The 144,179-nt window shown below is 42.1% G+C and overlaps 2 long non-coding RNA genes across 2 annotated transcripts; one reads left to right on the top strand and one right to left on the bottom strand.

The window, feature by feature from the left end:
* Positions 1–35,393: 35,393 nt before the first annotated feature.
* On the bottom strand, positions 35,394–131,818 carry LOC109551039 (uncharacterized). Its single transcript, XR_012327303.1, has 14 exons — positions 131,461–131,818; positions 119,092–119,157; positions 111,458–111,507; positions 110,674–111,032; positions 109,412–109,487; positions 106,708–106,866; positions 104,979–105,074; positions 83,112–104,154; positions 82,012–82,232; positions 79,532–79,636; positions 74,252–74,950; positions 60,990–61,092; positions 46,899–52,928; positions 35,394–46,797 (listed from the first exon to the last, which is right to left on the bottom strand). It is a non-coding gene; the product is annotated as an uncharacterized lncRNA (long non-coding RNA).
* LOC141276924 (uncharacterized) lies at positions 80,153–110,917 on the top strand. The gene is made up of 3 exons (XR_012327304.1): positions 80,153–80,767; positions 94,146–94,238; positions 110,790–110,917. It is a non-coding gene; the product is annotated as an uncharacterized lncRNA (long non-coding RNA).
* Positions 131,819–144,179: the final 12,361 nt, after the last annotated feature.

Below are 144,179 nucleotides of genomic sequence, written 5' to 3'. Positions count from 1 at the left end.
TTATGAAATGAGTATTGGGAGTAAAGAAACAAAACAATCTTTCGCATGAGACAATCTTATCTAAAATATCACACATCTAAATTTAACCTTAAAACAACCTTGTAAGGTACCTACTTTTTATATGTTCTTTATAGAGATGAGGAAACCAAAGCAGAGAGGGGTTAATTAATTTGGCCAGGATGACACAGGTAGTAAGTGTTGGGGCCAGGAAAAGAATCATGCTACTCTCTTTCACATTAAATTTAATTAACGCTTAATTTCAATGGGCTTTGATATATATAATCTAATTTTTCCTAACATCAGCCTTGTGAGGTTAGGCAAGTAGGTATTATTATCCCCACTTTAAAGAGGAAGAATTTAAGGGTGCCTCCAAGCCACGATCACACAGCTAATAGTGAGAAGAACCAGAGCAGACTCAAGTCTCCAGACTCTTAGCTCATTGCTTTTTCTACTTCCCATTCTTATTCCCACAGAACAGACTCTTATGACTGAGGCCACACACACTGTCCCAAGTCTCTCTACACAGGGCAAGAGTCAGCCGAACCTCACTGGGTGACCTTGGAAACATTACTCAGTGAGCTAGCACAATCTCCCCTCTTCTCCTGCCCCAAAAGGCAATCCCTTTGGGGGAAATCTGTCAAGTACGGTGTTGAGAAAGCAAGGAAACCCAGCATGTGGGGAAGGAGTGTGTGGTCAGCTACATCAATTGCTGTTAAGAAATCAGTAGACAAATTTTGAAAAATGTTCATATCAACATATAATGAACACCTACCAATCTTGTTCACTCCACCCCCCTGCCACCCATGTATGCTGCAAAAGCAAGTATCTGGCACTGTTTTCCAGAATCCTTGGCAAGAGCCTTAGAAAAGAGGAAAAATATTCACAACCACTGTCTGACAACCCTGAGCTCCTAATCTTTTTTTGTACGCGGGCCTTTCACTGCCGTGGCCTTTCCCGTCGCGGAGCACAGGCCCCTGACGCGCAGGCTCAGCGGCCATGGCCCATGGGCCCAGCCGCTCCGCGGCATGCGGGACCCTTCCGGACCAGGGCACGAACCCGCGTCCCCTGCATCGGCAGGCGGACTCCCAACCACTGCGCCACCAGGAAAGCCCGAGCTCCTAATCTTGTTCCTTCCTTTTGGAGCTAGCCTCACTGCTAGAAATGTCTTCCTAATAAAATCAGCACATATCTTTTCTTCTTTCATAGAAGACTAAGATTGCCCACCAATTTGGATCTAAATCCTGGAGCGTTTCATGCTGATCACGTGAGATACCATGGGTGAAATCATGAAACATGGTGCCCAGCATACAGCAAATGCTTAATAAATATCAGCTGAATAAGAGTCTTTTAACAGTTTGGATAGCCAAGAGTCTAACTTTTTCTTGTGTCAAAATATTTTTGTGTGTCCAGAAAAGGTTACGAATAACTTCAAGAGCCGTGTGTGTGAGCACGCGCGGGACACATTTGTACCATTTATGACAATCGGCAACGCGGAACGGTTACTGACTTGGAGGATTGAGTTATGAATGACACAGCACAGAGGAAACGTGAAAGAACACAGTTTTCAATGCAAGGTCTGAGTGCTGATTGACATACTTTGTACGATAGTAAAATCTGGCAGGTGCATTAACTTGCATTCCTCTGATCTGTACACATCCACACTTGTCTTCTTAGGGTACTTGGTAATAAGCTTCTTTAAAGATCCCTGAGTAAGCACTGAAGATACTATCTAGAGTATGTAGCGCTCAGTCTTTTTAGAATGGCTTTTTCCTGCTCCTTTCGTTTTCTTAAGAAAATGTCAGTTTAATCATTTCCTAACGCTTTGATAATGTGTTTCTCTTACATAGCTGTAGAACGCTCACTTCACTGTTTTAAAAGCATAAATGTAGCGGTAAAAGTGCCAGGTAAATGAGATTACTTTTTCCTAATGAAATAACCAAAGAGGAGTTTAAAGTTTGCTAAACTTACATGGTATTTTCAGAGCAAATAATAAAGTCCTAGCCCTCCAGTGTGTCTCTAATTTGATAGATTAACATTTCAATATCATGCCTTACTGGAACATAATCAATTATTGGAAAATAGGGAATTCATTTATCTGAGGTGATCTGTCATCTATTAGATGGGTCTGCCTCCAGCTGAGTGGGGACTTCAGCAACATGGGACACTAGAAGGAGGACATGGGACCAGATACCAGATAGGATGGGAGGATATCGGGTTAGCCAAAAGTTTCATTCATTTTTTTTTCAGTAAGATGGCTCTAGTAGCACTTAGCTGTCTTTAACATCATTCAAAACAATTTTATTAGATTGTATGTGACAGCTGTCATATCAGCATGCATTTAAAAAAAGACATCAGGGCTTCCCTGGTGGCGCAGTGGTTGAGAGTCCGCCTGCCAATGCAGGGGGCATGGGTTCACGCCCCGGTCCGGGAAGATCCCACATGCCGCGGAGTGGCTAGGCCCGTAAGCCATGGCTGCTGAGCCTGTGCGTCCGGAGCCTGTGCTCTGCAATGGGAGAGGCCACAACAGTGAGAGGCCTGCGTACCGCAAAAAAAAAAAGACATCAAAATTGGTGAATTTTTGTGAAGCCATTTTAATAATGAAGATGGAAGGGAAAAAAAAGCCACATTTTTGGCCTATTGTGCTTTACTATATCAAGAAAGGTAAAAATGCAACTGAAACGCAAAAAAAGGTTTGTGCAGTGTATGGAGAAAGTGCTGTGACTGATTGAACATGTCAAAAGTGGTTTGCGAAGTTTCGTGCTGGAGATTTCTTGCTGGACGATGCTCCACGGTCGGGTAGACTAGTTGAAGTTGATAATGATCATATTGAGACATTAATTGAGAACAATCAACTTTATACCATGTGGAAGATAGCCGACATACTCAAAATATCCAAATGTAGCGTTGAAAATCATTTGCACCAGCTTGGCTATGTTCATCACTTTGATGTTTGGGTTCCATCTAAGTTAAGCGAAAAAAACCTTCTTGACCGTATTTCCACATGCGATCCTCCACTTAAAAGTAATGAAAATGTTCGGTTTTTAAAACAAATTGTGACAGGTGGTGAAAAGTGGACATTGTACAATAATGTGGAATGGAAGAAATCATGGGGCAAGTGAAATGAACCACCACCAACCACACCAAAGGCCGGTCTTCATCCAAAGAAGGTGATGTTGTATATATGGTGGGATTGGAAGGGAGTCCTCTCTTATGAGCTCCTTCTGGAAAACCAAATGATTAATTCCAACAAGTACTGCTCCCAATTAGACCAATGAAAGTGGCACTCGACAAAAATTGTCCAGAATTAGTCAACAGAAACACAAAATCTTCCATCAGGATAATGCAAGACCACATGTTTCTTTGATCACCAGGCAAAAACAGTTAAAGCTTGGCTGGGAAGTTCTGATTCATCCGCTGTATTCACCAGACATTACAAGTTCAGATTTCCATTTATTTTGTTCTTTACAAAATTCTCTTAAGGGAAAAAATGTCAATTCCCTGGAAGACTGTAAAAGGCACCTGGAACAGTTCTTTGCTCAAAAAAAGAAAAAGTTTTGGGAAGATGGAATTATGAAGTTGCGTGGAAAATGGCTGAAAGTAGTGGAACAAAAGAGTGAATATGCTGTTCAATAACATTCTTTGTGAAAATGAAAAATGTGTCTTTTATTTTTACTTAAAAACCAAAGGCACTTTTTGACCAACCCAATATCAACCCAGTATTATCCCAAAACTGATGTGGGACTGACCTCTGCAGGGGTAGCAGGACTTCAGCAAAGTCAGTTTGTGGAAGGGTGCCAGTGTAAAACATCTACCACTAAGTGATGAACAAATGTAAGAGGCCAGGTGGCAGAAAGCCTCACAGCCGAGAGGTGACCATGTCTCTGCTCAATCTGTCCATGAGCATCTACCCCAATGGGGACCCAAGTTCTCGCTTTGGAGACAGAAGCCCAGTCAGTCCCCTGCAGGCTAGAACAACGTGGCAGGATTGGGGGCAGGAGTAGAGAGGTAGAGAGAAAAGGGGAAGTTGCTTACGTAAAGCTCAGTATGGTGGGCAGAGCATGGCAGAAGAAGCCCAGAATTTCAGCATGAAAGATGATGGGGTCACGGTCCAGATCTTGTTCAAGAGAGAGAGAAGATCTGGCAAGGGTTAGGAAAAGTGACAATTTCTTGGTCAAGCAAATTGAAGTTCAGGGTAGGGCCACGAAAATTTACCAGTTCTAAACCTTACTTGTCACTTGTGTTGAAAGCCACTGCTGGGGTCAGGGGTAACTCAAAAGTCACCCCAACACTTTAGATTTAGAGACAGTGTCAGTGAAACTTATTCTAGCCTCCAACAAATACTGGGCCAGAATGTTCAAATGTTCCCAGTGCTGGTTGGATTAAGATTTGGAACGGGACAGAGGGCAAATCCTGCCATGGAAAGTGGACGGGAAGGGGGGAAGACAGGCACTCATGTTCTCCTATATTTTTATGTGAACCCCAGAAATCCCCTGGAAAAGCAGTCCCCAACTTTTTTGGCACCAAGGACCGGTTTCGTGGAAGACAATTTTTCCATGGGAGGGTGGGGTGTGTGGATGGTTCAGGTGGTAATGCGAGTGATGGGGAGCAATGGGGAGCGATGGGGAGGGATGAGGAGCAATGAGGGAGTGAGGGGGAGCGAGGGGGAGGGATGGGGAGGGATGGGGAGGGATGGGGAGCAGGGCGAGCGATGGGGAGCAGCAAATGAAACTTTGGTCGCTCGCTCACCGCTCACCTCTTGCTGTGCGGCCCGGTTCCTAACAGGCCACAGACTGGTACTGGTCCACGGCCTGGGGATTGGGAACCCCTGCCCTAGAAGAACATCTTTGCCACGAAGATAATAGTGAGATAGAGAAAGCTGAATTAACACAGGGTCTTTCATATTGTTGAATGCTTAACCATATTAAAATAGTTAAGCCATAATACTTTTGTAATACTTTGAGGTATTCAGTTTCTTGCCGTAACTGGATCTCCGAGGAAAGCTCATTTTAATATCTTTCTTGCAAGTAATGGTAACTAATGATACAGGTTAAACTGTCTCTCGTAGGAGTGTGGCCACTTATTCTGGGTCTGAATTTCAGAAAGCACATTGGAAACTTCTGCTCTTCAAATTGGCCTATGGAATGCTCATGCATCCAGATTTCATCAAGGAACCCCTCAGGACTCCCTATTGATAAAAGATACTATAATCACAACAAAGGTTTCCTACCCACCGCCAACCCCCAGATTTAAACAACCAATTAAATCTTAACTTTCAGGTAATTACCTCTCTCTCTATCAAGAGTGAAAGACTGGATACCCAATACTTACATGTCATGTAGATGGCCATCTCCTAGAGAATGTTGTTTTTTTTTACCTTCTGTCTTGATTGGTTTTCTAAAAGTATCTCTTCTGAAAGATGTGGTCTTGGAGCCCGAGCTGCTGCCGCTGCTGCCGCTCCCAGCATCCGGCCTGGGTGTGGGAGGCAGCGGGACGGAGGGGCGCACGGGAAGACGAGGGGCGCACGCTGCGATCAGCACCGGAGACCGGACGCTCGGCCGCGAGGATTCCTGAACTCTGCTCTGAAGGGCTGTTGAGAAGCCTGTGAATGCGGCACACTGTGAGAAAGGGAAGCTAGACTGCACACAAAGGAAAAACAAGTAGTCCACAGGAATAAAAGAGAACATGAAGACTTAGAAATCTCACCAGTTCTGAATAGTATTGGCCCTGGAGGTGGAGTAGACTACAGAAAACTCCAGTTTGGTTAAGGAATAAACCTCCGTGTGGCTGACAGGGTCTTGGTGCTCCGGTTGGGTGTCAGGCCTGTGCCTCTGAAGTGGGACAGCCGAGTTCAGGACACTGGTCCACCAGAGACCTCCCAGCTCCACAAAATATCAAACGGCAAAAGCTCTCCCAGAGATCTCCATCTCAACGCTAAGACCCAGCTCCACTCAATGACCAGCAAGCTACAGTGCTGGACACCCATTGCCAAACAACTAGCAAGACAGGAACACAACCCCACCCATTAGCAGAGAGGCTGCCTAAAATCATAATAAGGTCACAGACACTACAAAACACACCAATGGATGTGGTCCTGCCCACCAGAAAGACAAGATACAGCCTCATCCACCAGACCACAGGCACCAGTCTGCTCCACCAAGAAGCCCACACAACCCACTGAACCAACCTTACCCACTGAGAGCAGACACCAAAAACCTCAGGAACTATGAACCTGCAGCCTGCGAAAAGGAAACCCCAAACACAGTAAGTTAAGCAAAATGAGAAGACAGAGAAACACACAATAGATGAAGGAGCAAGGCAAAAGCCCACCAGACCAAACAAATGAGGAGGAAATAGGCAGTCTACCTGAAAGAGAATTCAGAGTAATGATAGTAAAGATGATCCAAAATCTTAGAAATAGAATAGACAAAATGCAAGAAACATTTAACAAGGACCTCAAAGAACTAAAGAGCAAACAAACAATGATGAAAATCACAATAAATGAAATTAAAAATTCTCTAGAAGGGATCAACAGCAGAATAACTCTTCCAAAATATAGCAGAGGGAGGAACACTCCCTAACTCATTCTATGAGGCCACCATCACCCTGATACCAAAACCAGACAAAGATGTCACAAAGAAAGGAAACTACAGGCCAATATCACTAATGAACATACATGCAAAAATCCTCAGCAAAATACTAGCAAACAGAATCCAACAGCACATTAAAAGGATCATACACCATGATCAAGTGGGGTTTATCCCAGGAATGCAAGTGTTTTCAGTATATGCAAATCAATCAGTGTGGTAAACCATATTAACAAATTGAAGGAGAAAAACCATATGATCATCTCAATAGATGCAGAGAAAGCTTTTGACAAAATTCAACACCCATTTATGATAAAAGCCCTCCAGAAAGTAGGCAAAGAGGGAACTTACTTCAACATAAAAAAGGCCATATATGGCAAACCCACAGCCAACATCGTTCTCAATGGTGAAAAACTGAAACCATTTCCTCTAAGATCAGAAACAAGGCAAGGTTGTCCAGTCTCACCACTATTATTCAACATAGTTTTGGAAGTTTTAGCCACAGCAATCAGAGAAGAAAAAGAAATAAAAGGAATCCAAATCAGAAAAGAAGAAGTAAAGCTGTCACTGTTTGCAGGTGACATGATATTATACATAGAGAATCCTAAAGATGCTATCAGAAAACTACTAGAGCTAATCAATGAATTTGGTAAAGTAGCAGGATGCAAAATTAATGCACAGAAATCTCTTGCATTCCTATACACTAATGATGAAAAATCTGAAAGAGAAGTTAAGGAAACACTCCTATTTACCACTGCAACAAAAAGAATAAAATACCTAGGAATAAACCTACCTAAGGAGACAAAAGACTTGTATGCAGAAAACTATAAGACTCTGATGAAAGAAATTAAAGATGATACAAACAGATGGAGAGATATACCATGTTCTTGGATTGGAAGAATCAACAATGCGAAAATGGCTATACTACCCAAAGCAATCTACAGTTTCAATGCAATCCTTATCAAACTACCAATGGCATTTTTCACAGAACTAGAACAAAAAATTTCACAATTTTTATGGAAACACAAAAGACCCCGAATAGCCAAAGCAAACTTGAGAAAGAAAAATGCAGCTGGAGGAATAGGCTCCTGGCCTTCAGACTATACTACAAAGCTACAGTAATCAAGAGAGTATGGTACTGGCACAAAAACAGAAATATAGATCAATGGAACAGGATAGAAAGCCCAGAGATAAACCCACACACATATGGTCACCTTATCTTTGATAAAGGAGGCAAGAATATACAGTGGAGAAAAGACAACCTCTTCAATAAGTGGTGCTGGACAGCTACATGAAAAAGAATGAAAAAGAATGAAATTAGAACACTCCCTAACACCATACAGAAAAATAAACTCAAAATGGATTAAAAACCTAAATGTAAGGCCAGACACTATCAAACTCTTAGAGGAAAACATAGGCAGAACACTCTATGACATAAATCACAGCAAGATCCTTTTTGACCCACCTCCTAGAGAAACGGTAATAAAAACAAAAATAAACAAATGAGACCTAATGAAACTTTAAAGCTTTAGAGCAAAGGAAAACATAAACAAGACAAAAAGAGAACCCTCATAATGGGAGAAAATATTTGCAAATGAAGCAACTGGCAAAGGATTAATCTCCAAAATTTACAAGCAGCTCATGCAGCTCAATATCAAAATATCAAACAACCCAATCCAAAAATAGGCAGAACACCTAAATAGACATTCTCCAAAGAAAATATACAGATTGCCAACAAACACATGAAAGAATGCTCAGCGTCACTAATCATTAGAGAAATGCAAAGCAAAACTACACTGAGGTATCACTTCACACCAGTCAGATTGGCCATCATCAAAAAATCTACAAACAATAAATGCTGGAGAGGGTGTGGAGAAAAGGGAATCCTCTTGCACGGCTGGTGGGACAGCAAATTGATACAGCCACTATGGAGAATAGTATGGAGGTTCCTTAAAAAACTAAAAATAGAACTACCATACGACTCAGCAATCCCACTACTGGGCATATACCCTGAGAGAACCATAGTTCAAAAAGAGTCATGTACCACAATGTTCATTGCAGCTCTACTTACAATAGCTAGGACATGGAAGCAACCTAAGTGTCCATCGACAGATGAATGGATAAAGAAGATGTGGCACATATATACAATGGAATACTACTCAGCCATAAAAAGAAACGAAATTGAGTTATTTGTAGTGAGGTGGATGGACCTAGAGTCCGTCATACAGAGTGAAGTCAGAAAGAGAAAAACAAATACTGTATGCTAATACATATATATGGAATGTAAAAAAAAAAAGGCTCTGAAGAACCTAGGGGCAAGACAGAAATAAAGATGCAGACATAGAGAATGGACTTGAGGACACAGGGAGGGGGAAGGGTAAGCTGGGATGAAGTGAGAGTGGCATGGACATATATACACTACCAAGGGTAAAACAGATAGCTAGTGGGAAGCAGCCGCATAGCACACGGAGATCAGCTCGGTGCTTTGTGACCACCTAGAGGGGTGGGATAGGGAGGGTGGGAGGGAGACGCAAGAGGGAGGAGATACGGGGATATGTGTATATATATATATCTGATTCACTTGATTATAAAGCAGAAACTAACACACAATTGTGAAGCAATTATACCCTAATAAAGATGTTTAAAAAAATAATAAATAAAATGCAAAAACCAAAACAAAACAAAAAAAGATGGGGTCTTGCATTCAAATACAGGGCCTGGTAACTATGACTAGTTGACCTACCCATGATCATTTTCCTCATCCCCTCTGGGCTAGATATTCTCTGTTTTCCCTCCAGATCCATACTTCACTCTTCTCCACCCTGCTCTGTGCCCCAGGACTCTGACATCTGTGGACCACATCAACGGCCTTACTTTCTTTCTGGCTTCCAGATGGGTTTGGCCACTGGGAAGCATTGGCAGGAGATGAGAGGGTGAGAGGAGAGGGACGTTTGGGGTTTACTGCCCTGGCTTCTGCAGTGTGGAGCTCTGGTTGCCAGTGGCTGCCTTCCTGCCGGGAAGACCACAGCTCCTGACAGGCAATTCTTCTATAGTCAGTTCTTCTTGGTTCTACTCACAGCTCTGGCCTGTTGCTCCTTCATCTCTAAGGGGTGGGAACACTCCTGGTCATTGCTAACCCCAGGGTGTTTCCTGTTTGGCTTCCCTTGACCTTGCCCACACCTTTGAAAATGGTCCCTTCGTTAGACTCTTGTTAATCACATTCTGAGCATACCATCTGTTTCCTGGCAGGCCCCTGAACGATACTGCCTCTTCTGTGTATTTATTTCATGGTTCCCCAACACAGGGAACACAGGACATGCTGAAGAATCAACATCACGAAAAGGAGATGCAACTCCTTCCTGGGTCTCCTCAAAGGCTTGCGAGGCAGTCAGTTACAATTGAGGGTTAAAGTGGAACCCATGGATTATCTGTGGGTTTCAATTATCCTTGTTACCCTCATTCTATCTTGCACAGAGAATTGGGAATTGGCTATGTCAAGACTAAGTTGACACACATCACAGAGGCTATACAGCAGTCTATCTGCTCATTAAGAGCTTTTCACTGAGTATGTCCCACTGATCTTCCACTTCTCGCAATGCTTTTGATGTGGGTTTAATTCTCAGTTCTGACAGAGAGAAAGAGTCTCACATCTGCAGTCCCCAATGTAATCTTCACACGACTGTCAAAAATGCAACTATTTGTCCCCAGGCTTAAAGTGACAGCTCTAAGAAAGGTCAAGAATTCTCCCTAGGAATATCTACAACATTCAAGCATATACAGTACTTAAGATCTTCATTTTATCTGGCGCATTCCTTCAATCTCATGTTCATTTGGATATCGTATTTCCATAGGCTCAACCTGGGCTGAGCATATTTTGAAAACACAGTTCTTATTTCCTTTCTAAAGCCACACGTCTACCTGCTGTGCTATGGAAACACTGATACGCCAGATTTAGGCCCAAGAAATGGATTTACCTTAATGAAAGGCACTTTTTTTCCAGTGATTTTCACATGTAACTCTTGGAATGATTTTTTATTTCCATCCTCGATAGTTTACGATTTGATGTAAAGAGCAAAATGAAGAAATAAAATCTTTTAACAAGCAATAAATTGCAAGTCTTTTCTCATTAATTACCAAGCAAAGAAAATGTTTCTCCATAAGCAGCATAGTTTTTTAAACTATTGGTCAACATATTATGTAAATAATGTCTTTCATGCTACATCTTATCAGTGATAATATTTCAATCTTCAGTTGCTTTAACTGGAGTCTCCTTGAAATTCAGAATCTCTCTAGAAATGACACTTGTAGATAGCATTACCATCACCAATTAATTTTCCCTAACACCACTTCCGTGAGATGAGTAACTACTTTTCCTGATTTAGGGAAGGTTGGTAACTTGGCCAAATTGTGTTTTGAGGTTTCACTAGAAGCTCTGTAATTATTATTGTTATTCTTATGTTCAATTCATAATTCATCCTCTCGTTCTCTTTTAAACTGCTAATTCTAAATTTGAGATTAAGGCAAATTGTGTCATTTGTTTGGCCTTAAAATGAGCTGGAATTTCATAGGACCAGCTTCTTCAAGTGTGAGCTTTTGGAGTTGCCAAACATGGCTCACTTCCTAGTTAGGCAGCTAATTATGCAACAAGTTGTACAACTAATGGTTTGTTGCTTTACAGTTACACACACACAAACACACACACACCACTGGGTACATATGACTCGTAGCACATTTAGATCTCCATAGTTTGTTGTCTTTGTGTAAAATATACTAACATGTACTAAAGAAATGTTGACAGCTATGACTGTTATTATCCTGACTCTTCCTTAGGAATTCTGTGCACAATTAATTAACTGCTTCCAAGCATGGTGATGCTGTTGAATTACACTGCCCGATGATAAGATTTTCACTCAAATATGTGGAAGGGAAAAGAGTCCCCACCATTTCTTCTTTCTATGAAAGATATACTACTTAAACATTTTGTGACAGAGGTTTGCAAAACACAAGTAGTTACAGCATCATGTAGGGCAGTGACCAAAGAATTGGCTTACAGCCTCAGCTTTGTCAATAAACAGCCTTTTAACCTTGAGCAAATCAATAAAATGTTTTGGAGCTTAGTTTCCTCCCCTGTTAAAAGAGGTTGGACTTAAATGGCTTCTGAGTTCACATTATGATTAATTAAATCTTATTATTATTTCAACATTATGATTCAGCTCTTGGTATCCACTGCATAGCAGTTAAACCCCAGGGCTTCAGGGTCTCTGCCAGAGGGTAAATTCTCACTCTGCCTCTTACTCTCTATGAACTTGGATGAGCTACTTACTTTCCAAGCCCTAAGTTCCCCATGAATAAGAGGGAGAGTCAGTGGCATGTTGGAGCTGGTACACACAGACTCGGGAGAGGATTACGCACAGCCCTTCACAACCTCATCTTCAGTGGCATCACCCTGGTGGCTGGAATCGGCCGTGATGGGAAAAGTAACATCTCCGAAAAGGCAGTCGGCAAGAGCCGCAGACAGAGGCTCCTGGTCTCCTGGAGGGCCAGCTCTTGGACATTTACCGGCATAGAGCTGGATATAATGAGTATTTATTCAATAATTTTTTTTTTAGTTTTATAGAAAGTAACCCATGCAAATAATAAATAAACATAACACCACTCTGCGTCCACATTAGGCTTTCCCTCAGTGTTTTTCTTATTTTACTATAGGCTATAGTCTACTTTTAAAGTTGTAGGAAAATGTGATACTATCCTCATACATCTTGCTGATCCTAGAAACAAGTCTAAGGTTCTACTAAAATTTACATGAGTCTACCTTTTGCTCAGTTACTGAGTTCCCAAACAAGAAAAGGAATTCCACATATAATCCTGTATTTACAGCTCCTCTGTTAAGCGCTATTCCCAGTAGACAGTTTTTTTCTCTGTACAATTTGAACAGGGATTTCTCCTCTTTGATTCTAGAATCTGCAGAAAACTGGTAGCAGCTCATTGATATGTTTTTTTCTAATATGAGAAAAAGTGACAATCATTTTACATTCAACCCCGGTCCTCCTCTAGGGCTCACTGTCTCCGTCCATCTTGTTCTAGCCGGAAACCTAGGAGACGCTTCGATTCCTCCTGCTTTCTCACCCTTCATCCCAATCAATTTCACCTCCAAAATATCTCTCCAGTCTGTTTGCCTCCCCGCTTCTTGCCGGAGTCATGGCGGCTGCTATGAGATCTACTGAAAATTCTCTTCACTGGTCTCCTCCTCTGCCCTCTGTGCTTCCAGAATGCCCATCTGCCCATGTCACTCTTCTGTGTGGAAACTGTCAGGGCCTTCCTGCTGCTTCTGGGATGAAAGTGTGACCTTCCTCTGGCCCACAGGCTCCCACTCAGGCAGAGCCCTGCCAACTCCTCAGCCTTCCACTGAGAGCTGTGCTCCTGCCACACTGGCCTTCTTTCTGTTCCTCGGATGGGCCAAGCTTCCTTTATCTGCAACACTCTTCTTTCCCAAACTGCCTGCCTTTTCACTTTATCCCTCAGACTTCACTCGAGGTCAGCATCATTTCATCAGGAAATCCCTTCTTGGTCTCCAAGGCTCCTTCCTTGCACATACCTATCAAAAGATGTCCCAGTCCTTCAGAGCACATATCTGCTTATAACTTTATATCCATTCCTCTTATTAGTTACTTAACATCTCTCTCTCCCCCACTAGACCATGAGTTCCACAGACTAAATTTATTTAGTTAATCACTATATCTTCAGCGGCAAACACGTCAGCTGCCACATATTCAGTTGAATGAAAAAACGAATTATCATAAACTATGGTACATCCAGACAGTGGAATATTCTTCAGCACTAAAAAGAAATGAGCTATATCAAGCCATGAAAAAACATGGAAGAAACTTAAATGCACATTACTAAGCATGAGAGGCTCATCTGAAAAGGTGACATACTGTATGATTCCAACTATATGACATTCTGGAAAACGCAAAACTATGGAGACAGTAACAAGATCAATGGGTTCCAGGGGAGGGAGGGATGAATAGGTTTAACACAGAGAATTTTCAGGCTGTGAAACTAGTTTGTATGATACTATAATGTTAGATATATGTCATTATACGTTTGTCAAAACCCATAGAATGTACAATGCAGTGTAAACTATGGGCTTTGGATGATAATGACGTGTCAGTGTAGGTGCATCAATTGTAATAAATGGACCACTCGGGGGCGGGGGTGGGCGGTGTTGACAATGGAGGAGGCTCTGTGTGTATATGGGGACGAGGGTATATGGGAAATCTGTACTTTCTACTCTATTTTGCTCCCAACCTAAATGGTTCTAAAAAATAAGTCTATTAAAAAGACAAATGAGTGCATGAATGGATGAATGAATGAATGAGTGAATGAATGAATATATCTGAGCCAGGTCTCTCATTGCAGTGTTCCCATGGCACTTAAGGTAAAATCCAAACTTTTCTTCACCATTAAGGGAGCCTCATGTGATCAGGCTCCTGCCAGCATTTTCTTCCTTCTCACTAAACTCCTGTGACCCTCACCTCATTTGTGGTTTTCAACACACCAATCCTGGCTTTACTTGCTCTAAGAAAAGTCTTCCTCTAGATGTCATATGGCTTCCTTCTTCCACCTTTCAGGTCATAAAATTAATTTGTAGATCCTGACCTACGAAATGGAGGCAGACCCTGTGGCCCAGCCCATATCGTAAATCTCAACCTAAGCCAGGCTGCAATTCTGGGAAATGCCTCATTGTCAAGGAGACTAAACATAGGTCACAATACTCCAAGTTAGCTTCAGCTGGCTTACCTCACCCTAGAAAACAGGACCCGCTCTACTTATAAAGAAATCCTCCACCTCTTACCCAGTCGTGCCCTGTTTCCACATTCTCCTAGAAACATTAACTCACTCAAATTGTACATACAGACTATTTCCAATTACACAGAAAACAGCAAAATGTGATTATTTGGAGTGATAATCTCTTGAGTGAGGACTGACAGGGGTCCCGGGTTTCCTGCGAGTTCTCCCAGCGTCGTTTACAATGTGTGAGACACCACATGACCCAAGTGCCGTGCAAGGAGATGCTCTAATAAATGGGGACTTTAAAACCGGAAAGGAAGTACAAGCACGGGTGAACAAAGCCCCCCAAACACACTATAACCACAGCATACAATGTTCTAGATTGACTACTCGTTTCCAGTTAGTTCTTTGCCGAAAGCCCTTGATTACTGCAATTTTCTACAGTGTTAGTGCCCCATTTAGCAGGTTCTCTTTAAAAATGTGTCAAGCTTTTGAACTCCCCATGTTAAACTGTATTTTCTTGTCTTCTGCCACCAACTATTCAATCAAACTTCTTTTGTGACGAGTGGGAGATAAATACCTGCACAGTCAGAAAACTATAGTGTCATGCCTGAGCTTGATCTTAGACTTTATGCTACAAATAAATTGGTATGTTCTTAAATAATTACCAGGCAGTTTGTCTACCACCTCTTCCCGACTGCTGAAATGCCTAACATTTTCTCTAGAGTGACAGCAGAGGCTCCTGGTCCCACCCCATGCCGGTTTGCTGTTTGCAGGACTTTTGTATCCTCAGCACAGAATGGTTAGAATTGAGCTGGGAGATAGGAATTCAAGCTCTAAACAATCCACTTAACTTCCTCGTTCTTTGTCCATAAAATCAGTGTCATCGTGTAGATTTACCTCACAGGGTTTCTAAGAGACTGTATTTATCAATGCTTGTTCATGCATGGGACATCCCAATTTGCATCATATATTAATTTCTTACCTGTTCTTTTGTTCCCCCCTCCATTTGAAGCCTGGGCTGTTTTGACTGTCCATGGCAGTCTTTTTTACAAATTATTTATCCTAGGATCGAAGGTTAATGGTATACTGCCTGGAATGCTTCAGGAGCTGCTACAATTTTAATCGATATTAAAAGTGAAGATTTCACAAAATAGAGGCAAACCAAAAAAAAAAAAAAAAAGGAATTAATAAACAAAGAGGCAAAGGGGAAAAATCTTTTCCTTCATTTCTAGTTAGAACTGCTATTTTTTACAGCTAACTGAAATATTGCAACATTTGAAAAACATCAAAATAGCTAGAATTCATAAGTCTGAGAAGGGAAAAGGAAAGCACCTTGCAAAAGTGAAGGAAATTCAGCATTTGCAATGTAATTCAAATTGTACTTGTAATTCAGGTCCTGGAATTAACCCACTCAACCAAAGCTTGAAAAGATTCAGATTTACTCAGACTAGCAACAATACAATACTCCCTCACAATCGCCCAACCACCCTGTCTTTTGGTGATACATCCAATACACTCTAAATTATAATTCTCGAACTCAGTTTGTTGTTAAAAAAATACATCTGTGCATCATATCAGAGTCTGTCTTGTTGCAATTTAAAGGACAGGGGGAGACTCACAACCCGTTTTAATCAGACTAGGATAACACCTGAGCCCTTTCTATAATCATGCTTTGAAAAATGACTTTTACCACAATTTTTAACGATAGAGAGGTGAATTTGGAATAGAATCCCTGTATTTTCAGCCAATTGACTACAATGAAAAGAGTAACTTTCAAGGCATTGTGGTGTTTGGGGTACGATTCGGACCGTCTGAGCTGCCATTTTACTTTTCCAAGGTTGATTCCACCATGGTTACATCTCCTCAGGGGTGCGAGGGTGACCATGTGGGTGAGATGGATTCATGGCACTGGGTGTTTAGACTGCTTGTCCATTAAAGTTATTTGAAGGTTTTTCATGCAAGCAATTTAGGAAAAGTCAGCCATTTTTACCTTTATCTAGTTTGGCAACAGTTCAAAGAACACAGGAAAAGTTTTTGTTTTTGTTTTTGTTTTGTGCGGTACGCGGGCCTCTCACTGTTGTGGCCTCTCCCGTTGCGGAGCACAGGCTCCGGACGCGCAGGCTCAGCGGCCATGGCTCACGGGCCCAGCCGCTCCGCGGCATGTGGGATCTTCCCGGACCGGGGCACGAACCCGTGACCCCTGCATCGGCAGGCGGACTCTCAACCACTGCGCCACCAGGGAAGCCCAGGAAAAGTTTTTTTTTAAAAAAAGGAAAAAAAATTGTCAAGGCTTTTCAAGGGCAGTTCTAATTTCCTCATTTTTTTATCATGGACATTTTCTGACAGCAATAAACAAAATTTAGGTGTATCTTATATGTTTTATAATGAAAAAAAACCTTCGTAAAATTTTAGAGCAAGGCTATGAGTGGAACTCATTTCTTTTAGCTCACTAGCACTCAAAAATAGAGAAAATGTTACAATAGTAGTGAAGACAGTCAGGCCGGTACTTCCGTACCAGGCCCACCAATCAAGTTAGAAATGCAGAGGCAATACTTTGAACTGCATGTTGCAGGGTTTTTTTGTTTGTTTGTTTTTGTTTTTTTAAAGAAGAACAGCAAAGCAGCATTTTCATGATATTCTAAAAGACATATTTGATAGTGTAAAATACCTTCACCTTATAAATCAGTTCTTTGGTAGAGAAAAAACCCTCTAATTTTACTTTTTTAATCCTATGCAAAGCAGCATAGTCTCATATTTATTTAGCTTGGTGCTTTCTTTCTATTTAAAACATTTATTAACCAGAGAGACCTCAGCGACATATAAATTTCATTTTCTTTGTCCTGTAGATTAAAATACATCTGTTTCAGCCATCATTCAGGAAAGAAATAATTGTAATAGTTCATTTTATTTAAAAAGATTTATGTCAGCATTCAGTTATGACAAGAGAAGGCAAGTGACTTGTACGTAATGCTAAGAGGCAGCTTTTTTCCCTCCAGAATTTTATCCAAATTGAACAGAACTATGTCCCTAAAATATATGAGGGGAGGAAATAACTTTGCTTCCTGCTATGTTGCTACTGATGGTGATTCTTCCCTACAACAGCAGGTAAAGTGTCTTTGTTAAGCTTTAATCTGTGACGTTCTGGTATTTGCATTATTCCATAATTAAAATAACACAACTCGTTCCAGTGGATTTCTCTCTTGTGTTAAGGAAAAATATTTAAGGATGTATCTTTGAGTCTGGCATTTAATGAAGTTTCTCTGCTTCTAATTATGTGCAGTATAGTTTAAAAGCAAACGATGTTTATGTAAAATACCCAGAATACGCAAATCTCTAGAGACAGACAGTAGATGAGTGGTTCCCTGGGGCTAACGTGGGAGGATTGAGGAATGAAAGAGGGTGGCTGCTAATGGGTAGAGGGTTTCTTCCTGGAGTGATGAAAACATTCTAAAATTGATCGTGGTGACGGTTGTACAACTCTATGAATATGCTCAAAACCATTGAATTAGACACACAAATGAATGAATCACTTGGTAAGAATTTATACCTCAGTAAAACTTTTATGTCACAAAAACAAGCAAACAAATGAAAAGGTGAGCCCAACTCTATGGCCTGATCCCTGAAAAAATTGTCTGCTGGGTGGGCAGGCAGATGTGTAAACACATAATAAAATGACAACGTCATGAAAAGGAATCCACAAAATACAAAACTCTTTTATTAAAGAGTTCTCTGTCTGAGAGTATCCCTTACAGGAGAGATACTGTTTGAACCAAATCTCGATATCAGGGATGACTAAGGAAGAGCTTTCCTTAATTAAGGAACAGTATATGAAAAGGCAGGAAGGCAAAGAGTCAGGAGAGAGCATCAGGTTTCACGCAAGATGTGAATATTTTAGCTCTAAAAGTCGAGGAGTCAGTAACTGGGAAGAGATAGGGAGTTTCAGGGAAGCTATGTGAAAAGGAATTGCCTGAATGTTTCCATCTTTGTTTAAAGTTATAAAGGGAAGCAAGGGAAAGAATTAACATCCATAACAGCTGAAGGTTAACAATAAAGGTATCAAATTGTAATTAGGTGTTTATTTTCTTTATTATCTTGTTCTAATTGCATATTCTATACAGGAAAATTAGTAGCCTTGGCCTAAGTTTATGCTTAGTTATTTTAATGAGGAATTCTATTTTTCTTCAAATGGCTTAGTAATAGTTAAGTAGGAAAAGCCGGTCAAATTTTTCTTTCTTTCTCTTGGGAGATTAACCATTCAACCACACCCATGATGAAGTCGGCCACTTGAACCACAAGATCACAAGTGAGATCTCACAGGCCTCTTCACAGCAGCGTATTTTCATAACATGGAAACGTAAACAGCCTACTAAGCATCACTCCAATAAAACCCAAGCCTGTTACATCGCGGCAAATGCTATCGGAGTTTTTAAAATCAACTTGAAAGGAGAAACACAGTCTGGGGAGAAATGTCTTCCACAGTAGCAAAGCTAAAATGACTACGATAATATTGAACAGAGCTCCCTGTGCTATGCAGTAGATCTTTGTTGGTTAACCATTTTAAATACAGCAGTGTGTACATGTCAATCCCAAACTCTCCAATATTATGTAACAACCTAAATGGGAAAAGAATTTGAGAAAGAATAGATACATGTATAGGTATAACTGAATCACTTTGCTGTACACCTGAAACTAACACAACGTTGTTAATCAACTCTACTCCAATATAAAACAAAAAGTTAAAAATAAATAAAATGACTATGATAATGTAACAAAAGGATTTTAATACTCAGATTGGAAAAGGTTTATTGCATGTAGATCACTTCAATGTTGGTAGTTACACCTGCCTGACTCACCTCAGTCTCTGGAGAATGAGGCCTAGATACAAGATACCCCTTACTTCAAATCCCTTGTTAGGGTCAGAGTCTTTCTACTTTTGGCCCCTACTTGTGTCCTGTTTCTCAACACTGGGATCAATGAAAAGACACACATGGAACTAGAAGCTCACGTGTTGTCAAAGTCTTCTCACCATCCAGGCCTATGCTGAATGCTTCCCATGCACATGCCCTCTATAGGAAGTTCCACTTCTTGAAAGCAATGAGCCATCCTCACAAGGTCTCGACCATTTGTTACTCATATCAGGCATCTTCTCCATTAATCTTTCAGAAACCCAACTAGGTAAGCAAAATTATTACCAGTCCGCGTACATAGGGGAGGAAAGGCGATGGAGCTCGCTCAGGATCGGATACATGGAGATGGATACATGGAGATGGCGGAATCTGGGCCAGTGCCCAGATGTGTCTGAAGCCCACGCCCGAATTCTCAACCATGTCACTGTTCTGCTCATTACCCAGAAAACCCAGGCTTCATGTCGACACAAGCAGAGGGCAACCGGGAGAGGAGGAAGCCCCCAGGGAACTGAGAAGCTAGGAAGAGCCAGACACTCCGAGCTGGGGTGACTTAAGAGGGAAACTAGACAACGAAATGACACTCCCTACTCGGCATCACTCACGCCCTCCTGCAAGGTTTCAGGGCTGGAAAAACTGGGACTTCCTTGCCTGCTGTGGTTGAAGATTCGCAGTACTTCTCCACTGCTGTACCTCCTAGCTCTCAGAACACATTCTTTCCCTTCTTTTACTTTTTTCACTTGATGTCATCATTCCACAAATATTTATTAGGACCCTATTTATTAAGACCCAAATTCTCTTCTAGGCACTAAGGATACAACAGTGAATAAAATAAACATTGACTTGCTGTCATACACCTTACATTGTCATGGCATTAGATCATACACAAACGAACAAAAAAATGTAGATCTCAATCTCTCATCTGCCCCTGGGTCACAAGACTCACTATCTAAAAATGTCATGAGGGAATTCCCTGGCAGTCCAGTGGTTAGGACTCAGTGCTTTCTCTGCCAGGGCCCGGGTTCAATCCCTGATCGGGGAACTAAGATCCTGCAGGCTGTGCAGTGCAGCCAAAAAAGAAAAAAAAAAAAAAAAAGTCATGAACTCTTGTAAGGTCAGATATCAAAAGGCTTGAGCTTTCATAAAGGACATACACTTCTTTATAATCAAATTATAAAATACATGCTCAGGAATCTTTCTTGACCATGCTATAGCAGAGCTGGGAGCCTAGAACTAACTTTAGCTACTACACGGATCTATTTGTTTTTAAAAGCCAACAGAAGAGCCACTTCTCATGAACTACTAAACCTGGCTATTCCCATTCATGCACACAGACTAATATAGTCACCATCTTTGAGAGAATCAAACAAATTATTAAGGCTTCATCTGTTTTTGATTTTTAAGTCAGTTACTGTATTGATCTCAAATGGAAGACAGTTGATCTACATTTCCCCCCATTATTAGAGCATTTAAATATACCAGTCTTCTAACAATTGAGAAACACTGAACAGACATAACTCAACTTCCAAAAAATTCACTTTTTAAAGTTAAGAGACAATCATCCCAAGCTTAAAACAGATGGTGTCAATATTGTGCTAAGTGATATGTGACCAACTGTGAGGATATTTTGATAAGTAAAGTGTAGACACAGAAAAAGTTTGTATAAACTGTTTTTCATACAAAATTGAGAAGTCTATTTATTACAGAACAGACATGATTTATATTCTTTCCTATGTAATAGTCATAAAAAGAACACTGTTTTTGAAATACATAGACAAAGGAATCTGATGATCTTCTATCCAATCGTATCTATTTTCAGGAAGGATTAAAGACAATTGGAATCCACTTACTTAAAAACCAGGTTTGCTAAAATTTGGAGTATGAGGTTCAGAAAATTTTCCGTGGTTACCCTCTCTTGCCCTCCCCCACCTCACTTTCACTTAAAGGTAAGTTTTAGTGGAAAACTGCAACAAGAAAAGATGCCACAAATTCATTTTTCTTACATAGCACGATTGATATTTCAAAAAATAAGAGCATATTTTTGAATGAACAGGGACTTACTCAAGGAGCCAGACTTAATATAATAAAAGAGCAAATCCAGTGAAATGAGGTTATTAACTTATTAACAGTTTAGTAAAAGATTAAAGAGTTGCTTTTGAAATTTTACAAATCAATTACTTCAGTTAAATTTTAAACCAGGTCTTATAGTCAAAATCAAAGATTTTTTTTTTAAAGGAGATCAAAATCCAACTGTTCATGTTTGGAACCAATTAAGTTCCATTTCGAAGGCACAAGAGATATTCTTGCTTTTTTTTTTCAAGGTGCTTCATTAAACGTTACGTTAGGCAGCTTTTCCTATTTTCAATGTTACATTTGCTAAAAGCCGTTATGAGAAGACATTTTGTGATAAGAAGACATATATCTCAATTGAAAGGTCATTTTATTGAACAGATCAGAGAAAAGACAAAACATCTAGACCACAGTTTTGTGCTTTTGTTTCTAAAAATGTTCATATTTCTGAACTAAATTCTTGGGGGATTTTAGTTAGATGATGACACAATTCTGACCAAATAGGCTGAAATATCCACAACTACCCTCACTCACAGACATTTTGTTTGGAAGCAAAATAAAGTGAAATCTTACTCCACTGAGCATTCCACTGCGGTTAGCCAGTATTTTTAACAATAGTTAACAATTTATTGAACTACTTTTCTATGTCAGGCACTGTGATACACACCTAGAATTTCCTCATTTAATCTCCCATTTTTATACTCATTTTTCAGGGGAAACACCCTCTGGGAGTTAGAGGATCACCCCAAGTTCACATCACCGGGACACGGCAGGGCCCAGATAAAAACCAAGTCCCTGATTCCAGGAGCTGCACTGTTAACCACTGACATGTGAGCCAATGAAAATCACTAATTGTCTTTATTATTGCCTCTTTGTTAAAATAGATCAAGTAGGAGCCATCTGTTTATCAAAAAAACTTACCACAGACATTCTTATAATTTAGGAAGGATAGTTAAAATTTATGACTGTTCCCACCAAAGCAATTGATGAAAGCCAAGGCTGAAATGCAGAATTTGCCTCTTAAAACATCATTTAAAAAAAAGATGAAAAAGAACAAAGGCTATTAATTTTTAAAGTGGGGGTAATTTTTAAACACCACAATGATAGCACTTAACTTCTCTTTTTCCTAGCTTTGGACTAACACAATGTATTGTGGTGATATTTGGAGTTTGGGCTTCAGAAATTTCCGCGGACACATTAGCTTAGATGGTTTCATTACCCACCCTGATTATTAAGTAGCATTCAATTACTGAGTGTTGTAATGCCAAAGAGCATAAAAGAGAGACAAAATCTCGGTAAGATCTAAGGGTGAAATGGCATTTTTATATTGCTATAAAGATTACTTAGCTCTAGTGCAGTACTAATGATCATTTCTGTGACTAAAAACATCCCCTTATGATTAATTATGTAAACTCTCATCATTTCAAACCCAATAAAGACTTTAAAACATTTTTCATGCATCTTGTATCCCAGCATATTTTTTTTTCCCACTTACCCACATAAGAATCAACTCTAAGGATTAAAGTAACTACTTTCCATTACATTAAAATGGTGTATCACTTGGGAGTATTCAGGTATATATGTACAATTCAGGTAAATATATGCAGGGAGTGTTTTAATATGGGGGAGGATCTTTTGTATTCTTCATAAAGGACGATTTATGTCCCTGGTTCCTGTAAAGGGCATAGTTTTCTCATATTGGAAGGAATCTCTCAGTAGTCAAGCTCTTCAAACTGGATATATTTGAAAATTAGAATATACAACAAAAATCACTTTCGAGTGTTAATGATAGTTTTGTTTGTGTCATCAATAAAATTGGTGATGGGGAGGCTGCTGTTCAACATTAAGGGATTGTTTATAATAGAATGCAAAGCAGCTGTTAAATGTGAGGTTACATATAAATGTTTACTAATATAAAAAGATATGATACGGCATTCTGTGAAAATAAAAGCCAGAAAAGTATGTACAAAAGGACTCTTATTTTTGTAAAAATTTTACGTGCGTATATACCCATAGACCTTTGATTGAAAGATATACAGAAAGGCATTAACAGAGTTTATGTCAAGGTGGCAAGATTACTAATAATTTAAAATTTTTTTCTCTTAAACTACCTGCATTTACTAGAATTTTTCTCTCTAATGAACATGGGTTTGCTTTTAAGATAAAGAACTGTAAGGAAAAACACACAAGCAAACCAAAATATCCTCTCTTGATGAGATGATCATTCAGAGTCTGAAATAGAGACATTTCTTGAATAAGGCCCCATACTTATGAAAACTGGTTCAGAGTTACATCCACAGGACAAAGCGCCTTCTTAGCCACCACCAGGCCCTGGAACCTATGTCTCAGGCCTGATAGGGAGATAGAAGACAAGCGCCAACGGTGAGCTCACTGCCTCGGGCCTATGGACTTTTGTTTCCCTGGCTGCCCTGTGGGTTGGAACTGTGGCAGGAACAGGTAAGGGCAGTTAGAAGTGAAGTCCATACCATTGCTTATCATGCAGCTTTGAAGAAGCTGAAAAGGAGAACATGACATAGGAAAGCAGAGACCGGCCTCTGCCTGAGCCTTTAAATCATGCAGGTTCAGACGGTTTGAAGGCGGGGCTGATGGCACTGCAGGGCCTTCAGCCTGGGTCACCACCAGCATGGTGCCTCACGGTTCACAGTTTTCTTCTTTTCCTCCTTCCTTCCCCTCTAACTGCCCCCCTCTGGAAGTACAAGAGTCCCTATCTACGTGGAACAGGAATTTAGTTTTCGGAAACTGGGCACCTTCTGAACAGAGACTGGCTATAATCCCAAACTGCATGTTTTATTATGTGGGCTTTATTTGTGTTTCTTATGAAATGAGCTGAGACACTCAAACTCATTTCAGATAGCAGCCAAAGCTAAATGGCCACATCGTCCCTGGGTAGAATGTCAACATGTCACAGGCAAAACTGTCCAGCCCCTGAGTTTTCTCAAAAACTTATTCACAAAGACAAGCTGCTTCAGTCGTTTTCTTCTTCGGCAAACTGAGGATTTTATTCCTGAATGGCATGACTGCCTTGACAACTAAAAGAGAAAGCAAAGGCTTTTACCTGATACTTCTAGATTTCTCTATAATGTCAAATTGTGATTAAACATAAAAATCACTTTGGAATTTCATTCAGAATAAAAAAGGACACAAAGCTTAGCTTTCACTGCTAGAGTTTTGTAAATAAAGAGGTTGAAATGGCTTATTCTATGGAAATAAAGCAGCTGGGTTCACTTGTTGGTGGCCACAGAGCCATTTCTAGTGAGGATTTCCTCTTTTAATCAGTTCTAAGGTATAATGACAGTCTCTACAACCAGCCACACCCTCTGGGGGCCATGTGAATAAACACTGGTAGCTTCTGCCAGAAATAAACACCAGATTGACAGCACGCAGCCTACACATCAGGGGCGCTTCCACCTCGCTGAGACCCCAGATGAGAAATTAATTAAGCTAATACATTTAAAACGAAATCCATTTTACTTGAAATTACCATCCCCAAAAAGTTCAGCAAAAAAAACGTGAAATGCCAAAATTGTAAAGTTGCATTCTGTGGGTATTCAGACCCTTGGTAAAGCAGATTCACATAAAGAAAACCTGACATAAAGCCAGCAAGCCATGATCGACTCAAGATCTCCATCTAGTGACATTATGCAGAATAGCAGGTTGTTTGTCTGCATTTCTGGGTAGGCCAGTTAAGTCAAACTAATTAGGCGTTTACTTGGTTCCCTGTTGGGAGGTGAGATGCCTCCTCTTATTACACCTTTGTAAAAAGTATCCCCTCCTCGGGAACAATTTACCCCTTTTACACAATTATAGTGACTCACCTCTGGGCCTGGTTCATCTGTTCTCAGCAGGGTCTATTTCCCTGGATTCACCATTTATTTCCTAACTCTTATAGCACTTGATCAAAGAGGTTGGAGACCCTTGACATGAGTTTAAGTCATGTGAGTGAAATTGTACAGCTGCACGTGACCGCACATATGGCGGTCAGACAACATGTACTTCACGTCAGGAATTGTTTTGATGACACTGTCTGCCGTGATTAAGTAGAGAGGCATAGACCAGACAGTAAAATAAGTGACTACAGTGAAGTGAACCAAATGATTTCTCCCACCAGACCCAACATGTGCATACTACATGCGTCCATTATATGAGGTTTAAGAACAGACAAGACCAACTGATCGTGACAGAGGTTAAAATAACTGTCCTCTGCGGGTGGGGATAGGGGGGAAAATTGATTAGAAAGGGGCCTGAGAAGGTGTTCTGAGGTGCCAGAATGTTCTATATCTCAATCTGGATGGGGATTACATAGGTTTGAACACAAGAACAACACCAAACTCTATATTTATGGTCAATGTACTTAATGCATGTTATCCCTTTCCTGTATGCATGGTGTATCTCAGTAATAAGTTTTTTAAATAAAGCACCATAATTGTTGTCTTACCCCCAATCCTGAGAGATAACAGCCTCGGGATAATATTTTTGTAGTCTAGTAAAAGCCAAGTCCCACACAGATTTCTTACGGATACTCAGGAAATTAGATAAGAAGTCGAATGTCTGTCAAACCTAGACGTCATTGAGTAAAGGACTTGGGGTCTTGTCATTTCTTTAATTTCACTGAAAATGTTAGGGACACCCCTTAGGCCAGATTGTAAGCACAGGAAAACAAGGTTGTAAACACACAGATTGTAAGCACGTGTGAAAACAAAGCGTTGCTTTCGTGGGTGCAGGGCCCGTTTTCTGTGGGGAGCTATGTGTATGTCTTCTGACAGTCACTGGCTGGGGCAGAGGGCAGAAACAAAGGCAAGTGGAAAACTGAACAGGTTCTTAGTTTGTAAAACGGCCACCACGAACACACCCCACTGGCCCACTTCAGAACGTGTGCTTTTCTCATTTGTAAGATAGGGAACGTTAGAGCTGGAAGGAAACTTTGCCATCTCCTTGCTCATTCCCATGTTTCAAGAGGAAGTCCAGAGAGCTTGCATTCAGGCAAAGCCACGGGATTGGTTCATGACAGAGCTACACCTCCTCTGCCCAGTCTCTCTGACCGCTCGTCTTGCACATTCCCAGGGCCCCAAACGCTCCCTAAAGCCCTGTGAGGAGAACACAGTGCAAGGCCTTCAAAAATCTTTACAACTGCTTTCAGAGATAGTACCTGCAAAATTCCTCCATCACTTTTCTTCAAAATGTTTTTCTTCTTGTCTTACTTCATTCCTTTGTTCCTTCCTTCATTTTATCCTTTATTTCTGCTTATATTTTCATTTTCCGCCTTTTTTTCCCTCTCTTTTTCCATGGTGTCCAATCAGTCCTCCATATTCATGGGTTCTTCATCCCCAGATTCAACTGACCACAGATCAAAAATACTCAGACAAAAAAAAATTCCAGAAAGTTCCAAAAAACAAAACCTGATTTTGCTGCATTCTGGCAACTATCAACATCCATTTACATTGTATTTACAATGATTTACATAGACTTTCTACTGTATTAGGTATTACAAATAATCTAAAGATGACAAAGTATACAGGAGGATATGCATGGGTTATATGCAAATACTATGTGATTTTATATAAGGGATTGAGCGCCCTCAGATTTTGCTCTCTGTGGGGTCCTGAAATGAATCCCACAGGGATACCAAGGGACGACTGAACTTACTTGCATCCAAAGTTTTCATCTCAGTTTGCTTATCAAGAGTCAGGGAGCACGTATAAAATTCAGACCATTGACGTTCAGGTTTTACCCCTGAATCAAGCTCAAGGGTGATGCAGCCCCTGCTTTCTCTCCTACCCAAGAGTAAGAAGTTTGTACCACAAGCAGACCGGGCAGATGTTCAACATTCCATAAGGCCAGCTTCTCAGGCCAGGGCAAAAGCAGCTTTTGTGTTTACTGTTAGGAAGGAGAGGAGAGAAGGGTCCCAGGGCAGAGTGGTTGCTGGACTTTATCATATCACAGAGCTCTGCAGTTCTAATCATCAAGAGGTACTTCGCCTTGACCCTATAACGGCTCCAGTGCTTCAATCCCCATGTGAGAAATGCCATCTGACTCCAAGGTGGCCTTCTTCCCCCACCACCTGTCTACACCCAAATCAATCCACGAAGGGTTATGTCTGCCCTCTGGGCTCTCAGAAGTGTCTAATAATAGAGACCCATCAAAAAATGTCTTAGTGATGCTTGGTTTCTGCCCCGAAATAATTCAGAATCTAGTTGAATTCACAAAGCTGCTGGAAAAACGGCATAAGACAGACTCATCGCCCATGATATCTTTAACAGAAAAGCTTTGTTGAACTTCTACCTTGGACAGAACTTGGGGTTTAACTGCCCCAGGAGTTCAGAGAGGAGAGAAAATACTGCAGGGAGGAGTCGGGGGAGGGAAGAGCTCATCACGGCAGAGAGAGAAGGACCTGGTCCAACACCCCAGGACCTGGTCCAACACCCCATGGTACTTAAATAAATATAAATATATAATGCATGCTCATTCTTAAAAAGTTTATCACATAATTCTTTAAGTTGAAAAGGAGAAAGTAAAAATCACTTTAGTTGTTTTAATATTACCACTGCCCCCAAAACACTTACCTTTAGTATTTTGGTGTAATGACCTCCAGACTTTTCTCTATGCATATTTTTTATTTATTTTATATTCATTTTTGGCTGTGTTGGGTCTTCGTTTCTGTGCGAGGGCTTTCTCCAGTTGCGGTGAGCGGGGGCCACTCTTCATCGCGGTGCGCAGGCCTCTCACTATCACGGGCTCTCCTGTTGCGGAGCACAGGCTCCAGATGCGCAGGCTCAGCAGTTGTGGCTCACGGGCCTAGTTACTCAGCGGCATGTGGGATCTTCCTGGACCGGGGCACGAACCCATGTCCCCTGCATCAGCAGGAGGACTCTCAACTACTGCGCCACCAGGGAAGCCCCTCAAATGGTTTTTGTTTAAACTGAACTGAACTTTGGTGTTGAGCCCCATTTGAGAGGCAGGAACATAATTGTCAGATCTAAATTGAGTTGGGTGAGGAAGGTATGCAGTGGTACCCTGGTCTGGAGACAGGGCCTCCAGTCGTCCTTCTCCACCTTCACTAGCTAGATGTCTCCCTTCACATCGGGATCTGGTCATCAGTCCACACAGCGCAAAGTTGTGTCCTCCGTGTTCCCAGCTGCAAGGCCCCTTGTGTCTGATAGCCCTCTGGACGTCCTGTCCAAGCTGCTCTGCAAGAAACACTTACTTACCCCACACGTTCTGAGCTGCAGGGGCTGCTTTGAGGCCCTTCTCAGCTCAGGGCATTGTTACCCTGCCCCACAGCAAGTGGAAGCACCAGGAACTCCCGTCTGGGGGCCCAGACCATCCCTACTCTCAAACTCCCCAGATGAATCCAGGTTCCATGAGCACACCTCACCCCCAGGACACAGGTTCTTGAAGGTCGGCTTCTTAGGAATCCACCCACCTAAAACCCTACCCCTCTGATCCTCCTGCCTTCTTCCTCACCCAGCCCTGGGAAACTTGATCTACTTTTGGTTTCACAACCTACTTAACATGCAGTTGTCTAAATATCTTGTTCCTTCCCAGGACCAAGCTTTTGAAACAAATCCCAGACAGTGACTTTTGCCATCTGACCCGGGGATGAAAATTGCAGGGCTAACTGCCAGACCTGTAGCTGCCAGGGGGCAGGGCTGGAAAGATTTAATGAGAAATGGGGAAGGGAGTGTTTGCTGTTTCATTGGTGGGAAGAGGGCATCCAGATGTGAGAGACATTACGGACAAGAGATGGGAATGTGCTGGAGTCTGGGTCTGGCTCTGGTAGAGCAGAAGCCTCTGCTGCGATCGAGGGAATAGAAGTTTGGATACATGAGGTGGGACTGGAGTTTGTAGAACTCTGTTAAGTAAACAAAGCGTTGGTGGGCATTCCGGATTATCTCAGTGGAACTTACCGACACCAAAGCTCCACTGAACTTGATCGCAAGGCAGTTATTTTACTATTTAATGAAAATGCAAGAGTGGCGCTCGTGGATATGACGGGGGCCTCGAAATCAGACAGTCCTGGGGCTGAAGCTGGACTCCGCTGCTTACTGTCTGCCACGTTAGGCATCAGCCTAATGGGAATAATAAGACCTCTTTTATCTATTACTACTCGTATGCGTATGAGGGAACAGATATGAAACAAATGGACTTAGAAAATGTACCCTTCTCCCCTTAGTTCCCCTCTCCTCTTCCTTATTTTTAGCCCCAATCCTCAAACTAATTCATAACAAGCCCTATTCCTACCCAGATGAATCTACTGCTAATATTCCTTGGGTTACTAGAAATGCATTCATGAATATGTAGGACGTGTGCACATAGGTTTGTATGCAGGTGGATCACATGTGTTTTATATCTTCCACAAGGAACTCTGTTATGTTTTGTAATATTCAGTAAGATTTTAAAGAAATATTGATGAAAACATCTTATAAACTAGCTGGCCTTACAAAGTTTCCACAGGACCCTCTGTTCTCGGAAGATCTCAAGCCTCCTCTCTTCACAACTCTCTCTCCCTCCTTCCTGCCCACCACCCAGGAAGAAGCATAAGGAGGACCACAGCCAAGGCGGCACCGTCAGTCAGCCATCCATGCCAGGGAGCGGGGCTTTAGCTGGGCCCAGCAGGGAGGCAGAAGTCCCGGCTTCTGTGTGAAAAGGCCTCCCTGGCTTGGCTGTTTGGAGAAGACATCTTCCATGGGTCTGGGGAGGTAGCAAAGACCAAAGACAAAGAAGCCTCTCTCTCAGGAGATGCCCCCACCTGGGAAGACCACAGGTCTTTTGCCCCAGAGCAAAACCTCTAAAGGTGGAGTCTCATACGGTTTACGTTTCCTTAAGGCTCTCCTCACCGTGGGAGAGATAAGAGTGCAAACACAAGTTTCGGATCTGGATCTAGGGAGTTCTGTTTCTAGTACAATCCACTTAAGTCTGATTAGGCAAATAATCATCATCATCATAATTAATAATTAATAATAACAGCCACAGCAGCAGCAGCAGCTGTAGTTAATCTGTGAAGCAATAACTCCGTGCCAGGTATTGTGCTAAGTGCTTTACAATAATTTTCTTATTTACTCCTCACCACAGCCTTATGAGGTAAGTGCTGCTATCGTATGTTCCCGACAGATGGGAAAACTGAAGTTCGGTGGATTTACGTAACCTGCCTGAGATTACAAAGGTAGGAAATTACGGAGCTTGGATTCAAATGTAGGCAGTCTTACCTCTAGTACCTTCATGTAGCCCAACCCTACTCAACAGAACCCGGGACCCGGTGTCAAAAGTCCGTCAAATCTCCTCTCCTCAGAGCTCCCTCAAGAACTTACAGGTGTGTTAAAGAGCTGTTGGAGAACTGGGAATCCTTGATCCCAGCAATCTCTCATCCTTTCTCATCCTCTTCCACCTTTGAACACATGACCTTTGAACATCATCCCTCCCACAACTGTGTGGCTTGGCTGGGAGCACAGTGCTACCTTGGAGAAATTTTGAGAGGCTCTCATAAGAAAAGAATGTCAGAACTCTTCTTCTACTTCTTCATCCCCTGAGAAACGCAAACATCCTGATGCATCTTCACCATAGCAGAGACAAGATGGAAGGTATCTTGCAAGGACATTGGTTAGGGCCACATGGCTTCCCCAAAGGGTGACACTCACCATAGACTATCTCCCAGTGTATGAAAAAATGATTATTTGTCTTATGCAGCTCTATGAACTCTGATCTTTCATGAGGAAGCTCAAGGAAACATCAGGAGAGATGTGATTTATCCCCATCCCAGCCCTCCAGGAGTCTCTAAAGTTGGCTGTGTTTTAAAACAGACCCAACCCATTCCTTCTTTACTTCTTTCTACTCTCTCCTCCACAATGACCACTAAGGCTCAGGCCTCTCAAACTTAGAGCATGGAAAGTTGTCAGCAACAATCAAGGCTATAAACTTTCTCATTCTGGTCCAGAGGAAGGGAGACAGTCTCTCACCTCAGTCATTAAATGTAGGCCCTTCCCTTAAATTCAACTGGGCCATTGTAAGTGTTATGGCTACTTCTGAACCAGAGGAATATCATGGACTGATTGGCTTAGGCCTGGGTTAATGCCCATCCTGGAACCAAAAGTTCTATCAAGGAGGGTGGGATTTTCTGAAAGACTTAGGCCAATTAAGACTCATCCTTGGAAGTGGTCTGGGTCTGTTCTACCAAACCATATGACTTCTATACATGGTAATGATGGTGGAGAGTGCCTATACCCCCCAAAATCTGGGTGCAGTTTAGAGGGAAGGTGTCAGTATTGGGTAGAAGATGGATGAATGCCCACTAAACTATAGAAAGACCTGACAAAATATACACTGAAAGTTGGCAGGAGTTATCACGGTGGTAGGATTAGAAGTAATTGTTTGAACTTTATATAAGCATGTAATTCTTATGGAATTGGTGAAAAAAATATCTACTATTATTTTTTTTATTTTTTTTTTTTGCGGTACGCGGGCCTCTCACTGTTGTGGCCTCTCCCGTTGCGGAGCACAGGCTCCGGACGCGCAGGCTCAGCAGTTGTGGCGCGCGGGCTTAGTTGCTCTGCGGCATGTGGGATCTTCCCGGACTGGGGCACGAACCCGTGTTCCCTGCATCGGCAGGCAGACTCTCAACCACTGCGCCACCAGGGAAGCCCAAAAAATATCTACTTTTAAAACAATTTTTCAAAAGTGGAACCAAGTGAAAAAAATACCAAAAAGAGGACAATCCTCCAAAATGCCATGCGTGTCACATTCAAATACAGAGGCAGCAGTATCACATTCAAATACAGAGAGGAGAACATATTTCTTAAAGGTTTGCCGATTGGCCACTTGGAGTGAAAACACATTAACCAAGAGGCAAAGAAAGAAAAGCTTAAGGACACACAAAAAGCAAAGTTCATGCGGTATGAGACTGCCAGAGAAATACTGACCCGCAGCCTCACTGATTAGTGAGAGGAATAACAGTCCAAGGTGAGAATGGCACGTAATAATAAGGTGAGAGTGACACGTAATAATAAGTTGTCCGACATTCGTTGTAATTGATTACAATGCAGGTGTGCTTATGTCTGATTGCACTTAACACTCACAACAGTGCTTTGAGGTGTTATCATTCCCATCGGAGGCAATGTTGTTGATGTCCTGCCTGTATTCCCTTAGTGCTCACCATTATCACGTGTCAACAGCTTCCTCCTGCAAGCGCCAGCCCTTCTCTGCCTCAGGAGGAGGCTGCAGGTGCACGGGACAGCCGGAGCTGCTGCGGAGATCACAACCCCAGAAGTAGCCCTCAATGATACAGAACAGTACTCAATAAATAAATACTTATCAAGTATCAAAATCTTAGTAAGTAAGTAATTGATAAATCAATCTCTTCCTCGCTCCTTGGGTGGGTTAACTCTGAGGCATGTTCTATACATGTCAGGGTCAGAGGATCCCGCTGGGATCCAGGCTTAATTGCCCACAGTGGTGAGCTGCCCATGGACACAACTGTGCTGGCTTCCTTTCTCTCCTTGTCTCACTTTCCCTGCACCTCTTCTTCCTAGGATCCCAAACACGATGTACACTCACACTTTTGTCTCAGGGTCTGTTTCTGAGGGTATCAACTCAAGACACCCATTTAAAAGATAGAGCAACTGGGGCCTAACAAGTAAGTCACTTGCCCTCATGACAACACTAGTAAGTGAATAAGGACAGATTCCTACCCACAACTGACTCCACTTAATCACTATACACACATTACCCCAAACACAGCAAACGTACCACTGAGGGTACTTGAGAGGCTTTAGGGTGGTGCGTGATGGATTGTTTCATTGTTAATTCAATGTGTATTAGAAAAGTAATACAATATTTCATCAAATTTAAGACACTTTCAATTATAACATACACCAGTATTTTGTTATGTATTGCTAAGAAAAAAAACACAGCACGACCCAATGTTTTCTTATCAGTTCATATTTCTATTTTATTCTTGCTGAAAGAACTCTTTTAGCCTTCTTTTGTGCACAGCATTTTAAAATAAATTACACGTGGGCATACATACAAAGGAACATACAAACAAATTCAACTGGCTAAAATATTTCTTAAATGTCTTTACTATCAAGTGTGCAATTCTTCTGAATCACTTGAAACTCAAGGTCAACAATGTCCATGGTTTGCCCCATGATATCATCGTGTGTGCCATGGAGAGCATGGCACTGGTGAGGCTGCATTTCTTCAAGGACGCTCCCGCCTTGCCTCTGGGATTTTCATCCATGCCACTGACATCCATTCTTCAAGTTTTATCCAGTACCTTCTTCTTCTCACCAGAAGGTGTCAGGCAATGACAATTACATCCTGACCGCTGACTGGTCAACAGAAAACGCAAGGATGGTCCCTGGCCTCCATTGACAGAGACATCACGACTTCAGATATGTTAACAATGTGGAAAAATGGGGGCCATAGATCTAATGAAATAAGGTATACAAAAGGCACATCACATCTCTGATACACGGATATTATTACTTAAGATGAGGCTAAAGTAGTATGTAAATTTTAAAATATGAGTTAATTTAAGGGAAAAATTTAAATTAGAAATTGCACAGGCAATACATTGAAAACTGTGCAGAGAGTCAATATCTGAACTTTGAGAGACTCAGCATTATATCGTGCCCTGGTCCATGAGGAGACCTGCACAGCCACGAGCAGCCGTCTCTATGCCCAGCAATCATTGCAGCCTGTCCACTCTTTGCTCTCGAACACTCATGATACCACCCACTGGGTCTAATTCCAGGAGTTTCTCAACAATTGCACCTATAGCATGAAAGGGGGCTTTAAATTACTATTTGAGGAGTGATTAAAATTGGGGGGTGGGGTAGAAGAGCATACCAAAAGAACAGGATCAGAACAATTTGATAGACCAGTTCAAATTAGGATTAATGCTTGTGGATAAAGAACAATGGTCAGGGCTTCCCTGGTGGCGCAGTGGTTGAGAGTCTGCCTGCCGATGCAGGGGACACGGGTTCGTGCCCTGGTCCGGGAGGATCCCACATGCCGCAGAGCGGCTGGGCCGCTGAGCCTGGGCGTCCGGAGCCTGTGCTCCGCGGCGGGAGAGGCCACAATAGTGAAAGGCCCGCGTACCGCAAAAAAAAAAAAAGAACAATGGCCAACAGCATTTCTGTAAAGTCAAGTTTACACCTCTTTTCAGCTGGATGTTTTTTATGTAATTGCAGGCCCTTTTATTGGTGGTAAGAATACATTTCATCACTGAAGCAGAATTGTACACCATACTTGCCCGTGTAGTACATAGCCTTAGTACTTTCACATGACAGATGTTTCCATGGCAGAGGGACTTAAGTAGACTAATAAATAGTTACACTCATTATCGTTAATAATCTAACTCAAACAGAACCCCAATTAAGGGATTTTCTCACCATTGTCACTTCAAGACATTAACTCAACTTCAGAAACTATAACGGACATATGTTCAAACTGAAATCTGAACAGAGCAACCACTAAAATGCATGAATGTTTAACTATACTGTGATGCTTGAAGAAGGTAAGGGCTGTGAAAGCAAATGATCCAATGTGTGACTGTTCCATCTGCCAGATATGTTAAGGTCTACTCCCTAGAGCTAATTAAAGGAAACTAAAGGATGGAAAAGAAAAAGATCAGGTGGCAGGCCTTCTTCAGATTTTAGGTAGGTTGCATGTCGTAAACTTCTTAAGGCTGCTGGGTAAGATGGGAACTTCACATGTCTTCTCAATTGAAAACATTCTAGTTGGTTTACAAAGATTGCCTCTCAGATCCTTCAACTGATGATATGAATCACAATAAGGCCTAAGAGTGATCGACTGTAGGATTTAGAAATAAATTTTTCTTTCTCTCCTTGCCCAAAAAGCAAACTAGCTAAAAGTGGGAATTTTCCTCTATCAGAGGCGGTGTTCTTGCTTTCCCCTCCTCACTGCCTTTTTTGCAGTACTCACATTTTGTCCACTTTTGTCCATCATCAAATATTCAGTGGTTCAAGTGGCATTCAATGAATTAACCAAATGATGAACGACAGGATGAACAAGGAGAATTTATTCTGCTCAGCGCTCCCTTCATTGCACCAAATAAGTATATTCAAATTCAAACCGTAATCACAGAATGTAGTCAGGGTCTTACAAAGTTGCACCAGTTGCATTTTCACTTAAACTCTTAAAACTTTCACTCGTAAACTTTCATTTTCACTCTTAAACTTTCTTCTTTCTTGGTTTTAAAGAGCCTCTGCCTTCCTCAAACCTTAAAGGCTCCTAGCACAGTTCTCTACTCAGAACAAGCACTCAGTTAGCACATGTTTATAGAAGGAATGAGTGAGGAAAAAAAAAAAAGAATAAAAATGATTATCATTTCACCAGTCGATAAAATAAATACTTAAAATCAGAGGAATGTCACGGGCTCCATCCATTCTGGCAAAACTCCATGAAATTTTACAAATCTGTGCCTTATGTTCTCAAGCTATAAATCTCATCACACTCAACCACATGGCGAAATACAGGAGAATGTCTATCATGGATATTTCTACATCTTCATTTCGACATGCAAATTCACGAGTGAACAGGATCTTAGAAAACTCTCTAGTTCCTACCAGTGAATTTGGCTATGTGGATGCACAAACGCAGCTTTTAAACCTCAGAGGTTTTGGTTGCAGAATTAGTCCTCTTAACAGAGCTGGAGTTGAGAGGATGATGGCTGTGGCTCAGAGGTGAGAGGGCTCTAAAAACATCCCTGGTCCGGGTTAAGGTTCTTTGCAGAGATCATGATGAGTGTTGCAGACCATGCTGAAATGTTGGGCCCACATTACTAGACGGGTCTATTCTCTAAGGATCGCTTCCCAATGATGGCATAGAAACTACTCAAATGCCATGATGCTTTTTTCCTTGTCCTACCACTGCCCAGCACAGCATACCTGTCTCTGCCTGAAATTTTGCCTAGGAGACCCATTTCTTTGAGTCTCAAACCGCATGTATTCATCCATTTAGTCAACAAATACGTATTAAGTATCTACTGTATTCTAAGGATCATGCTAAGGATACAAAGGCAAATGAGACCCGGTCCCTGCCCACAAGAGATTTAAAACTAGTGAAAATACTGTTAAAACAGAAATACTACTGAAAACAGTTGCATGTTAAACTGCCTTCAATACCACCTTGTTGTGCGTTTTTGTTGTTGTTGTTTTTGCTTTTGTTTTGTCTCTGAGAAAGAGCAAATCGGCCTGTTAGGCCCCCAGAGAATTTTCTCAGGATTCTTTTTGCCTGCAGTTTGAGGTTTGTAACACCAGATGGCACAACTGAGTCTCAGACTGAGTAAGTTCTCCTGAAACATGAAAAAGAAAAGAACATGGCTGAACACGTGTCCTTTTAAATATCACTTATTAATATAAATTGAACAAAATAAAAATATATAATCTTCATATGAAATAATTAAGTATTAAAATAACAGAAAAGGAAATCAACAACTATACCACATGACCTTTAAGTGGACTTTTAATCTCCTGATCACATTTTTTCTTTAATTTTGTTCATTTGGAAACTCCCAGGTCTTTCTTAATTAGGCACCAGTCTTTCCCTCATCCCTTCCTTTGGATTTTTAACACTTGGTCCTAGTTATTCTGTGCTTTTCTGCCTACTTCCATGGACTGTAATGTTGTTTCCGGTTACTACCCTCTCAACCTAATTCTTTTATTAAACTCTGTTTCAAAGTAGGGCTTATATTTTCCATTCCTATTCAAATCCTGACCTTTTCTGAATCTAAAACATAAACTCTTTAATCACTGGTTCTCAGCTGGGGACATTTTTGCCTCCCAGAGGACACTTGGCAATGTCCGCAGACGTTTCTGATGGTCCCTACTGCAGAGGGGAGGGAGGGATGGGAGTGCTGATGGCATAGAGAGGGGAGAGGCCAGGAATGCCGCAAAATACCCAAAAATGCACAGGACAGACCCCACCACAAAGAGTTAACGAGACCCCATTATCAGAAGTTGAGAAACTCTGACTTTGCAGGGCTGCAGGAGGTCCTAAGATCACAGGAGTCCTGTCAAACCTGGGTGTGCTGAGAAAATGCAAGTTTCTTCCCTTTGTGGCAGGGATTTCCACGTAATAGTCCAAGTGAATTGTCATCTGTCAGAAACTTCGCTTTTAAAGATTACTATTAAAATGGGTCTCTTCTTCTTTTAAAAATCATAACATAGTCCAAACATAAGCTCACAAATACCATCTTTATGCAAATCAGAACCTTAGCTGTTTCACACTTTATTAAGAATTAGTTGACAACTAGCCAGGAACAAGATAGGATGCCAGCTGTGTGAAAAGAAGCCTTTAACTGTAGGAAGGTGTTATTCTTAGTGAAATAAGTCAGACAGAGAAAGACAAATACGGTAGGTTTTCACTTAGATGTGGAATCTAAAAAATAAAACAAATGAACAAATACAACCAAACAGAAACAGACTCACAGATACAGAGATCAAACTGGGATTTATTGGAGGGGGGGAAGGTAGGGGAGGGGGAAGTAGGTGAGGGGGTTAAAAGATACAAACTACTAGGTATAAAATAAAGAAGTTACAAGGATGTCATGTACAACACAGGGAATATAGTCAACATTTTATAATAAGTTTCTATGGAGTATATCTTTAAAAATATCAAATTACTCTGTTGTATACCTGAAATTAATATGTTATTGTAAGTCAACTATACTTCAATTCTTTTAAAAAAGAAGCCTTTAACTGCAGAGGGGGGAAATAGCGGCATATACATATTTGCTTTAGAGTTTTCCCTTGACAACGTTAAACTTTATCTGAGCCCTGTGTTCCCAGAAAGCGGCTACAGTTAAGAAATCCCCTCCAATGCTATCACGTTCCAAGAAAGGGCAAAGCACAAAGGATCGCCCTGCCCTGGCAGAGATTCCTCAGGACTCAGATAAGGCTCACTCTCTCCTACCTTTTCTCAGCACTCCTTGTTTACTTGCTTTTCTGTAAAACTCCAGGTTTTCTTTCTTTTCTTTGAGGTAGTTCTCACTAGTGAACACTTCCCCTACTGTGAGAGCCTAAATAAAATCATCTCCCAGCTGGTCTTTCACACCCTCCTATCTGTCCCCCTGTTGTTTCACTAATTTTAGGTGGCCAGACCTCAGGGCTGCTCAGAGGAAGACGAATATCTCCAAACCTCCTCCAGGCTAGGGAGACCCCACTGAGAGAAAGAAAGGAGCTGGATTCCACTTCTCCATCAGCCTTTCACGACGTCCCTGCAAAACGTTGCTCTGGCAGACACCAGTCACTGAGGTGTTTGTAATGAGAGACGCACCCAAGTCCAAATGTTGGGCTCTCTCTTCTGTGAAAGGAAAATCAAAATGGAGTCAGCATTGTGAAGAACTCTCTCAAATGGAACCAGGAAGCCATTGAGGAAGTGCGCCTTATGCATGTCTCAGCCTGGATGGAACCTGAATTTTGACCACTTATTGTCTTCACGTGGTCATCCAGAACGTCTGCCCAATGTTCCAGAAACTCAAGACACTTATCGGACCCTTACCCTTAAATAACTCATGACAACCTATCCCTTCAGGACAACTATTTCCTTTCTAGCGTCAGAGTCGGTCATAATTCCTGCCAGACAACTTTAGCAACCTTGTGGCTTCTGCCTTTATAATCCCCTGATTCTTTCTCTTCCCCAGAACTCCCGGCTTTACCCAAACGTGTCTCCTGAATTACAATTCCTAAGACTCCCAACTAAAGCTCTTTGCTCTCTGCAGCCTCAGTACTGATTACTGTTTGACACTTCAACACCACTGCTGCTACCCTGCTGGGTCGGGGGTAGGCGTTAAGAGGTAGGGCAGTTAAGACAGGAACCCTATGGGATAATCTATGGATGAGATGAAATGCCAGGATGGACCAACCTCCTCCAAGAGGTGTGAGGCGTGCAGCGGGCTGGGTGGATGTCAGGGGAGGGGTCGGCTCGCAGAGGCTCATTGGCATTTGCCATCTTCCATGTGTGTTACACACGTCCCTAAACGATGGTCCCAGTTCACTCCCACCCAATCCCAGTGGTCTTTACCCTCTAACGCTCTCCTTCAAGTCTCTTTCCAATCTTCATCCTTGCATAAACAGTAAATCCTACCTGCCCTGGGGCTTTCCCTTTTGATTCTCAAGAATAGAGTTTGGATGCCAAAAGAACTGAAAGCTAACCTTTCTATCTTTACATTCTTACATTGAAATCCCAATTTCCCCCTTAAAATCCCAATTCCTCCTCGTCTTCCTTAGACACCCTAGGGAAAGGATCAGAAAGTGTGGGCAGGAAAATGAGAAAATCACAAAGATTAATACTAAGTGAAACCGTGATACTAATTCTTTCAGAGCTCAGTGACCATTCATCATTTGCCTGATAAGTACTGGTAACCGGGAGGATATAAGGTACAAACGAGAAGGATGAGGGAGAGATGATTCCAAAGTTTTGAGCCGTAGCGGCTGTGCGGATGGAAGGTGATGACGCTGGCAGAAGTGGGCACGTCGGGAGGTGAGGTGGCTCTGGGAAAGATGAAAACCAGGCCTTGTTAGCTTGAGGCAATAGGAAGACATGTGTGTAAGTGGAAAGTCTTCTGCACTGTGGGATACAGTTAGAGCTCAGGCAGCGGTTAGGGCCGCAGGTGTTATCTATGAAGGCTCTTGTTTAGCATCACGCATCAGTAGCAGTCGCCCAGAGATAATTAGTAAAGAGGGAGACATAACTGTTACAAATCAAAAACCACCCACATTTAAGAGGCAAGATTTAAGAAGAAAACTCAGCCACAGTGACAGCAGAAACTACAAGAAAATGAAAGAAGGTGCATTTTCACAGAAGTCCAATAAAAATTTTTTTTGTCAAGTTGGAGGAAACAGTCCCCAATGTCCAAATGCTGCAGAGAGGTCAAGAAGGATGAGTCTGAGGAAAAGCAATTGAATTTGGTCTTCAGAAAATCACCAGGGACCTCAGAGAATAGCTGGCATGGGGGACGTAGGGTGTTAATCAAACCTCTGGCCCTGCTCACCCTTACGAGCCTGGGAAGTCATCCAGGTAGTTTGGGAAGCTTCTGAGGCCATCATTATTTACAGGAGTCACCGTTAAACAACCTAAGAACAACTTTCCAAATAAAGATTTATATTCACCATTTGAATTTGAAGAGAAGTAAGTGTAATGATGGGAAAAGCACTGGATTTGAATTCCAAGTCCTTGGGTCAGTGGATGTTCTGGTTCGGCCACCTACCAACAGTGAGAACTGGGCCAAGGCAGTCTCTTTGGTCCTTTATTTCTTCTTCCATGGGAAGAATGGGGTTATTGAAGAATCAGTACTCAATAAGGTTGTTTTGTTTTGGTTTAGTTTTTACTATAGCACAGTATATATGTATAAGGTATTTAATATATAGTTGTCACAGAGAATTGAGTCAAGCTAGTCTAGAAACAGGAAAACTGAAGACTTTAGTGTAAAATTCTGCAGTGAATGACAAAATTCCAAGTCTCCTAAGCTTGGAATAAATTAAATTAAATGTCTCTCATTAAGAGGTACAAACTCCCAGTTACAAAAATCAGTGAGTTCCGGGGATGAAAGGTACAGCACGGGGAATACAGGCAATAATAAAGGAATATCTTAGTATAATAACAGATGGTAACTAGACTCCTCGTGGTGATTGTTTTGAAATGTACAGAAATATTGGCTCACTGTGTTGTGCACCAGGAACTAACATAGTGTTGTAGGTTAATTGTACTTCAACAAACAAACTCATAGAAAAAGAAATCCGATTGGTGGTTACCAGAGTTGGGGGATGAGGGAAAGGTGGATTTGGATGAAGGTAGTCAAAAGGTAGAAACTACCAGTTATAAGATAAATGAGTACTAGAGAGAGGTGTAATGTACAACACAATAAATACTGCTGAATGTTATTTATAAAAGCTGTTAGAGAGTAAGTCCTGAGTTCTCATCACAAGGAAAAAGGTTTTTTTTCTATTTCTTTAATTTTGTGTCTATATGAGATGTTGGATATTCACTAAACTTACTGTGATAATAATTTCATGAGGCATGTGAGTCAAATCATTATGCTGTACACCTTACACTTACACAGCGCTGTATGTCAATTATACCTCAATAAGACTGGAAGAAAAAGTAAACAAAAGGAAGATGCGCTGCCCTTCACACACACAGTGTGCAGACCCAAAAGAGAATTAGATCCTTTGGGACAAAAGTCTACCTCTGGCTGAATGATTTACTCCATACTTTTCCCACTGGGGTCCCCAGCTTCTCAAGTGGGGTACATCCTCCACAGTGCAAGGAAGCATACCTAAGGGTCCTAAACAAATTCACTGAGGCCGGCTGGAACATCAGTTATGTTCAGGTTTTGAGCAGGGGTACAGGGTATTTTTATGTTATAACACAAGGTAAATGAGATACACTGTGGTATAGAATGCAAAATGTACGTGATGTTTGAGACAAAGCCCATGACTTCAAAGTAATTTCAAAATCATAGCAGGCCATTTGGGGCCACACAGGCCCAGATCGATGGACATTTTTTTAAACTCTTACTTGCTTTTATGTGTACTTCAGTGGGAAAGTTTGAATAGCACTGTTACTTTGTTCCTTATTCTCTTTTTCACTGAAGACATAATTGTAAAGCCCACTTTACCTCTACTTAGGATTGATGTTCAGCCTTACCAGCTGACTTCTGTTCTCATTGCTAGTTGCCTATGTCACACCTATAGTTAAGTAACTTGAAGAGCTTACCTGACATGCTTGTTTTCGTTTTTGTCTTGTTCTCTTCTTTTATCAAATCTTGTAAACCTCTTTTAGAACAGGGGCTGTGCCTAACTTTTCTGGGGCGCCTGGGCAATGTCCACACCTATATCTTGCATGCAATAGGCACTCAATCAATTACACTGAACCAAGCAAAAGACTGCAGAAGGCTAATTATTATCATTCCTTTTAATAAGTAACATTATGAAACATACTATTTATTAGTAAGTGGGGGATAGCAGGGGAGGGGGATAAATTAGGAGTTTAGGATTAATGGATACACACTACTATATATAAAATAGATAAACAATAAGGACCTACTGCATGGTACAGGGAACTATATTCAGTACCTTGTAATAACCTATAATAGAAAAAGAATCTGTATATGTATAACTGGATCACTTTGCTGTACACCTGAAACTAACACAACATTGTAAATTAACTATACTTCAATTTAAAAATGGTAAAAAAACCCCGGAAACTTACTATTTAAAAGTACTATTTTAAAGCACACTGTCTCATCTGATTCTCACAAGAGCTTAGATAAGTCAAAACACAAGATATCGAGTCAAAACTAGAAACCATATTTCCAGAATGCTTTTCAATTAGACAATCAATCCAAAAATATTTACTGAGGACCTACTCTAAGCTAGGCACTCTTCTGGGCTTTAGGAAACATGATAGATAGATAGATGGTTAGATACAGGGTTACATAGATAGGTAGATAGGGATACAGAGATATAACTATTCAGCACATCTCCCCATGGAGGAAGAACAGACATATAAAATAATTAAGTAATCAGCAATTGCTGAAAGAAGTTCAGGGAGCCATGGAAGCAACACACAAGGAGGCTTTTATTAGGATTAGTGAATATTGGCTTCCCACCTGCTGTCTACAAAATCTCCCGTGCCTCTCTTCTATTGCCCTGGGTCCATTTTATGGCAGGAGGAGAAAATGCACCTAGGAATATGCTAGAGCTGAAGAGGAACCAAATAATAGGAACAAATATTTGGCCGAAGATCTATTTAACTACTTAGTTTGTCTCACTGAGGGAGGACAAGTTTCGAATATAGCCTTATCAACATAAGAATATGTTTCTTCTTTATTATCTTGGTTGCCATGGACTTGAATTTCGATGGGGCAATTTTCAGCACTTAAACACTTGATTGCCACTAATAACCAAAGTAATAGCACAACAGTGTTTAGGTTTAATTTATGGGTATTTAACATAACTTTAAGTATGGATTTCTCCAAAGCAGCTGCTATTTTATTGGAGCTAAGTTACAAGGACATCCTATCCCGCAGGAGTAATCACAAGCAATGCAAATGACCCCGTACACTTATCTCGACCCTGCAGATTCCCTGTAATACAGAGCTTGATGACCATCAATTGCTAACACCAGTTTGACAGATGTTTCCCCCTGCGGTCTTGCTTTAGTAAGGCTTCGGTAGTGAGGACAAGCTAAATTTGATTTTTTTTTTTTAATCCCCCTGCCTTTTTAAACGAACCCTCTTAACCTTCATTTCCTCAGGGCTTGCCTGCAGGTGGACAAGCGAACTTCTCCCGTAGTCCACCAGGGGCCGCTGTTCTGCAAGCAGTGACAGCAGGGAGGATTTGCCTTCCACCTCCAAGTAGGACGAAATTGCTGGTGGAGGCAACAAAAACACTCCTTTCAAAATATGTTTTTCAACCTTGAAAACACTATGCTAAGTGAAAGAAGACAGACACAAAGGTCACATATTGTATGATTCCGTTTATGTGAAAGATCTAGAGTAGGCAAGTCCGTAGAGCCAGAAAGCAGATTCGGGGTTGTAGGGACAAGAGGAAGAGGGGTGGGAAAGCGAGCGACTGCTTTATAGGTTCTTGGTTTCCTTTTGAGGTGATGATGAAGTTCTGGAACTAGATAGTGGTGATGGTTGCACCACATTGTGACTATATTTAACTTCACTGAATTGTACAATTTAAAATTAATTCACTTTGTTATACAGCAGAAACGAACACAATTGTAAAGCAATTATACTCCAATAAAGATGCTAAAAAATAATAATAAAATAAAATTAAGATGGTCAGTTTTGTGTGTGTACATTTCATGACAATTTAAAAAATTGTTTTCCAGTATTCCTTGTTCTCTGGCATTTACATACTACGTCATATAAATCTCCTATTTAGAGATCATAAATGGATCCTACAAGAAACGACATCGGGTCTGTATTTGTTAAAGCTTGCTTCCCTTCTGGAGGAAACTCCCATCCTGACTCCCACGTCCTGACACCTGTTGTCCCCCCATCACGTCCCCTCCGCCCACCTCTTACTCCAGCCCTGGTTGCGTGGTCAGCATCGCGCCTCAGCTGCACCGTGAGTTTCTCCACTCGGTGGGAGGGACCCCGCGGGATACTGCCCAGCATGTGAACCACCGGAAGTGCCGGGGCTTAACACTCAGGGCTGGGGACTGGTGGGCAACGCCACCTGCCTGTGTCCTTGGCCAGACAATACTGGGGTGCATTCTGCATGGCTCCTCCAGAGACTTCAGTGAAATCAAACAGAGCTCCAGTTTCTCACAGCAGTGATCAACTCAAGACCACCCCTCTAGATGGTCCCCCCTCCTTCCCCCCAGTCCCTACCTCTGTTCTCTGGAGTCCCTCCCCATGAATAAATGCAGGAACACAAGCCACTGCCTCAGGATCTGCTTTCCAAAGGGAAGACCACGCCATCAGAGAGCCCGCTGTTGACAGAAAACAGATGCAAGAAGGTCCTTGACATTTTCAGCTTCTGATACAGCACCTCACCTTGGCATTGGATGCTAGAGTCACTGTCCACCGCTTCTGTCACATAACCTACCGTTCTACACACACACACACACACACACAGGTTCCCATCCTTATTTCCATATATATATATTCTAAATTTTATTGAAGTATACTTGATTTATAATGTTGTGTTAATTACTGCTATACAGCAAAGTGACTCAGTTATACATATATATATTCTTTTTCATATTCTTTTCTATTATAGTTTACCCCAGGATATTGAATATTGTCCCTTGTGCTATACAGTATGATCTTATTGTTTACCCCTTCTATATATATATACTGGTTTGCATCTGCTAATCCCAAACTCCCAATCCTTCCCTTCCCACCCCACTGCCAACCTTATTTTTTTATTCACGTGAGGAGGCCATGTGCTTTAGAGAAAGGTGTATTGCCTTGAAATCAAGGATGTTTAGATCATCATCAAGGCTGCACAAGGACCCCAATTTGTGTAATCTGGTTCGGGGGTCGCTTTAAAGTGGAGATAACAGCAGGACCTTCTGGGGTTGCCATGAGGGTTAGATGATTAAGTCTTCAAAGCAAGTTATAGAGTAGTTTCCTTCTCCTCTGCCTGAAATTATTTTAGGATGAGCCTAGAGAGAGCTCAGGCTTAGACAGCAAATGGATCTGATTTTGAATCCTGTGTCCCCCAGTTGTTAGTTGTAAGGCCTTGGGCAAATTCTTCGACCTCACTCCTTCAGTGTTCTTATCTTTAAAATGGGGATAATAACCTTGCTTCCCATGAATGCACTAGGAGCTGTGGACTCACCTATTACCGATCACCTATCCTCAGTGAAGATTTCTTTCAGTGGTACCAGTCTATACTAATCCACACATGCTTCTAGCTTTCTTTCAAGGTCCATATTAAATATTGCTTCCTGTTCAAAGTTGTTTGATACCACCCCCTTCGTACATTTTATCTCTTTAAACTTTCATCATCCTGAGTTGAGATGTCTTATATTTATCTCACTCTGCCCTACCTAAGAACTGCAGTGTGTCCTTCGTATCTTCCCCATTCCTTCCTTACAGACAATTCTTAGTGCCTTAAGGTAAGAACACTATCGTACTCATCATGTACATGGCACCTGTAGATAGGGCTGCCTCATTGCACAACTCCAGGGCGGCATTCACACTGTAGTGTACGGGAACTGCAGCCTCTAGATCTGTACAGTGCACAGACCTGCCCACAGTGATGTTGCATATATAGTGGACTCTCAACAAGTATATGTTAGATTTTTTTCTTTTTTTATTGAAGTATAGTTAATTAACAGTGTTGTGTTAGTTTCAGGTTACATCAAAGTGATTCAGATATATATAGATATATAGAGATATTCTTCTTCAGATTCTTTTCCATTATAAGTTATTACAAGATATGAATAGAGTTTCCTGTGCTATACAGTAGGTCTGTGTTATTTATCTATTTTATATATAGTAGTGTGTATATGTTAATCCCAACCGCCTAATTTACTTCTCCCCGCTGCTATCCACTTTGGTAACCATAAATTTTAGTAAGTGCTAGATTAACCTCTCTGTGACTCCATGGAGTCTAGCCATGGAGCCCCTTTTCTAATGTACATTATGCAATACAGATCAAAATGGGGAAATCCTAGTGGACAGGAGAGAAAGAAGAGGTTGGATCCAGGCCTCCTGGGCACCGCTACAAGACAACCCACTTCAGTAAGTCTTTGATGCACCTCCAAGGGACCCCTGGACTAGATCACCTCTGCACCTGTAGGCAGAGCTGACATTCCCGCCTACTTCGTCGGTGCCCAGAGGGCAGTTCCAGGAGTGAATTTATGTGGCTCTGAGAGGCCCAAACGTCTGCGATGAGTTGGACTTGGATATAGACATTATCCTCTTCATCATTGTCACCCTGAAGAACAGTCATGGGGAATATGAGATGAGAGCTAGAAGGAAGCTCAAGAAATGATAATCCTGTGTGTAATATCAATAAAAACGTACCTGGAAACTTACCAACGAATAAAATTGAAGGCCAGTATAAAGGAGACACAGGGGAATGTCTTTGCTTTTCCATCTCAAGACTGCACCTCATTGGTGGTGGGATCCACACAGGCAGATGTGCCCGTTGAGTCTAGTGTGGCTGGATTGTCAGGATTCCTTCTGGCTGCACAAAATGACAGAGCCAACATCTAGTGGCTTATCCAAATCACACAACCACAAGTCAGGAGGTCAACAGTGTAGGGCTGGTACGTCAGCTCCATTAAGCTGTTATGAAGGTGGACATTTACTCAGCCACCATTGACATATGACCTTTGTCCTCACCTCTGTCACTTTATGCCACAAATGGCATCATGTCTGGGTTCAATATAAAAATAAGGAGAATCAAGGCAGTTTCTTGTCTCTTTTACCAAGAGGCCAAAGGCTTTTATAGGAGCCCCTAGAATACTTCTTGTCTTCTTCAGAATCCACAGCACATTCCTCTTAATACTCTTACTCAGGGCATCTCATTGTTTACAAATCCAAGCATCTGTCTTTTATTGAGCGACTACTATGAGCCAGGCATTCTGATAACCACTTCACATGCCTGATCTCATGTCTTCCCCTTTTCTTCCTTCAACAATTATTTATTAAATGCCTACTATGCAAAAATAGTAAAACTTAGCCTAAGTGCCAGCCAACACAGTCAGTTGTGACCCAGAACTTCTACGTTTCTGAAGACTTTCACTCGTAAGAGCTAAGCCATGAATGAACTACAGGGCCTTCCCAAAAGTTTTCTATCTTGAGATAAGCTACAAAAGAAGGGGGAAAAGAAGCTAGGAACATTCTGTTAGGGAGGAGGTGTTGTTTTTCAAATTTTATTTTAATCAAAGACAAACTTTTCTGTTTTCAAAAACTGACCCAAAATGTATTTAATCAGAATTGCTGACAATCATATAATAATTGTACCTACATGTATCACCTTCTCACTTTATTCTGAGAGCCAGCTAATTGGAAAGCTCAGCTACCTTGCATATGTTTTACGTTTGCAAAGAAAAAATAGAAAGACTCCAACATTGTTCATGTGGTTTTCCTCTGACGTACGTGTCAGGAAGTGAACAAAGCAGCCAAGGATTCTGCCCCTAAGAAGTCTATATTTGGTTGGGTACTCAAGGTCTGGTTACATTTATGTACATTTGTTTTTTTGCGGTACGCGGGCCTCTCACTGTTGTGGCCTCTCCCGCTGCGGAGCACAGGCTCCGGACGCGCAGGCTCAGCGGCCATGGCTCACGGGCACAGCCGCTCCGCGGCATGTGGGATCTTCCCGGACCGGGGCACGAACCCGTGTCCCCTGCATCGGCAGGCGGACTCTCAACCACTGTGCCACCAGGGAAGCCCTATGTACATTTTTATATAGAAAATATACTGTTATTATTTTATATTCACACCTCATATAGGTTACTAGTACTATTTATTAAAACACCCTAAATAACAATGTTAATTGACTGTGCTAGTCAATTTCCAAAGTACTTTCAAATGCATCCTGGCATTCATGTGTACTTCAACCACCGAGGGAAGTATCATTACTCTAATTTTACAAATGAAGAAACTGAGGCTCAGAGAAGATTAGGGTTGTCTTAGGATCAGGCAGCCAGTAATCAGGGGAGTGGAGATTTCTCCCTGGATCTCCCAGCTCCATGTCCAGACTTCTTTCTGTCTTCTCTCTTCCAAGGACACAAGCTGGAAGCTCCAGGTCGTCCCAATTTTACAAGTCCTATCACCTTGTCCCCATAGATACGCTCCTACTTGACTCATCAGGTAACCCAATTTTCAGTTCAGAAAAGGTGGTCGAAGTCTTGATCGCACACCCAGCAACGCCGACGACAGAGTCCTCAGGCTGTGTTCCCTCACAACAAGGAGAAGTGGCAGCGAGCTTTCCGAATCAAGCCACTCTTGTCAGAACTGGAAGAGGAAAAGGAAAAGGCAGCAATATTCCGGAGGCCATTTGCTCAGCTGGTTGTTTATATTCCACTGACAGAGCTTTTTAAAGCTCTACTTGATGAACCTGGGTCACGTATCTAAAGGAACAAAATATCCTCTTCTTCCTCTCTGCCTCACCGTTTCTTCCTACTGGCCTCATTTCATCAGTGTTGTCCTCTTCAGCAGGGTTTCTCAACATCAGTACAATGGCCAGATCATTCTTTGTTCTTGGGGACTGTTCTGTGCACTGGAGGATGTCTCATAGCATTCTTGACCTCTATCTACTAGATTCCAGTAGTTCCCTTCCAGCTGTGATATTCAAAAATGCTTTCGATGGAACCGAATGTCCACTGGAGGGCAAAATCGCTCCCAGTTGGGAATACTGGTCTATGTATTATACAACTAGGAGAGAAGATAGGAAAGCACAAATATACTGGCTTATCTTGGTAAAGACAAAGGGCCGAGTGGCTCTCCCCCATCCACCTTGTCATGATAAGGCAATAATGTAAGGACTAAGATTTGAGCACTCTTCTAATGCTTTACTTACAATCTCTCATTTTTACCACATTCCTGCCAAGAGTGTATTTCCAGCCCTATATTCAAAAGTGAGAAGCGGAAAAAAAAAAAGGTGTGTACAGAGTTTAAATAACTTTCCCTAAACTAGCTGAAAGGTGGCAGATCCATTTCAAATTCGGGTTCTCTACCTCTAAATCCCATGCCCCTTGAAATATTCCATCTGACTCTAACCAGTTGGTTCATTTCTGCAGCTTACCATCTCATTGCTCCTAAAAGCTGAGCGTCTTACCCAAAGCCACGATGCTAAGAAGGTCAGTGCTGGGATGCAAATGCTCTTTGCACGATCCAACCCAAGAGAAGCTATAAAACTTGGGCCCTGAGCTTTCCACATCCCTTGCCTGTGGACAGCCCACCTGGGCATGTAATGAGAAAAGCAGCCACAAAGAAGAGTGTTCTGTAGAGGTGAGAGCTCCGACTCCGAGGTCAGACAGGCCTGGAGCTAAATGCCATCTCTGCTGCTTTCCAAGTGCATGAGCTTGAGCAAGTTCTCTCCCTCTCTTTGTCTTAGTTCCCTCACCTGTGGTTGAGTTGATTACATGAGGCAGTTCAAATAAAGAACTTCACAAGATGCCTGGTGTATAGGAAGAGTTCAAAAAGTGTTAGCTCTCATGACTAAATTTAGTTAATACTCCCTTTCTACTGAGTCAGGTTTATCATCAATGCTCCATAAAGCTGCTCAAAAATCCTTTCCTCTATCCATGGGCTGCTCCTATTCACACTCGCCACCATGGAAGTTCAGTATTTTCAACCACTCTCTTCAAATCTCTGACTCCATGCATACGGTCCCTTTCATTTAAGCCAGGTTGTGCCTTTCGTTTCACAACGCAGCTGAAGGCCACGTGAAGTATTTTCTCCTCCATCCCTTCCACTCTAAACATATTTGCAACCCCTTAGCAATAGATATCAATATCTATATATTTCCATGTTCCTCCTCTGATTCTTTCTTAGAGGCAAAATGACTCTCCTCTTCAAAACCAAACATGCTCTCTTCCAGCTTCTAGAACTTCCATCAGCGAGCCCCTTCCTCTATTTCTTGTCTCCTTAATCTCATCCTCTCCACTAGGCTTCTCCCTTTCATCAGCAAATGCAGGAGCTAGGAGATTGGCCTTCAGACCAAATTTGCCTAGCAATCGTAATTTTTTACCTGTATTGTATGTTTTGGGGCGATGTTTTGTGAGGATATTCAGACTCTGAGGGAGAGATAAATCACCCCCCCCCACCCCGAGGCCACTCTCCATATAAATAAACCCCAGTCTTCTTGAAAGAGAAATGTGCTTTTTTTTGCGGTACGCGGACCTCTCACTGTTGTGGCCTCTCCCGTTGCGGAGCACAGGCTCCGGACGCGCAGGCCCAGCGGCCATGGCTCACGGGCCCAGCCGCTCCGCGGCATGTGGGATCTTCCCGGACCGGGGCACGAACCCGTGTCCCCTGCCTCGGCAGGCGGACTCTTAACCACTGCGCCACCAGGGAAGCCCGAGAAATGTGCATGTACTGTCCTAGCTTCCCCCCTCTCCTAGGCACCGCTCAATCTACTGCATTCTGTTTGCCGTTTCTCACAGTAGAGAACATTTGGCGTAAATGTCCGGGTCACAGCTACCCCCTCAGTGATCCTGTTTGACCTGCCCTGCTTTTTTGGGGGGAAATTTCTCCCCATCCTGACCCTTCCTCACTGCAACATGGGAACTGCCATCTTCTAACAGGAGCACATCAACTTAGTCCCAGTGATGATTATATGGTGATCCTACGGCCAATGAACAAGTCCCTGACCGCAGTGACTGGTCCAATGGGCGGTGAGTCACATGACCCACATAAGACCAACCAAAAGGCTTCCCTAAATTTTCCCTAAATTTTAGCTTCCCTAAAGCTGCAAGGGAAATGTTTTTTTCGTCTTTCGTGGTAAAACTATCTGAGTGGGAAGCTGAATTTGCCTGTAGCTTAGTCCTCAAAGAGAAGTTTGCTGAGAGAATAAAACTGGCACACAGAGGGAAGCTGAGCTGAGAGACCAAAAGATGGCTCCGTCAGAGCTCCCGTGCAACCGGTCTTAGGCCAGCTGCATCCCTGCCCTACCCATGTTTTGGTTACATAAGCCAGTAACCCTCCCCAAACTTTTTACATCCATTGTCCACTGAAAAAAAAAAAGCACAACCTAAAAGTTGAGAATTATGCTTTATTCCACGGACTTGCTGAGGACTTAAGCCTGAGAGGCGGCCGCTCAGATAGCTCTGAGGGACTATTCGGAAGAGGTAGGGGAGAAGCCAGGATATACAGGAGTTTTTGCAACAAAGACCATCAAAAAATGACTGCTAATTAAAGAAAACCAGACATCTCAAGTTAATAAATTTAGCACTTTTCTATGTGTGGGAAGATGCAGGTTCTGGGCTGATTGAAATTATTCCTTTGATAGGCACCTTAACTATCTAGGGCTAGCATTCTGCTATTCTCCATTCTGAATCCCCTCAGGGTGCACCGGTAGGGGGGCTGCAGTGGCTGGTGGCTGATGTCTGCAACATCCTTTGTTTACTGCTGTGGGAAGCGACTTTCTTTCTCCACATCTTAAGCAGCTTTGGGTGGGTTTCTGCCACTTCTAAAGAGGAGAGCCTTGCTTCTCTTCCGGTTACTACTCTCTCCCTCTTCCTCTCCTTGCCCTTGTACTTCCTGACATGGAAATCAACACTTATCCCCTTTAATCTCTCACCTTCCATTCAGTACCAAACCGATTAACAATATGACCCCTGTCGCTACGACTCTATTCAAGTGGGACTAGCAAAAAAGATTGAAGACCTAATTTAGAAACGCAATGGGCTGTTTTAGGATTTTATCCAATTCGATCTCAGCACGGAGTTAACACCATGTACCAACACATGTCTCCTAACCTACCTTTCCAACATGTCTGGATCTGATTGGTGGTTGGTCACTGCATCTCAAGCTTCTTCACGGGAAGTCCCACTCTGCCAACTGTTTAAGGTCTGGTGCATCCCGGAAGTCCACCATTAGCCCTCTCCGCACTTGAGATATTCTCCCTGGAACATCTCATCTAAGCTCAACTTCTCTAAGACTTCTGTTTATAACCTCAGGCTTGATCTCTCCTCTAAGCACCAGATTGGCACAGTGAACATTTCTACCTGGATGCTCCACAGGCAGCCAAAAATAATCTCATCATCCAGTTCATGACGCTGTAGCTCACCCCATTCACCTAATAACTATTTATTGACCATCTACTGAGTGCTAGACATTATTCTAGGTACCGTGGATATTTCCATGAACAACGTTCTTACTCCACTGAACCCTGTATTCTGACTACATACTTCATTCCCTTCTACTTTCTCTCCTTCCAATCTAATTGCTCTTCATTCTGTACATTTTTCTTTCAGAAACCTATTCTAGATTCTGCCCCTCCTCCCATCACTACTGCCACTCTCATTCTCACCTTTTTTTTTTTAAACAGCCTCCTGTTTGCCTTTGAGCATCTTCATCCTGCAGTTTATTCTCCACTCTGATGCCAGAATTTTCCTCATAAAAAGAAAAATTGTTTATTTTCACTCCTTTGCTTCAAAATCCCTGCTGGCTCACTAGCACTGGACGATAAAGTTCAAATTCCCTAATTAGGCACATATATTTCTACACAATCTGGTCAGAACCTAACTCTTCAAACTCATTACTGCTCCCCGTCCTATACCCACCCCGCCCCATCCCAGCCTCACCCAAGAGCCACCAAGCCTCTCCTGCTTCTCTAAACAGCACATACACATCTTGGCCCCTTTGCAAATACTGGGCCCCTCATTTGGAAATGCTCTCTTCTCCCCTTTCACCCCTTCCCTTCTTTCCACCTATTGATCTTTTTTTTGTTTGTTTGTTTTTACATCTTTATTGGAGTATAATTGCTTTACAATGGTGTGTTAGTTTCTGCTTTATAACAAAGTGAATCAGTTATACATATACATATGTTCCCATATCTCTTCCCTCTTGCATCTCCCTCCCTCCCACCCTCCATATCCCACCCCTCCAGGCGGTCACAAAGCACCGAGCTGATCTCCCTGTGCTATGCAGCTGCTTCCCACTAGCTATCTATTTTACGTTTGGTAGTCCATGCCACTCTCTCACTTTATCACAGCTTACCCTTCCCCCTCCCCATATCCTCAAGTCCATTCTCTAGTAGGTCTGTGTCTTTATTCCCGTCTTACCCCTAGGTTCTTCATGACATTTTTTTCTTAAATTCCATATATATGTGTTAGCATACAGCATTTGTCTTTCTCTTTCTGACTTACTTCACTCTGTATGACAGACTCTAGGTCTATCCACCTCATTAAAAATAGCTCAATTTCATTTCTTTTTATGTCTGAGTAATATTCCATTGTATATATGTGCCACATCTTTATCCATTCATCCGATGATGGACACGTAGGTTGTTTCCATCTCTGGGCTATTGTAAATAGAGCTGCAATGAACATTTTGGTACATGACTCTTTGAATTATGGTTTTCTCAGGGTATATGCCCAGCAGTGGGATTGCTGGGTCATATGGTAGTTCTATTTGTAGTTTTTTAAGGAACCTCCATACTGTTCTCCACAGTGGCTGTACCAGTTCATATTCCCACCAGCAGTGTTCCCTTCTCTCCACACCCTCTCCAGCATTTATTGTTTCTAGATTTTTTGATGATGGCCATTCTGACTGGTGTGAGATGATATCTCATTGTAGTTTTGATTTGCGTTTCTCTAATGATTAGTGATGTTGAGCATTCCTTCATGTGTTTGTTGGCAGTCTGTGTGTCTTCTTTGGAGAAATGTCTATTTAGGTCTTCTGCCCATTTTTGTTATAGCATTTATTCCCAATGCTATAAAATGCCATCCCTCTGATCCAGCCCACCAACCCACTGCTATTTACCCCATCCTTCGGTTCTCAAAGCAGTTTGGTGATAACATGGTGCTTAGATCATCTTAAGGTGTATTCACTTGCAAGTGTGTCTCTTCCACAAAACAATAAGCTCCCTAGGAAGGGGGACTGTGCCCCATTCCTTGTTGCATTTCCTACAACCTATATAGAACCTACATATAGCTCAGTGTATATGTCATTGTAAGGAGGGGGCCTAGCTGCTGTTTGGCTACCATTCACTCAGTTTTGTTTCAGTTACAGTTTTAGGTAGCAGAAACTGCTGTTACCAATTTCAGCATAAAGAGATTTATATCAGGTATTCGGGGGCTTCCGCAATCACTGGAAGGGCTAGGGGAGCAAACTCTAGACTAAACTTCCAGGAACAACTCCCAGCCCCCAGAATCGCCATAATAAGGAAAGTGGACACTGTTGCTGCCGAAAGCCACTCCTTCGCACCTTGTCTCCGTCACAGTCTGTGTCAGCAAAACGGACGCTTTACCTCCTGCAATCTCTCTCTCTCTCCTTAACTCTGATCCATATTCAAGTCTTGTTTGGGTGCATGTAGTTGATGGAACTGAAATCAAATCCAGAACTTTAGCTGCAAGAGAGTCTGAGAAATTTCCTTTTCAGCTTTCCGGCCTCTGAAATGAGGGGGTACCGCATAGGGCGTTTGGAGTGGATGTTGAATAGCCAATCCCTAGTGTCCACGAGTATCTCCTATGTGGTAGGCACTTTGCCAACTGGGTAAGGCAGGTACTATACCTCCACTTTACCGGTGAGGAGACAGAGGCTCAGAGACAGTAAGAACTTGTCCCGATGACATCGTGCATAGGGGCGGGCTCTAATTCAAAATCAAATTCAAATCTAATTCAAAATCAAATCTGCCTCATTCAAGATTGCGTTCTTTCTACCACTCTAGTTATTTACAAGTGCCTTAGTTAGTAGCATCTCACATAGGTCTAAAGTAAATTAAACAATAAAACAACAGAAGTTTAACAAAGTGTATCCCTTGTTGTTGCCATCTTGTTACCATTACCCTAGATCTCCGGGAAGATGTGTTTGTGGTAGAAATCTTTGTCTTTTTACTAACGTCTAACGACTGGGTTGGTTAAGTGTAAGGTTGCATGGAGCCTGGTAAGAAATACCATTTTTCACTAAAAGTTCCTGGATTCCAAATATAGACTGAGTGCCAGTGACTCCTGAAAGCAGCTAACCTTATTTCTTTTTTTTTTTTTTTTTTTTTTTCGGTATGCGGGCCTCTCACTGCCGTGGCCTCTCCCACTGCAGAGCACAGGCTCCGGACGCGCAGGCCCAGCAGCCATGGCTCACGGGCCCAGCTGCTCCACGGCATGCAGGATTCTCCCAGACCGGGGCACGACCCCGCGTCCCCTGCATCGGCAGGTGGACTCCCAACCACTGCGCCACCAGGGAAGCCCCAGCTAACCTTATTTCTTGTCACCTTGTTCATGTTCTAAAGCACAGCACACTCTCATTCTGACTCAAGTCACTGCAAAATTACCCAAATCAGCACCAGTATCACATGAGGATGTATCTTCTGCCTCCACACTAAATGTCTTTTCTGTGGCTTCCTGAGTCATTTATTGATCACTTTAAGAATGAGGAACATCAGTTGAGTTGACTGATCTCAAACAAGTTAAGCAAGAGAAAATTCTCAGAAATATTTCACGAGCTGAGCTCAAATAGGGCTACTTAGCTAGAGAAAAGCTAAGAAAAAGCAGCAACAGACAGGTCACCCCCATAGTGCTGTCACATCACTACTCATGGCAAGATCTGGGAGAGTCAGTGGAACCCAAAGAGAGAGCTCTAAAGGGTGCATGACCAAAGGGTGAAACTGGGTCCTTGGTCACAAACAGAAAGCCAGGCTCTCAAGTATGTAGGGGAGCATGGCAGTGTGTGTGTGGGAAGAAAAGCACTGGATTGAGGCAAGAAACCAGGTACCCAATACTGTTTGCAAAGGCCAAGGTAGACCCAGGTAAGGAATCAGTGTTGATATGTAGTGTAAGGGCCAGAGATTCATTTAGGTGGTTCCCTGGAGCAGCCAGCAGTAGGAAATACCAATAGAAGGATAGAAATCTATCTTCGAGGTTCAAAGCCAGAGAGTCCAAGTTCTGTCAATAGTTGAAGGGACATGGGAAAAGCTATAAACTGGAGACACCAAAATAAGGGAATCAGAGGTTAAGTAGAGACTGTAATGCAACCAAGAGGGAAAGTAAGGACTGAATTAAAGCCTGGGGTGATTGAGAAATCATTCCATTTCCAGATTACCAGAGGCTCATTTATATTGATTATGGCATACCTAAGTGATTGTCCTGTCTTTGCATTTTTCCCCTCCGAAATCCTAATTCGGAAAAATGTCACACTCTGATAACATCCTCCTCTCCTTCCAGTGACCTGCACAACCAGCTTCACTATACCCATTCTGAGACCTCACCAGGATCTTCAATAGCTCTCCCATCTTTATTAATTCTATGTCTTTCAATCACCCCCTTGTCCACATCCTCAATATCCTTGCTCATTTGTTCTTTCCTCATCCACTCTCCTGTCTAACTTTCATCTGTGGCTGAGTCCACCTCACTGCCTCTTTCATACCTCTCAGAGGATCCAGAGAGGGAAACGACACAAGTGGAAAGACTGGTATCAACAAATATGCATAGTCAACAAACTTAAATGGGTGCCCAGAAAAAAATCTGGTAAAGAAAATCTGAGACGGGGCCAGGCATGTGTGTTTAAAAGCTCTACGGATGAGTCTGATGTGACAAGAAGACCTCTTGTCGTAGAGAAGTTGCTCTCTCCCTGTCTGTCTCTCCCTCTTTCTTTTTCTCTACTTCTCTCTCTAAAAAAATTATAAAACTCTGAGCTCCTAATTGTTTTAATAATCTTTATCTGAAGATAAGCACATGAGGAGGACAACTCGTGAAAAAGAGAATGGCAGTCCCCCAAGCAGCAGCAGCATCAAGAAGCCCTGGGTGGGGGTGTGGTCCTTGGACAACCAGGACCCTGGGGCCTGGGGAAGGGATCACCAACAAGAAGGAATACCAGCTCAAAGTGCACTACCAGAAGGAAGATCTACAGGAACCCAAGTGACCCAATCAGCAGGGCCATACTGTAACCAAGTAGGACCCTATGGGGCCTTCTCGGGTTAGAGCCCTCCCCCATACCCTCTGCTCTAGCTCCTCTCTGAAGTACTCAGATAATAGTATCTCACACATACTTCCTGAGTTTTTCCCAGCACCAGGGGACTTCCCTGGTGGTCCAGTGGTTAAGAATCCATCCTGCAATGCAGGGGACACCAGTTCGATCCCTGGTCGGGGACTTGAGATCCTACATGCCGCAGGGCAACTAAAGCCCGCATGCTGCAACTACTGAGCCCGCACACCACAACTAGAGAGCCCTCTCGCCGCAACTGATGAGCCCATGCGCTCTAGAGCTCGCGTGCCACAAGTAGAAAGAAGCCTGCGCACTGCAACAAAGAGCCCGTGTGCCACAACGAAAGATCCCGCGTGCCTGAACTAAATAAATAAATATTTAAAAAATAAATAAATAAAAAACACTGCCAGGGTCTGGTGGGGGGGGCGGGCGGCAAGAACCACCTGATCTCCTTGCTTGGGCCTGCAATAAACTTTTCTCTGCTCCAAACTTCGACATTTTGGTTTCTATGGCCTCGTTGTGCACTGGGCACACGAACTTGCGTTAGGAAACAATTTGATCGTTGTGTCCTCTGGGTAAACCACTCAGGCATGACCAGCCCAGATTAGAAACTACAGGGTGAGGACGGAAGAAAATATTGCTAGAAAGTAGATAAGATTAGTGCATATTGGGATTTAACAAGCCTTAATGACACCTACCCTAGATGGCGTTCTCTGAGGAAAGCAGCCTAGGCAGAACCTCTTCAGAACAGAGTGGAGCAGAGAGAGTCAGAGCCTGGCTCATTACATCTGTCCCCAAAGCCGTTCCATTATATTCTGAAGAGGAAGATATGGTAAAAAGAACTGAGCACAGCTAAGGATAGACACAAAATGCCTATCCTAACCCGAGCTGGATTAAGCCAATGGTCAGATAAATTCCAAGGATTTGGACTGAGGGAAGGGCCTTCCAGGATGACTTTGAGACCAACAGGCTCAAACTTTGAAGAGAAGGTGGAAGAAACATTTGGCAAAGTCTGAGAGGAAAGCAGAGAGCTCTCCACCTCCCACTGAGGGGTCTTGGACCCCCATGGTCCGTCCCTGTTTCTAGCACTATTTTTAGGGATTTAGATGAAACCTGAGCCTTTCTCAATAAGTCAACCAGACCCTTCTCCAGCAGCACCAATCATGATGTCAGCTTTTGAGATTGTGTGTTCATAGTCTAATATGTTCGAATTTTTCTGTAGCAGATCCAACCTACTTTGGGGAGATTAGTTCTAACGATTTAGATCTGTTGACAACAAAAGTCAAAAGACATTTTACAAAGCGATAAAGAGGCATGGACATATATACACTACCAAACGTAAGGTAGATAGCTAGTGGGAAGCAGCCGCATAGCACAGGGAGATCAGCTCGGTGCTTTGTGACCGCCTGGAGGGGTGGGATAGGGAGGGTGGGAGGGAGGGAGACGCAAGCGGGAAGAGATATGGGAACATATGTATATGTATAACTGATTCACTTTGTTATAAAGCAGAAACTAACACACCATTGTAAAGCAATTATACCCCAATAAAGATAAAAAAAAAAAAAAAAGACATTTTGCTTCTAATCCATGATCAAAAACCAAACTCTAGCACCATCTACTATACCATGGCTACCATTTTTTGAGCCCACCTTTGTGCCAGGCTCTTTACCTACATTATCTTATTTCATCCTCACAACAACTTTATGAAGTAAGCACAAGTATTGTTTTCATTTTTCAGATGAGGAAATTAAGTAACTTGCAAAATGTCATAGTAGCTATTAAGTGTCAGAGCAGAGATCAGAGGCCAAGTCTGACTGCCCCGGTGTCTTCTGTCTTAATTACCACGGCACATTGCTTCTGATCAACTTGAAAATAGTAACAACCACACTGGAAGAAATACAGCAGCAGCAGCCCCAACTAGGCAGCAAACTCCCTTTCTGGAAAGGGAAAAGAAATCATGGCAGCCCTAAATCCAATTAAGCCATAGTTCTAAAAGAAGTCATATGTATTTTATCTCTTATATCTGCCTCTTGAGTTTTGGTTTTACAAAAGCCTGTGCTCTACACTCAGAAGTGTTTACCTTCAATCTGTCTCAGAAATTGATGTACAGGACAACGTGGTGAGAATAATAACAGCTCAGTTTGGGGACGTTAGCCACGTGGCGGGCGCTGTGCTTCAGTTAACACGTATTTGCCTCCTATATTCTTCCAACAACCTTATGAGGTTGGTAGCTAGAATCCCTGCCTTATAGATGGATATGCAGAGAAAATAGAAATACATAGAGGTTAGGAATTGCCTCACTTCATATAGCTAGTGAGGAAAAGAATAAAGATGCAAACCTGGGCAATTTGATTCCAAAGCCTATGAACTTATGCATCCTTAAGCATCTTCTGGGACCAATACAAACTGGATATGAAATGACACTTTTTTTGTGTTTTCAGCAGAGGTTCCAAATAGTCTCACAATCTGTGCAGGTCCCACTGGGATACTCCTGCCACCTTAGCCCACCCTCCAGATTCAGGCTGTGTAAAAGACACTAAGAAATTCACTGAGCCTTTGCAGAGGCAGTCAGTGAGGACGACTTTGGGTCAGGTTTCTTCCCTTCCCTCTGGGTCACCCATCCAGGGCAGAAGACATGGAGGTGATCCTGCACTTTGCCACATTAAGCCAGATAATGTGGGCCTTCATAAGAACCACTTAGAGAGTGAAACGTGTATTCTTCGGAGTTTAAAGGCTGCAGGGACCAGCCCCTCAGTTATGTCTGAGAAGTCTAAATAGAGTCTGGGCTACCCAAAGGGACCTCCGGAAGCCTAGTCCAGAGTGGGGGACCCCCAAGAAACGGCTGCAGGGACCGTTGGGATAAAGAATTAATGCTGGACATTCACTGTCCACAAAAGGGATCAAGTTGTAAGACTTTCCCTGAGCCTTTCCTGTCCTCTCTGACCTCTATAACCAAACCTGCAGAAACCCAAAACGGTAGATGTTCGTAACTGAGGAACAAGAATGAGAAGCTGACTATCCATACCCGACCCAGCACTGGTTTCCCAGCCGGAGGCAGAACGAAGATGGGAGAAAAGAGGAGTTTCAACTTAACAAGACCCCAGGCAATCAGGATGAGGGACAGTACTCTTTAGCACCCCAGACTGGAATAATGATGTTTAGATTGAAGTTCTGCTCGCTCACATGCTGGTCCAGTGATCTTGGCAAGAAACGTGCTGTTAATTTTCAGTTTCCTTGAACCATGAAAAGTGAGAATGTGGGCTTCTTGTGAGGATTAAATGAGATACTGCCGGCAATCTCTTCCATTGCCTGCTACACGGTAGGCAATCACTACATGATTAGCACTATTATTATCACTGCTTGTGATGTCACATTTTATTCTCCCAAGAAGTCTGTCAAAAGCCCAAGCAGTTTTCTGCAGAATAGCTCATATTGCAAAAGCAGCATAAATTGGTGTGGACTCTGGAGAAATAGCCCTGGGCTCATGGTAGCTTTTCCACTTATGGATTATGTGATCTCAAGCACAGTATTTACTTTCAGGGACTTCGTGTCTTCATCTGGAATTTTTTCTGTCTTATTCACTATTTTTTCTTGTTGCTGGGTTTTTTGTTGTTGTTGTTCTCCAGAGCCTGGGACACTGTAAGGCAGAGAGAATAAATACTTATTGAATGAATTAATTCTTCCATAAAATCGTAGTAACAGTACCTATCTCATGCTCTGATTTGGAGGATTAGAGGAGATAATGCACACGGCAATATAATACACTGGCATATTAATTTTTGTTTGTTTGTTTTTGTTTTTTGCGGTACGCGGGCCTCTCACCGTTGTGGCCTCTCCAGTTGCGGAGCACAGGCTCAGCGGCCATGGCTCACGGGCCCAGCCCCTCCACGGCATGTGGGATCTTCCCAGACCGGGGCACGAACCTGCGTCCCCTGCATTGGCAGGCGGACTCTCGACCACTGTGCCACCAGGGAAGCCCTGGCATATTAATTTTTGTATTATTCTTGCTTCTCTAGGAAATGCCAGAAAATGAAGAACTGATTTATTTTTCTTTTTTCCCCTCTTCCCTCCTCCTCCCATGTCCTGGCAGAATAGGCCTGTGTCTTAGACTTCTTGGCCACAGAGGGAAAGAACTTTTTCTTTGATGGCATGAGCTGCCCTGAAGACAACCTCCCCACAAGAGAGTATGGGAGGAGCGGATGCTTGGAGGGCAGTTATGGACGAGAGACGGGGGAGCAGGTGCTTTGATGAGGAAGCGAGTGTCCCACCCCAGGTACTGAGAAGACTGGGGCCGGGAGGAGAGCCAGAAAGCTGCTCCTAACGATGGCAGAGGCCCTGTCAGAGGTCCCCAGTGGATGAGTGGGGACTTGACATCAAGCCCCTCAAGGCTGGGAGGCAGGAGCAATGGTCCAGGCCCTAACCTGACGCAGAGAGGAGACACAAAAGAAATGTCTTAGGAACAGTGGACCAAACACCAGAAACCCTTTTTTAAGGCTCCTGGCTTGGGCAGATCCTGAGGCTACGGCGCTTCCCCTGCCCCGCCCCACAAGGGAGCCGAAGCCTATTCCTCTCCAGCAAAAACGGAAATTCAATTTCTCACCAACCCTGGCTGGTCTGAGCCAATCCATGTATAACCTGATTTAATAAGAAAAGAAATAGGATGGTTGTGCACATGAATGTTGTGGAGATAAATTCATTTAAGTCCCATATACACACAGCTTCTGATCTAATGTTTGGCACTTGGTAGAAGCTTAACAGATGTTAGTTTCCTCTTCTTACTGACCAGCAAATGCTGTAATGGTCAAATTTGTTGACTTGGAGATGATGGTTGAAGGCTCCAGCTCAAAATAGGAACCTCATGTTCTTTATTTTGCAACAAGTTCTTGACCTTGAGGTCAAGTTCTTTGACCTCATTATCTCTACTCTCTGCCTCTCCACTCCTGTGGGGAGCCGAATGCTCCCCCAAACTTGCCAGCCACTGTCTTCTTGCTCATTAAAGGCATTATGCAAATACCCATCTCTGCACTTTCCCTGCATCCGTCTTCCGAACATTCGCCCTTCTTTCCATTCCTCTAAATCCTGTCCATCCCCCAAGAATCACCTCCATCTTTATTCCTTTACAGACTTCCCAGTGCCTACCAAATGCAGTGCTTGCACATACTAGGGGCCCCCTTTCTGCAGACATGCTTCTTGTTCAAATATTTATTCATTCATTTAACAAGTATTTTTTAAAGTGCCTACTACAGTCTAAGCTCCGTGAAAGCCAAAATTGTTTGCCTAATTTGTTCACTGCTATGTGTACAATGCCTATTATAGTGGTTTATATTTCATAGATATCAATAAGTATTTGTTGAATGAATAAATGCTGGGGATACAGTGGTGAACAAAAGAAATAAGGCTCTTGCTATTAATTATGGTTGTCTTATTAGTGATAACTATAGCAAGGTTTTCTTCTCAAAGAAGACTCAAAAATGATCATATCCACCAAGGTTCTGTTCTAGATGCTCTTCTTTTTCTATACCCACTCCAGTGGCAATGCCATCCACTTCTGCAGCTTCACCCATCATCTCTGCACAAGTACATTTGCCTGATTAAGGATCGATTTTTCTTCTTCCAGGGAACAGATAAAGATAACTTCTTTTCTGTCTATGTAAGTGGATCTAAACTAGCGACACACATCCTCAGGCTAAGGGTACAACCCAACCTTCACATCATCTCTCAAGGTATAGAGGAGAATAAAGAGGAATCCCCATAGACAGACAGGTAAGGATTGCACTTGCTCACCACTCCAGGTGAATGCACCTCATACTGGCAGAGGAAAAAGAGTTTCACGTGAGATTTGGGGTGGGCAGGAGAGGGAGGATGTCTTGGAATCCACAGCTGCGGATCTGAGCCACAGGAGGAAAGCCACCTCTGTTAAGAGTCCCAGGAGTGTAACAGTAGCCCAGCCAGGTATTTCATGCGTATTAACTTAGCAAATACAACCATCTGATGTTATGGTTCCCAACTTACAGATAAAGAAACCAAGGCAGAAGGAGGCTCAGTAACACCCCCAATGTTTACAGAGTCTGTAAATAACTGGGTAGGACCCCACTGAAGCCAAAAGAAAAACTTTTAACCACTCTATGGTATTGTCCTTGTAAATACGAAGTGATATTTGCCTGGAAGGGCAAAGACTCCAGCATGGGAGTATCACAGACATACCTTAACCTAGAGAATCGTTAGAAACAAACATATATTTCTAATCCTGACCTCCTTCCTGAGTTCCAGACCATGTTTATAACTGGGTCCTAAAGCATTTCACCAGATGGTCTCTCCAGCATGTCAAACTCAAGATGTCTAAAGATGAAATTATTACCTTGTCTTCCATACCAGTTTCTCTTCCTGAATTCTCTAGTCCTGTCAGTATTACCCTTACTTTTTCATTCATATTGTCTGGAAGTATTAATATCTGCCTTTACTCTTCCCATTCCTGTTTGTTTTACCCTCAATTAACTGGCATGTCCTATAGATTGACTTCTGTAATATCTTTAAAACATGACCCCTTAATTTAACTACTACAGCTTCAACCCTCATTTCCATCCTTCACTGCATAATAGCTATGAGCCTCCCAACTGTTTATCCTGAATCACTTTCTGTCACATTTATCCAGAAAACCTTTATTATAGTAGTCTTCCCGGAGCACAATTCTAATCACATTTCTACCATATTAAAAATATCAAATCTTCCATGACGCACTTAACCCCCTGTAACTGTATACAAAAGCACTCCCGTGTTCAGAAACTCCCACCAGCCCCCCTCTCTTTCCATTTAAGTCTCAGTGTCCGGTCTGTTGCAGTCTTCTAGTGCTTTCCTACATGTCTCATGCTATGCTCTGCTATGTCAATTCAATGCTTTCCTCTGAGACTTTCCTCTGAAACTGTTCTGGCCTTTGCTTCTATCCAAAATGTCCTTGTCTGGTCACCCCCAGGTTTCTGCTAACTGCCACTCCTCAGAACCCCTATATCACTTAGTTTGCATCCCTTTTATGACACATACCACATACTACTTTGCATACTTCGTTTTGCGATACATTTACTATTCCATTACCAAGTTGGAAGTTTCTTTGGTAAATGGCCGGCCTGTCCTGTTTCCCCAGTGTGACGGTTAATTATATAGTTCAACTTGGTTAGACTCTAGATGCCCTGTTGTTTGGTCAAATACTAGTCTAGATATTACTGTGAAGATGTTTTGTAGATATACTAATGTTTACAATTAGCTGATTTTATGTAAAGTAGATTATCCTCCCTAATGTGAGTAGGCCTCATCCAACCATTTAAAGGCCTTAAGAGCAAAAACTGAGGATTCCCAAGGAAGAAGGAATTCTGCCTAAAAGATTGTAACATAGAAGTCCTGCCTGAGTTTCTAGCTTGTTGGCCTGCCCTACAGATCTTGGACTCAAAATTACAACATCAACTTTCACCTAAATTTCCAGACTTCCTGCCAGTCCTGCAGATTTGGGGCTTGGCAGCCCCCATAATCCCATGAACCAATTCCATAAGATAAATTCTCCCTCTTTTTCTGTCTCTCTCCCTTCCTATTGGTATAATTTCCTACAGATAGACCAGATAGATAAGATAGATAGATAGATAGATAGATAGATAGATAGAAGATAGAGAGATAGATAGATAGATGATAGATAGATAGGTAGATAGAAGATAGATACATAGATAGATAGATGATAGGTAGATAGATAGATAGATAGATGATAGATAGATAGATAGATAGAAGATAGATAGATACATAGATAGATAGATGATAGGTAGATAGATAAATAGATAGAGTTTGTGTGAAGAGCCCTGACTGATTTGCCCATTTGGGGGCACAAGAAAGATTAGGTCACATTTAATTTTGTTTTGAAACCAACCACCTCAGATCCCTATTTCCATTTATCTCAATAATGCATGCTTTCCTCAATAGATAGTCTCCTCCCAACCCCCCAGCTACAAGATAAGTCAGGAACTCCAATAAGCTGGAAAATCATGCCTATATTTTGAAAAGCCCCATGCTGTGCAACATGGAGTCTCTGCCCAAAAAATTGTCCTCTACCAGGCACTCTGGCAGCCCCGAGCAGCCCCGTCCACCCCTGGTCGTGCTCAGGCCACAGGAACTTGCTGCCGTGACGGTACTTCCTCAGGTGAGGGCACGTCTGGAGGAGCATCTCTCCTCCAGGCTCACACACAGCAGTGCTCACAGAACTCTGTGATTGGCCTGGCCTTCCAAAGCCATAATCTGTTGTTGACTAGCTCTTTACGTTTACACACACACACACACACACACACACACACACACACGCTCCTTGGCCAAGAGGTGTTCTAGCATCAGCCATGCCCTGATGCCCTGTGTCTTTTTCTAATGATGCGCTGCCTTGGCCACCACTCTAGACTGCTTTCCTCCTTAAAGTGAGTTTCCTCTTGAGATCTTTATTTATAAACAGCTGTCCTCAATCATGGTCACTTCAACCCATCAGACACAGAACATTAAACTTCAACGCCAAGGGATTTGTTCCCTTCCTCCAAGAACCCTCCTTGGTCCCAATCCACATTGCACCTACATCTTTTTTTTTTTTTTTTTGGCCCCCACTGCACAGCTCGTGGGATCTTATTTCCCTCAGCAGGGATCGAACCCGGGCCCTCGGCAGTGAAAGCACGGAGTCTTTACCACTGGACCGCCAGGGAATTCTCTGCCCAACATCTTAATAACTACGTGGCACCACCAAAGTTGGTCTTTTCCAAAACAAAGAAGGCATGCTGCAGAGTAAATTAGTATTTCCACCTCCAGCTGCCACTAACTTATTAATGACATTTTTTTCATTTGATGATTCATTTGAGTGCCATTCACCATGCATCTCCTTAGGTTACTTCTCAGGAAATAGACCTCGAAGGAATCAATGAATCGATAAATCTCTTTTCCTTTGATCTCCTGTCTTTTCCTCTCACTCATGGCCTCCGGAATTTCCCCGACACCTAAGTACAGTATTTTGTGGTATTTATATTTAATAAAAGTACGTTGCAATCTCCCATTTGGCCTGTAGAGGTTGGGTATGTGGTTCAGGCCTTTTAAAAACCAGGCTGGGGAATCTGTACTTAATTTGGGAAGCAATGGGGAGGCATTGAACGTGAGCACTTAATTTCAAAGTAATAAAAAACTAATTCTCTGCTTTATCAAGACGACAAATTCAGCAAACTATATACCTGAGTTTTTAGAGCAAGAGATAGCTCTGTTAATTTTTTTCCTTTATTAGATGTTACTGGAAAGCATGTTATGCCTGCAAGGCAGGATCAGGGTTTCCATAAACTCCTGAAAAAAAAAAAAAAAGCATTTCCAGATGGGAGAATTTTCAAATACTCCTCATTTTTGTAAATCACATTTCAAAAGGGAGAGCATTTGCATATTCAAGGTGAAATTCCATGGAACTATGCCTCATGCCAGTTTTATGGAGTAATTATTTCTACATTTTTGAACTGGCACTGACCTTCAGAATATGTCAACTCAAACTGCACACTAGACATAGGCATTAATTAGCCAAGCTAATTATCCGAACTTGTTCAGGCTAATCAAGGGATGAAGCAGCTTCAATCTGTTGGATTTTTCTTGAACAACTAACAGTGAAACATGAACTTGTTATGACTAGTAAATTGTACAAACACAATTTGCAACTGAGAAAGAGATTCCACGTTCCCTGAATACGGGTCCTTTCTCCAACTCTGCCTCCAAAGGTACTTCGAAGAAAGGTCTTTCTTCCTTCCTTCCAGCAGAAAATCAATACTGCACGCTGGAGGAGAAGATGGAGAGTTAAAACGTCCTCTTCACCTGAGTGAGTAAACACCACCTCCGTGCTAAGGGAGGGCACAGCAGGGAACTGCAGGCTGTGAGACAGACTGCAAATAAAACCCTTCCGGGAGCAGAGAGTGGCCAGGCCAACGCTTAGCCCTGAAGCTGGTACCGCAGAGCCCTTGGCCTCATATAATTTCATTTCTCTGCGACTGCAGATCAGTTTGTGCCTGCAGAACTGCATAACGTGTCACTGACGCAGCTGTTATCCAGCAGACCTATTCTTCGCACACCGATTTGCCCGCCTGCCTAATCAATCCACAGGAAGGGAGGGAGAGGCAAAGTTGTCACCATCACACTGTGTTCTGGGCCTCTCCTTCATCTCAAACCACCCGCCCCTCCCACAGTTAGAGAAAATCGTAGGCCTCGAAGCTTCCGTGAATAGGAGCTTTGCGTGGGTCCTGTGTTCCCCAGCTTTCACCACTTTCTGGGGAAGATAAATGTTTTTCACATCCTTTGTGTCTTAACCTGGTTCCGTCTCCTTCAATCCGGGTCTAAAACAAAGCTTCCTCTCCTCTTGGCTTCTCCCTTGCTGCTCTTCCGTTTTTCCTGAATTGCTCTGGTATTTCTGGATTCTTCCCATGTTGAGTCAGATCTGAGTATGGGTGGCAGAAAGCTTCTAATGTCATCATGTCATCACGAAATACGAAAGGTGGGCAGGCTCTGACAGCTTTAAGCAGCCCACAGCCTCAGGCTAGTATTTTTCCGCTGCAATGATGATAAAAGATAAGACATTGTTCAAATGTTCGTATGCTGGGAACCATCTAAAAGCAGGGCTTTCAAAACAAAAAACAGCACTAGTTCCCAGGGACAAAAGTCACATCTTCCTTTGTTCTGCCACAAAGCTCTTTGGCACCCGGTAGAAGGGAGGGCACTTCAGAGGAGCTGTGAGAAGCACAAAAGGGAGCTGGGGGCTTCCCTGGTGGCGCAGTGGTTGAGAGTCCGCCTGCCGATGCAGGGGATGCGGGTTCGTGCCCCGGTCCGGGAAGATCCCACATGCCACGGAGCGGCTGGGCCCGTGAGCCATGGCCGCTGAGCCTGCGCGTCCGGAGCCCGTTGCTCCGCAACGGGAGAGGCCACAACAGTGAGAGGCCCGCGTACCGCAAAAAAAAAAATAAAAAATAAAATAAGTCAAATTATAAATAAGTCAAATCAAAGTCCTTGGGGGTTTCATCATTTAAAGACTTTGTATTGTAGATCTGCTTATAAAACCCATAACATTTCTGGTAATGTGGTTTTTCTCATGCGTTTTTTTCAGGTGGGAACATATTTTCTCATCTTAAAACGAGCATGGGAGTATATTTCTTCCAACAGAAAATTCTGAAATTTTTCCTAGCTTCCTGTCTGTCAGGTGCAGTGCTCCATAACGTTAGATTTTGAATAATCTACAGTCCAAGGTCTGGAATAATCCCAGACAGAACTTCTGCATCCTGAAATGTAGCAACTCCGCTCTAGATTGGAGCACACTTTCACTCAGCTGTCTTTGCAAGACCGTTGCCCTTTGCCCAGAAATGCAACTGCAGTCTCTCAAGGCACAGATATAAATATAAATGGGGGAAATGTCTGAGGTACCTGATACCCTTCCATCCTAATCACTGGGCAACCTCTCTCTCTCTCTCTCTCTCTCTCTCTCTCTCTCTCTCTCACTCTCGCTCTCGTAGATTTTTAAGTCACTTTAATAGTGAACTTTCTAACAATCAAGGCTTCCTAAAATGAAATAAGCTTACTTTTGAGATGACAATGTTCTTCTCAGAGAAGATATTCTGGTAAAATCTGGATGACCACTCAACAGGTATATAGCCAAATTATAACAGTTTTGAGATTAACCAACCAGTAAGATGATTCTTTTAAGTGTGTGTGTGTGTGTGTGTGTGTGTGTGTATTTTTTTTTTTTTTTACCTTGGTAAAATACACCTAACATAAAAATTACTATCAGTGACATTTAGTACGTTCACAGTATTGTGCAACCTTCACCACCATCTGGTTCCAGAGCATCTTTATCACCTGAAAAGGAAATCTGTGTCCATTAAGGACCCATGACTGCATCCCCATCCTTCCTCCCTGCTTCCCAACCCCTGGCAACCACTAATCTGTTTTCTATCTACCTCTATGGATTTGTCTGTTCTGGATATCTTACATAAATGGAATCCTCCGATATGTGGTCTTTTGTGTCTGGCTTTATTCTCTTGGCATCAGCGACCCTTCTGGGTACAAATCATTTCCAGTTAATTGCTTTGAGATCTCTTCCATTTCCATCCTCGCTCTTCCCTCCCCAGGCACTCACCAGTGTTTTTGCATCTTATTCGGTGTGCAGTCTCTGGTCTGGGATCGCCACCCCCATGGCGTGCCTCAGGGGCACCACACTGACAGCCCTTCTGCCAGTACTTGTTTCAGGTCTGGCTGGGGCCGCCTGTGGTGCTGCAAGAGCAGCAAATCACCCTCAAACTTTTCCAAGGATTTTTATATTTTAAAATAAGATGTGAGAGGCGCTTTTTCCCTTCTTGACAAATGTAAGTGATAATTAACTGGTAACAGAAAATCTCCCCTGAAGTGTCACAATGTGCTGGTAGTTAACAGAGCCGCCCTCAGAGCTGCACCACAGAGCAGCTCCAAGTAGAACGTGTGCTTGTGGCCAGAAGAGCTGGCACTGCTCCCCCCTTCCAGACATCCAGCCACGTGCACGTGGCACCTGCATTGCATTTTGGTTCACAGATGCAACATAAGAAAGAGCAGCCTGTGGTGCGCTGGGGACAGGGCTGGACTCCAAGTGAGAAGATCCAAGTTTGAATCATACTTGCTGCCGTTTATTAGCGTGACCATGAGCAAGGCGTGAGCCAACCCACCCTTACGTTTGAAAGGAAGGTCGTATAAACAGCAGCTAACCTCACCACATTGTTTTCAATATTGAAGCCAAGAAGACAATCCCATACACAAAAGCTGATTGTAAGCTATGACCATAGTCCCCAAGCAAGTAAACATCATGAAGGCAGGAACCTTGTCCTGTTTTCTGCTGCCATGTCTAATGTATCACTCAAGACAGAGTAGATACTCCATAAGATTTTCATGAATTTGTGAAATAAACAATCATGTTATTATTGTCGGTAACCAGGGTCACACGGTTAGCCACCAAGGAGCATCATCTCTAGATAACTACCCAGACCATTTTTATTTATTGTAACCAAGTTATCACAAGAGAGTGTCTTACCCCATTATGTTTCTTCTAAAGGATGCTATACTTGGAGAGGAAGTGAGAAACATTGTTCTACTAAAATAGAGAACAGGAAAGGGTGACTTCAATTTGAAATGAGCTCTTGTTATGAACCTAAGAGACCTGACGCAAAATATACGTCTTCAGGGATTCATGCTTCTTGGTCTCTACCCACACTGTAATTATGCTTTTTTCACGCCCCGTCACAAAATGAATTTACTCACCAGTGTATATAACACTGCAAATGTTGCGTTTTCAAATCTAGAAGCTTCTCCTGGACTGGAACCAGCTAACTTCTTCCTTCTCTCCCTCCTTCCTCCCTTCTCTCCTTCCTTCTTTCCTTCTTTCTTTCTTTCTTTCTTCTTTCTTTCTTGTTTTGGCAGTCATTTATATATTTTTTTGTTTTTAAACAAACTTTTTGAGGCATAAGTGACAATATTTTAATGTAAATTCCTGACATTGTGTTATTTCACTCTAAATACTTTGAATTTTACCATGCTGAAAAAGATGTTTTGTCATACAACCACAAATGCTGTTATTACACCTAACAAAATAATAATGATTACATCTAATACCCACTCCGCATTCAAATTTCACTAAAAGAACAAAAATGTCCTTTTATACTTGGTTTGTTCAATTCAAGGTCCACCCGCAGCCTTTAATGTACTGAGGACAGAAACTTTGGGTCTTGTTACTCTACTTCTTGGCCTTAGTGCAGCTGGTACTTACTGTTCAGCAGGTCCTCAATGAAACAGACATTTTTGTTTGTTTGTTTGTTTTTTAATGCGGTATGCGGGGCTCTCACTGTTGTGGCCTCTCCCGTTGCGGAGCACAGGCTCCGGACGCGCAGGCTCAGCGGCCATGGCTCACGGGCCCAGCCGCTCCGCGGCATGTGGGATCTTCCCAGACCGGGGCACGAACCCGCATCCCCTGCATCGGCAGGCGGACTCTCAACCACTGCGCCACCAGGGAAGCCCGAAACAGACATTTTTCACGGAACAAATATTTATTGACCTCTCTATGTGCCAAACAATGTCTTACTTGCTGGTGAGGCAAATATAAATCAGATATGCTTTTTGTCCTCAAAACCTCAAAAAGTGGGTGAACTAAAATGAATATTGAAGTAAAGGAATGAAGACAATCAAGGTGAATCTATCAAGCCTAGTATCTGCTATTTTCCCTTCAGAGAAGCTTTTGGGGCAGAGCTTGATGACTTTTCCTAATAGCAGCATCACGTTATCATTTCATAGAACTAAAAATGCAGATTTCAAGTTCCATTGTACGAGCAAGACCTCAGAAAGTCTGCTGAACACGCATTATTTTTTGTTGGTCGTGGTTCAGAGCTGCTCTTTGTATTTCATTTTCAGAAAGAAACTGGATATTTACATATTAGATCACCCTGCTCAGTGACGAAGCCCATCATGTAGTGGCTGTCTGTCATCCACAGGGTAAAGGGTCACCTCCTTCAGCAGCCTGCCAGACCCTCTATAATCTGGCCTTGCCTACTTCTCCAGACTCATCTCCTGCCTCACATCTTAGGCTCCACCCAAAGTGAACAGCTAATTTACTCCACCCCAAAATCCTCCCATATTCCTCTTAGGACTTATGTCCTTGGCCTCCTCCAGGCCTCTGCAAGGAATACTCTGCCTGCCCTTTTCATAACCTCTGCCCCAACACTTGGGCCCTACACATTATTTAAAACTCAGTTCAGGTGTCCCTTCCTCCAGGAAGCCTTCCGTGACCTCCTAGGCTTAGTTGGCTACCCCTCTTTGGGCTTCTAGGACACCTTGTATAAATCTCGTTTAGCACATATGTAGCACATTGTGCTGAAATGATCTGCTGACAGTCTGGCATCTTCCTCCTTCCCTCCCCGTAGACCACACATGACCCTCTCCAGGGCCGGGACTATGTACCCTGCATCTCAGTTCCCCCAGGGCGCAGCTGAGGTCTGGTAATCGGATGCCCTCAAGAATTCTTTAGGCAGAATTCCTAGAAGATGACAGTATGAATTAAGTAGAGTTACAAAATTTTAAGAGATAAAGATCGGGGCTTCCCTGGTGGTGCAGTGGTTAAGAATCTACCTGCCAACGCAGGGGACATGGGTTCGAGCCCTGGTCCGGGAAGATCCCACATGCCGTGGAGTGACTAAGCCCGTGCACCACAACTACTGAAGCCCGCGCGCCTAGAGCCGGTGCTCCGCAACAAGAGAAGCCACCACAATAAGCCTGCGCAACGCAACGAAGAGTAGCCCCCGCTCGCTGCAACTAGAGAAAGCCAGCACATAGCAACGAAGACCCAACGCAGCCAAAAATAAAAAATAAATAACATAAATAAATTTTAAAAAGAGAGAGATAAAGATCATGATGTTCTTTTCAACAATTTCATGATGTTGGAGCCAGAAAGATGTAAGGGAATGTTCTAGTGTAAACCTTTTATTTGGCAGTAGAAGAAACCAAAGTAGAGAGGATGTGAGCATTCATGGACACCCAGTGTCAAGTCCCAACAGAAAAGAGACAACGCCCTTGAGTAAAATAATTCCGGGAGAGTGTGTTTGTTTGTTTGACAAAAGGACTATTTACAAAGAAAGGGATGGGGTGTAGGGGCACCCCAAGGGATAATTTAGTAACCTGAAGTTAGAAACAGCAGAGGAGCTATTAACCATTCCTAGGGTAGGGGAAACAACTTGTCCCTGTTTGCCCAGGACTGTCCCAGTTTTAAAGCTCAAAATCCCATGTCCTGGGAACACCCTCAGTTCCAGCAAACGAAGATGGTTGATCAACCCGTCTAGTGCTGAGGTAGAAAGACAAGGAATGGTCATTGAAACCTGGAAAGAAAGACAGTCCCCTTATACAAGGAAGCAAGTGATCTTCAGACAAGGCCACATTTTTTTCAGAGCAACCTCAGAGGGAGGAGGTCAGGGGAATAGAGACCCTGACTTCACTCTCCTCCTTCCTTCTAACCTCCTGCAGAGGCTCTGCGTGGGGCTCCGCATGAGCCAAGGCCAGCCTGAAGCCAGGTCGCATTGGCCAGGGTTCAGGGCAGAGAACAGGACGCAGGAGCATCAGAGCCACAGCGCACTCAGCTCACCCCACGGGCGACCAGAAGAGCCTGAGGAAGACGCCCAACTCCCCGTCCAATAGGGGCCTCACAAGTCTGAATGCAAGTAATGGGATGGTATTACTCAAGCCCTCAAACCCTCTCCATGATTTCCAGACAGTTCCAATAAACGTGGCTGGGGGAAGGGTGCCTTTAAATTCTTATGCTCCCCTCTGGCTCCCACCTCTTCAATCTACTCATTGCCTTGCCACCCCATGGTTGTTATCTCTGGTCTGCATTGCCCAGATTCAGATGTAAGAAGCAGCCCCTTCCTCAAATCCCACAAAAAACATGCATGCGCAAAGGCAGTGTTTGTGTTTATCAGATCACTGTGCTGGAGATTTGGAGGGAGACCAAACACGAGTTTACATCTCAAAGAACTTCAGGTTGAACTTCAAGCATCCTTGTGCTTGGACTACCTAATGCTCTATAGTCGCTCAGCCTCACACATGTCTTCGCGCCTCTTCCCTCCCATCCACCTCTCCTCTCATACTCTCATTCAATAGCACAAAAAATGCCCCTTGAGTTGAACAGTTAGCCATTTCCTTCCAGGCTTCTGCAGGACCAGTCAATACCCAAGCCCTCCAGAGCTCACCTTGTTCCCCGTGAGTCATCCTACCTGCACCAGCTCCCTCCTGCAATGAATTCTGCTGCCAGCTGTCAGTGGAGTTTTCACGTCCTGTTGTACATTATTCTAGAGGAAGCCATTGATTTTGGTGTAATCCTTGGAGAAGTTTATTAATCAACTTGCATAAAAGTCTCTACCAGTGGCTTTCTTGTCTTGTGGAATCCAATTCTTCCTCTGAACATATCACAGTGCATTACTCTGCTTAGATTTGGCACATTTGAGCATCTTGTAGTCGCTGAAGTAACAGTCATGGCCTGCTGAGCTCGTCTTTTCCTTTCAAAAGGCTGATTTAGGCAGCTTAGGATCTCAGCTCTTTCAAATTACTTTGAGATGAACCTTACTGCATACAAGCTGCCAGTCCAAACGTAATTTTGATTTCCAAATCCCATAGGTTCTGTGTCTTAAAGGATTATATTCAAAATGCCATCTGCACACCCAAGCCTTTTACCAACTTTACGTTTGCCTCTAATGTAGGCAAAACATGAACAAAAGGCCAAGTCCTTTCAGGAAAGCTCAGAACGTTAGAGAGGAGTTTCATTTTCTACACGCGAGACTTGATACAGAAAGCCGAAGGGAAGTGGCTGGACCCGGCTCAGAGCACTGGGCAACTTCTCCCAGTTTATGCTGGTTATTTTGCGGATAATAAGAGAATGTGCTCACTCACAACTTGACTTCAGGGTGGAGGAGGATCTAAAGGAGACCGGGGCAGATTAAATTATTATTAAGTCATTTAAATCATAGAGTATAAGATTGCAAAGCTCTCACATTGTTTTGCCTTAATTCAGACTTCAGTGTTATATAGATATCTGCATCTGTAGGACCTGCTCTCAGTCTTGCATTTGCTATCTTGTTGGCTGGATTTGGTCAATTTTAAAGATTCTTGCAATTAAACATAATTTGACATTACATCTTTTTCTATACTATTATCCATACATCTTATTGTTCAGTTGTAGAAGGAGTTTGTGTTTCTTTAACTTTATACACTACATATACAGAGTCAGAGAGGCATAAAGGAAGAGAATTCCTGTAGGGAAGATCCCTTGGCTTTAGCATTAGCTCTCTGAACTTTGGAGACTGAGCTTTAGCTGTCGTTAGGCTGTTTTTAGCTGTAGATTATGGAAACACCTACCATGAAGGAAACAATACATGTCCTTATGGTTTAAACCCCTTTTGGTTGGGTTTCCTGTTATGTTATGGTGCTGGGTCTAGCATCTCTGCAACTCCCTTGAAGAAAGACTTAGCCCTCATGGTCACAAGGTGGCTGTCACAAGGTGGCTGTCACAGCTGCAGCCATCTTACTTGGCTAAAGTCAAAGGGAGGAAGCAGGTGGGTAGCCAGGTGGTAAGAAAGTACTATCCTTGTATACTACTCTCTTTTTATCAATGAGGAAAAATCCTTCCCAGAAATCCCCTCACCCATCTCATGTGCCTGAACCAGGTCTAGCTTAAAGGGAGGCTGGGAAAGTGGGAAATTTTATCAAACTTTATAGTGGCAGATAGACAAGGGAGAAGGTTTTTCGACAAAACTGGGACAGTTACTGTTCCTGAAAACCTCACAGTACCAAATGAGACCCCTCCTGGGAAAATGCTCTAGAGCTGCTCTATTTAAACCTTTTCCGGAGCTCATGACTCTGTAATAATACAGAAGCGTATAGCAAACCAAGCAGTAACCCGCATAATTCACATGGTGACTATAAAGAAAACCTTCCTCTAAGGAAATAATTCAAAAAGTAAACCAGAAAGTGGAATACGGGAGAAGACTCACACGTGCTTCAAGTTGCCAACCAAATGATATCCCAGGCTTTTCACCATCCAGGTGATCACTTACTAATAAATCAAAAGGGAGGAGTGAGCAACAATTCTTTCACAAAATCACAACATGTTCTGCGTTAGGAATAGACTGTCCTGATGAATGTAAATCGGAAAGCAAACTGGTAAAGGTCCCTCTTTTCTGCCTTTGCAGATATCTCCCTGCCCTTTCCTTAGCCGCACCTGGACCCACTTCCTGAGCACAGTCCGTGCACGTTCGGATGCCTGAAGCTGAGTTAGTCAGGGCAGAAATTAAGCCCCAGCTTAACAATAAGCATTTGGTGACTCATCGAGGCATGCATGAGGGAAATGTCACCAACTTGGCAGACACAAGTGTCTGAAAGAAAACATTCCAATAGAATATACTGCAACACACAAAATCCGCGCACGGAGCCAGGCTTTCTGAAGCAATCTAAGCATATCCAGGGGGTGGGAAGATAAGAAAGATAAAAAAACTATAAGATACTTAGAGTAAAATTCCAAATTCATGCTTCTTTATTGGTATGTGGAAATGTCACATCTAGCATTGTGGGACGTGGCACATCTGTGCTAAGCAAATTTAGGTTAGGTATTCAGTAAATGCTTTTTGATTGACGTGATAGGATTTTTTTCTACCAACAAATATCCATCCGCTTCCCGACTTAGCCTCATCAGAGATAATCCAATCAAGTCCCGGTGTCTAACATTTTCCCCTGCAGTTTAACATCTACATACGCTTGCTGTTCATTTAGCTAATAGACACGGAATCAGAGGAGAGCCACCAGGGGCCTGTCCTTGGCTTTCTTTCCTGGACACTGGAGGGAACAGAGCAAATGGAGGCAATAAGATGAGGGTATAAGGGGCAACCTCCTTAGAGGCAGGAATTAGCAAAGGAGAGGGCCTTGTGGAAGAGGCCATACAGCGATCCCACCAGGCAGGGGATGCCACAGCGGGCCAGCCTTGGGACCCCAGGAGGCTCCAGGCAGAGGGCTTGCAGCCCAGAGCCTCTGACGCCCTCACTCAGCTGCCCTGGGAAACTGGTGACAGAGGGGCTGCTCCCAGCCCAGCGTAAGCAGAGTGGAGCCCGGAGACCAGTGATTCTCAATCAGGGACATTTTGTCCCCCAGCAGGGCATATTTGGCAATGCCTGGAGACAGTTTTGGTCACCACAGTGGGGGTGGGGTGCCCTGCTGCTATCCAGTGGGTAGAAGTTAGGGATGCTGTAAACATCCTACAAGGCACAGGACCAGCCCCCCCCATCCCAACAAAGAATTATCCTGCCCCTCGTGTCAGTGGTGCTCAGGTTGAGAAGCCCCGCCCTAAACAAGGAGAGAGGAAAGAGGAGGTTGGGAAAGAGGCGAGAGCTGCATGGGACTCGCTTCTTTGTCATCAGCACTCAGTTACATTGACTGTAATAAACTCATTCGAAACCCAGCTCTATTGCTAACATATTGCAAAAGCTTGAATTTGATCAACTCCCTTTATCTCACTCTGTCTGGACTTCCTCACTTGCACATTGGGGATGATGGCAATTAGGACGGTAGCCCTCCTAATAGGGCTGTTGTAAATAATTCAGATATTCTTTTCTGAGCTTCATTATGGATGTCCACCAATATTATCTATCTCCCAGAAGTTTTCAAGGACAAGATGAAATAATGCATGTGAATTTATTATGAAGCTTTAAAACACTATGCAAATAAAGGGATAAAGGATTAGAAAGCTGCCTGTGTGTGCTCCACATATAACTAAATGCAAATAATTTAAGAGGGGAAAAAATAGTGTGCCCATTTCTTATTGACAGTTATCTATTAATTATAGTTGGACAACTAAGTTACTTTAAATATATATTCCCCACTCTATCGCCCACATAAGAGAGAAAAGCCTTTTTCAGTTGTAATTTTAAAAATCGGGCTCAATCATGGGACTTCTTTTCTCTGTCTACATCCGTCTCCTAGGCGAGCTCATCGATATCAAGGCTTAAGTACCAGCCTACAACTATGTTCTCCAGTGCAAAACTTTCCTCTGAAATACAGACTCAGGTTATCATTAAATATCCAGTTGGCATCTCAAACTTAGCATGTTTAAAACTGAACTCCTGATTGCCCTTAAATAGTAACTCCATCCATCGAATTGCTCAGACCAAAAATGGAGGGGTCATCTGTGCCCCCATTTCTCACCTCCCACATTCAATAGGTCAATAAACATATCCAGAATCAAAGGACTTGCTGCCTCGTCACCATACTGATTTTTTTTTTTTTTTTTTTTACAAGCATGGCTTTTTATTTATTTATTTTTGGGTGTGTTGGGTCTTCGTTTCTGTGCGAGGGCTTTCTCTAGTTGCGGCGAGCGGGGGCCACTCTTCATCGCGGTGCGCGGGCCTCTCACTGTCACAGCTTCTCTTGTTGCGGAGCACAGGCTCCAGACGCGCAGGCTCAGTAGTTGTGGCTCACGGGTCTAGTTGCTCCGCGGCATGTGGGATCTTCCCGGACCAGGGCTCGAACCCGTGTCCCCTGCATTGGCAGGCGGACTCTCAACCACTGCGCCACCAGGGAAGCCCCACCATACTGATCTTGATTAAAGCTACCGTCACATTGGGACTTCCCTGGTGGCACAGTGGTTAAGACTCCATGCTCCCAATGCAGGGGGCCTGGGTTCGATCCCTGGCCGGGGAACTAGATCCCACATGCGTGCCGCAACTAAGACCCGGTGCAACCAAATAAATAAATAAATATTTAAAAAAAAAAAGAGCTACCGTCACTTTTCTTCTGGATTAGTGCAATAGTTTCCAAATGACCTCCCTCCAGCTGAATTTCAACAGGTTAGTCAAAGTGATCCTGTTACGGGATAAGTCAGCTCTTATCAGCCTGCTGCTGGAACCCCTGCAATGCTTCCCATCCTGTTCTGAACGAAAGCTCCAGTCCTACAGCATCCTCTGCGTCCTGCCTGTCTGGCCCCTCCCTTACCTATTTGGCCATATCTCTCACTTTTCTCCCAACTCTACTCTTCCCCAGCCTCTCCAGCCTTTCCTGGTGGCCTTTGCATTTGCTGCTCCTCTATCTGGAACATTCTACCCTCGCTCACGTCAGGGTTCATAGGTCACCTCCTCACTATTCTGTTTAAAATTGCAAACATCCCCACCCCCGACCCTGCACTCACATTTGCTCTTCTCTGCTTTGTTTTTCTCCATAGTAATTCTTTGCAAATGACAAGCTACTTAGTTACTTAATTATTGCTTTGATTCTCTTCCCCCACCAGAATGAAAAAAGCTCCAAGATGGTAGGAAGTTTTGTCATTTTTGTTCACTACTTTATTCCCAGAAACTACATCAGTGTTTCTTGCATAGTAGGCACTCAATATTTATTAAGTAAATAATGAATGCATGGACTGTTAGAACACACACACACTCACCGCAATGATAAACAATAATTTTTGAAGGAACAGTCCAATTTTATGTAAGAAAAGGAAAATCGTTCACTAATGTTACCTAATTTGTATAACCTTCCCATCTGAGCACAGATATGCCATTTAACACTGGTTTAGAGAGGAAGCTTCAGTTCCCCTTAACTGGTTCCATTCAATGTCCTGGATCCTGCGGATACATAGAAAACAAGACCCATTATAATATCCATCCAGCCGAAAGTTTATCCTCTACCACCTTCATTTGCAGAAAAACCTGGTGAAAGTCTATAGTTAAACTTCTCATTTACTTTGAACACATCAAATTCTTTAGCAGAACGTTCTCTCCAGTGCTCCCCAAACTCTTCATCAGCTAAAGGGCTGTAAGAATTTATTTTTAAGTTGTCCAGAGAAAGCATTCCAGGTGTTAGGATGGAAGGAGGGTTCTTCTAGATGTGTGTAATTTGGCCACAGCTCTGTTTATGTCATGTATTTGAAATGTTAAGAGGCCTGGAGAGCTCACCTGCTGCAATCCGAGCAGGTGAATTACATGTCCTGAGGCCTGTGTGGCTTGGTGTAATTACACCAAGTTTGGTGTCAAGTTCCTCAATCTCTCGAAGCCTCTGTTTGCTCATCTACAAAGTTGAAATGGTAATACTATCTCAGTCCCTGCCAGGATTGGAGACGGTTCTTTGCCTAGACTGAGCCTCACTTTATTTCGTTTAGTGCAGAGAGTAGGAAATTGCAGGACTCCAGGAGCCAAGGCCAAGGATGTCTTCTTTCCCTTTATTTCCCATCCGAGAAAACGCTATGGAAATTCAGATATTACCCTCCCTGCTCCCATCTCTCTGCCAAAGTTGAACTACTTTGCCGTCTGGCAGTCCCAAGCCTCGAAACTGGAACAGTTTCCTTGGTCAGAGAGAAAGACCCAGAGGAGTTTGCCTGCAACCCTCATACGACTTTGACACGATCTGGCAACTGCTTTGAAGGCAGAGGATGTTCTGGCCCTTTAATAGATTCCCAAGAGGAAATGCTGGACCAATGGAGACAGCCAGTCATATCTCTCTCCCATCGTTTGGGATATATTTATTTTTTGTTGTTTTGTTCTTTAATAGAGACATGGCAATCAAACTAGCATACTTTTAAACACAGAGACTTTTCCCAGGAAATTTGCAAACACTGCATGTTTTCTTTCTTACTACATATGGTCTATCTTCTGGGAAAGGACACAAGGATCTTTATAAGAAAAGCAACAATCGCCACAGCCTATTAACTCTGCATTCTAGAAAAAAGAAAAAAGTAGAAAAGAAAAAGAAATGACATGGTGAGTATGTGTGGTGGGGATGCTTAAAGCTCATGAAGAGGTTTTTACCACAGGAGCTAAATAATAATCACGTGTTTCACAGGAGCACTATAAGGGTTTAGTGATAGCAGTGTACGAATTCACAGCACAGTGCGTAAGCCCTTTGTGCTTAATAGGTGGTAGTGCCCTTCTGCCCCTTTTCCGTATATTCATATCAGAATGATGTCTAGTGAAGTTGAATACTTCACCAGCTCTCTAACATCTCTCACTGTCCCTAAAAAATGGGGAAAAACATGATGATGCCCTTTATTTAAAAAGCAAGCAAGAGTGGGGGTGAGGCAAGGGCTGTGGAAACAGGATTTGTTTTCTCTGTGGACTGGTTCCAATGCATGCACATGGTGTCACGTGGACAAGTTAGAAATGTAACTGGTGGAAATAGAGCTCTTAAGACATTTTTGCAACTATAGAAATGATTAAATGATTCTTTACTGAGAGAGGAGCAATTAAATGAATTATGATACATCCCTACTTTAGAATACCGAACAGATGTTACCAAGAACGAGACAGAGCTTGATGTAGAAACTTGATCCTACTTAACACATGTATGTATGACATATGTATGACATGTTTGATATACATATATGGTTACACGTATACATAATATACACACACGGTATATGTACGCCTATATGCTTGTGGGATAAGTGTGTTTACCTGAAAGGCCACAATTCAAGCAGTTAACTATAAAATATTTGATGAAAAATATTTGATGAAAATATATAAAATATTTGATGAAAGGAGAAAAGTGGATATTCACTTTTTATGCTATGCATGTGGCAGAAACATGTAATTCTCATTGACTCTTATTGGCTAGCCATATACTTCTCCAGTTTTCCATTTTCCCATGCATTTCGGTGGAATTGTGTGACTGGTTCCTGCCCATGAAACGTGAGCAAAAGAGACATACATCACTTTCTGTCTGGGATGCTTAAGGTGTGAGTCCTCCAAGCAATTTTCCTGCCACAAAATGGAAGCAGCCTGGATCACTAAGTCCCCACAGAGGACGGTTTGCCGGGTACTTAACTTGAACTAGAGATGCAGTGTGAGACTGTGAGTGTGTGTACTGGGGGCAGGGGCTGATTGTGTAAAGCCACTGAGATTTAGGAGTTAATTAACATAACATATTAGTTATCCATTGGACATAACCAATCTCCCCCACCCCTCCAAGCTTGGCAGCTAGAAGCAACAAATATTTATAAGCTCACTGGTCAGGAACTCAGGAGTAGTCCTCACTGAGGATCTCTCATGAGGCTGCAATCAAAGTGTTGGCCAAGGTGTAGACATCTCAAGGCTCTACTGGGGCAGGAGAATCTTCTTCCAAGCCCACTCATGTGGCTGTTGGCAAGTCTTAGCTCTGCGATGGCGGTTGGCCAGGGACATAAGTGGCCTCTCTATAGAGTTGCTTAAGGCAAGGCAACTTGCTTCCCTAGAGTGAGAGATTTAAGAGAGAGAGAGAGAGAGCACGATCCCAAGATGGAAATCACAGTCTTTTTATAACCTAATCTCCAAAGTTGTATCGCATTACTTATGCTTGTTCTATTTGTTTGAAGTGAGTCACTAAATCTAGCCCACACGCGGGAGGATGAGAATTTCAAGACTGTGACTACACTGGGGCCATCTCGGAGGCTGACGACCACACACAGCATAGCCCAGTCTGCCCTGAACTATGCAGTATTCTCCTCCACCGCATGACATTTTTTTTAAGCATGAGTTACTTTTATAATGTAAAAACCAAACATTAAAACCTTCTTCTATACCATGTTTAAAAAAAAAAAAAAAAGCTACCCAGCTAGAATCTCAGTTGCTTTCCCTTTAAAAAAAATATAGTCACCTAGTGCAAGAGCCAGATGGTAAGATTATCCACTTTGCAGCTCCTCAAAGTAGCTCATTACTCTCCAGTTCTTAAACACGCATCTTGGAAGTGACTCATTTTATCCCTGCTTCATTTGTACTTTTGTCACACTCAAGACATCTCCTCTGCTACCATCTAAACTATCGGGAAGTCTCCTGAGCATTTTCTCCAGAACAAAAACTTTCCATTTCCTAAGTGTTAATTGTATAATGCCGCAGCCAGTGAAGTGAAAAAACGAAGTGAACCAGATAGTAGTTCCCTTCTAAAGTCAGATCCCCAAAGCTTACACCAAGCTTTGGAGTTGCTGCCCTTCAGTAATTAGCTTCAGATCTGCCCGGGGCTGCTACTGTATAGACACCTCACTGTTTACCCTCATCTGTACCACAGCTCTTCAAAATTCTAAGATAATAAGGCAACAGGGAGATTAAGCCAAACTAGAAGCTGTCAGCTCACCAAGCCAGTAGGATTTGGGTCAGTCTTACAGGATTATCACTCATCTCAGGTAACTGTCGTTCTTGATGAAACAGGAAAGGAAGAAAGGAAGAAAGTGAGTATAATTACATAGTGAATGCCTTTAAATGAAAGGTAAGGATAAAAACTTCAAGAGTTTTCCTCCATATTTGGAAAGAGAGGACTAATAGGTCAGAGTCCAGAGACATCTTTGGTGAGAGAAAATTCTGAGGTAAAAATAAGCTGATGTAGGAGACAGGATCTAGGAAATAAGATCAAATAGAATAGGAGGTCTTGGGGGGATAAGATTGGACCTTGATGGGGTCGTAGATTTCAACCTTCTAAGTAGTAGTCATCAAATCCCATCCATGCCATTTTGAGAGTGGACTTGCTTTGACCATTGTACTCTTTTTGAGAGCTGGGTAGGATTCAAGTGAATCTGTCAGCATGGTAAAGTTAGCAAGTGAGGATACATCATTTTTAATCGTTGCAGTTTGTAAAATAATGGGTCCTGTGGGAAGAGAGTGAGAAGTTTTTACCACAGCTGGGTAGTCCCTATAATTTCCTCGATTTTCCTCTAAAAATCCCACATCAGCAATGTAATTGTCTGCCTCACTGTCTCCCTTCCACCCCAGATGGAAGAGAGAGAGAGAGCGTTGAAGAGAATAATAATGGGACATTCAATAAAGTGTTCTCGGCAAAGCCCTGGGTCGGGCTGAGGAGTGGGGTGGAATCCAAGGGAGAAGGGAATACAGCACCACTTTTGGGCGCCGTCCTGGATTTCAGGAGGCCAGAGCGCCTCAGCGGAGCTCCCCAGGGCTGGGAGAGGGCAGATTTACAGTGCAGGACTGGGTCACCACCCTTCTTTCAGAGCATCTTGCCTCATGTTTATTTTACTTACTGGCTTTCACTCAGGTTTCATTCGAAAGAGCTTGGAGGTAAAAAAGGAAAAACATTTTTTAAAGAGAAATTGTCTGGTGGAAAATCCATCGAAGATAGACATAGGAAAGGGGAAAATATCAAAACTAAAACCAGTAACAGGCTCGTATTCTGATAACGGCTCAGGATCTTCCAGGAGACATAAAAGCAGTTCACCTGGGCTTTCTGTATTTGCGTTGGTCCCTCAGGTCTTTGTACTCAGTTACGGTTTATTATGGTAAAAGGATACAAAGCAAATTCAACAGGGGGTGAAATCCAGAGGACCCTAGTGCTAACTTCCCAGAGTCTCTCCCAGTGGAGTCCCCTGGGACATACTTAATTCTTCCAGCAATCAGTTGTGACAACCCATGCAAAGTGTCGTTGGTCAGGGAAGCTTGACTGAGTCGAGGGGCCTAGTGTCAGTCAGGTAGGCCTATAGTGCCTGTGGGACTAATTGCAGTCACCGAACCTCCAGACCCCAGAAGGAAATTGTTTGTACAAAATATCTAGATGAGCTGGTACTGTGTGATTGAAAGCCCAGAGCATGCAAAACACTCTTATCAGTCAGCGCATTCCAAGAGCTCAATTCCCAGGAACCAGCCAAGGGCCAGGCACGGAGCAGATCCTTCTTGGGAATGCGCAAGTTTTGAGCAACTTGGCGCTGCTCAGTTAACACTTTCCGGCACACCGTCCTGTACAGCTTCCTCTGATAAAGACCGAAACGTAGTCACATTGGCCACACTTAGTGCAGGGGAGTCTGGGAAGGGTAATATTTACTCCAGGTGAATATACACCCAGCTAAGGAACAGGAATGCTACTCTTAAAAAGTTGGAAAGAGACTTGGAGGTGCCACATGGACCACTTGAGATGAGCTGGAAAAGTGGAAGTAAGAGACAGATCAAAGTCAGGGAAATACTACTACTTGACCAATGATAATAAAAATAATACCATATTTTACGTCAACCAAGATGCCATTAATTATGACACGTTATGATTTTTTTTTTTTTTTTCCGGACGCGCAGGCTCAGCGGCCATGGCTCACGGGCCCAGCCGCTCCGCGGCATGTGGGATCTTCCCTGACCGGGGCACGAACCCGTGTCCCCTGCATTGGCAGGCAGACTCTCAACCACTGCGCCACCAGGGAAGCCCACGTTATGATTTTAATACTGCTAAGAAAAGGGAGAAATGCTGCCAATTAAATAATGACATAATGCTTTCACTTTACCTATTTATCGAAAAGCATGAAACCCATAAACGTAGCTCAGTGAATTTTCATGATGTGAACACACCCATGTAAACAATACTCTGACCAAGAGCTAGAATATTGCCAGATCCCTGGAAGACCCTTAGGCCTGTTCTCAGTGACTACCTCCCTCCAAAGGTAACCATTATCCTGGCTTCTAACAACATGGATAATGTTTAGTTAATTTTGAATTTTATACACATGGAATTGTACATTATGTGCTCTTTTGAGTCTGACTTTGTTTGCTCTACGTTATGTTGACAACATTCACCCATGTTACTGTACGTAGTTGTAATATGGTCATTCTCATTGCTGTACGGTACTCCATGCATGAATAGACCACATTATAATTATCCATTGCATTATGAATGGGTGTTCAGGCTATTTACAGTTTGGGGATACTACAAATCGTGCTGCTGTAAACATTCTTATATGCTTTATCTGATGGACATTTAGATGCATTTCTGTTGGGTATATAGAGTACCTAGAAGAAGAACCATGAAGTCAGAGTAGATAGGTAGCAGATATTGCCAAAACAGGTTCCAAAACTGTTGCCCAACTTACAGCCCCACCAGCAGTGTGGAAGGATTCCAGCTGCTCCACAACCTCACAATATGATATTGTTTTTTTTTTTTTAACCATTCTGGTGGGGATGTAGTGTTATTGATCATGGTTTTAATTGCATTTTCCTGATGACTAATAAAGTTAAGTCTTTTTCGTATGTTTCTTGACCATATCTGAGATATGGCCATGCTTTTGTCCATTCTTCCATTAGAATATCTGTTTTATTATTGATTTGTAGTTCTTTTATTATACGAAATACAGCCCTTTGCCAGATACTCATAGGGTAAATATTTTCTCCCACCTTATAACTTGCTTTGTCATTCTTTTAATGGTTTGTCTTGCTGAAGAAAAGTTCTTAACGTTAATGTAGTCCAATGTGTTTATATTTTTCTTTAGAACTAGAGCCTTTGAGGTCCTGCTTAATAAGTATTTCCCCAACCCAAGCTCATGAAGATGGTCTCCTGTGATATCTCTCAGTAGTTGCATTGTTTTATCTCTCACACAGATGCCACAAGGCATCTGAGGTTGATTTGGGTGATAGACAGAGGAATGTGGACGTCCCAGTGACCAATGCTCACATCCAATTGATTCAGAGCATTTTTTTAAAAGACCATCACTTTCCCACTGTACTGCAATGTCACCTTGTCATAATCATCATTTAAAAATTGTTTTGTTATTGAAAGAGCTCTTCTAGAATTATGCTTGATAAAACCTATTACATATCACTGTTTCGCATTTAAACAACATACAAAAGCAAAATAAATAGATTAAAATATTCCTAAAACTTTCACTCATTCAGACTATGACTATTTAACTTTTCAACTTTTCAACTCAGCCGTTGATGACTGTTCTTCCAGAAAATGTGGTCCTCTGCCATCAGGAACGCTGGCAATGCAGCAAAAGGATGCTCCATTGTTGCCCCAGGATTTTCTGCACACTTTTATTTCAATGTGCAGAAAATGACATTAAACCATGTTAGCCAAAGCCACGGTGATTTTAAGATACATCCTGATTTCAGAATTGTTAAAATGTGAAAACATGGGTGGCTTAAAAATCAAAGAAGTATAGTTTTTGTCTTGGGTCAGGCTACCAGAAACCTGAAACAGACATTCAAGTGCATGTGAGGAAGTACTTTATGGAGGAAGTGCTTTTTAGGGAGAAAAAATATCCCATAAGGAAGGGAGAGAAGCAGGATGGGAAAGGGAATGAGCTAAGCAAGAATGTGATCTCGACAGATCACACTGCCTGCGCCATGCTGGGAAGTGAAGGAGGGCAAAGGGGGCGGGGACGGCCTGTAGCCTTTTGTAACCCATGTCAGTCAATCACTGGCTGCCAGCAGCAGAGAGCAGGGTGTGTTGCAATCTCCCCTTCGAGTTTCCTCTCTCTTGACAAGAGCAAGTCTTTAAAAAAGGGATTAATTGTGATCTTTCAGCATTAACACTGAAAACAGCTGGAGGATGGATACATGGTAAAAGGAGTATAGGCTGGGCACCAGTAGTGTTCACTACAGTCATAATACCTAAAATTAACTGAGCACTTACTATGTACATAACAGGCACTCTCCTCCTCGCCTTTTTTTAAAATAAATAAATTTATTTATTTATTTTTGGCTGCATTCCGTCTTTGTTGCTGCAGGCGGGCTTCCTCTAGTTGAGAGAATCTAGTTGCGGCGAGCAGGGGCTACTCTTCGTTGCAGTTGTGCAGGCTTCTCATTGCAGTGGCTTCTCTTGTTGCGGAGCACGGTTTCTAGGCGGGCGGGTTTCAGTACTTTGGGCACGCAGGCTCAGTAGTTGTGGTTTGTGGGCTTAGTTGCTCCGTGGTATGTGGGATCTTCCTGCACCAGGGATTGAACCCATGTCCCCTGCATTGGCAGGCGGATTCTTAACCACTGTGCCACCAGGCAAGTCCCACACTCTCCCCTTTTAACAAATGAGGTAACTGGAGTTTGGAGAGGCCAAAGGTGATGATAAATGCTCACCATTAAAGGTACGTGGTGGAGTACCAGGGTCACACAGCTAGTCAATGGCAGAGTTGAACACAGGCAGTTTGATTCCAAGGTCCTTGCTGTTCATTTCTATACTGTATTACTTCTAAATAAACTCAAACACGCAGATAATCAAGTGCAGTATTTACATGGTGGAAAGGAGAAGCCCCTTGGGTACTCAAAACTGGCCAAATAAGCAAGACAGAAAGATTATATACAATTTTAAAATGCTGATTGTTTCTCCAAAGTCACAGTTTTGTTTTGTTCTCAATCCTGTTTTCTTTAGATTTCCAGACAGATTCTCATCTCATCTTTGAAGCCAAGGGAGATTGATAAAAGTAATTAATACTTTACCAAGTACCTTTAATTGTAAGCATTTATCATCGCCTTGGGTTTAGCCCTCTTGGAGAATTATGAGTTGTACTCCAATGTTTTCCACGTAGAAGGAGCAGTTAAGGCTTTGTCTTGGGATCATGGAAGATCTTTGCAATTCACATGACTGATTTTCTTACTGTGGCACTGATTACTTTGGTTGTTTGTAATTTTAGTTTTCGTGAGTTCCCTTTGACATTCAAAACCATTTTCTTCCTACATTTCTTCAACAGCTTTAAATAACATTTCATAGGCACAGACAGAAGAAAGCTAAGAATCACCTTTGTGTTTCTTTGATGGACTTACCCTCAAAAGAAGCACAAAAGTTGGGTCTTTACAAAACTGCTTAGTCTCGTATTAAAACATTCATCTCATGTTTTGGCCTCAACCATTGCCGATTCATCTTCCTTCTTTCCCGTCCCTCCCTACCCTCCATAACCTCGTCTGGAAAAAGGAGGCAGCACTTTAAAGTGACAAGCCTCATGTAAACCAAGTCAACATATAAATCTGTAGCCTAAAATACAAACCAGTGACCAAAGAGGCTTGCATTAGCATCCCCAGATCAATTCCGGGATACCCCAGGCTTCTCTTACAATGAGCAATGCTAGCCAGAGATTATCAGGGCTCTCCAGGGGTTGTACTAGATCCCAAGGTAGCTCTTCTGGTTACAGCTGGTAGAGATCCAGGCCCTTGGAACTAAGTTCATGCTTCACAGCTGAGCCAACAGCTAAGCAATCTAAAACCCCCAATGTTTCCCTGATAGCACATATCAGAGGAAAAGAAATGGTGCTAAATGTTGGCAGGAATGAGCACTGACAGTTGTCCGCGGGCAGAGTTTCATAAAAGCCAAGGCACTCTAAGGACAAAACTGATCTCCATCTTGAACATTCTGTTTGGCCTTCAAATTGCAGGTAAGACATCTAGAGAAATGTAACAACCCACATTTGTGCCTCAGTGCCTGCCGTCCAGCATTTTTCACCATGCTTAGAAAGAGTCAGGGTCGGGGCAGGAGGGGTTGTTGTCTGCAGGACAGCTCAAGGTATTGATCAGAGGAGATAAGGCTGATCTCCAGTATCTGCTCACTTCCTCTTTTTAAGTGATTCTTTTCTTTATGCAGCCAGTGCCTCTAATTCTCAAGCGTCACCTGGTACTCTGGACCGCATTTTCCCCTTTCTTTTGTGTGACAGTTCAAAGAGATTTGAGCAGAAGTTAATGCCTCAATATAAAGAAATAGAATCCCTGATGGTGGTTTTGGGGGCAACAGTGGCAGAACTTTTGGAGAGTAGAGGGGTCTTCAGGGTTCACACTTATGATGCCATATGGTCAACACCCGTCGCAAGAAAAACTCTGCTGATCTAGAAATTGATGGAGGTGAAGACTTTTAAGGAGTCTGAAATCCTCATCTCCTACTCATACTTCTGTGTTTTTCCAGCTGCTGCTGCTGTTTCTTAATCTTGGCGTGAAGGAAGGTATCTGAAGGTTGGATTCCCTAGTTGATGAATGTAGACCCGTAAGAGTACGAGGATTTGCTTCCGGTGTAAGGAAATGGAGCAGTGCTGAATTTTTTCACGGAGATTCAAATGAATCTAAGTGTCTTTGTTTTGTAAGCTAATAAACGAATCCCCTTAATCCTGGAATAAATGATTCCAATATTTATAGAGCACTTAACAAAATGCCTTTTCAAATATTTTCTCATTTATCTTTCCATAACTCCGTGAAATAGAATGACCTGTGTGTCACCATCCCCACGTAGAGATTAACTGACAGGCCCACACCTATGTAAGAGTTAGTGGATGAGTCAGGGTACAGCTCAGTCTTCTGGCTTCAAGCCTGCAGTCCTTCCGCCAAATCTCTCTGATTTGTAGGGTAACATAAGGACTCAATATTTGTGCTTCTAGCTGTGATTCTGAGATTTGAGCACATATTGAAATCTGTGACAACAGTTACTTCATCTTCTGTTTTTACGAGCTTGGTTTTAGAGATTGGTTTGTCGACCAGTCTATTCAACTAATTTCATGGGTCTCCACAATTTTTCTTCCGAGAGCTATTGGTTTTTGCCTCAGTTGGCTCAATTGATTCCCCCTGTCTTCTGTTAAAACACACAGATGAATGATCTCTTCCACCTGGGAAAGCAGTAAGGTGAGACGTTGAAATGACACAAATGAGATAGAGCAAGGGGAAAACAAGACAAAAAATCTTTTTTTATTACCTACAACTCAAAGGAGACTGCTTTTATGATAAAACTACTCTGAATAGCTTCTTTAAAATCCTAGTGAACAACAGTGAGAGATTATTTTAGTGAAAGGGCCATTTTGAAGAATTCAAGAGCAGACATGAAAAGCGGAGTCAAATCCAAGGAAAAATATGGTTGTTATGGGCAGTAAGCTGGATAAGCCATCCTCTCCTTCCTGGAAATCCTGACTTAGCTAATGGTTAGTATAGAAAACAAGCGTATTCTGTGCTTCATCTGTAGAATGGGTGCTTCACAAACAGAAAAGAGAAACATCCCCACCCTCAGAGACAGACAATGAACCAGAAAGTAATGAATAATTCAATCTGATAATGTGTTACTGCTGTGGAAGAAGAAAAAGCAGAGCAAGACGTGAGGAATCAGGAGTGCTGGTATTTACGGCTTGCAATTTTAAACAGGGTGATGGGGTAGGCCTCAGTAAGAGAGTGATACTTAAGCGAAGACTTGAAGGTGTGATGGTTAGCCAGGAAAAGCCAGTGCAAAGGCCCTGAGGCAGGTTTGAAGAAGAGCAAGGAGGCCAGTGTGGCTGGAACAGAGAGAGCAGGGGGAGGTGGAACAGCAGGTGAGGTTCAAGAGGAAATGAAACCTGCCTTTGCCGGGCCTCAGAAGCCATTGCAAGGATTTGGGCTCCCACTCGGTGAGACCCACGCCTACATGTTTCTGAGGAGACAAGAGGCGCAATTGCCCCGGATCACTCTAGTGGCTGTGGTAAGAATACCAGGGAGAAAGGGGAGAAAGGATGAAACTGGGGAGACTGGTTTGGAGAACACTTAATGAATTCTTAATGTTTTCTTTTGTAGTCTAGATATTGCTGATACAACAAGTTATTATTACTCCCTTTTACAAATTTTTCAAAAATGGTCTAACATCTGCCTTAGAATGTGGAGATACTTGGAATCCACTGTTCTCAGCTTTGAGACTTCAGACAAAACCCAAGACAGGAAAAGTCCCATTTTAACCCCCTGGTCCACTCACCTTATGTTGCTGGAAAGGGCTTCCCCTCCGGGGCCTGGCTATCCCAAGGGGCATTGCCCCTAATGTGTGCCAGCTGCAGGGGTAACCAGGTGATTTCAGAGTCAGCAAATCTCACTCTATACAGGCCTTAATCACCAAGGCGCTAATTGCATCTCACTTGTTGCCTATTGGATACCAGGAGCTGTGCTAAGGATATTTAAACACCTCACTCACCAAAAAAAACCCAAAAAACGCCCCAAAAAACCCCCTGATCTTTAAGAGACCATGGTCTAGTAGGAAAAAAACAGACCTGTAAGTAATAACTACTGTAGCAGGGAAAATGATGGGTCTGTCAAGCGGTGGATGAACCAAGTGCTATGGGAACAGAAGGCGGGGTGTTTCACTCCGCCTAGCTGACAGAAGAGGACTCCTCAGAAGAGGCAGCATTTGAGCTCTGCCTTGGATGTTCCACTGGGTTTAGACAAGTGGATGTGGGGAAACATATTCCAAGAAAAGGAAACAGTTTGACCTGAAGCATGAGGGCTGGCCATTGGAGAGCATGTTCAAGGGGAGGGGTCTCATGGGGCTGCCTTGTTATCAAGACAAGGGCTGAGATGTGATGAAAGGTAAGGGGTCACAGGATGGGGGGTGGGACTGGGAAGTGTGCTGGGTGAAGGTCGCTAGGGGAATGGATGCGATGCCAGCAGTGGGGAACCAGCAGCAATATTTAGGCTGGAGAGTGATAGAATCATATCTCAGATTTTAGGAAACGATCTGGAAAGTGAATAGGAAAGGGGAAAGAATCCCAGAATGGCATCGTTTAAGATAAGCGGTAACAGGAGACCATGCTGGGGCGGTGACCCAAGATGGGGAAAGGAGGGGACAGAGTCAAGGGACATTTTGCAGGTAGAATATAAAAAAGCTCAAGTATGATCATCATGTAAATGACAGAGAAAAGAAGAGATAAAAATATGCAACAAAGTTGCAGTGACACCACTAACAAGCTAATAAACCCTAGGGAGGGAAGTCAAGGTTGATGATCATGGTTTTCTGCCTATTAATACTATTTTCTTCTCTTAACAAATGCTTATTACTGTGCAATGTTTCTGTACCACAAACATATCGTGCTACCAGACCTTGAATGTAAGAAACCAGATCAGTAGGCAAGCAGAAAGAAAAGGCAAAACTGGGAAGGTGTAGGCAGGTCAGAGGCCACATCCCCAGAAATCGGTTATGCTCTCAAGCACTTCTAGAGATGTCCTAGGCAAGCAAGGCGGGAGTCCAGAGTCTGTAGGACCCAGCTGAGCACGTGGAAATGTTGCTCTGGGATCTCAGGACAATGGCCCTGTGCCCCTGTTTTGTTCCATGCTGCCCATGGAGGATGGAGAGCCCTGGTCATTGGGTGTTTGTGGCAGCAGAAAGGTCGGAGCCTGGGATGGTCTCTACCCTTGCCTGCGGGCTATCCCTGCTCCTAAGAAAGATACTTTCTACCAGACTTGCTCTTCCACATAAATCATATTTTGTCATGCAGTGACAAAAATATTCCGTTTTGAATATTTTAAAACATATCAGCACATGCGGAAAATACAATACTGCGTTTTAATTACAGGGCAGCAACTTCCCCTGATAATGGGCCCTAGAGAACACAGGGAAGAAAGCATTCAGGTCGTGGAATTCCCTTACTGCCCCTCTTTGTTTTTTCTTGTCTTTGGAGAGAGAGGTGGAGGAGACAGAGAGAGGAAGAAGCGTTTCAGGGAGAGAAAGATGTGGGTAGATTAAAAGGAGGGTGGGAAGGCCAATGGGGAAAGAGTCAGGAAGATGCTGAGGCCAGTTAAAATGCCTCAGAGCAAATTCTGCATGAAAATTAGGAAGGAAGGAAGGAAGGAAGGAAGAAGGAAGGAAGGGAGGGAGGGAGAGAAGGAAGTAAAGGAGGAAGAAATAACATAACATATAACATAACAAGATGAGAAGTAGGGGTGTGGACCAAGCTCAAAACCGAACTGCAATTGTACGTTTCCGTTCCACAAGAGGCTGACCTCGAGAGTCTACCTAGAGCGAGTGACAGAGGTAGAAACTGCATCTCATTTTGAACAAACTGTGCCTGGAATTAGGCAAGACAGATGTTGCCTTATTTATTGTCTGATTTTAGCAATTTCAAGCCAGCATTTCCACTGCACATCTGCCTCTCTTTTCTCCATTAGTTCAGAAGCATCAGCTTGCTCTTCTGCCACCTCGTCCTCTCCTCCTGTTTCCCCGAGCCCTTCTCTCAGCCTTCAGGCTGATTTCTGTGTCCCTGGTGCAGTCCATTTCTGGACCATTTGTGTGGCAGAAAGAGCAGCAGACACGTCAAGATCACGGTCCTTGTTTGCTCTTTGTCTTTCCATCGTCGCCAGTAGCTTGAGATGCCAGCTTTGTGTTTTGGACATAGAACAACTAGCAGATGCAGTTATGCCTGTATGACTTTCTCACCGAGGTTCCAGAAGGTTGAGACTCTGGGGTTCTTACAGGTCTGTGGACAACTCCCAGGAGGCTATGCTGGGAGCGGGTAGTTTCTCTGCAGCCGGAATGCCCGCTGGTACAAGACTTGTTAAGTTGTGGCCACTTCCTTCATCTGTCTTGGCCTGATCTCCTCTCCTGTAAGAGAGGAGATAATGGCGCCAAGGCTCTTTTTAGGATCAGATGGGGTAGAGTATGAGGAAGTGCTGTGTAAACTATAAATGCTCAACCAGGGATTTTTCATTTGTGTTTCAGGAAAGCGTGGGATTCCTCAGGAGAGCCTCAGCGGATGAGGAGAAATGACCGGTCTGCCTTCCTAGCAGCCCACCCCCAGCTCAACCAGAGAAGGTTAGCTTCTGTTAGAGTTTTGCATACAATTTAATTCACAAAAAAGCATTCAGTAACCTTAAAAACTGGAAAACTGTTCCACTCCACAAATTATTTCTTTTCTCCTACTTTTTCCAGCAGTCTATCCCTGGTTAAGACAAAGCCTTCCCTCACTCCTGCCCTGGCTTTTTTTTTTTTTTGAAACATCTTTATTGGAGTATAATTGCTTTACAATGTTGTGTTAGTTTCTGCTTTATAACAAAGTGAATCAGCTATACGTATACATATATCCCCATACCTCCTCCCGCTTGCGTTTCCCTCTCACCCTCCCTATCCCACCCCTCTAGGTGGACACCCTGTGCTATGCGGCTGCTTCCTACTAGCTATCTGTTTTACATTTGGTTGTATATATAAGTCCATGCCACTCTCTCACTTCATCTCAGCTTACCCTTCCCCTTCCCCATGTCCTCAAGTCCATTCTCTACACCTGCATCTCTATTCCTGTCCTGACCCTACGTTCTTCAGAACCTTTTTTTTTTTTTGAGATTCCATATATATGTGTTAGCATACGGTATTTTTCTCTTTCTGACTTACTTCACTCTGTATGACAGACTCTAGGTCCATCCACCTCACTACAAATAACTCAATTTCGTTTCTTTTTATGGCTGAGTAATATTCCATTGTATATATGTGCCACATCTTCTTTATCCAGTCATCTGTCGGTGGACACTTAGATTGCTTCCATGTCCTGGCTATTGTAAATAGAGCTGCAATGAACATTTTGGTACATGACTCTTTTTGAATTATGGTTTTCTCAGGGTATATGCCCAGTAGTGATTGCTGGGTCGTATGGTAGTTCTATTTGTAGTTTTTTAAGGAACCTCCATACTATTCTCCATAGTGGCTGTATCAATTTACATTCCCACCAGCAGTGCAAGAGGGTTCCCTTTTCTCCACACCCTCTCCAGCATTTATTGTTTGTAGATTTTTTGATGATGGCCATTCTGACCAGTGTGAGGTGATACCTAATTGTAGTTTTGATTTGCATTTCTCTAATGATTAGTGACGCTGAGTATTCTTTCATGTGTTTGTTGGCAATCTGTATATCTTCTTTGGAGAAATGTCTGTTTAGGTGTTCTGCCCATTTTTGGATTGGGTTGTTTGTTTTTTTGATATTGAGCTGCATGAGCTGCTTGTAAATTTTGGAGATTAATCCTTTGTCAGTTGCTTCATCTGCAAATATTTTCTCCCATTCTGAGGGTTGTCTTTTCGTCTTGTTTATGGTTTCCTTTGCTGTGCAAAAGATTTGAAGTTTCATTAGGTCCCATTTGTTTATTTTTTATTTTTGTTTTTATGTATTTTATGTATTTATGTTTTTGTTTCTGTATATTCGGTTACCCACCAAGCACCCCCCACCCCGGCCCTCCTTCCTAAAAAAATGCCCTAGCCCTTCTTGGGGGTGGGGTGTGGGAGTGTAAGGCCCTCTTCCACAGCCTCCCATCTATCCCCTCTTTTCTGTCTCTCCCGGTCATGCCAGGTTATGGCTAGAAAGCTGCAGCGTCTGAAAGCATGTAATGAAGTAAGACGAAAAATGGGATAGCTTGGTTGCTACTTTCATGAGCGTGCCATTCTTCCAATACACAGAACTGCAGAAAGCATTTGAACACATTACATGACCTTCCATCCATCCAGCCCCTAGGATAACAATATAACTTGCTTGGCCACCCGGATTCCCCTGAAAAATTTTAGAATTCTGGTCTATGGGCATATTTATGGCCTGTATTCCTTGGAATAGAGAATTGTTATTTTCCATGAGAATTGCAAACATCTTTATGTTTATTTTAAGCTGTCTATTCTCTACATTCGTAATTCTTTAAGTATTATTTATGGCTTATCTGGGACTTAAGAACAAGAAAGAGGCTACTACTCTGAAGTAAATAATGTCATATGTAAAAAGCTCTAGCTGGGTAAAGAAATTGTAAAGCTAAAGAATTCAATTCAGTTTCCAACTCCCTCTGGGCTATGTAACCTTACCAACCCTTTGAGGCAAGTTTTGGAATTCCAGCAGGGTTGACTGGAATATTTTTTAAAACATTGCTTGAATTATGTGGGGATGGGGTCCCCAGGATTCCACAGGAGATAGTCCAATGTTATACTATCATTTTCCCACAAGCGAATGTCTTCTGGATTCAAGAACCAATCCACCTCTAAATGAATGAATGGTCTCAATCTATTGAAGAATCCCAAGAAGTCATTTTTTCCCCACCCCAGTTTCTTAATAGAGCACCCATTGCTCGTTATCATCGGAGCTTAAAACTTAAGTTCGTTTAATGTTTTCTGTACACACTTGCTCCAAGATGCCTCTGATGACCTAAATGCTGTGGTCACAATCCACTGTTGTCAGTTATCTGGGAAGCTCCCAACACAGCAAACTGAGGACAAACACAGAATTCTTTCAGACAGTCATCTGGAAGGAGAGAGGAGGACCGTCCTGTCTCACAGGGTTGGCGCTGTCATTTGACATCTGCACTGCAAGCCTAGCTAAGTCACGCTGCCTTGAAAGATGCCTAATGAAGTGGCCAGAAGTGAAACAAAAACAGTTCTGCCCTCCTGTGCCTTGGCTGTGGTTGTGAATACCTCTCTACAGGAGAAGAGCTAAAAATATTTTCAAAGTGATAGTAACTCCTTGCCCCTGAGCACAAACACATTGCTTACAATGTATAAGCTACCTTACTGTCATAACTCCTGCATTGCTGTTTATGCTGTTACGAGAACAAGGTATATTCTCATACATTATCGTATTCAGTCCTCATGATAAACCCACGAGGGCAGGTAGGTGACCCTTATTTTACAAAGTGGTTGTACAAGTTCATACAACTATTAAAGTAAAGTGGGGGTTGGAACAATGGATTCTCGTTCTGATTCTTGGTTTTGTGCTACTTTTATTACTATGCATTGCTTCCTAGCCTGACTTTGCAGTAATCTCCTTAAAAATCCAGAGTCAGGGGATAGAACTTTACCCTACCACTGAGGATAGGGTTAACCAAAAGGGAGAAGAGAGTTGGCCAGATGTGTAAAAACCCTTAAGGGCTGGAGCGAGTTATCTTTCTAGATGCTCAGAAGGACAATTTGCCTAAACGAGTGAGTGATTCACTGTCTGTTAGATTATGGGATTCAATACAGATTAGGTGCTGACAGAGAGTTGCAAACTTGGAAACTAATCAAAATAAAATTAATCGCTTAGGCTTTCATTTTAAGGCGTACATTTTAGGATTCTGCAGGATTTCGTGGTTAAGGGTACTTTCTTTGGATGGCTCTTGGGATATAGATTGGACAAGTCACAATGGACTGGCCAGATTCAGAGGGGATAGGGATCCTATTATTTGCTTCTAATCTTATCTTTATGGTGTACAACATAAAACCGAACCTAGGAATTTCCACTAATTCTAACCTAGAAATTTTTACTGCCTGAGACTTTTACATTATTTCAGGCAACTGTATTTTTAACAGAAAAGGTTAAGGCAATTATTTTCTAATAAAGAAAAATCTTTGTAAAGTATAACATACATACAGAAAATTGCATATCATATGATAGGATATGATAGAATCCTATCATAATTATAGGAGTCAATTTTCACAACTGCACACTCTGTCACCAGCACCCAAGTCAAGAACATTATCAACACTCAGATTTCCCCCTCATCTTTCCTTTAAATCAGCACTCTTCCTGCAAGGGTCACCTCTCTCCTAACTGCTAGATTTAGTCCTTCCCTCTGAAATAAACAAACTAAGCTACGGTTAAAATATTTCATTTTGAAACACTTCTCATCTGTGTGAAAGATTAGAAAACCTCAAATCATTACCAATTTACAGCAGATCGCTATGCTAACAACTAGTCGGTATAGTAAAAACACAGAAGACCTACTTTCTAAGGCTTTTTATTCTTCATAGAGATCACAGGGGAGAGACTCTGACATGCTGTATTTGGAGACAGTCAGGCCTGACATCTGAATCTTCAACTTTTTCACAGAAAGAATCCTTTTGTAAGATGATAAGGAAAAGTAAATATTTTCAGAACGTTTCAAGAAATGCTTTTGAAATCTCTCCTATAGGAGGTTGGGTCAAGCCCTGCATTTCTATCCATCTTCATTCTTTCTGTCTGTTAAAATCTTGATCTATTGTTCAGCACAAGGATTATTCCCCTGTCAAACCCAGAGCTGCATACGTGTTGTTAGGAAAGTAGTTAGTATTCAAAACACCAGGAGAAGCCCTTTCTAAATTAAATGAAATTTCAGTGTGGTGATATAATACCAAATCAGATTGTCTGATTTTTTCAGAGATTTGGTTAAACTCAATTTTATATGTAATTTTCTATTTGTAGAAACTAATAGAAGGAAATTGTAATAGACATGAAAGAGAACAGGAATCTTACAGAGTTTGTCATATTCTATGTATTAAAATGATAACACTGATTTCATGGTCCACTATTTCATTAAATTTCCTGCTGTCATTAATGCTTTTATAATTAAAATAGCCTTAAATTTAATTCAGAACTTACTACATATTTACAACTTTCTCCTAACACTTGGCAATCAGATTTTAGAGGGTTTTCCCCTTAAAGGGATGTGATTAACCTTTGCCCCAGAGCCTGTATTTGATTTTGGCAGCCCAAAAAACAGGAAAGAGCTTATTTGATGGGAATTTTGCATAAATATTTCCTAGTAGGTAGGATTACATATCAAATAAGGCTTAGTGTGTTCTAAGGGATTTTCTTTTGAATTATTAGTCTGTTGGGGGCTATCTTTTCATTGAATGCAGCACTGACTCCCAAGCTTTTGAAGCTCACATCTTATTATATGTATGTGCATGTGTGTATGTAAAAACATACTATATATAAACATATATATGTGTGTCCCTTCCCTATTCACTGTGATGTTTCCTTTATTATAAATGTGTATATAGATACATATGTATTTATGTATATTTATGTATGTATACATGTATCTGTACGTATGTGTTACATGTATGTATTTGTGTATATGTACATATATACACATGTGTATTTGTATATATATACATTATATACATATGAATATACACATAGCATATATATCATGTGTACGTATGTATATGTACAAATACGTATATATACTATATAGATACACAAACATTTGTAATAAAGAAACTATCACAGGTGACTAGAGAAAGGAAACATATGGGGTTATATATGGTATGTTTATATATAGTATGTCTATACATACACACATATACATACATATAATAAGGTGACTTCTTACAAGTCAAAAGTACTTTCTCCATAAATCATCCCTACATACTATATTTTGGTTGGTGCTGACAGATCTCTTTTATGTATGGTATTAAATAGCTATTACAGTTATTGTCAAGAAGCAGTCAAGGTTTAAGATTGTACACCAATTACAAGCCAATATGCCAGCCTGTTACTCTTTCATGAACGCTGGCAGAAGACACAAGAATGCCGGGTCAGAAAATGAACTTTCCTCTTCATGGTAGAAGCAGTAGCCAGCATGTCAGCGTTAAGCTCATGTGACTTCTCCATCTCCCCAAGGCGTGAAGCAAAGGGCTCGGCCTGGATGATAGCACCCACGGTGGGCAGCATCGACAGGAGAGGAATGCTGAGGTTGGGGTATCCTCCCCTTGAATAGTGAGCAGAAGGAAGCCTGGCTTTTTCCCTGGGTAGAGATGTTATCTCATCCCTCAAAGTAGCTTACTGCAAACCCAAGCCTGAGAGCTGGCCAGAGTAAAGCATGGCCAGGCCGGGGCCTTGAATTCTTGGCATATCCGGCGAGAATATGCACGGACACTTAGGACTGACGGCGGATTGTCTCTCACAAAAGGTGTATATGAATGTTCTTGGGTTTTAAGTACTTGTCTTATATGTAGCAAACTTACTGAGCTCATACTTTGAATGGCTTTTCAATTGATTCCTTTGGATAAGGTACAATCATTATTTCCTTTGTACACTTTTTTTTTTTTTAACTTATATGACAGTGTGTGGTCAAATAACATGGTCAAGGTTACCTAGCTAGTAAATCCCACGTCTGGAATTTAAACCCTGGTATTCCAATTTCAAGTGCTTAATGTTTTCAAAATAAATTTTCTATTTTATTTGAAAATATATTTTTTTATAATAGCATTTACATCACCATGTAGTGTTGCCATCATCTGTTTATATATGTGTCTCTGAACTTGGATTCTAAGCTCTTTGAACAGAGGCCGAGTTTTTTCATCCTGTCAGCCTTGGCATTTTGTGCAGCGCCTGGAGTGGGCCAGGATAGATACGGATGAATGGATGGATGGATAGATGAACGGATGGATCAATGGATCGATGGGTCAATGGATTGATGGATATATGACTGCTTCTTTGACCTACATTTTCAGTATATCTAAGAATGCTTCTTTCTTTGTCAAACTTGTTCTAAGGAAATTCTCTGTCTAAATTTTATTAGACTGCTTCTGGATAAACAGAAAGCAATAGCATGAATTTCTAAAGTGGCCTGGCAAAGGTGAATAGATTTGTTTGATTTTAGTGAAAACTATAATGTTGGATGGGGCTGATAAATGGGAGTCCTCACATTTGCTTTTATTTAATAAAAAAAAATGAAGCAAAGTCAGCATATTTTAAGCACCATAGTCTTAGCTTTTTTTTTTTTTTTTTTTTTTTTTTGCGGTACGCGGGCCTCTCACTGTCGTGGCCTCTCCCGTTGGAGCACAGGCTCCGGACGCGCAGGCTCAGCGGCCATGGCTCACGGGCCCAGCCGCTTCGCGGCACGTGGGATCTTCCCGGACCGGGGCACGAACCTGCGTCCCCTGCATCGGCAGGCGGACTCTCAACCACTGCGCCACCAGGGAAGCCCTAGTCTTAGCTTTTATTTCCTGATTTCGCATGACCTTTATATAAAATGAAGACCGAAAGGGCCTGTCCCTCAAAGAGTTTACAATCTGCCTGAGCCTAGTGCTGATGTGACTGTCAAGGTGAGTTCTCAGAAATGTACATCTGATCATGTCACTCCTCCCTTTAAGGAGGAAATACACATACATCTTTCAGAAGTTCTGTTTGCCTTCAAGATACAAAGAGCTTGACAAGAAATCAAAGCCTCTTTGATCTGCCCACTTCTCAAAATCTTTGCCACTTAGCATGACATATCCCCAAACCTAAGCTTCAACAATGTTACAATGACTGGAGTTTCCCAAGCAAGTCCAGGCCCCCATGGCTTTGCATACCCTGCTTCTTCCATCTGGAACATCTTTCCATGTGCCACTCCCTGGCCACTATTTAGTCATCTTTCGAGATGCATTTCAAATTTCACATTTCATAGAAAACTTTCCCTGAATACTCCTCACGGGAAACTCACCATACTCATTCTTATGTCTCCACTGAATATAATCGTACTCCATTCTAAGCACCCATAACACTTTGTTGCAATTACCAATTTGCAAATCTGTGCATTCCTACTGTGTCCAATTCACTGTTTTGTCTCTAGAGTCTAGTACAGAACCTGGCATATGGTAGGTACATGTAACTATTGGTTTCTCTTCCCTGCCCCACCCTTCCCTTCATGGCCAAAGTCTTATTACCAGTAAGAGTATTCATGAGTGTTCAACTCTGAGACCTACCTCCTGTGAAAACGCATAAAGAATTGGCATCTTAAAGTAGCTTAATGTGTTCTGTTAATGCTCTTCAGCAACCAGGAAGTCTAAAGAAAAGGCATTATACGTTATATGTGACAACACAGATCCTAGGGGTGTGGGGGGAACGGGTGCCCACGTGTATCACAGGATGTAGAGCATCAGTGACCACACAAAAGCAGAGCCCATCTTGGGTGGACGCTCTGGTGCGCTTCCATGTACCTCCTGGAGTTTGCGGGACCGATGGCTCAGCTGCTGAGTACCTCTCCGGAAATTGCCATCATTCTGAAGGTCATCCCAGTTCCTTAGCTCTCTGTAGGACTGGCTGAGGATTTCTGCATTGCCCCAAAGTACTGCCTTCACTGCCTCACTGGGGTGTCTCCTACGAGTACTCCCCAATAAACTTCCTGCTCGAAAGTCTCCATCTCAGAATCTGCTTCCTATAGGAGCCCCACCATAAAACAGAGGGCTTAGAATGTGGTAGAATTTCCCATTTGTGAGCTCATGGTAAGTGCCCTATTTTTTTTTTTTTTTGCCGGTACACGGGCCTCTCACTGTTGTGGCCTCTCCCGCTGCGGAGCACAGGCTCCGGATGCGCAGGCCCAGCGGCCATGGCTCACGGGCCCAGCCGCTCCGCGGCATGTGGGATCCTCCTGGACCGGGGCACGAACCCGCGTCCCCTGCATCGGCAGGCGGACTCTCAACCACTGCGCCACCAGGAAAGCCTGAAAGTGCCCTATTTAAAATATTTCTCCCATTGCTTTGTGTTTCAAAGGCTTTGGAATATTTTAAATTCTGGTATCTAAATGCTTCCCGGGAGTGATATCTGAACCTCCTTTTAGCTAAAACAACCAAATGAATGAACAAATGGACCCTACGTTTTCAAACGTTTTGTTTCTTTTCTGTTTATCTATTTATCAACAGTATAACTCCAGATCATAACTTCAATTCAACATGAGTGAACCAGTGTTCAAAAAAATGAGCTGAAATACTTATTACCAGAAAAACAGAGAAACATGATTTTTCTTTTGTTAGGTCATGCACTTTTACTGCAAAATAAGTATACGATGTTTAACCCTGGTTTCTTATTCAGTTATTGAAAATAGCACATGGAGTCCCATTACCTTCATGTGCCCCAAGAATAGAATCTACTCTAATCGCTTCCTTTTAGTCTAAGAAATAAGGAAACTGAGAAAGGAAGGAACAGAAGCCAAAATGATGATGCTTCATCACCAGGACCTCCGTCCGTGATTATCACACCTACAGGTAAACTGAAGTAACCTGCTGATGTAAATGAATATGCCCGTGTTCTTTTTAATTAATTAATTAAGCTCTGTCTTCTCTGACATAAACTGGTTCTTACTTTAAACCAGTAAAATAGCAAGGCCAGAGGATCAGTATCAACCTGTTGAGTGGCTTCAACATTTGAACTGCCAGGTGGAAAACAAAGTCTTCTGCAATGGTTTTATGAAACTGTATTGATAAAGATGGCTTTGAATGAAGGCACATTTACACTGACACAGCTGATTTAGAGCAAAGCCGTAAGGTAGGCAAACTGTTTTTGGAAGCTTCCACAGCCTTTAAAAAAAGGATCCCCTTTACTTTCTTTCTAGAACCTTCATTCTTCCAAAGGACCCAGTACAGATCTGCTACTTTGCCCTTCCTTGCTTCCTAGGAAGACAAATCAGACATAGAAGCATGCCTGGGAGTCTGTAAGAAATTCCCAAATCATTCAAATACCTAAAAAGCTTTTTTATAAATACAGATGTAGATTCGCATCATTAGATATTCCAACTCCTCCCCAGGTCTAGGTGAGGCCCTGGAATCTGTATGCTTAACAAGTATCCCAGGGGCTTGGGGTGATCTGCTAGATTTGGGAACCACTAATATGTGAATTTCGTTCTTATCAAGCATCTAACACTTCATGATTAGCCTTCTTGAAGGATTTGCCTTTTAAGGAGCATCTTAGAGAAAGGCAGTGCTTAACTCAAGGGAATAAATCAGAGTAAACAGTGGAGAGGATATTTGGGGTAATTGGACAATCCATGTCCAACTTACCAAATCAAACCTCACAGAAATCATCTACTCCATCTGCCTTTTGAGGTCCACTGAGGTCATCTGTGTCTGTCTCAATGTCCAAGATAAAGGAGAAACAGAAGAGAATAGCTGCCTCTCTTCTCTCCCCTGCAGCTCCCTCTTCCTCTTTATCCTCATCCTTTCTCCTTTCCTCTCTCTCATTTCAGAGATTTATGTGCTAGTCCTTTCCTTCCTGAGAAAGAAAAACAATCATCACAAGATGCTGTAATTTATAAAGGAATTCAAAGGACAAAATTAAACTAAAGAGCTCAGAATTAAACTGTATACATAAGGACAGGGAACCTAAAATGGCTTGGTTATAAAGGGCTGCCAGAGGAGGTGGCAGCCACTTCCTCATGACTAACCCCAGACAAGTGGCCCCCATGCTCTGAGACTGCGTGCGTGCGTCCTCGCTGCCCACACTCTGATACAGGCAAACAACACTAGGTCCTGGCACCAGTTGTTAAAAATAAACTGGGAGCTCTCCGAGGAAAGACAGTCTTTGCGTGAAGACACACCATGGGGCCCGGCACAGGGAACAATCTCAGTGGACACAACTGGCCCAACCCCCCAACCAGCCCCTGAGAAAAACCCAGCCAGAGTTTGCTGCTTCAGAACCTTAAAAGGGCCGACAAAGAAGCAATAGTATCAGTTCCCTCTGGGATCATCACTTTTGTCTCGGGATTTTAAGGAGAGACCAAGCCAGCCCTGATGGGGTTTAGGAGTCAAGCGCCTGTAATTTTCTTGCATTTGACACATGGATTCAAAAAGAGGCCCCACAATCTTCTGAGGATATTTTTCTCTGCATCTTGAGCTCATGGGTAGTTTAAGGGAAGATTAATCCAAGGGCTTGCTTTACCTTGTTAAAATATTACATTGGAAGACGTGTTTAATGCCCAAGAGTCCTGATGCTCCCCTCTATTAAGCTCTTTAAAGAAATACTTTAAACAGTGAGCAGAGCTGAATATTACAGTTTTCATTTAAGCTCAAGCTTCACGTTACTGTCAGGGTGCTTACCATCAAGGTTAGATGATCCCTGAGGACATTCACACACAGGCTCTGTAATCTACATGTTATCCCGAACTTTTCCAAGGATAGAGAAATGGGAAGGGTCTGTAGGGAGAGGAAAACAGCTGAGTTGCCCTACTCTCTCCTCAACCACACTAAGTGTTCTTCAGAACAGGATAGAACCCAAACTAGCAAATGTTTATGAAGTGCTTATTATGTTAGCACTGTTCTAACGCATGTAAACCAACGATATTATGAGGTGGGTGCTATTGGGAGCTCTGTTTTACCGATGAGGAAACTGAGGCAAGAAACTTGCCCAAATAACTTGCCCGGGAGCCACTGAAGTCCACCATGTGGTCATTCAGGGTATCACCAGTTCATCAGATCTCCCCCAAGCCCCCTCCAGCCTGAAAGACACTACCTAGCTTGTTGTCAGCGTGCCATCCTTCCTTACTGAACTCTAATCTCTTGCCCCTGTTCTCCCTCTTTGATCTCAAAGCCGTGTATGATCCAAAGGGAAGTCAACACATCCCAGAAGAAAGAACTTTCCTTGCCTTCAGAAGAAACTGCTCTTTCCCTGTTTTTTTCCTGAGTCATCTTGGACAAGTCTGAGCCTCCCTATTCTTATTTTTAAGGAGGGTCGTTATGAATCTCCCATGAGTGAACATACGTGAAAAGCAAACTGTAAATTGTGAAATGTTGACCAACATTGATCATAATAATTAATAAAATGTGAGACATATTCAAAAGCAATGAAAGAAAACACGACTGGTTCTAACACAGTCAATATATTTGGTGGAAAACCAGGTTAGGTTGACAGCTAAATAAGGTAATAAAACAGACTAGGATGTAAATATATTCCTAGGACCCCGAGTCAGTAATATTGAAAGCAGGTAATGAATAAATCTTTGCGATCATCATAAATTACATCTGTATAATAGTTTATAGTTTATAGAGCTCTTTGGTGATGGCATTTACTTTATTATATAAAGTTATGTAATATAGGCAGAGTATTGTCAAGTGGAATGTGTGAGCCAGGAAAATGATTGCCGTGGGCAGACATGTGCAGATAAACATTCACTGCAGTGGACTAATTACAGCTCCTCCGGGCATCCTGAGCCCTTAGAGTAACCTGACTGACTTTCTGAAATATTATAGTAAGGGAATGAGAATATTAGAGGACTCTTAGAAATATTTCCCCCATTCTCACTCCAAGCCCTCATTTTCAGATGTTTTTGTGAGAGAGTGGTCCTCTAGGAACTATATGTGCACAAATTCCTGCTGTCTGTGTAACTCAGCAATCACCAGGCTGAAAATAAAGACAGGGCAAGTTCACAACTGGTTTCCCAGGACCCTTTGTGTGTGGACTTCAAGATGCTTTACAGGAGAAGGGGTTTCATTGAAGGACCCTGGGAAAAGAGGATTCATCCCACGATGGGAGGATCATATATTTTAGAGGGTGCAGGCTCAAGCCTGCTTCCTGAGGAAGTCTCTCGAAGACCTCTAGTGCTCAGAAAGAACAAGGACCAGAGAGTGACAAGCACATCAATTAGGGTGTTTTCAGCGGCAAATAGCAGAACACTTAACTAAAAGGTGTGGTTCAAACAATACAGATATTTATAATGTCACATAATAATTAAATGTGTCTGGTCCGTAATAGGCTTTGTAGAAGTATCAGCTGTCATTACTGCTGGTAATAACAATAATGATTACTATAATTACCATCATTATAACTTACCTTACTTATAAGGTAAGTCAAGGCAGGGAAGTCCCAAGTTGGGTGCAATGGCTCAGGGACCCAGATACTTTTCTTCATTGTGCTCTGGCACTCACAATGTGACATTGATGCCTTCCCTCATGACCCCAAAAAGGCTGCAATGGTTCCAGAGGTCACATGCTGACAAATCATATACAGAAAAGAGAAAAGGGATGCTTCTTCATTTCTAGGAAGAGAAACCTTTTTCCAAACTCTTAGCAGACATTTCTTCAGGTCCCATGGATCAATATTGAGTTACTTGCCTATGCACTAGTTGTAAGGGAGACTGGGAAAAGAGTAACTGGCATTTCCTGCAGTAGGAGAAGGGCTTGTCCAATAAGGAAAGGGAGAGGGAAGCGCCTGGAATGGCGAATAATAGTGTCAGCCACCCATTATAATATGCTAGTTCTCCCCTCCAAACTGCTCAGAAAGGGTAGGGGAAGCTGACAGTCCTGTAACACTGGGCCTTTCTTCGGAGGTAGGGAATTCCTAAGAGAGAAAAAAAATACCTTTGAACAACTTGAAGTTGGCATGACGAGCTTTATAATTTGGAACCAATCTTTTCCCTTCTGTCTATGTTAGGAAAGAGATCACCATAATAGGAGGAGCAGAACCCCTTAGGAAATGGGAACTTTTGTAATGGAGGCTCCTGGAAACAGAGCAGACCACTTCCATCACAGCACCCACCAGAGCCCGCCACACAGACAGCCATGCAGGGCAGCAGGACCCCAGAGGAGAGGGACTCAGCAGGAATTCACCACCACTGGAGGACAGGGCATGATCTGTGGGATCCCTTCTGACTACACCCTTCACTGCCCCATTGCTTTGTAAGCCCTGATGTCCAGGGAAAAAGAACAGATGAAATGGAAAAAATATACCAATCCCTAGGAGGAAACATTGCTTTGTGGAATCATCCCACGGCAGAAATGACTGGACATTGAGGCAGCCTGGTTCAGACAGGTTATTTTGAGGAAGCAGACATTGGGGTTGAATTCCTATGACTCTAGAGTGAAGTGCTCCTCTAGTTTATTTCCACAATATTCACCCTTAAGCTGTGTTTATCAGGGATTTGTCTACAGTCAGGCTGAGCACGCCAATGAGGAGTCTAGACCTCAGGGAGACCCAGGCAGGCAGTCGAGTGAAGGTTAGCCTCAGTACCAACTACCACAACGTAAGAAGGACTGCGTCACTGGGCCATGGGCCTCGGAGCACATGGTCCCTGGTTAAGAACTAAGGCTCCAGTACCAGATTACGTGTCAATTCCCATTTATTATATGTGTGAATTCTGACCAATTACATAACCTCTCTAAGGCTTAACGTCCTTACGTACAAAAAGAATAATGAATATACCTTCCTTAGAGGGTTGATGAGATGATTAAATGAATTAACACATGTACATTTCTGAGGATACTACTTTACATATGTAAATATTAGTGACTCATTATCAGAGGGCAGGTGAAGGGAAGACCTATAAGCAGTCTGAAATCAAATAATGAATAACTTGACTTGATTGTGGTAAGTCAGTTAACAAAGGACCTAATGCGAGGGGGTGGAAAATCTTGGGGGTACGACCTTTTTTGCCTGTGACATACATTAGTGTTGTTGCATGAACTGGGCTTTTATAAGGCTACTTCCCTATGTTGCGGATGAAGGTCAAACCTCCATGGAACAATCTGGAATGTCTCTGAGATGTGCAGGGCAAAGAAGCTGAGCTGGAGAGGGTTGGATCAGTTGCAGTGCGGACACAACCCCTGCCAACCTGAGTGGAGACAAGGCATGTGTACCTTTTAACCCCCCTTATGTTTCCTTGAGGAACAAGACCTGTATAATGTAAGGATGCACGTGCAAGTGAGGACAACCTGAAGATACCTGAACGATTAGGCCTCCCAGAAAAGGAACAAATCTCATGAGCTGGGAGATTGGCTTGGGATCTCAGGCAATTCTAGATCCCGATGACCTTGTACCCCCTCAGCCCCTGAAGTTCATAGAATTCTACTAGTATAATGAGTCAGCTTTTTCCTGTCTCTCCTTGAACCTCTCCCACTGCGACAAACAACTACCTGTGGCATCTGGTCTCCACTTACTCATCACTTTGGTTGACTCAGGACTTCTGCTTACCTACCATTTCTGTTATTCACCATCTTTCATGGCCCTTCTGCCCTATGAATTTGCCTTCATTCTCTAGGTTTCTTTTCAGAAATTCTGATTTGTTCAACGTAGTCTCCATTGTTCTGGTTGAACAAAATTCTTGCTCCACAACCTCATAGCTTATAGACTGTCTTTGGCACAATGGCCACATCTGGTCTAGTCAGCCTCGGCCAAGAAGACAAACCAAGGTCACATGGTGCCAACGGGAACGTATTTGCCTGATGAAATGCCTGGCACCTTTCTTCAACAAGGAAGGAACGTGGCCTCTGAAAGAGGACCTTAGACTTTGCAGGCACCCTGAAGCTTGGGCTGTCCTCCACGGCAAGTTTCTCAAACTAGAAACTAAAACTAAGTAGGAAGAAATCATCTAAGACCTTCAAACTCAGAAAATCATTGAGTTTTAGTGCAGAAAGGACTTTGGCATTTGTCTGAGCATCAAAGGACCTTCTGAGGGCCAGGAACACAGACAAAACCAGACAATACCAAACCAAGCCACCTAGGACACCAGGAGGGAGGAAAGCCATACCTTGGTACCAACCTTACATTAGAATGAAGATCTCTGGGAGTTGAGTGAAGCCTGTTGATTACTTCTATCGGGATAGGAGGTAACAAAGCTATAATTCAGAGAATTTATTATTATTGAGTTGTCTGTTTTTTCCATATATTTTAAAATTCTCTTATTCCTCACTTTTTAGTCTTCATGTGTGAAAATTACAGCCTATCTTACCAATGGTGAGGGACAGACCAATGTAAGGGAAGAGAGATACACGCCCAGTTTGAGAGTTACAGGGAGAAGGGAAATCTCAGGACCTGTGTCCCTCATCCTAGAATTTGTTCTTTGGGGCTCTTATTTGTTTTGGGTTTCGTTACAGCCAAGTGTGGCCTATGGAGACATGACAACTAAATATACTATGGTATCCTGGATGCGATCCTGGAACAGAAAAAAGGCATTTGGTAAAAACGAAGTAAATCCAAATAAGCTATGGACTTTAGTTAATAATGTAGCAATATCGGTCCATTATTGTAACAAATGTACAATATTCATGAAAGTGTTAATAATAGGGGAAACTTGGTTTGGAGGTGCTGGGGAGAGGCACATGAGAACTCCCTGCTTGAACTAGCTCCTCAATTTTTCTGTAATTCCAAAACTGTCCTAAAAAATAAAGTCTCTCTATATTTTTTTAAAAGACCCATCCCTAGCAATACATAATTTAGACACTTGTCCAGTTCACTTGAGTGGCGAGTGAGTCAGGACACTGTAAATACTTCTGTATAAGGATAAAAGATGAATTATGCAACGAGGAGAGGATTGTGAGAGAAAACGTTAAGATCATCATTTGTTGGGCCACGACTTGACCTCGTCAACAATCAAGTATCCAAACTGTCATCCTTTACTCTTCAAAATGCAACCTTAACTTACTAACAGAAAAACGTAATCAGGAGAAACAGCAGGCTGTAATTCTAATGCCATAACTCTGTGCTTCAGATCCTCATGATGGGTTACTTAAAAAAATAAGAGTAGAACATGCCAAACAGGTGGTACTTGATGGAGGGCTGGAACACGACAGTGAGTTCCTCATAATGAGAAAGCTTGTAACAAAAGCCGTTTCAGACATAATCAGCTCAGGAAAGAAACTCGGCAGAACAGAATGAACATTCTAATTCAATTTATATTATTATATTGATGATGCAGTTATACAGTGCTTTTTTTCCACCAAGACTGTCAAGCATATCAGGCCAAGTTCTGCACAACGGAATTCAGAGTGTTGAAAAGGAGAGCTGCCCTGTAAAATTCCTCACCTTCAAAAGTCTTTAAGGAAACCCACAAAGCCACATTTTGGGGTAGATATGACTCAGGAATTGCAGCTGCCTCAGGAGAAACGTTGATCAAGATTTTACTTCTCGTTTTATTCCAGCTGGTCCTTGAAAGAGAACTGCCGCCCCAGCTTCCCAGTTGCTGTGGCCAAGGATGAAAAAGTAAAAGCCCAGCTCGGTGCTGGACACGCTGGTGAGCCTCGCACAGAGGCTGAAGGTGACAGTGGTGTGTTGATGGCAGCCCATGCAGAGTCCATTCTGCCGCCCTGCCCTGCTGCTTGTTTCCGAGTACACTTTTCTGTCTTTATTAAGGTTATCCCAATTAATATAAGCTCTCTCCAATCCTAGGGTAAGAGGGATTCTTATTAAAAAAAAATAAAACAATTTCACAGATGTTCTAAAAAAAGCCAGAAATGACATAGCGTCGGGCCACGAAGGAACGGGAGAGGGGGTGATAGTAAAGCTATGCCTTCCATTGCCCAGTGGGTCTCTAGGTCTCTCAGCTCTGTTCCCCTCTGGCATCTGCCTTCCAGCCCTTCCCTCCGTGCAGGCGGCCTCTCAGGCCTTATTGTGGGGCTGTCGGCTCTGCCACAGCTCAGCCTGTGTGTGACTTTGGCCGGTCCAGTGCTAACTCTGGATGCTGCTCTGCACGGCTTTTCGACTTAGACACTCACCACGTGGCTCTGCCTTTCAGTGTCTCAGTTCCAGGGCCCCGCGGAAATTTCCAGGATGCGGGGGGGGGGGGGGGGGGGGGGGGGGTTCCACCTACCTCGTCCGGGGACTGAGGGTAAGGAGAAGTTGGTGGGGAGAGTAGGGTCCCTGAGAATGGAATGTGAGAAGGCAGGAAGTGATTGACTTAGCAGGGTCCCCATCTCCCCCTTTAAAACCTTATATTATTATGCTAATAACTTGCATTCCTTATATAAAAACAGAAAACTAAGGTAAGCAAACATCTTTTTAAATCCATCTAATCCCAGATAGAACTACTGTAAACGTTCTGGCACTACTTTTCAGAATTCTAAAAATTCTGTATTTCTGTGTATGAATTCATATACATGTTAATATTTTTATAAACAAAAGCAAGACCACTTTCTACACACCACTTTAAAATCTGCTTTTTCGGGCTTCCCTGGTGGCGCAGTGGTTGAGAGTCCTCCTGCCGGTGCAGGGGACACGGGTTCGTGCCCCGGTGTGGGAGGATCCCACGTGCCGCGGAGCGGCTGGGCTCATGCGCCATGGCCTCTGAGCCTGCGCGTCCGGAGCCTGTGCTCCACAACGGGAGAGACCACAACAGTGAGAGGCCCGCGTACCGCAAAAAAAAAAAAAAAAAAATCTGCTTTTTCATTTAAAATTATATGTATGTTGAATATATATCCGTGCTCATGAATATAAATCAATAAATATCATTGTTAACTGCTGCATAATATTCACTTTATGGATATGCCATAATGCAAACTTCTTGTTGATATTTAAGTTGTTTCCATTGTTTCCTTGTTATTAACAATAACACTCCAGTCAACATCCTTATATCCAGATGTCTGTACAGTCTCCTGAAACTTTCCTTAGTACACATTCTTTCAAGTGGATTTGTTTGGTTAGAAGACATACGACATGTGACCTGAGTATTTTGCACAAATGTGGCTCTGATGTACATTTCAATGGGTACTCTATCTATACGATGTACCAATTTCTCCATATCCTGAATACTACCTTTCTCTTTACCTCAGTTTCTCCTTAACCGGCTTATTTTTCCCCTAATCTGCCATCCATGTGGCAACTCCGTTTAAAGTCATATGGGTTAGAGGTCCCTTTAGACCAAGGATACCGCATCCGTGACTCTCCGTGGCCAGATGTTTCATTTGAGAAAGGATTATTTTTAGTCTGAACTTTCTCTCTCTCACTGTTTTTGTAACTTGCTAAAATATTTGTATTGAGCATCTTCCTTTCCTTTCCTGGCTGAGATGAATCCAGAAGTATAGTTTTCCTTCTCTATCTAAAGCTGTCAAATATACCATTGCCAGGTTTAGCTCAGAGAATTTACTGAGTATTTATCTTTGGTCAAATAGCACAGGCATACCTGCTGAAAGAAATTGACAGCCTGGTAAATTATCTGAGGGTCTTATACTGAATCAGGCTTTGCCAAGATGGTATCTGCTTTTCGTTTAGGGGAAATACATTCATTCACCTACCCATTCACTTACTTATTCATTTATCCATTCGTACTTCCCAAGGAGAATTAAGCTGTAAGTCTCTGGACTCTCTTAGGGGATACTTTTTGACAAAGTCATCTTCAGATAGATCTTTTAATGTTACATAGTTTACCAACAAGGACAAATGAGAAACAGGTATTTATGCAACAAATTCATGTGATCAATGACAAAATAGTTTCATGATTTTTAATAAAAGCAAAACAAATATGAGAAAGCAAAAAAAAAAAAAAAAGAATCATAAGCAACAGGAGCAACACATTTCTTTCTATTTTCTGAATCTTTACCTTTAACAGAATCCCAAATAATAGCTGCAAACAATCACTTCCAAAGGCCTTCAGGCTGCAGTTGAAAATGTCTTTGGTTGTTTACATAAAATGAATGATAATTACTCAGCAGGAAGGAAGAACAGTGGGCATCTGGGCAGACAGAGAGAGAGAGAGAGAGAGAGAGAAGGAAGGAAGGGAGGGAAAAGAGAGAGAGAAAGGAAAGAATATAAGGCCAGAGAGAAGTGGAGAGGAAATAAACTAAAAAAGTTATACACAAAAGGATGAAAATTGCTGGTGGCTTATAAAAGCAAAGGAGAGAATATAGAAGAAGTGGAGACAGGAGCCAGCGCCAGAGCAAATCCTTTTATTAATAAGAGTTCTTTTAAAGGTTGCAAGTGATAAAAACTCGATGTGAAGAAGGATACACAAAGAGTGAAAGATTATTTGGAAGCATACTGATGTATTTCTAACCGAAGAAAGGATTAAAGAACCAGTCCATGCAGAGTTAAGCCTCCCGAACAATAGGAACTGGGGACTCAAAGCCACTAGGATTCTTGTAGTGTAGCTCTTATCTTTGCTTTTCTCCGTGTATCACATGTATCTTATCCCACTGCAGACCACCTGATCCCATATAATAGAAAACATAACTGCCAAGAGTTGGCAAGCTTCCTACCCCAAGCCTCCCACAGCCTGAGAGAAACTCACTCTCTTTCCTCAATTCCAGTTAGGAAAATCCCAGGAATTATTTCGAGTTGCCCATTTTGGATAATCGGTGCACACCTGAACCATCCGCTGTGGTGAGATAGGTGATGTCAGGTAAGAACATGGCAGCTCCCTCTAGAACCGCATAGCTAGAGTGCAAGGAAAAGCAGTTCCCAAGAGAGAGTGGGATTGTTTCCAGAAGGCTCTGGACAGACAAACTAGCGTTGCTCACTACTGTTCTCAAAGCAGCATGATTCCAAACCATTTGGAAGCAGTTTAAAATGTTTTTTTAAATATTTGTTTATTTATTTGGTTACACTGTGTCTTAGTTGTGTCAGGCTGGCTCCTTAGTTGCAGCACATGGGGCTCCTTAGTTGTGGCAGGCAGGCTTCTTATTTGTGGCTCCAGGACTCCTTAGTTGTGGCATGCAAACTCTTAGTTGCAGCATGCATGTGGGATCTAGTTCCCTGACCAGGGATTGAACCCGGGCCCCCTACATTGGGAGCACGGAGTCTTATCCACTGCACCACCAGGGAAGTCCCTGGAAGCAGCTTAAGAGATAAGAGCAGATTATGGTAGCTTCCTGTCTCCCTAGAAAGTGTAAAACAAGTAGGCTGCTCCATGGGTCACCCCATCAGTGTCTGGTTTGAGGGCTCCATTTAATGCCTGGCAGATGCCTCCACAAAGCTGGCACAGTTTCAAGAAATACTGAGCACCCAGGAAGACAAGTTCCTCCAAGGCCAACGTAAGTGTTTTCTTGTTCAAAAGCCTTTCACAACTCTCAAACTTTTGAAACGGATTCCTGAATACTACAGTTCATGAGCGAGCCGCACCAGCAGAGGGCGTCTGTGAGGCGTGGAGGATTGGGGGAGGGGCACCATGGTTGCCGGGTAACTCCCTTGTGTAGAGTTTATGCCAAAGCCCCAGGGAGTTACTCATGAAGAGATGAGGGAATGGGTAGGGAGTCAAGGAGACATTGGAAAGGAAGGGAACCAGCCTGTGAGTCAGGTCTTCACTCTGAAACAAGAAGCCCTTGCTTTCGGTGACATGGCTCCAGGAGCATTTCATTTACCCTCAGAAAACACTATGCACCCTGGGTTTGGCGTTTTTTGTCTTTTTGTTTCTTTTTTTTCTCAATCTCAGACTAGGCTCTTGTTTCCCCTTCATTTACCTGGTACTTTATGGGTAAGTAAAGTAAAAGATTTTGCTTCAAGGACATTCCAACTGTCTCTATTACCCAATTTTTAAAAAACAGACCATCATTCTAGTCCATCTGTCCTGCTGGATTATAAAGTCCATGAGAGCCAGGGATCTGTTCAATATCATTTGTACTACTCTCTCTTCTACCTTTCCAAGCTCTTGGTGAAGTGTGGCCAGGAAGGCTCAGTAAATATTTGTTCAATTGAATCAATATACAATCATATAACGCGTTGACGTAATAACAATGCCTACAATTAAAGGAGGCTTACAGCATATTGTCTATAGAAGATTTTTCTAGTTCACCCTTTCAGTTTTTCAATCTTATTCAATTCACTTCAACCAATGTTTACTGAGGGGCTTACTCTATACAAATCATTGTACTAGACACCCACAATATAGGTTCAGTGAAATTACCGCTACATCTCCAAAGAGATGGGTGCTCATAAAGAAAAGTCAGACTGCTGCAGAAATAAGGAGTAGGCAGACTAAAATGTGACCACTATTTGCTGTCAGGATGTGGGGGATGAAGCTGACAGCTTCAAGCTGGCTGCAGATCCCAGCCTCCTTCAGCAGCTCTTGCATCAAGAAATCCAACAGCTAAACCCAGTATTTTGCTGCTGCTCTTGTTGCTGTTTTAAGAACAAGCTGGTGAGTCAGAAGGGCCACGTTTTTTTTCTCCAGTGTGTTCTCCAGAGAAGGGCACGGAGAGTTACTCCATTTGAAGAGTCACAATTAATGTGGAGCCACTCCCTTAGATTAGCTAGATTATTCAGGGACCGCTTTGCAGACGCTTAAAACTCTGATGCACTTAACGGCACAGTTGGACGGTTAAGAGCATGGTCTAGTTTTGTTTTGTTTTCCCTATGTCATTCCCTTTCTGGGAGTTGAAACATTCTTTTTCCATTGGGCCAAAGCCAGTTTTGTTTTGTTTCGTTTTTTAATTCAGTGTCATATGCGTTGCCAAAGAGGGAGTGCTTTCCCTTCCCTCCAGACAGGAGGCTCCCGATGTTGCAAAAACTTTCAGGGAAAAAGTAGCAAAGTCAATTCAAACCAGAAGCCTAAACATCCCAGACCATCCAGCTGCAGAAATGCCATGAGATTGAATTTTTGCTTCTTAGCCATCCTGGGAATAAATGAGTATGACAAAGCTATGACATTAGGAGGAAAGATATAATATTCAATAGACCTATCACAGGTCTCTCAACACCCTGACAGATGTGGGACCCAGGGAACGGTCACCAGAAATGTTACTCTGACCATATCTCATTTCTCAATTCTGCCGCTACGTCTCATGAAGGTCTGGCCTCTCTTTGCCTCAATTATATATTGATATAAAGGAACAAATAATTCCTGCATTATCTTCTCCTATCCTTCCATCAGAAAAAAAATAATATCAAATACCAGATAGCAGTTGAGATTTATGTATAAAAATATATTATATATATACATCTGTAAGTATTACGTATATTTGTGTGTATATATGTACTATGTATATATAACATATGTGTATGGGTATGTATGTATATAAATGTTTTCTTTCTCCGATTGGATTGTGGACTGCTAGAAGCCCCTAATTCAGGCCTCAAATACTTTATCCCTTCACACTATTCCTTGGCTTTTTTCCTTTACTTTCCTCCCTGCTCTCTAGCTCTCTAAGCTTTAGTCATAATGGCCGACTCTCAGCTCCTACGCCAGAACGGGATGCAGCTCTCCTCAGGGATTAACTACGCGCTTCTTTCCGACTGGGATGTCTTTCTTCCCACCCCCTGTCACCGACCTTTGCCTATTTACTACTCTGCTTCATCATTGCTTCATACCATTTCCTCAAGAATCTTCCTCTGGAGTCCCTCAGACTCTGTCTTGGTCTGTGAATTTCTTGGTACATGCTTTCCTGAAATGTCTGTTGAGCCTTAGGCATGACGCAACTCGAAAGCTTTAGTAAACTTGAGTACACTGTGGTGCTTCTCAACTGTGGGCTTTCCCATAAAGTGACCTGACTGATCCATTTTATTGGTCAGTCCCAGATGTCAGCATCTTTCCGTAATCTGTCTGGACTGATCAGCTTCCCCAGAGGAGACTCTTCCAGGCTCCCGCCTAAAGGGCAAACACCTGGCTGCCAGTCTGGAAACCATTAGACCAAGACTAATGGACATTGCAGCACTTAGTATGTAAATATTCCTCCGCTCCTCCTGTTTTCAGTAAGTACCTGTATAGTTTCCTATTGCTAGTCCGACAAATTACCACCTAGTGGCTTGAAAGAATACAAGTGTATCCTCTTACAGTTACATAGTTCAGAATCTGAAAGGGTTTTACTGCAATAAAGTCAACATGGCGTGGGAATAAAGCTCCCCCGCCTTTTCCAGCTCCTGGAGGAACCCACACTCCCTGGCTTGTGATCTCTTTCTCCATCTTCAGAGCCAGGAATAGCAGTCAAGTCCTTCTCATGCTGCCGTCTCTCTGATCCTCCCTTTTCTGTCTCCCTCTTGTGCTTATAAGGACTCTTGTGATTACATTGGGCCCACCCAGATAATCCAAGACAACTTCCAACTGAAGGTCAGCTAATTAGCAACCTCCGTTCCACCTACAATCTTAATTCCCTTTTGCCATTAATGTATTCTTGGTTCTGGAAATTAGGATGTGGTTCTCTCTGAAGGCCAGTATTTTGCCTACCACAGCACCTGAGTCTTCAACTGTGCCTAGGGTGTCAAGTCCAGAGACTCTTGGTTTTAACATCGTCATAAACTAGATCTCCTGTTTTCTCTACGATGGGATGTAAAGGTGGCGGCAGTTAACAACTAGGAAGACTGAGGAATAGGTTTTAAGGGTCTAACTACAGTACTTCTGAAAAAAGAATTTCAACATATCTTCCTGTTTTTATTTCTACCTTCACCCTCACATTTCTATAAATACAATACCTGGTATAAATGCCAGATATGCCAATTCCTGAGGCTTTAGAAGATTCCGTAGATTATACCAGTACATTGAGTTACTTCTTGACTTTGTCCACTACGAGCTTAGGATTTAACTTTCTCAGGTGTCTTTAAGTCAATTGCCACTTGTGTTTTCTTTCCAGTTACTGTTCTCTTCTCTTCTGTTCTCTTTGTCCTTGTGGTAGATTGATTACAGAAGAACTTCTTTGCTAATTTTGCACTAACAACCATTTAAAATTGGATATAAACTAGCTCATCAAAAAATAGAGTAAAGCTTTCTAACATACTAGCAGTATATAGTTCACAGTTCAATGTTTCCATTCAAAATAGTAAGTATTAAATCCAAAATCTTAATTTATGTTTCCTACTATGTACAATGCCTGGCTTTGTTGGCATTTGTTTGCCTGGATTTTATTTTTATCAACTCTTCATCATCTGAATAGTTATTTACTTTTCAAGTTTGATCATAAAAGAAATTATTTGAAATATTGCAGTGAGTCATTCAGCAGAACAGGCCTTTCATATATTTCAGGGAAGATTGCTATGTGTTTGACTCTGATTGTCAAATCAAAGCGGGATATAGTCCTAACCAATACAATAATTATTGTATCCCATCCCAATTATGAGGCCCAGGAATACAATCATCACTACATGGATATTTTTAATATTTTTTCTGAGCACTTAGCTTTTTGTTAATGCGGTTACAATTAAATGTGCTTAATCTAGCCCTAAACTCAGTGATAATAGCTGATTCACAGCCTTTGTAGGCAACATAAAGGATTTCTGAGCCAATATACAGCAAACAATAAGAGTAAAAGAATGCAATCATCTTGTGACCTTGTTTACTAATGGATTTCGTGTTTCTCTTGCATTCACCAATGATCATTACCATTTCCTGGATAAAAGAAAATGCCAATGCCTTGGATGTAGCAACTTTACAGGATTATATGAAAGACATACAATATGGAAAACTTATGGAAGAGCGGAGTCCCAGTGAGAATACATGCTAAAAGAAATAGTAAAGATAGGATATGATAAAAACCCAAAGAGGAAATCGATGAATAGTAATAAAACTCGTATTTTTTGAGAGCTTACCTCTTTCTATCTTCTCAACAATCCTATGAGATATGTCTTATTATCTTCATTTTATAGACAAGGCAACTGAAAAATAGAGAGTTTGTATAGCGTTCTTAATATTATATAGCTAGAAGGGGGTGAAGCTGGGACTTGTACCCAGACAGTCTGCTTCCAGGGTCCAGGCTCTAAACCCCTACATACACTGATGAGATTCTACTCCAAAATGAAGTTGTATGCACGTTGCTTTCCATGGAATTTCATGTTCTCTAATCCAGCTGCCTCTGGTAACTCTAAAAATGCCCTACACGACCTGAAAATGATTATACTGGTGTGAATGGACATGTGTGTGGAATTATATCATCTTCTTTCAAAAATTCTTTGTCTGGTGATTCTTCTAAATTCTTCTTGTAGCCTGCTTTTCACCTTTTGCTTTTATCTGGCTTTATTTCTATGAAATACCTATGCTGGTGGTCTATTTAACTAATTAGTGAAAGAGTGACATACTTTCATGATTATTGCAGTTCTCATAGTCTCTTTTTTTTTTTGCGGTACGCGGGCCTCTCACTGTTGTGGCCCCTCCCGCTGCGGAGCACAGGCTCCGGATGCGCAGGCTCAGCGGCCATGGCTGACGGGCCCAGCCGCTCTGCGGCACGCGGGACCCTCCCGGCCCGGGGCACGAACCTGTGTCCCCTGCATCGGCAGGCGGACTCTCAACCACTGTGCCACCAGGGAAGCCCCCATAGTCTCTTTTATGTTGTACAGGTGTGTAATCAATGCACTTTTTAATTCTATGGAATGTGGTCCTCCTCCTAATTGCAGTAAATCGGTTGCACTAATCACTTTGAGCTGTTGGCCAACGTAGTTATAGATTTCTACCAGGTGTTCCACCAGAAGATAATCACTTAACGGTACAGAGTATTTCAACAGTGCTGAGTGTAAAACAAATCCAATGGTAAATCCAAAAGCTGGCTTCATAATTCATTCATTTATTTATTCATTCACTCAGAAAAATGCATTGTGCATTCTGTGCGTACCAGCCATTGAACTAAACATCGGGAAAATAAAAGGCATGATATGCACTCCCCTCTCTGCCTTCAAGCCTCTCGCAATTTAGTGGACATTATAATGAAATAAAGTATTTTATGACCCATGAGAAAAAAAGGATATATAAAATTTTCCACAAGAACCCAAAGGAGTGAATGACTAAGTCCGCTTCGGAGTTATGAACTCAGAGTCAAAAAGGAGATAATGACACTTGAGCTAAAAGTTGAAGAATTTGCCAGTTGTTCCTGGCGCAGGTCCCAGGAACATCAGCACATTTTATGTAGTTGACGCATGGGGTGCACACGGGGGAAGGGCTGGAGACAAGGCTGTGGGGTAGAGTCGATTTATATCGTGAAGGATCTTTTATCTTAGGAGACGAATTTAAACCCTTGTTCTTAATAACAGTAAAGAAATATGAAAACATTTTAATCAGATAAAATACCTAGCACATTGTCTTGTAATTTTCAGGGTACAAGTCTATCTCCCTCACTAGACTTGTCACAAGGGCCTTCCCATCATAGGTGCTCCATAAAAGTTAAGTGAATCCTGAGTGGTTGGATTAATAAATTGATGGGGCTTTTTTGAAAGATGACTTGGTCAGCCATGCAAAACACAGTTTGATTAGGGTCAATTAGAAGGCAAGGAGACCATTTAGAAAACTTGTATTTGTGCAGCTGTGACATAATGAGAGACTGAGCAAAACCACGACAATAATGAAAAACGTGCCAAGCCACCAAAGCACTGTAGTGAAATGGGCCACCAGACGCTACCAATGACCCTGAGAAATGCTATGAACAGGTGTGAGGACATCCTTCAGGCTGGGAATAATATCGTTCCAGTTACCCAGCTTACTGAGGGGAGGGCGCTTACCTCTTCTTCCACCACCTCCTTAATGTCCCATAATCTTGTTTGGGGCCAAGGCTGTCGGACCCTTCCTAAGTAAGTGAACTTCCTTGAACTTAAAACTGTGTCCCTTGATGTAACCCACATTTTCAGGAAACACTTTAGGTATAATCACATTGCTTTGATATGACATTTATCTGAGCTGTCAAAAATTCAAACTATGTCTTTTCTTGGTCTAACAACAGTGACTTCCAGTGGCAACAGTAATACTAAGCCAGAAGGCTTATAAATAAGAGAGAGGCTGAGACTTGTCAAACATGGAGAATGTAGGTGAGAAACTATAGTGAGGGCTTGGTGCACGTTTAAGTACCACGCTTTATAGCCGGAGCAGGAACCTTTGATGGCCCGAAGAGCTAAGGGATACACAAGACTATTGCAAAGCAAGTGCTTAGAGAATGTAATAGACCGATATTAAAAACCATTACAGAAGGGAAACTACCCTCTTACCACAATACTATTAGGGCTATCTATTTATACAGATGAATAGAAATTGTTCTTCACCTGATTCTTGGAAGCATCTTTTGGAACAAAAGCAGTAGAAACATTTTTTTAAAGCTGTGCTATTTTCACTCTCTAAAGTCCTTCCTATGGACTCAACTTGTTCTTGATGAAAAACTTTTCCTCCCCAAACTCAAACCAGGAATATAATCAACGATTTTCCTCATTGCCTGTATCCCCCATCATCTTTAGAAGCTCAAAGGGCCTCGAAGTCATACCATTACTAGGTAACTTGCCAGCGACAAGTGAAAATTATGAGTGGAAGAAATCAAATGCTAAGAAGTGAATGTCTTTCCATTTTAAGCACAAACATGATTAATTCTCACGTCACATACTCATAAAGAAAAGCATGATCAACATTAGACCCGTATGCTGAGACAGAGGCAAATGACATTTGAAAAATCATCAAACTTGGAATGGAAAGAAGAAATCAAGGGAAAAGAGCTGGTCTTGGCAGGAGATGATGAGTTTGGCCTCAGGCAATGCTGGTTTTGAAGGAAGGAAAATACTCATATCTTGATAAATTGTCTTTCCTCATCCTCTATTTCATTTTAGATAAGAGTTTAACAAAATGCAGAATAAACATTAAAATACTTTTATGTTTTTAGTTTGCATTTTAAGAAATTAAATAAACGAGAGTGCTACAAAATAATTCCGTTCAGAATTGCGATTTTTTTGTAGAGGATTCTTGTGACAAAATTTCCATTTTATCGCTTGTTCTTAAGATCTACAGCTTGGTATTTCCCTCATCAGAACCACACTCTTGAAGAGTCACAGGAAACAAGACATTTTCATATTTAAAACTTAAAACTCACCAACCTAAATACATACACTGTGACAATCAGAATAGCTCCGTAAGTTGATGAATAAAAATAGGAGTATACATCTGTTCTAATTGGCATTTCCATCTCAACTGACTCATTTCTGGGACCTGACACGCTGTGGTTTGCCAGTAGGTTCGCATGCCAGCGCTTGGGCCAAGGTGACATCACGTAACCTTTCTCTCCATGGAATCGTCAGCACCGTCAGTTTGAACAGACGTCCAGAAATAGGTTAACAGATTTTCTTATGAAGACCCAGCAGAAAATCATATTATTTCCCATTGCTTGTTAACCTCAAAACATAATGATGCCTTTAATTATTTTGGGGGGAAAGGGTCACATTGATGGGCCCACACATTGGCTTGTTAGTTTTGTTTTTTTTTACCAGTGAATCAGTTGATGTGGAATTGTTGCTTCATTTAAGTAGCTATACGTCAACAAGGTATTTAAAAATACCAAGTATTCACACAGATCATCTCTCTCTCTCTACTTCATACACACACACACACACACACACACACACACACACACACACACACACACTTAAAAGTTCTGTGTGTCTGTTTATGCATGTGTTTAAGAAAGAGATTTATTTCTGAGTGAGTTGAAGGTGTGAAATTCAGCTAAAGACGTCAAGCAAGTGGGGGGATGTTGGGTCTGCAGTCAAGGAGGGAGGTTCAGTGTGGTGATAAACGGCATAGCATCAACACTGAAGATTTGTCATTGAATAAAATCACAAATGGAAGAAAAAAGTGCCTTCGCGAGTGTCATTATTCTAAATTTGATGTTTATTTCAAGTAAACTAATTGAGTTACTAACGTAGTGAGCATTCTTCTTTGGTTTTGTTTTTGGAGGGAAGGTTGTTTGTTTTTGTTTTTGCCTGGTCAGCATCCAATCTCATCTGGGGATCAGGTGGCATAATACCTCCCTTTTCTGGGTGAGCACACCTGCAGACTCCAATCTGTACCAATAAAAGTCAGTCCGGGGGCTTCTGTCATCAGGAAAGATCATCCACTTCCAGCCTCTAAGCTGGAAGACAATGAGCTGAAGCTGTTATTCAGTCTTATCTCCTCCACCCCTTGGGGAGAGCTTGCCTTGAGATGATGGTAACACAGAGGAAAAGAACAGAAAGAGACAGAGGGACGGCTTCCTGGCAGCATCATTTGGTCTATCTGATTAGGGTGTGCCTGAAGCTGAACTACCTCTGAACCTATTCAGTGTAATAAATAAACAAATAAATAAGAATAATGAATTTTTAACTACCCATAATCTTACTAAACCAGAAATAGCATACTTAATATTTTGGTGTTTTTCCTTGCAGTCTTTTACACAGATGCATACATACAACTGTATATATGTTTATAAAACATATGGCCTCTTAACATTATATTATGAATATTTCCCATACATTTACAAAATTACTGGAAATATAATTTTCATAATTGCATTAAATTCTATCCTGTGAATATTTCAGAATGCATTTAATCTCTCAGCAACAGTAATAGTCAACAATATTTATTGAGCACGTACTATGTACAGGGCACTGATGGTAAACTCTGGAGGTATACAGCAGTGAACGTTGTAGATATGGTATACATGGAGCTTATAATCTCTTGGTGAACATTTGGATTGTTTGCAATGTTTTACTATTTGAAGAACATCTTTCTACAAAAATATTTCCAGAAGCTTTTTAATAATTATTATGTAAGTCAGTAAGAAGTATAGTTTTTATTGCAAATATATACTTTCATATGTTTGTGTGAGAGAGAACTCACAGGCATACACAAATATATATATGTAAAATAATGAATAAAAATCTTTTAAAGTAATACCAATCCTTACTACATACAACGAACGTATTCTTATTTTTCTATTCTATTATAGTCTATTGTTTTTAAATTTCTTTTTCCAAATAACTGGTCTTGATCCACTACATTGATTTATTACCCACTAATGAGTAAGGGACCCACAGTGAAAAACCCTACCTTAGAGCATAATGGAGCACCATGGTTTTCACTAGAGGATCTAATATGAGCTCTAGCACCTACTAAGCATCATACTCACTTATCAGCTATAGAGGAAGTACGAAGTTTTCTGAAAAAGGAAAAGACTCCAGCAACATCTTAGAAAAGCCGCTGTTAGGAGGGTTGTTACCATCAACCAAAGAAGCCACCATAAGCAAATGTTCCACCATAAGCAAATGTTATCTCCCAAAGCTGTTACAAATAATAGGATCTACTAAAGAGAGGAGGCTTAAGGGAGGAGTCCTTACTAAGAAGACCTTGATCACTAAGAGTTGGTGCCAGGAGCTTTCACCGTCCGGATCCTCCTTTGCCAAGAGCAGCTGAGCCAACCCTAACAGACAATTTGAGGTTAACAGGAACCATCCTTAAAACATGGCACAGGGTGGGCTTCCCTGGTGGCGCAGTGGTTGAGAGTCCGCCTGCCGATGCAGGGGACACGGGTTCGTGACCCGGTCCGGGAAGATCCCACATGCAGTGGAGCGGCTGGGCCCGTGAGCCATGGCCGCTGAGCCTGCGCGTCCGGAGCCTGTGCTCCGCAACGGGAGAGGCCACAGCGGTGAAAGGCCCACGTACCGCAAAAAAAAAAAACAAAAAAAAAAACATGACACAGAGTATCTGGATGGAGGGATTCTAATTCCCAGAGATCTTTAGCTTCCTTTCTCTTCACAGACATTGTATTTTTGAAATGAGGGCAATTGTTGAGGTTCTCAACACAGTTGTCACCAAGGAGGAAGAATAACAATTTTCTGCCTGGAAATCCAATAGGGTTAGAGGCCCAGAAAACCACAGGGACATAAGTTGTCAGCCTGTCGATTTCCTGCGGCCCAGAAACGAGGGTATATGGGATGCAATTTGCAGTAGGAATCTCGCAGTGAATGCAATGGTGAGCGCAGTCCACTGTCCACAAGTAGAAGAAGGTAGGGTAGTGGGTGGGTGAGGATACAGAAGTATATGGCAAACTAAATATTTTAGGGGGAGCTAAATATTTTAGAATTGAAGGCAAACAGATGAAGAGTATAGAGTCTCTCAAAGCAGACATCTAGAGTGACGAGCTACCCAGGTTTGCTAGGACTGTCTCAGTTTCAGCACTGAAAGTCTTGCATCCCAGGAAACCCCTCAGGCCCAAGAAAACTGGGGCAGTTGGTCATTCTGAGTTTGGGTGCGGTTAGTTTGCAATTAACGAACAGTGTGACCTATTTACTCAGCATCTCTGAGTAATTTACTCAACATCTCTGGGCTTCAATTTCCTCATCTGTAATATGGGAATGATAGTGCTTACCCACCACCAATAAAAGGAGATCCTAAGTATTTTTTTAGCAGTTCTGTTCCTGCACAGATGCAAGGGCTTGCCTCAGAGCCAATTGTATTCGTAATAGCACCGGAGATAAAAATGCAGAATGCTGATTGGCAGTCTTTAGGTGGTGTGGGGTTAGAAGGATTGTAGTACTTGGGTTCTAGCATCCATGGCAGCCTTTTGCACCCCTGATAATTTAGGATTGATCTGGGCAGTACAAAAATGTCCTGGAACCCAAGGTTTCCCAAACAAGGGAAAAACAGAAGTTTGAAAAAGAAGATAAAGTTTATTATAATTTTTTACCTGGGTCCTGAAATATCTGCGACAAATATGCAAGCTATATAGTTTGTTTTTCCTTAAGAACAGAACAAAAATTGTGGATAATCTCATTAGATGTAACCTGTCAAGTATAAAGAATGTGCTCTTACTCCAAGAGAGATATTACGGACAATTCACATTTTATTGCCTCTCTCATATCGGAGGTAGCTTCTTGCCTTGCTTGGGCTCACAGGGTCAGCTGTTTTTATCTGAATTCACTCTCAGATTCGTATGTTCCAACCAAGTTAAGGGCCCTTGTTTCCATCACTGATATAGGCCATGACTAAGCCACTGCATGTTTGTATTTTCACTTCTTACCACAAATTTTTCTATACAAAGACTATAAAAATGATTCAAAAGCAATCCAAACTTCCTAAAGTAATAAGAACATTCTCTCAAGGTCTTAGGCCCCATCTTTTCAGAAGTATGGTTTGAGAGGGACTCTTTTAGGACAGTGTCAGAAGTTGTGGCATCGATTCATGCATGGTTAGCAGTGTGAAATGTAAAGCCATTAAACCAAGACTATAGTCAGGGAGAGGTCTGAGAAGATTTAATGAAGAGAAAAAGTGAACTTTATCAGCTAGTATGAGGGCCGAGAGACTTTCCAGAGAAGTGATACAGAAATCTTAGGAAATTAATTAATTTCTTAAACAGTACCTGGGACAAGAAATAAAAAGAATAGGAATAAAATTTTAACATAAATACTGGGAGAACATTAACTTTAGGGAAAAACAAAATTTCACAATCAAGAAATTCCCAACTACAATACTTAAAGAAAAGGAACTCAAAGATAAATACCATATGATTTCACTCATATGTGGAATATAATCAACAAAACAAATGAACAAACAGAACAAGACTCATAGATACAGAGAACAGATTGGCGGTCGTCAGAGGGGAAGGGGTAGGGCAGTGGTTGAAATGGATGAAGGGAATCAATTGTACGGTGACCGATGGTAAGTAGACTTATTGCGATGATGGCTTTGTAGTGTATACAAATATTCAATGACTGTATTGTACACCTGAAACTAATATAATGTTATATACCAATTTTACCTCAGTAAAAGCAATTTTTTAAAAAAGGAAGTCATCTTTTGTGCCTTATCCTATGTGCCAGGCACTGAATTAGCTGCTCTCCTTGCAAAAATTTTGCAAGATTGGTATTGGAAGCCACATTAAGTCTTAAGAGGATAAAAGAAAAAACTACTGAAGGTTACAAAGCTATTAAATGGCTGGTAGGCTTTGAACCCAAGTCCATCTGTCTCCAAAGTACATATATAATTCAAATCAGGAAAGATGAACTCTTTTCAAAAATTGATTTGCATAAGACTTTCATTTTTTAGGACTTAAATATGATGATTTAAAACTTGACTTCTTCCTTAACTTTTAAGCAAACGTCCCTTAGGCCCATCCTCAGACTGAGCACTCGTTCCTAGCACATAAATACCATTTTCCTAAAGGTTAGAGGCCACATCAGAATGGAGCATCACATCTTTGCCAATTAGTAAGTATCAACGCTGGGAACATTCAGCCTGGGTTTGCATCCCTTCTCTAATAGCTGTGAGACCTAAGCAAGTCACTTATTCTCTCCGAGCTTCAGTTTTCTCATCTGAAAAATGAGGATAATAATAGTATCTCTTTTTAGATGTGTTTGAAGATGAAATTAAATGGTATTAAAACAATTAGCCTAGTGCCTGGTGAATAGTAGGGTTTGTTTGTTTGTTTGTTTTGCGGTACACGGGCCTCTCACTGCCGTGGCCTCTCCCGTTGCGGAGCACAGGCTCCAGATGCGCAGGCTCAGCGTCCATGGCTCACGGGCCCAGCCGGTCCGCGGGATGTGGGATCTTCCCGGACCGGGGCACGAACCCGTGTGCCCTGGATCGGCCGGCGGACTCTCAACCAACTGCGCCACCAGGGAAGCCCAATGGTAGGGTTTTATCTGGGCCAGTATATGTGGTCATCTACAGAGATACAGGAGTTAGATCACTTTTTAAAGCAATCTACAAATATCCTACATTGAAACAGAAATCCCCAGAATTAGTTCAGGTTGATTTAATGTCCCAGGAGTTATGAGTAACTACTGAGGCTGCTCTGGCGTCTTACAAACCAGCGAAGCCTGTAGGGACTTAGATAATGATCACTTCATGTTGGGACTTGGGCACTTGTTGAGACAGATGCTAAAAGCTAATTACACCCACCTTAGCAGGCTGAGCTGGAAGGACAACACAGCAGCTGGCAAAAAGGGAATGCTGCTATGACTCTTCCACTGTCTGTGACTGGGGCCTCTGGGGCCTTGGCCTATTTAAGGATCAGAGTCACGCTATTTATCTTAGTCTGCATCTTGAAGAATATGCAATAATACATCCAGGCACTGTTCTAGGGACTGGGGATGCAAAGATGAATAAGACAAATAAAGACCATTCTCCTAAGCAGCTCCCATTTCAGTTAGAGATACAAATGACTAAAAAATATGATTTTGAATACCGAAGTTACGAAGAAAGTGAAATAGGACATTGGAATAGAGAATGATGGAGGGGGGGTCTAGAGCCATCTTAGAAAGCAGATCTGAGGAATAACATCTGAGATGAGACCTCAGTACTTTAGAAAGTATGTGGTGATACAGGAAGAAAGGGAAGTGAACATTAAAACAACGAATTACATAAAAACCACTACAAAAGCCCCTGGAATGGCTCAGAGATATTTATAGGATTGCAAAATTAATGCATTTAAATTCATAATGAAACATCTTATATCACAGATGGAAAGTTAACTATAACGATGAGTCCAGTCCTGAAGTATTTTGTCTGGACATAGCATTCTGTCTGTCTGCTTCTATTTCCTTCCATCTCTGTTAAAAACCAAAGTATTGTACTCAAGTGAAAAGGACTTTTACATCTATAAGCCTCTGTATTCTCATCCGTAAATGGAAATAATAATGCCTCAGAGTTGTTCCATGGACTTGTGGTGAGGACAAAAAGAGAAACTGTGTACAAAATACCTAGGCCAGAGTAAGTTGATCAACAATGGTAGCCATCTACAGAGCATATGCTTCCCATCCACCTGAAAGAAAACGACCAATTTGTGTGGCTTTGGATAACATGGGAGAAACTCAGAGCTATGATATGGTTTTTTTTAATGTACCCATGTGGGATTTTTTTCATAAAAGTTTAAAAATCTGAAATCTTTATAATAACAGAAATATAAGAACAGGAAGGCCAAATAAGAAAAAGAAAAACAGAGTGGGTCAGGAAAGAATGAGGAGAATAAAAAGTAGTGACATCAAGGCTCCAGGAAAAAAGAGTGCAAGCCCCAGAAGGATCTTGATGCTGCCTTGTCATTCAGGGGAAGCACCATGTTCCTGAGTCGTAGAATCTCACAGGACTTGTTCCTGAAAGAAACATCAAGGATCCTCACTAGAAAAACTAACGGGTCTGGATTCATGATTTCCCATACACAACATTGCTCTCCATCTCCTTTGAATTAAATTAGTTTGTATGTTTTGTGAGCAGAAGCATCGTAGCAAAGCATTATGGGAGTTAGTTTTCATTGATTCCATTATGGGGGTTAGTTTTCATTGATTCCACAAACATCTGTTGAGCCAGCTATTATTATAATTATTATTATCATTATCATTTTACTATTATTATTATTATTATGTGTCCGGTATCATGAAGGGCTCTGAAGTTGGGAGGGTTGGAATTCACTCTCACCACACCAGGGCAAGTGCCTCTGGGTGTGTATTCCTGATGGGATAAAATCGGCTTACACAGGGCTTGTGCACAAGTTCCCAAGTGAATCGTGAATTAAAAGAAATGGAATATTAAACCATTGCTGTAAATAGTGAATTAACGTATTCCCTATGGAGTGTGAAAAGGAGAGTGAGAAGCCTGGCTAATTCTCAGCCTCCCAAAGGAGCTCCGACAAAACTAGTCAGTTATCTAACAACTTAACATTTTTCAATGCTGTTTAACATTCAACGACTGTAAAAGGAAAAGCCAGCCCTGGCTACTACTAAGTAAAACTAACAGACCACTATCGAAAAAGATGCATGGTTTTAGCATCATCAAACATGCCTTTCCAACAAAAATAAAAATCAAATGGAAAGAAAGAAATGCTATTTGGGGCTTAGCAAATACTTTGGTATCATCTATAATTCACATTACAAAACCTTTAAAAACATAGAGCAAAGCAAAAAGCAAAACCTCCACTCAGTAGTGAAATCAATATAGCATATACCGTTTCAACATTGTGCGTTACAAATACCTCGGCTTTCTTTCCGATGGTTTCAGCGTTTGCATTTTAAACGGTTGTGTTTTCAACCTGAGCCAGAGTTATGCATCTTTTTCCAAATTAGTCTTTGGTAAACTTCAATTTCCCATCACTGCCACTTGTTTTGCTCAAATAAATCTAAACTCAGGTAACTACTTAAAAATAAACCTTTTGGGGGGAGGGGGTAGAACCTTATGTGCAAAACATGTAACAGAAAGTTTCATTCAGGTTTGAATGAGGGAGTCATATACACAAAAGCCTAATAGGTTTATTTATAACTAAGTCACTTTCATAGAACAACAGGAGATTTAACCATATGGTATTTCGCTTGGTCTTTAACAGTGGTGTAGGTACTGTTATTCCCACTTTACAAACTGACAAAACTGACAAGCTGAGTGCTTAAGTAAATTTCCCAGGTCATTTATCGGGAATTCAAATCTATGTCTGCCTGTCTCCAAAATCTATGTATATTAGACAATATCATGCTACTCATATTATCACGGCCCCCTTTCAATCTTCCCCATGCAATGACACTATGGCACGAACCGAATCATACCCTATTGTCTATCTAATTTCTCTAGAGCTAAAGAATTGGAACGTTCTCTAGAAATAATCTGATTAAGCACTTGATATCAGCTAAAATTATGGCATTTATCTTCAGTGCTCAAAAGTGATAGTAATATCACTGAAATTTTCAATCATGTAGATTCTTTTTCTAAAGTGTAGAAACCTTTGATTTATTTCAAAAGCTAGGTGATCACATATAATTAATATGATAATTTTGGAAGAGGACTTTAATAACACATTTTTAAAGGAAATATATATATTTATATATGTATATTATATATATACATATATAGATATATAATATATATAAATATATATTTATATATATATAAATATATATATGTATATGTATATAAACAGATCTATGAGAGAAAGGAAGCATAATGAAAAACACCCCCGAATACAACTTCCGGAGCAATGTTCATCTGTGTGAATGCGATCCCCCCTCCCACTTCCCAAAGGATAACTCAAGAATACAATGGAAATTGTGCTCTCTCGAGTTAGACAATACAGCAGCCCAGGATTAACCACTCCAGGCAAAAGGAAAAGCAAGTGAAAGCATGGAGAGGTGACTCTAAGCAGAATGATGAGTCTGAAACACCTGTAGAGAGAAGAGAAAAATGAAGCTGTGCCAGACAGCTCAACTTACCAAGCTTAGATTTTGCTAGCAGATCTCAATGTGTTTTTCTCCAAAAGAGACGTGACAGATAACATTCTCGTTCACGACACACTCCTATGGGCATACCACAGTTCGAAGAAGCCCAACACGATAATAATTCACAATCACCTTTTCTAATATCTAACTATTAGCACATTAGGAAAGGTAGTTGCTTGCAGAAGGTTGCAGCCTACCTAGGACAGGCCTCAGGTTATGTGCAATTCCCCAAGACTTACTTGTAACACTGTACCTTTCATTTCTGCTCAAGAAACCACCTCAGATGCAAGAGAGACGGACAAACTATGGAGAATCGATCTGCTCTGATTCATACTGAAAAAATAAATGCTTCACAAACTCCTGCACTTTATTATGAGCAATAAATTACATGAGACACACCTAAATGTGACTGCACACACATAGCTGATTGCAACACACCAGGATGTTAACTCCACATCAGACAGCTTTACGGCAGGTAGTACAGTTCCGAGCAGAATTCTAAGTGTGTTTGTAGAAAGGGAATTACATGATGCAATTCATGTTTTAGAAAGTCCCCTTTAACAATAGTGAAGAGGATAATGTATATCATGTCTCAGTCGCAGCCTGACATTCCAACCACCATGCACACAGACATTGACCAATAGACATGAACCACAGATCGTCCTCGTATGTTCCTCACATGATCACCCCTTGACCTAGTTCTACTCAACTCTAAATTCTTCACTCATCCCCCAACTTTGAACCCTATCTTTGGCACTTTGACCTTGGTATTTGGACTCTCCAACATCTAACTGTCCACATTCCCCAATAGACTCATATTTCAATGTGCCTAGTTACTCCCTTCATTTCCAGACCACCTTTTGCTGGAGAGTTTGTGCTGGTCTTGCCTTCTCATACTCAATTCCCACTACTGTCCCCTTGATGGAAATCCCAACTGGGTCAGTCCCAGGTCCCCTCTAAGGAAGTGGCTATAAATGATGAGATAGGGGAAATAGAAACTGGAGGCAAAACAAACAAAAAACTAGTGAGAGCAAAATCACAAGAATTCAAATCAGAGACAATGGGGGAATAAACTAAACTTGGAAATGTAACACTACACAGAAAAGGGCTGAGCTGATAATGACTAATGCCTTGCTGAGAAATGAATTGTGAAAGTGTACTGAAGCAGTAACTTAGGCAAATATATACTGCATACACACAGAGAATAAATAACATAAAATGAACTCTTGGTATTAACTCTAATCCCCCCACATTTGGGAACTTACTGAAAAACAACAACAAAAAACTCTTAGCCACACATGCCTTTAAAGTATGATTCTGAACTAGTCTTTTTTTATCTTGCTTGCTTCCATGAGAAAGAACAATTCCTGGTTTCAGGGCTTTCTCAGTCATTGTAGAAAATTCTTACTGCATGCAATTGCTCAAGTTCAAACTCTAAGCACATAATCTTAGAGGTCACAAATCGACCTCAGTGTGTTTTATAGGGTTATTTTTTTCTCAGCTCAAATTGTGTCTTAAAAGGCGTCATAACTTGATGGGTGTTGTGCTTGGTGGCAATAAAGACACCAATATCTTACTTGCAGCCTGCTTCACGCTTTTATAGGACCCTCCTGGTCCCTGTTTACATTTATGTTATTTGCTTGGCTCCTGTATGCATTTCAGTTTACTATCTCCAATATTATTTTCAGAGCTTTATCTATATATCTTTCCATCTGCTACTACTCAGACCTAGACATTATGGGATTTAAAATGCCTTCATGCTCCTCCAATACTCAATCTCCAAAGCTGTCTGCTGCTGTCTTTTATCTAGGAATTCTCTCCCCGGCCTCCTCTTTCCTCCCTCTCCCTCCATTTCTCCCTCCCTTGTTCCTTCCCACAGCTTATTCAAGGACTATAATGAGCACTACCTGGAAAGTACCCCTCATGGTAGCAAACCCAGGACCCCACCTTGCTCGCTGGGTTACACTATAAGGTACCAGATCCCCAACAGGGTCCTGACCAACAAACTCACCAAAGGACACAATTCAGTAATTTCATGGCCTCCCACCTACAAAGCCTGAATGAAACTATTTTCCAAAGAGACTAATTCACTACAGCATTTGAAAAATCTTTCACCCAACTCACTTTGTTTGTAAACCATGCGACTGTGCAGGATTAGCCACGTTTGTAATCAAGCATCTAATCTCATCATATCCCATGTACACCATCAGCATCACAAATTGTTTATATTATTTATCTTCGGACAGAACCTAATTTTTTAAATGTATCTCTCAACTTGAGGAAAAGAAAATGTAGCAGCACTAATAATATTTTTAGGTTGGGTGAGGCTGAAATGGACACGGCTCATTCTGGCATTTACCCTACTCTACTGGTAACAGAGGTAATCGTCATAAAAATCAAAATTAATAAACTGTAGTCGCAAACCTAATGACGAGTCAGCAGCACATTAATTTCCCTATACGCCAAACTAACCGTATTGTTCATCTGTTGGTGACTCTGAATGAAATGGGTTGCATTAAGCGACCATCTGCTCCGTTTAAGTGGAATTAAGACAAGAAGCTGCCAGTTTATAGTCGGTGTGACTTAAACTTATGTAACAGAAGGTAAATGATCTTTCATTTGGAAGGACGGAACAGAATATTCTCTTCAATGAATTAACTTAAATTAATGCTTTTTCCATAGCAATTCAAGTCGTAGTTTTCATTTGTCTCCAATGGACATCATGAAGGCTGAATGTTCACTCTTTGGGGATTTGAACATTGGATTGTTGCATTTCATCACTCTTCCATGCTTCAACGTTATAAGAAGCAGCAGACATTATATAAAGCTTTCTAGGCCAGTTGGGTTATTCAATAATTATTTTTAATTTCTGTTCTGTGCAGACTCTTGATGGCATCTTGTTTATACAGCTTCTTGCTGACTGGATACCTTAGGGGATTCTTTTGATTCTTTCATAGCAGAAGTGAGGCTGTTCCCAATTTTTAACATGAATGGCCATCCTCCTGCGAGCTCACTAAACAGATTGTCAGCAGTCATTCTGGCAGAGGTGGAACGGAAAAGCACTAGGAACTAGCTGGAACCAAACAGAGAGCGCTCAGAATCAATACAACACTGGACAAGATGCGCTGTTGTTCACAAGGCATTTTTCCATGAGAGCCAACGAATTATTAGATGCTTTATGTATGTACACACAGACCTTCACTATTAATATGGTTTTATTTCTTAACTAGTTATAATTTTTCTAGAGCTTTAAAAATTATGTCTTTTTCCACTTTTATGGGTAATTCCCTATTACTGCCTGCAAGAGTAATCAAATTATTTTTATCACTTCTTCCAGGTCATTAAAAAGGACAGCCAGCGTAAGTGGCCTCATAATAATTATCCCACTAACTTTCCCCTAGACACCTTCCTGCTGTCCCAATTCACAGCAGCACCATCTTTCATTATGGTTTTTGTGCCTTGCCCCCCTACCATCCACTCTCCACACAGCAGTTCCCAGCAATCTTTTAAAGCATGTCACTCCTCAGTTTAAAACCCTTTATGGGCCTCCCATTATACTCAGGAAAAAGTCCAAAATTTTTAAACCCTTCTCAAGGGCCCTCCATGACCTTGTTCCTACCCAAGTCTCCAGCCTCACATTGTACCAGTTTCCTTCTCATCTAATAGTCTAAGCACCTTGGCCTCCCATTTGCTTTTAAAACATGTCAAAATCTACTTCCCCTGAGCATCTTTACACGTACATGGGGAATGCCAACTGCATCCTAAAGCTTAAGCTTCATTTTACATGTATTTCCTCCTTTTTCCTCTGAATTTTATCCTAACATGTGACGCCATTTAGGTAATTATTTGCCTACTGTCTCCCCAGTTTTACTGTGAACTCCATAAGGGCAGACCTGTGTTCATCCTGTTTACGACTATAGCCTCTTCTACACATCGTAGGCACTTGATGAATATTTATGGAACGGACAAGTTTTTCAAGAATAAGTTGACATCTGAATCACTTAGCATTTTATTGTAGTTTTTTTAAAGGTAAAGAATACATTGCTTGCACGGTCGTAGTGTCAAAAGTTTCACTTCAGAAAAACATAGCTCTTTCTCCTTTTCAGTCCTCTCAGTAGAATGTACCACCGCCCCCCCCCCCCAAATTGACACTATATAGAGAATACGTTTGTGGCACAAAACCGTGAAAGTTTCAAGTTTTGGTCATACAATGAAGGGACAGTTTCATTTTCCCTGTCATCTGCTCACACACGTGATAGGTTCTGCTAGGTCATTTTTCATCTCTCATGAGATTACAAAAGATGTAATAGTTTGTGCAGTCTTTGAGCATAGAAATACTGAGTTAAACAGGACTGTATCCAGTGATAAACTAGTAAATGTTAAACAGCCAGAGCTGGGTACAGGGGGAGGAGAGCTGTGACTTGTAGCACTTGCTAGTTTCCCGGATGTAAATGCTCCCACCCTGGCTAATTTCAAGCTGTGTTTAATAACGGACTTGCAAGACTCCTGAAAATGTAACAATTGGCTCTTACAAGCCCATAGGAGCATCTCTAGCACATCACTGGCTGTGACTCTGTAAAATTACCCTTCTTTCACACGTGCCCACGCACCCCCCCCCCCACACACACACACGCACACAACGGGAGAGGCCACAGCGGTGAGAGGCCCGCGTACCACACACACACAAAAAATAACTAGCCTCCTGGCCCATCTCTCCCATCCCCCATTGTACCCTCTTTCAATTTCCCACATAATAAACTGAATGATCATTTTGAAAGGTAGTATATCGGATCATATAATATACTACTCAAAAATCTTCCAGTGGTTTCCATCATACTCAACATAAACTCCAAAATCCTTACCATGGTCTGTGATGCCCTACGGTCTGCTCTGTGCCTCAGTCTGGCCTCATCTCCCACCACACTTCTCATTCACTCTCCTTTAGCCTGATGGGCCTTCTTGCTGTTCTTGGAACATGTCAAATGTTTTCCTGTTTCAGAGACTTTATCCTTACCGTTCCTTCTGCGTGGAAGGCCATTCCCCCCAGATATTCAAGTTCAATTCAAATCTCTCTTTAAATGCTCTCTCTCAGAGGCATCCTCCCTGACTGTCCTATCTGAATTAGTCTCCCCAGGCTTCTAACATGCTGGTGGTGTTCTAGTTCTTGACCTGAGTAGTGGACAGAGAGGTCTTTACTTATGAATAGATGTCATATTATAAATTCATGGTTTTTACTTGATATTATATTTCACAGTAAAAAGGATTTTAAAATGGAGGGAGGCAACTGTCAAAGCAATAATTTTAAAGATTTCCCCAGAGCTGAAGGCCATGAGTTTCCAGATTGGAAGAACTCAGACCTGAAAACTGGAAAGAGACCTGAGGAACCTGTGGTGAAAGTTCAGCTTTAAAAAGACTGTCATGGAAAAGCTGATTAAGAGTCAGCAAGTTAGGAATCAAGAGATCACTAAAGAGCAGAAAAGCTCTGGGAAGCACCTCCAGCCTGAAAAACTTGGTCCAAGCTCCTGCCATCTCTCTCTGAACCACTCCCATCTCATGTCCCTACATCCCTCAAAACCCCCAACCTCATCTCCCGCAGTCACTCCTTTCCCTTCTCCACCCTGCAGCCTGGACCATGTGTCTTAGTTTGTGTCTTTATTCACCCAGGAGGAGCTGTAAATATTTAGGCAGTAGCTCAAATATGATAGTCTAATATATTACGGCTAACAATGATACCAATGTCAGGGGAGGAAAAAATGTCTCTGTTTTTTTCTCATATCCAAGAAACAAACTGGGCAAATTCCCATTTATCCTTGGGGGATTTGAACGTTGGAGGCAGGAAAAAATTCCAAAGTTTCAAACTTCTTCTTCTTTTTTTTTTTTTTGCGGTACGCGGACCTCTCACTGTTGTGGCCTCTTCTGCTGCGGAGCACAGGCTCCGGACGCGCAGGTTCAGCGGCCATGGCTCACCGGCCCAGCCGCTCCGCAGCATGTGGGATCCTCCCGAACCGGGGCACGAACCCGTGTGCCTTGCATCAGCAGGCGGACTCTCAACCACTGCGCCACCAGGGAAGCCCCGGTTTCTTGTAGTGAGTATTAAGTTTTCTTCCTGAAGGCGATGTTGACTTCAGTTCTATTTTCCTGAGAAAGTAAAGGCAGCATGTTTCCACTGAGTGCTCTGCCTGGGTGGCTGCCTCCAGAGAGGAGAACCAACTCCTTCCTTGCTGACATCTGCTAGACAGAAAGCCATCTTCGAAATGCCAATGTGGAGTCAGGAATACCGTAAATCGGGAGGCTGATCCTTGAATTAATCAATACAGATGTTTCAAGTTCGAACATTTTAAACAAACTGACTGCAAATGTAAACTGAGAAATGAAGATACCTCTTTGCGTAACTAGGCTATCTCCCCTTACAGGTTTAGGTACAAAAGACAGCCCTCAGTGCTGCACCATGCAGCACCGGGACCCCTTCATCACAGATTAGAAAGAGTTCAGTCTCTCCTCCTCCCTGATCCCCCTCTCCTGAATGTTCAAAAAGCCCCCCAGACTGCTTTCTAGAATCCAAAGTTCCATCTGATCTAACCTTAAGTCACATGGAAGCCAAGCTCCCTTCGGGCTGATGGAAGCTCAGCGTGAAGTTTGGGTTTCTCCGGAAGTTAACACAATGCTGCTTGTGCCACCGTCACCTAGACAGCACGCTGGCCCCTGATGTTATCACTAATTGCTGATGCTGTCACCACTACAAGAGCTCATAGTCACCACCTATAGAGACTTAAAGGGCCACTCCTGGTGGTTTTGACACTCTTGTTAGACCCTTGAAGCTAGAGGATTCTACCATCTCTACCATAAGCTGGTTGCTCTAAGTTAGTGGTTCTCAACCTTTACCTTTGATCAGAGTGACCTGGAGGACTTATTAAAATACAAAATGCTGATCCCCACCCTCAGAGATGCTGATTTGGTAGGTCTGGAGGGGGACCTTGAACATGCATTTCTAACGAGCTCCTAGGTAATTCTAACGTTGCTGTTCCAGGGACCACACTTCCCCAGAACAGCAGCCTCAGACAAGCCCCTTCCCAAGACTGTCTGAAGCAATTCTCCATTTGTTTCTGGTGTTGCTTCTCCAAGGGCATAAATCCTGGCTGGTTTCACCCCAAAGCAAGCAGCTGAGCGAGCTACCCCTGTGGCAGAGACTCCTGACAGGACTGCACTAGTGCTTCTTAGAGTGAGAGAGGAAGAGCCTTCTCTGGTCTGGGTTCCTTGCCTTGCAGTTTTAGAATCTGCTACTCAGACACTTCCCCAGCACTCAAGTCTGCCAACTGGATGCAGGTATACATAGGTTCTGGTGTCTACTGCCTCACTGGCCCCAGAAAAATCACTGTGCTTTAACCATCTATCTCGTTACCCAAGCCAGTCCTCTAGTTTTAAGTCTTTTTACCTTCTCCAGTAATTTTATCTCATAATTTTATCAGTGAAGTTTCTATACCTACTCTAGCACAAGGCCTTACTCAGGACCAACAACTCTGCCTCAGTAGGTTTTTATAACACTTTCTTGTGACATCTCAATCCTTTCTGTCCTAGAGGGAACCTGGGTTCCTAATGCAATTTAGTTCACCCCTGTCTTAGCAAACTTTGAGCTCCAAGTTTGAGATGCTGGAAAGAGACCAAGGGTGGCTAAGGGCTTCTAATAAATTTTATCTCTTTAGGTGATAATCTGTAATCAATACAGTACCTTTTTTGTGGAGACACATGTGCATGTACATACACACAAACACACACACAGGAAAAAAGAAATTACAGAACAAAGAAAAACATGCAGGGTTTTCCTTTGTAACGAGATTGCTGTACACCCTGGCAGTCCCATGCATCATAGTGGATTGGGCATTAAGTTATAGAGGAATCAATAGTTGTCGGTTGTATAACATATCCCAAGCCCTGACACTTAGTAATAAGCATCGTGATGACATCACAAATATGAACATCCTTACCAAGTAGATAAGTAGACAGGTAAACCTTTTTTTATGATTGTTGACCTTTGTTATTTCAGCATGGTGTTTTATTATATATACACCCCTAGTAGGCTTGGAAATAAATATTAATAATAACAGAAGCCTTGCATTCTGGCCAACATTTCCTTATTTGATACCTATAGAGTTTTAAATGCGTTACAAAGGCAAAATTTGTTCAAGGTTATTCACTACCAATGTTTACTCTGTAAAGTGCCTTGAGGCATTCTCAGCATAAAGGGTATTGTATAAAATGTTACTTTCTGTTCTTGTCGCTCATCTAATAGAATACCTTCTGGTATGGCTTAAGGTAAGAATAAATCACTCATCATCATCTTTCACAGGTAAACAGCAATGAGGTAGAAAACTAAAAATTAATAAAGTATAAGAGTTTTCTATTGTAGATAAAATCATATTTGTATTTAATAATTGAAACATCTTAAATGCAAGATTAAAATCTCATCGATAATTTTTAAAAAATATTTTGAGTAGTAAGCCTTGATTTTGTTTTCATGCTACTGTACAATTAGTACTCAGTTATGCATAGGTTGTGCTTTTATAAATTTTTTTCTTCTGTGAAATACAATACCTATAATGCACAAAATAATAATGTGGAGTTCAACGAGGCATCACAAAGGGAAGATCTATATAACTATAACCCAGGTCAATGGAGACTGTCAAGATAGGGGGATTATTCTGCAAGTCAACAGACATTGCCAGCACCCCCAAAGCTTCCTACCCATCCACCTCTGAGCACTAACCCCAGTCTTCTAGGGATAACTGCTATCCTGACCTATACAGCCATCACCACTCTCTGCCTGTTTTCAGATGACCCTCTGAGCTTGCATCCCCTAAACCCTAGGGTATAGCTTTGCCTCCTTTTTGAACTTTATATAAATGGAATTACACACCATGTGTTCTTCTGTGTCTGGCTTCCTTCACTTATCACTGTGCGATGCATCTATGATGAGTATGTAGATATAATTCATTCATTCTCGTTGCTGTAAAGTATTCCATCATATGAAGTAACACAATTTATATATGCATTCTAGTGTGGATGGACATTTGAGCTGTTCACAGTTTGAGACTGTGAAACACTGTGGGTGTTTGGAGCAATATATTTTTCAGTAAGTCAATAGCAGTCAGAAATGTTGTACAACACTTCCCAACGGCAGACCCTCAGTGTTGAGCTCTAATGAGGCTAGCACAAATGTGAACATCATTACTAAGTATATAAGTAGACAGGCAGTCCCTGTACATAATTCTTGTCACAAAACTTGCTAACATTTCTGTTGAGTTATACCTGAACAAGGAATTTCTAAGTCATAGGGCGTGTGTGTCTTCAACTTCCCATCTTTATGCCAAAGCGTCGTATTAATATGTATTTTCACCAGCATTAAATAAATGTTCCAGTTGCTCTCCATCCAGGTCTCAGCTCAGATTTTATCTCCTTTAAGCATCCATTCTTGGCCTTTTTAGTTAAAGTAGTTGTCTAGTTAAAGTACTCCACACACCCCCATGCCCCTTACTCTTTTGTCCATTACTCTAACTTATTTTCTTCCTGCCACTTCCCACTATCTGAAATCATCTTATTTTTTCCGGCTCTCCTCCACTGGGAGGTAAGCTCCATGAAAGAGGGACTGTACCTTGCTAGTGTCTGGCCCATAATGTCTGGAACATAATAGACTCTTGATAAATATTTGTTGAGTGAACAGTCGGGAACTTCCTGTATTTAGTAAATACGCACAGTAATGCCGGTAGAAAAGATTTTACAGAATATAAACTTCTCAGTCCTTTTTGAATAAAGGTTTCACTCTCCCTGTAATGTGTTTAATAGCCAGTGTTCAGGAAAATAATTGTCCATTTAGATCTTCCTGTAATATGGCCATGATGACATGTGTTGAACAATTTTTCTTTTCTCATGAACACAGTGGACCCGAGCATTTCACATCCACTGTGAGAAAACAGATGCCTGTAAATCAAGGCTTCCTATGTTTTTGAAGTACAGTCCATAATAATCAATTGACGAGCCTGCTATAAATAATAATGCATGGTTTCTCAAGGAACCTAGCATGGAAGTGATTAAGAAGCTATAGGCCTGTGATTTTTTGATATCTATGGAATCATTCCACCAACTTTATTGTCTTGTTTTTAGCTTGAATGAAGGTTCATGAATCTTTAATGTGCATCCAGCCTCTATGGAATAGAGAAGTAGTAGTGTGTGACTTTTGGAATATGCTCAGCCCTATCTTTGCATTTCTACTGTAAAGCCGTGGTGACAAATACCCAGGAGGTAGCCAACCGTGAGCTTCTTCTGTGTCCAGAGCCATCCTCAAGTGAATCCAAATACTTGAGGCAGGCAATGATGTATTAGACTATATTTTCACAAATACAACACACACACACACACGCACACGCACACACACACACACACTAAATGGGCTATCACCAAATCACCAAATACTCAACTAATGCGGCTATGAATCAGAGAGGGATGTTTATGTTCTAAGTTCTTGACTGGTCCATGGTTTCTTTTTTTAAGGAAAGCTGACCTTGTGACCTAACTACTCTGGCTACAGTGAATTGCAACGAGGATGGGTACCAGATGCAAGGCTGGCAAGGGACATGTGAAAGGCATGAGACCTCTGCTAACAGAGCTGCTATACCTGGGAAAGTCACCCACTAAATAAATCAGGTTATCTGTATTGTAGAGTTTAAATGCAGGGCGTGTGTAGCGTTCGAGGGAGATGGGGAAAACACGACAGACTATGTGATTTTAGTTACATAACTTCGGAACTATAAATCACAGTTGTATTTCCTCTATAATCCTGCAAATATTAAAATTATTCATGAGGATGGAAAATAAAAGTGGATAAAAACTATGAGCATTATCTCATGCAGAGATCTCCTAATCTCTGATTTAAGGCTTTGTACAACTTTCTCCCGGACAATGACAAAAATATCAGTGGAGAGGAAAGGCAGAGCAGACAGAAATCGAGAGAAAAAGCAGGAAGCACGGGTATGAGACAGTACAAGCTATTAGGTAGTAGAAACCATAAGTAAGCAAAAATCAGTAGGCAACAAGTAGGAGAAAGGAGAATACTAGTTGTAAGGGCTACAGAGGTTGTGACTGAGAATAAAAAAGCAGAGTCATAGTGGTGAAATATTAAGTAACAATACTGCTAAAGAGACAAAAACTATCACTAGAATCACAGTGACTCACAAAAGTTCTTACCATTTCTGTAACGCCTGATCAAGAGGCTGCAGTGTTCATTGGTCTTCCCTTCATTAAAAATTTCTTGTACTCAATAACCACCTGAGGTGGGAATTCAAAATCTACTACCACCAACCCCCAAAAGTTTCTGATCTAGGAGCCTGGGAGCATGACCTAGGAATCTTCATTTTATGTATCTGAGCCTGATATTTCAAAGAATCGCCCCTTAAGAAACATTAACCTATCCTGAAGTTGTATATGTTCCTCGAAACTGGACAGAAAAATCTGCCTAAAATAGATCCCACGTGTGACTTTAATTTTGCAAAGATAACCCAGAGTTGGAGCATTTAAAACACATTGCTGTGTTAGTTTTGTGATTATTTTCACATTAAATCTATATTGCTAGAAATGTAACATTTCAAGTATTTCAAGTTAGGTCCCTCCCCATCTCAATCTCCATGGACAATATCGGACTTGTCTCCCTCTGTTCCCTCGAAGAGCTCTGCTCCAGGCAAATTCACTGATTCCCAAACACAGATCAATATTTTTTATGTCTGAACCCACTCATATTCCCATCTACCCTATCTCCACTTAGGAGAATAGTGAGGAAGGAGCTGTAGGGTTGGCCTGTGTGGAATACGGGGTAAGGAGAGTGTTGGGTCCCACATGACTGAGTTTGGGGGTTGGAATGGAAACTAGAACTTCCTGCTAGAGACAGACCAACAGGCCAACAATCAAGACAATAGTCAAGTCAATATCTACTGGTAAATACTGAGTTTGAAGACTGGAGAGAGTGAATCCAAAACCAGCACAGAAGTTGGAGTCAGGAATCAAGGCAGAGTCTCAGAGCTAGAAGGATAGAACCGGCAGAAACAGAGTCTAAGTACCGAGAAGTCTAGTCAGATGGCACAGGCACCACTGGGTGGTTGTGACTTAAATTCATGGGCTGATGAATACATGGCGAATGGATGATTCAGGCCAGAGTAATGACCCTTGTGTATTAAATCATCTCCTAACAACCTACTTAAAAGTCTCAGATCCTTGTAGGGCTAGATGTTTGCCAAGATAATCTTTGCCCAGTTACTGGTACTGTTTGTGGGCAGAGTTTCTTTATGCCATTTGACTGGTAAGTAACATCTGCGTGTAGATTGGTGTCTCAAAGTCTTCTTCTGTAAAATGGGAATTATATTAGTAGCTAATCTATAAATTAGTGAGGATTAGAAGAACGAATACAGGAAATTAGATCACGTATATGTGCCTGGCACTTAGCAAACACCTCAAAATTATTGATTCCTGCTGCTGCCATTGTTGTTTAATTGTCATTGTTGCTATAATTAACTATTATTTATGTACAGTCAGTTATCTTGACAACTTCTTTTTTTTTTTTTTGGTACGCGGCCTCTCACTGCTGTGGCCTCTCCTGTTGCGGAGCAGAGGCTCCGGACGCACAGGGTCAGCGGCCATGGCTCACGGGCCCAGCCGCTCCGTGGCATGTGGGA

Source organism: Tursiops truncatus, chromosome 17 (genome assembly GCF_011762595.2).
Source record: "Tursiops truncatus isolate mTurTru1 chromosome 17, mTurTru1.mat.Y, whole genome shotgun sequence".
In the NCBI taxonomy this organism is placed as follows: Eukaryota; Metazoa; Chordata; class Mammalia; order Artiodactyla; family Delphinidae; genus Tursiops; species Tursiops truncatus.
This window is presented reverse-complemented; position numbering and strand designations above follow the sequence as displayed.